This window comes from Xenopus laevis, chromosome 7S (assembly GCF_017654675.1).
Source record: "Xenopus laevis strain J_2021 chromosome 7S, Xenopus_laevis_v10.1, whole genome shotgun sequence".
Classification (NCBI taxonomy): Eukaryota; Metazoa; Chordata; class Amphibia; order Anura; family Pipidae; genus Xenopus; species Xenopus laevis.
In genome coordinates, this window is record NC_054384.1 from 70300315 (window position 1) to 70444493 (window position 144179).

The following is a 144179-nucleotide window of genomic DNA, read 5'->3' on the forward strand; positions in this document are numbered from 1 at the left end:
GCTACCCCAACGGCTACTGACACCCAATCTGGTCCTGGCCATACAGAGCCACAGGTAAAACTCTTCTTGCGGGATCAAGTATGTGTCTGTTAGGATTTTAGTCTTTTTCTTCTGGATGACAAGGCAGAGTGATTTTCCCCGAGATTAGGGTCACAATAAAATAAATAAGGTATGTCTTCTTTTCTTTGGCTGTTCACATTGTTCCCTTCAATTTTGTTTGTCAGTCGATTGAGGTAAACCCTCAGCCTATGAAAAACATGTTAGTTTGCCTATTAAGGTTCCTTTATATTTAGTCAGCCAAATACTCAATCATCTCTTTTTGCCCATAAACAAAGCGAGGATTTAAAAAAAATAAAAAACACATAAAACTGAATTGTAGCACACCAGTCTAGAGTTGCTCCACACCAATATTCAAACATCAGAGTTTAGACTAGGGAAGTGCACACAGATGTAATTATGCAAGGAGGAAGGGGTAACCCCTAAAAGCTTGTGCTGACATTTTCTGCTTTGCAATAAATGTTGTAGGTTGACTGCCCACACTAAATATATCTGTGTGCCTTTCTCTCTAAGGCTGTGTTGTGTATACAACCATTAGACCTTATAGCTGGCTAGTCTAGCTGGTCTTACATGACCAGATCTGGTTGGGCAATTTGGCCAAATTCTACATTACCAGTCAACCATCTGGGCTGTATGGTCTGTTGGGCAAATGAAGGGAAGACGATCCAAAGCTATGTGGCCTCTACTGTATATTTCTTGCTGTTATAATCATTCTAGTGGTCAATCTAAATGAACAGAAAATGCTATGGAGGCTGCCTACATTTTGTGTGTATGTGTTTAACCATTGTATACACAAAGGGGCATATTTATCAAGGATCAAATTTCGAAGTTAAAAAACTTCAAAATTCGACCATCGAATTTAAGTACTTCGATAGTCAAAGTATTTTTTCAAGCGAAAACAGGCATATTCTATCGAAGTAAAATCGTATTTGGATTTTACAAAAAAAAACTTTGACTTCTCAAAACTTGCCCAAAAGACTCCGATAGGTTCTAGGAGGACCCTCATAGGCTAAACAGCAATTCGGCAGGTTTAAGGTGGTGAAGTGTCGAAGTTTTTGTAAAAAGACGGTACTTCGTTTTTCGAGTGGTTGAATTTTCAATGTTTTTTCAATTCGAATCGAAATTTGATAGTCGAAGTACCCAAAAATTACTTCGAAATTTGAGGTTTTTTACTTTGAAAATTCATTTCAACCCTTAATAAATCTGCCCAAAATATCCCAACTGGGAGAAGCAGCTGGTGCCTATACTTTAAGTGGGTAAGTGAACAGTCTGTACAGGGTCCATATCACATCTTGATATGTTTTTACTGTATATGTAGTTGTATGCATCATTCCTCGAAAGCATGATAGTTTTACTTTCTAGGTCTCTTCCCATAATTGCATGCATTAACTTTCAATTTGTTGCTGTTTTTTTTATGAGCCACACATGTCATTTGGTCCCCATAAGCTACTGAATGAACATCGTTTTGCCCAATTTACTAGTTAAAGGAACAGTAACACCAAAAAATAAAAGCATTTTAAATAAACTACAGTATAATATAATGCTGCCCTGCATTGGTAAAAGTTATGTGTTTGCTTTAGAAAGGCCACTATAGTTTATATCACACAAGCTGCTTGTGTAGCCATGGGGGCGGCCACTTACGCTGAAAAAGAAGAAAAGGATAACAGATAAGCTCTGTAATAGGATACAATGGTATTTTACAGAGTGCATCTGTTATCTGCCTCCATGGCTACACAGCAGCTTGTTTATATAAACTATAGTAGTGTTTCTGAAGCAAACACATTAGTTTTACCATACATAATATTTTAATTACTTTAAATATTTTAATTACTTTTGGAGTTATTGTTCTTTTAAGAGGCTATTTGAGTAATGTAATAAAATGGCAATATCTAACTAGTTCTAGTAACTAGCAGAAATCAGTTATATGTTTGTTTGCAAACAGCTGACCATTAAATACTACCTGATGATCAGTAGTTATGTGTACTTTAACCTGCACAAAACTTTGCACCTTTTATTAAATTGCCCTCTCTGGTTTTATTTATATTGATGGGTGTTTATTATTTATTACCTGAATTCCGTTGTTATCTTGATGCGTTCTTTGTTGAAAGAATCAGATTCTGCCAAAACCCACAGTACTTCCACAGAGATACAGAAGAATGAGGAACAATGTTCTATCCCTGCTGCCATTGTGACAAGAAATGTGACAAGAAATGGTACTAACACTGCTGTTGTTGGACAATTAAGGATTATAAAAATTGTGAAGAAATATTAACTACGGAGTCTGTGGCTTATACTGTACCACCAACCACATCTGTATCATGTATTCTTTATCTTCTCCTGTCTGATTTAAAGTGATATGATGTCAATTGTGACAAAGTATGATTATCACAACTGCTACCGCATGGTATATCACCCTAATCACAGCTATAGTAGGGATGATTCTAGATTTATGGCACATTATTTTGTGTTATGTTTTGATGGAGGATTTATTATTCATGCACAGTATATATAATATAGCACATATATGCTTTTCAGGTGCCAGATTTTTACAATGAGTCTGGATCTTTGTAACCGTACCTCCAATTACCGATTTCTCTTTGGAATTGCATTTATCCCAGTAAATTAGTAGCATTTTATTTTGGCTATATGCCAACAAAAACACATCTATTGCTTAGCTGGCGCATCTAGACCTGGAAATTCCCACCAAGCCAAATTCACAACAAATGAATGGGAAAAAGGGAAAGAATATCCCAGAAGAAAGGAACTGCAAGGAAGAGTTCATATCGTCGCACCATGGCAACATTTATAAAACAAGATTAGTATGCGTGCAAAGAGAAAACACTACTTCAGGTGATCAATTCATTGTAATAAAAAATTCATTGTGACTTTCAATAAATAAATTGTAAAAAGTGAGAGACAGTTGTTATTTGTATCTATTTCTCTTATATTCTTGTGCAAAAAATGCTAATTTAAGTGGTTAATTCATCAATTATATTAATTCATTAAAATAGAAGCATATAAAGTGCTTTTTTTGTGCCAAAAGTACCAAGTCTGTAGTAGGCAGTAATCCATTTACTGGTACAAGCATAGTATAAAGAATAGAATAAAACGTAATGGCTCTGTTAAAAAAATAGTTAATAAGGGCAAAATCAATTAAGTTAAAAACAATTAAAAATACTTGATGTATATCGATCCGGTATAGGGTATTCGGGAATAAATTGTCCTTTGTGGTAAATTTGATGGGGAAAAATAAATATACATTGGACGGTGTTGATTCAAAAGCTGCGGTTATATGGTGAAATACAAAAATTGTTTTATAGTTGTAGAAAAATGTGGCGTAATAAACAGAGTTTGGTGTGCCAGTACAAGTATCGTATAACTACGTCCTCTCAGAGGCATCTAGGTTCGTGTGGCCTAATGCCTGTCGCTAGTGAATACTTGGAGTCACCAAATAAGGTTTCCTTATCTTCACATTTAGTGAGTACAACTGCTGAGCGAAGTTTAACGTAGTTTCGACGCATGAAATTCGCCTGTTACAAAAAGTACCCTTAGAAAAGTTCCTTTTCCCCACTTGTATAACAAAAAATTGTGCTACACCGGAGCTCAAACGCCTGACGCACGTTTTGCCACGAGGGCTTTATCAAAGGCAAAGATGGTGTTGTGATCTCGAATGGGAAAAAAGGGCCCAAAGTTGAAATGCGTAATTTAAACTTGTACAATGATATTTTTACATCTCTAAATGTATAAAAAGTTTATATGAAATGTATAGGTCTTTCCAATCAAAATCATAAATGCATAGTACCTACAAATCTCTGGGGTGGCGTTTGTTTATGAATTAGGTCAAAGATGGCTCCAGACATCATGGTAGCAAACACAATGAAATTAAAAAGCAACATTTCTGCTTCCAAGGTGATTGTTTTATTTGTACTGGATAGAAAAGACTGATTCTGGAGACTGAATAAATTTTATAATCAGTAATCTACCTATTGGCACAGGTCATTAGTTGCAGCTAGGGTTGCCACCTGGCCAGTAAAAATGATGGTTGAACCCAATGTTATTAATAGGCAAAAAAGATAAATATATAGGAAGGCCGGTATTTTTCTCCAGAAAAGGTGGCAACCCTAGTTGCAGACATACACACATGTTCAACAAGCAACAAAGGGGCATGTTTACTAATATTGTCGATAAATATCTGGAGAGATTTCTGGAGATGTCGCCCATAGCAACCAATCAGATCTTTGCTTTTGTTTTCTAGCTTATAGGTGGCTGTTTAAATCTTATTGCTGATTGGTTGCCATGGGCAACATCTCCAGAAATCTCTCCAGATATTTATCTTCAATTTTAGTAAACATGCCCCATAGTCTTTGTTTTGTTAAAGAAGAACTAAACCCTCTCCAACCTCAGTCCCCTTCCACTGGCCCCCATCATCCCCTACTCCAAGCTCCGGCCTTGCAACATCTATTACACTGAAAAGTGTCTATGAGCGATGCGGCCTTTAACATGCAGAGCTATGCAGCAGAGTTCCCAGGTGCCTGCTTTTTCCACTTCAGGTTCTTTTTTGTCACTTCATCGATACAAAGTTTGCAGGAGCATGTTCAGTTGAAGAAGGTTCTGGACATAGATGTACATCCTTCTGCAATTTTAGTGTCTCTGAAATGACAGAAGAGGCTCTGCAATGAGAAAAGATGGTTCCTCTGCATGTTTTTGCCTGGTTTACAGATTGCAACAAATTTATTTGTAAATTTTATTGTGATTTTGTAGGGAAGGAGCTTGGAGGTAGGGGCAGTGGAGACCTGTTGAACTTATATTTTTTAATTCTCACCTTATGGCTAGGAGAGCCTAGGATTCATAGCTTTCCCTTAAGCTGGCCACAGACGCAAAGATCTGATTGTACGAATCAACGTACGATCGGACTTTCCCATCTACCGACCTGCCACTAACCATAAAGATCAAAGTCTTACCAGTCAGAAGTAGTAAGAATAGATCAGCCGATGTTCTGTCCCTGACAGCAATCGTACGATAGTTACGTATGTCTGACAAAGCCAGTGACAGTCTCCCTCTGAAAATCGTACGATCGGCAATACACGCAGAGATATTATCGGCAGGCGACAGAAATTTTCTAACCTGTCTGATCGACCAAACGACCGATCTCCGCCGGGCGAAAAATGTCGGGACTCTCCACACACGTTCCGAATAGTGTACGAATCCTTGATTTGCTGATCGGATCTTTGCGTCTGTGACCAGCTTTAGGCATAACTGTCTTAAAGTGAAGGTACTCAGGCATAGTACACTTCTTCCTTAACATTTCAATTAAATGTGATACGGGGCCATTAACTGGTAACCTAAAAGTCTATCTTAAAACACCTCTCCCTTTTTCGTATTACTGTTTCACAGAAAAAAAAAATCTAGATACACAAATGTAACTGATCTTGGCTGGCCATTTTGCCATAATGTGTGAGAGAAGTCTGTACAACCAACATCTGAACAGAATATTCAACATTGGTACTTGTTTGTACACTCCAAGAAAAGAACAAACAAGTATGGCAGAACAGGACTGGACAGCTCCTCATTTCATCTCTTGTATTTACATCTTTTTATTTACCTCAAAACGTGTTGCACATTTTGACTGCTTTCATTTAAAAAAGTAAAGAAAAAATGTCACACTCATAAAGATATACAGATGATGAGACACTATTGAGCAGAGATATGACATGTAATTTCCCAATGCATTCAAGACAAAATGACAGACTCCCTGCCAGCAGTTACAGGTGGGATAAGTAGAAAACAATTGTAGATGTAATATTTGAGATTGAGTGAAGCAGAAGGCAAGCAAATGGTAGAAATCTTAGTGGACAAACATAAGGGCAAAGGTGCATACAAGTATGACATTCATTTCATATAGATTTCTTAGTAGAATTAATGAAAATGATACATTTTTGTCTGGGCTACAGCTGAGCTGTCTTTAGGGGTTGTGAACTAATGCTTTATACTATAATGCAAGGATGTATTTTTTTTCTGTAGGAAACCATGGGGAAAAAACAAGTTTTTCTCTGCACCACCCGTCTATCACTGGACACTTGCAGTGAATTAGAAGATAACAAGGGCTTATATCTCTGCTTCTGGCTTTAGTTTTTGCAATGCACATGAGTCAATCCAGCTGTAGAGGAAGTGGGCAGTCTAGGGTGTGGCATGAACTAATAAACCACTGACTCCACCACCAGTAAAGACAGTGCTGGCTTGTTTGTGCCAAAAATTCCCATTAATTGTAATATGAAACAAATTTAGAATATTCTAAAAAAAAATAAAAAAATGGAAAAACAAACACATAGGGGCACATTCACTTAGTTCGAGTGACGGAATAGAATAAAAAAACTTAGAATTTCGATTTTTTTTGGCTACTTCGACCATCGAATTGGCTACTTTGACCTTCGAATCCAACGATTCAAATTAAAAATTGTTCGACTATTCGACCATTCGATAGTCGCAGTACTGTCTCTTTAAAAAAAACTTCGACCCCCTACTTCGCTACCTAAAACCTACCGAGGTGCAATGTTAGCCTATGGGGAAGGTCCCCATAGGCTTTCTAACAATTTTTTGGTTGAAGAAAAATCGTTCAATCGATGCATTAGAATCCTTCGAATCGAACGATTCGAAGGATTTAATCGTTTGATTGAATGATTTTTCGTTCGATCGAACTATTTGCGGAAAATCCTTCGACTTCGATATTCAAAGTCGAAGGATTTACATTCGGCAGTCGAAAATCGAGGGTTAATTAACCCTCGATATTCGACCATATGTAAATCTGCCCCTTAAAGTGGACCTGTCACCCAGACATAATTTTCAAATTAAACATGAAATCCAAATTCTTTTTTTTATTAAAACATTCATAGCTGTTTAAAAATCTGTTTTAAAAATCTCAGCTGTCAATCAAATATTACCTGCCCCTCCTCTATGCCTTAGGCATAGAGGTGGGGCAAGCAATTACTTTCACTTTCCATTCAGCACTTCCTAGATGTCACTGCTCTCTCCACATTCCCCCAGTTCTCTTATCCATTTAATTGTGTAGCCAGGGCATGGGAATGGACATCAGGTCCATTCCCATTCTGGTGTACAAACAAGATTCTGAGATGATGCAAGACTTGCCTTAATAACAGTGTCCACAAAATAAGTTATGGTACAGAAAGAGTAACTGTAAAAAAAAGGGTAAAACAGTAAAATGACTGGCACAAATAGCAGTATTACAAACAAGTCACAGATGGTGAGCTGAAAGAAAATCTAAAAACAATAAAAGGCAGTTGTAAAATGTTGTGAAAATTGTCACTCTGTATTGCAACAAAATTTACCATTTGAAGTTAAGCGTAGTAGGAAAGTTAATTAATATCCAGCCAGGGAAAGGATAGGAAAATTATAAATAATTTCTTTATCTGTTAAAACAGAAGCATGTGGTACAAAATAAATACTAGCAAGACAGTTGAAGAAAAATAAGTTGGCACTTGGGAGAGAAGCTGGCTAGGGAAGTTGGCACTGAAGAGCTACCAGAGGGAGTTGGTGTTAGCAAGTCTCTGCTGTTAGAATGGTAGGTGCCCTGGCCCTGTGATATAAGTATCCAAGGACACACTGCGCTGCCTCATTTGGTGTCCAACCAACATGCTCTGTTGTCCAGGCAAGTGCCCACCAAGAGGGCCTTGGGGAGATAACATTGGAGCACCTTGTAGGTACATCTCCCCTGATACACTCCTCTGTTTCATCATCATAAAGTTCTGTTGCATCATCTGTGGGGGAGGCACCATCCCTGTCCGGCCCATGGTAGGAAGTGGGGGCATTCCAAGTGATCTTTGTGGGCCTGGAAGACTTGGTCCTGAACGGCCTGGGTGTTGTTCAATCATCATATTCTGAAGTCCCAGAAGGTGCATGTTGGTTGGGTGTGGTTTTGGTACCTGTGTACCCCCCTTAGGAAAGTACTGCAAAGTGCTGCTGGGTTTCTCTGAGGGCATGATCCTTGACAAGTCAAATTCTGGGATGCCAGTGGCTGTTGGACGAATGACCTCTCCCAAATCTGGGTCAGTAAGCACTGAAGGCAGAACAGGGCCATAAGGGTCTGACATTCTGTGGGGCAAACATGGCTGGGAGGTTGTGTCTTCTGTGTAATGGGGCTGCATGGAGCTGCCTCCCCCTCCTTGGTGCCCAGGCTGCAAGCGTGATGGGAAGACCAGCTGGTTGGAGGACATCATTTGTGTGCCAGGACCAGGGCAACAAGGATCTTGTGTAACTGAGGAAGTCAATAAAGGGTTTTGCATGGTGGACCCAATTGGTGGGTGCATTGGAGGCCCAGGGCCAGTGAGAAGAGATGGTGGTTGTTCATGTGAGAGAGTTGACTGTCCTGGGACGTTTATGTTCCCTATGGGGCTTTGTGAGGAGTTCAAGTTTAAGTGCAAAGACATAGGAGGATTCATCGTAGAGCCTGAAAGAGAGTGCACTAATGTCTTGTAAAATATCTCTGTCCATGGATAATGCACATCAAGATTCAATTAAATGCCAGCGATAACCTAGCACATTTGTACACACTGCATCTATTCTTCTCAGCAGTGCTATCTGTTCTCTTAGATAGGGAAGAATCTCCTACTGTATAACCATGTTGTCACTGCTGTACAAAGGCGGTCATCAACCGTCCATGTTTTCTCAAAACTTTTAGTTCTCCTGAATTCCCTACTTTTACAGTTTCCTCTTGCTGACTCTAAGGAGGTTATACAATAAGAGAAGCAATGTTTGCTCCAGGCCTAATTACCTAAAGAAACTACAGCAGGTGGCATTTAGTGGTCACCTATTCAAATACAAACACACATACATATTTATGGTTGTAAATATTTCCACCTCTATTTCTTTTTTCCAACACCCACTTGTACTACCTCACCCTCTGCTTCCTTGGTAAAATGACACTACAGGGATTACCCTGGGCTTACCATGCTGATTTCCTGGCGGTAGCAGTACACGATCAGGGAGAAGCTCGTCATCAGAGGTGGCAATGGTTTTGATGGCATTGTGATACAGTGGAATAGAGCTGGGCATAGCATATTTGGACATCTGGGACATCATTAAGGACAAAGGATTTTGAGAAGGAAGTTCATCTGAATAAGCAAAACAGGCAAGTTAAGTGTACACTTTCACAGATTTTGAAATCCAATTCTAAACCTCACCATCAATGTATGTTTTTTTTGAGGTTGAGCATTAAGTCATACACCTGTCATCTATGTAAATACCCAGAAAACAGATATTGCCAGTAATAACTGAATAAAAATTCATAGCCAGAAGCATATACTCAAAGGGGCTCGGTGTAAACATAGTTCTGACAATGATTTGTGGAATGTTCAAGGTAGCTTAGAAAGTGCTACGCTGCACCCGCATAGCCGGAAGGGTGGTGTCTGACGGCAGGACCGAGGCCAATACATTTGAACAGAACCAGAGCACACAGTTACTGATTTGTGACTCACCATATAATTACCGTCAGTATATTGGCGGTGTAAAGTACAGTAAAGGGTAACATATGCATAAAAGAGTAAAGTACACAATTCAAACCCGTATTTTAAAATGTATTGCAGAGTCCAGCTCAGCCAACTGTGACCTTCCACCTGCAGCAAGAAAACTTTTTTACAGTAGGACAGAACAAAATCTCATGTTGCACAGCCAAGAATGAACTCCAGTTTACATAACTCTATCCCCCACATTTAATATAAGGCACTAAGTTTGCCCAGGAGCAGTAATCAATAGCAACCAATAAGATGTTTGCTTTTAAACAGGTGACCAGTAAATGCTATCTGCTGATTGGTTGCTATAGGTTACTGCACCTGGGCAAATTAGAGTCTTTTATTACATAACCCCATATAAGTATTAAATAACCTAGTATTCAGACAAAATCCATGATTTTAGTGCATCCCAAACACATAAAGAAGAGTGAAATACTAGCAAGGGCAAGTCAGATTTAAATCTGTTGAATATATTGGTTCAAAAAATGTGGCAACATGTTTGGAAAAGGTGAACAGCCCTGCACCAAAATGTCAAATGTTATTTAGTAAATATATCAAGAAGGGTCCTAAGAATTTATACTGCTTGCTTTTAAATAAGTATAGGTATGTGTCCAGAGAATTGTGACTATATTGAATATAGTCATAGCTCAACTCAAGTCTTACCTTGATCCATTACACCAAGAGAAGCTGTAGCATTCAGGCCCATTGCCTGTTTGCTTGGTGGTACACCTGGACTGGATATGGTGGCTTTGGGTGATGCAGCCCACCCTGGAGAGGGGGCATTTATCTGGGGTGACTTTAGCCTTCCAGGAGATACATTAGGTGATCGTGCACTCATTGATGAGCCCAGCACCTGGGGTGATTTTAGAGAATCTGGAGGGTTGGGCAAAGGCAAGCAACCCATCTGATTTCCTGGAGTCAGGGGAGACTTAAGGTTGGATAAAGGGGAAGAAATAAGAGGAGAATGAACCTGCCCTTGGTGTGGGGATTTAATGTGGCTTATAACAGGAGATTCCATCTGGTTTGCATTTACTGTGAGTTCTGTAGTTCTACGCGTCAAATTCCTGCTGGTAGCCATGTGATCTAACCCAATATTTGATGGTGTACTACCAGGTGTGGAGGAAACTGGCATGTGGCTAAGCCTTGTAGTGCCCACCACTGGACCTTGCTCTGGTCCAAATATGTCCATACCGATCTCCTGCTGCATGCCAGGGTATGAACCTTGCCCTGGGGGAAACCCTGCCTGTCCCTGAGGAAACTGTCCAGGAAGCATCTTCTGGGGTCCTCCAACCATGCCACTTCCATTTTGTGCCCGTGCTGTCCGCACTAAATCCTCTGATCCAATATCTCCCTGGGAATTCATTAAGTCTCCAACTCCCCTTATTTTTTGTGGCAAAAGCATTGGCTGTTGTGCTGCCATTTGTAGATTAAGGTTCATATTCATGTTCACACTCATGTTCATATTAAGATTTTCTCTTCCTCCAATTGTAGGGTCAATTTCCCTGCCTGTACCTGACTGACCAAGGGTAGGACTCAGCATTCCTCGAGATGCCCCAAATTCAATGTCCACAGCAGAACCTGTACCCATTGCTTCTCCAGGGAACATAGAGGGGTCACCTTGCCTGTGGGTTATCATCTCAATTCCCTGCCCACAAGGCATGGATAGCTGCCTTTGCATAACTCCTGTACGCTTCTCTATCAACTGTTGTTGCAGAAGTTCCTCACGAGCACGAGGGTTAAGTAACCTTTCCATTTCTCCTTGAATACCTCCAGGGTATGCCATTCCAATTTGTGCAAAATTACTTTGCCCTCCATCAACTGGTGGCATATCCTCAACCCAACGAGTTGGTCTTGACATGACTCCCACTGCATCCATAGGAATATTTTGCATGGCTCCATATCTGCCAGGGAAACGCGGCCCTTGAAATGAAATTCCGCCACTCCGAAGCTGCATTGCTTCTTGGTTGTCCATGGGTACCTGTATTCTATTACCAGGCCACTGCTCTCCAGGTTTGTTGTGATAAGGTGGGGGTGGTCCCTGAAGAATCATTTCAGGTCCTGATCTTCCATGTATAGACATATGTTCCTCTTTTCTCCTTTTTTCTGCATAATATTCTTCCTGCAGTTTCCTCCATGCAACTTGCTCTGGAGTGAGGCTGTCATGACCCATGCGCTGCATCATTAGGCTCATCTGGTGCCCCATATTAGGACCAGTTTGGTTGCCTGCCAAATCTTGCTCCATTCCTGGACCCCCCAAGCTCTGTGTCTGTGTTATCATTGATTGTAAAGGCTCTTCATATTTCTTAATATGACTTGGAGTGTTGGCCGGTCCCTCGCCAGTGCTCGAGTTGTGCTTTGGGAAGGATTCATTGGCTGCACCACTTCGGAGAAGCAACCTTTCAATATCTCTAAGCGTCTGAAGAGAGCGTTCCCTATGCTCAAGTTGCTCTTTAGAGAGGCTGTCTGTGCCACTATCAACCTGGTTAGTGTCACCCAAAAGTGAATTATCTCCAGGTAAGGGAGCACTGGGTGACTGAGACAAGGGTGGCAATGGATTAGAGTGTCCACTAGCAAGATGATTACGGCCATTACCAAGTGGAGTTAACTCTTTGTTTGCTTCATCATTAATGATTTCCTGCGATACTAGTTTTGGAGGAGCTTGACTAGGAGCAGGAGAAGGATTTTTGGCTGTTTTTTGTACTGCAGACGTGGGAATGCTCGGTACAGGTATCGTTTCTTCAGGATCTTGAGTATTTAAAGGCTCTTGGGGAGAAACCTGAAAGATATATATAAGAAAGGAGAATATTAATATGGGAAAGGGACAGGACAGAATATGAAATATAGCACCATTGTTACAATATACAATCCAAAACAAAAGATGAATGAAAATAAATCCTGCCCTAACAATCCTATTCCAATAAACACTGGGGTTTATTTATCAACACTGTGCAAATATGCACATGGGATGTAACCAATTAGTGATTGGCTTTTTTCAGCCAGCTGCCAAATAAACAATGAATGCAACAGTTTGAATGGTTACCATGGGTTACAGCCAAGGGGCAAATCTTCCCAATCTGAATAAATTAACCCCACTAGATTGCTATTTTATTTCATGCAAAATAGCTATTATTATCATTTAATTATATAGCGCCAACATGTTTTAAAGTGCTTTACAAAGATTATGCATCATTTATACCAGTTCCTGCCCCAGTGGAATTTGCAATCTAAGATCCTCAAAATATTCATGCAGATACAGGAACTAAACAACAAACCACTCCAAAGAAAGGCCTGTCTGAAATCAAGCCTAGGGCCAACCCGCATTTTATCCTTTGGGACCCGCTACTCAACCGAAGCGGACAGGGGCAAACAGGGAGTTTGAAGGAGTAAAACTTGAGATAGATGGATAGATAGATAAGATAGATAGATAAGACCTGTGACCCAAACTGGAACTGCCAACCTACACCTATACCCGTATACAAGCCCTACCAGCAACCCACAAGTTACCCTATTTTTGCAGACAACCCATGGAAAATGTCAGCTTATTTAATTTATACATACAGACTTTTATCAACGTAATAACATAGAAAGGAAAATGAGGTTATGAATTTATAGTATGAACAGTCATGTTATGGAATCCCCTACCTAAGGACAATTCATTGGTGTAGTACAAAACTGGATTGGAAACTTTTTAAAAATATGAAAGAACATGTGTATTTATGTATAGTAAAAAATAGGCAGAATATTCAATTCAAAGCTGACCAGCTGGGTTTTTTTGTGCTGTCTTCATCAATTTCTGTAGGGTTTTAACAAGGCTAATAGACTTATAAACACAGCAGTCTTAATTCATGCAGCTAGCATACAAATCCAGAGCCATTTTCCTGTATCCAGATGGATCAAAGATTGCCCTATTTGTATTTATTTAATTTAAAGTAATCAATTAAAAGTGACAGAATTCAATTTAGCAACATTTTCCAGTGGCTTTTTATAAGAAACATGAAAAATTACATGGGTTGTTTGCCTTTAAATGAACATTTAGTATGATGTAGAGAGTAATATTATGAAACAATTTTGATATTGGTTTTCATTTATTATTTTATCTATTTCATTATCATTTGTGTTTTTTTGAGTTATTTAGCTTTTTATTCAGAAGCTCTCCAGTTTGCAATTTCAGCAATCTTGTTGTAGCATCCAAATTAACCTAAAAAACAACACATCTATAGCCCTACAGTGCATTTGATTTTAGATGGTGTCAGTGACCCCTATTTGAAAGCTTGAGTCAGAAGACAACAATTCAAAAACTATAATAAAAAAATTAAGGCCCACTGAAAAGTTGCTTAAAATTAGCCATTCTTTAACATATTGAAAGTTAACTTAAAGGTGAACCACCCATTTAAATGAGCAGCTCCCAAATTATGCGACTGGCCCCTTCAGGAAGACTCATAGCAGTAGCTGGAGCTGCTCAGATTGAGGTCCAGTTAGAAAAGGGTTTGTACAGAATGCTTATTTGTACTTCAAGATACAACTGGAGTCCCTGTCTGAAGGTCAGTTCATGTGAAATTTGAACTAAGCACTTACTTCCTAGATATTCTTGGAATAATAGCTGAATTACTGTATTTTCTTATGTCTGTAACCTTGTTATGAAATACATGGGACCCAGAGCAAATCTGAAAGGTAGACAGGGACTCTGGCATCATCAGTGCGTGTAGTAAGCAGTGCCATACCTCATCCAGTTTTCTACGGGGCACATTTTGCTTGTGGTAGATGAGGATAGAGTCGGTATGTCCTTGTAAAACAGATTCTGCTGCTCTGAAAGGGAAATGATTATAAAATGTGTAATGGTTTTAAATGAACAATCGCTATGAAGAGGAAAAATAGATAAATAGAATCTAACACATGAATTTGGTTTCCTTACCCCTCTGACACTAAGTGGCTACCACTTACAAAAATATGTATATAGTGAGTTATATGAGGTTTAAGCTGTATATTGTTTTATCTTCTCTGCCAATTCTTAGCTTAGAGCTAGCCATAATTTCAAAACACATGCTTCTCTTTGGTTACCCCTCCAATTGTATTTCCCTCCTGTTCATTGGTACCACTACTCACTTGTTTGCCAAGAATGTTGTGAAGACATAAACACTTTGTGATGGGGTTTTGGACGGACCTAAGGACCCTCCACCATCCCCACTTAGACTGGGGACAACTCTATGGGGGGTACTAGAAGAACTGGTATCGTTGATCCCAGGAAGAGAGGCAGATCCTGAACCTGGTAATGTTGGTGTAGACATCAAAGATTCACCTGTATTACAGTCTAATAAAGACAGGGAAGATGAAAAATTATACCAGGAAAGAGAGTGAACAACAGAGTAATATTACTTCCCAAGCAATGGAACAGTAAAAAAAAAAAAAAGTTGGGGGAAAGAACAAAATCTATAGGTGAATAAACAGCATTCATAGGAAGATTTGTGAAGGTTTACTCTGAAGAGGCAGGAAGTATGGAAAACAATATTCAAATAGTGTCACTGGCAAAACAACTGTGAAGAAAGTAAGAATGAAAATAGAAAGGATTAACGATTAACATTAACTTTAGAACAATTTTTTTTTATAAATGAGAAAGAACAATAATGGAAGAGGAATGATGTGTAAAAATAAAGATTTAATGACATCAACAGAGGGCTGCACTACCACACCTGGTCAGCAGATGGAGGTGCTCTGCAATTAATCAGGGTACAAAACTGGGTAAAAAAGGAAGGCTGTGATCATTTCCAAGGTGTGGTTCTGGAAATATAGCTTATTTGTACTTAGTATTGAAGTACTTGGTCTCAAATGTGGCTACTGAGAATTGCTTTAATGTGTTGAAAGGGTCGGTTACAGCATGAAATCTTGATTATCTTTCAACAATTTGGATCTCCATACTTTGTCTACTAAAAAGAAAATTTTATTAAAGGGATTGTTCACCTTTACATTAACTTTTAGTATGATGTAGAAAGTGATATTCTGACACAATTTGCAATTGGTTTTAATTTTTTATTATTTTAGGGTTTTAAATTATTAAGCTTTTTATTCAGCAGCTCTCCCATTTGCAATTTCAGCAATCTGGTTGCCATGGTCTAAAATACCCTAGCAGCCATGCATTGATTTGAATAAGAGACTGGAATATGAATAGGTGAGGCCTGAATATAAAGATGAGTAATAAAAAGTGGCAATAACAATATATTTTTTGCCTTACAGAGCATTTGTTTTTTTGATGGGGGTCAGTGACCTCCTACTTGAAATCTGGAAAAAGTCAGAAGAAAAGGGCAAATAATTTAAAAACTATAAAAAATAAATAATAAATACCAATTGAAAACTTGCTCAGAATTGACCATTCTATAACTTACTAAAAGTTAAATTCAAGGTGAACCACCCCTTTAAATAAATCCAATAGGCTAGCAAGGATAAATGATATTCTAGTTAGGATCAAGTTAAAGCTACCATTGTTTTATTATTTCAGAGAAAAGTATTTTTTAATTATTTGATTAAAATGAAATCTATGGGAGATGGCCTTCTCGTAATTCTGAGGTATTTGGATAATGGATCCCCTAACTGTATAATAATAATAATAATTATTATTATTATTATAATTGTTGTTATTATAATTGTTATTATAATAATTATTATTATTATTAGTATTATTATTAACTTAGTCTGTGGTTTTAAAAAATCTGCATTATTGTTCAGAAATGTTTATGTTATAGCTTGCAGGACTTTTGGTGGAAGATGAATTCTACTAAAATCCCATTGTGTGGTTGAGCAAAGGCTTGCTCTCAGTCAAACCATATACGATACTTGCCCCTTACTTACTGTGGGTGACCACAAGGTTCTTTTCATCTTCCTCACTGTCTGCTCCTGAACACCACTCATCTCCACTATATGGCTGCTTTCGCTCAAGGACACAGCGTCGCTTACTACGGGAAGGTAACTCTCCTGAAAATGTATTAAGTGCAGTGGTTAAACATCTATTTCACAGGCCTCTGGACATACAGACTAAATTAACAGGACTAAAAAAAAAAAAAGTGCAAGCCTGCTCATTACAGGGTTAAAGCAGCATCACTTGTGAGTAGATTAGTGCAACTGCATTGGGTGCCAAATGGTAACATGGCAAGATGGTATTTAGTATGCACTTGGGACTGACAAGTGTGAGGAGTACAAAGTATCTGACACTTTGGGAGTCCAATATAACCATTCAGACTTTACATTGTAGTACAGTTCAAGCACAGAAGATACAGAATGTGACATGAACCATTTAAAACCCCTGTAGAAGGGCTGAAGTATCTAAAGGAAATGTTTTAAATACTGGTGTAAAAATATATAGTGCTGTGTAGATAAGAAAATGAAGAAGGACTAATACTATATGTATGGGAAGAATGTGAGTCACATTGTTCACATTGTTTTATTTCACATTCTAGAATTTTAGTACAGGTACGTATCTCACCTTTGGGGTCTTGCTCCATAGGGGGAGGCCCTGTTTGTCCTTGCTCATCCACATCTCCAGCTGGCTCTCTTTGCCCTTTAGCCTGGTTGGATCCCTGACTCTGTCCACTTATCAGACCTACTCCACTCGGGGATACATGAGCAGCTTTCGGGCTAAGAAGCCCAGCCCCTTTGGTCCCCTGGTTCACATTTGGAGTCTGTGACTTTCCACCACTGCTAGAAATATTTCCATGATTGGCCAGTTTGCTTTCAGGGTGCATCGGACTGAGGGTAGCAAGATACGGTGACAGGGGAAGGTGTCAAAGAACCTAATGGACAAAACATAGTTCAACATAGGTCATAAGAGAATAAAATAAATACCAAGTAAAATGACTACAATGTAAATAAGATGGCTGAAGGTTGATCTGTGCAATTGACTATTATACAACCATCTTTTGAATACAATAGGGAACAAAGAGTGTCCTTCATAAAATAAAACATATAATATAGTTTACAAGTTCCACAAGGTGTTCACTGCTGGGGAAGTGAAAAACTGAGAAAGCCAGAAACATGAGTTTTCATATGCTGATACTGAATAATATAGAACATATATTAATATGATTTTTCATATGATGATCGACTGACTATATTTAAAGACATTAACCAAGATGTATACATTTGAATTCGATCAGCCTTCGTATGCACATACACAGCGTGTAACCTTGGAACATGAGGTATGGAAGACTTTATCATGAACAGCTCAAGTTTACTGTGGTGACTTCTTCTTAACAGGTTAATTGAGGCACAAATCTTTCTCTTCACAACATAGGGCAAATTCACTAACCCCTGAAAATTCGCTAGCGACAGCTTCACTCATATCTCAACACTTCGCCAAGCGTAGATTCGCCAGGACAACGCTAATTCACTAAAATCCGAAGTTGCGTCCAGGACACCGAACGCTGGCGAAGTTGCGCTATCATTACTGCGGCAAGCAAAGCAAAGTTGCGCAGAGTTTCAAGCAGGGGGAAGCATCCGGGCCAGAGGAGATCACCGGTGTCCCATTGGCCCAGTCCAACACTGAAAATATTACTTTGAAAATCTCATAACCATATTATACATACTATTTAAATTGCAGTTCATAGATTAGCCCTTAAACGTAACTTTAACATTGATTCATCCATTAAAATAAACAACATTTTTCTCCTATTCACATGCTAAGCAAAGTAAAATGAAGGCATTCTGTAGGAAATATAAACAGGATATGTACAGGGACTTAGGGTTGGACAGTATATTTACCTTGGGCTACAGCCTTTGGGAAATGTGTGACCAGACTGTCCTTGATAAAATAACAGTGTATAATATGTGCTGAGATCAGTTACTATTTAGTTACATTTAGTAAATAATATTTTGATGTTGGTGAGGGCATCTTCATCCATAACTGTTGTTTTGCATGAGTAAAGAAAATGAATTCTTAGCGTCTGTCCAATATACATGAATTAAAAATTCTCAATGTTTTACATATGTATTGATGGTTTGGAATTTGGCCTTTTCTGGTAGGATTTATCAGAAGTCAATGCCTGTCTGAGCTAAATCTCAAGCCTAAACACTATGGGGTATATTTATCAAAGAGTAAAGTTAGAGATCGCCACAATCCTCTAAAGTGAAATTCCGCCGCTCTACATTTATTTCTATGGGATTGTCACGGCCGGCACCCAATACCAGAACAAGTGCCAAGGACCCTGGTCTCGGCTCGGCTTCACCAGTAGTGTGACCACCTTTGGGCTTCGGGAGGAGCCCTCAGCTTAATTAGGTGCCCCCTGGACTTAACGAGGGGTACAAGGCGAGGTGTTCTGGCAGGCAAAGGGGCACGACCGGATAGCAAGAGTCTTTGGGCAGAAGGTCAAGGACAAGGCGTCTGGTGGAAACGGAAACAGGACAGACCGGATCAGGACAGGCAGATAACAGAATTGTCAGGCAGGCAAGGGGTCAAAACCAGGTAATCAGACCGAATGGATCAGGCAGAAGGAGTGGTTGTTAGGCAGGCAAAGGTTCAAAACCGGGTAATCAGACAAACAGGATCAGGCAGGCTCGGTAGTCAATAAACAGGCAGGATCAGGATTCAGAGGTCAGAATAGTCAGGAACAGGCTGGGTCAAACACAGAAAGAACAGTCAGGATAGCAAATTCAGGAACAGGTAGCACAAGGCTCAGGAAACCACAGGATAAGATCCTATAACGGGCACTGGCTACAGGTCTGAATGGGCCTTAAATAGGGTCCCAATTCGTGCCAAAACGTGCGCAATTTCGCGCCATTGCGCCTTTAAGCGACACGCAGGCGTGTGTGCCCTAGTAATCCACGATGGCACCGGCAAATGACAGGTGCGGCTCAGCGGGCGTCCACGCCAAGGACGTGGCTTGGACCCCCCTGCCCACTAGACCACCAGGGTAGGTTTCTTACAGGGATTTTGAAAGGAGTATTTATCAAAGGACGCACTTTTACCCAATGATAAATACTGTTTTAAAAATCCCATAGGAATGAATGGAGAGTGGCGGGATTTCACAAACAAGGGAATTGCACATTTTTTTCTGGGAACTGTGTGTGCTGTTCTTTTTTAGCCCCTGCTAGGGTTAGGATTTGGTTCGGCTGAATCCTTAATGAAAGATTTGGCATCGACCTGAATCCCAAGATGGATTTGGTGCAGCCCTATTAATATTATTTGTAAATGTAGTTGCTATTAAAAGTACCGATAATATATGTTCATAAATTCTGTACCACACTCCTTAAACAGTCAGCTGATTAACTGAATCTTTTAACATTGTTTTAGGTCCATAGAGCAGAAAGGGATAAACAAATACTGCATTCAAGTGCAATTACATTTACAAAAACATTAAAAACCCATTGGAAGATATTTAATGAATGTATATTGGAAAATGGCTTACAAGTACAAGCCATATGAAGTATTTGCAAGACATACAGAAAGGGCAAACAGCACACTAGTCATAACAGATATCCTTTACAATGTGTGACAAAGACATTTTATTTGGCAAACCTTTGTAATATGGCAGAAAACATTAATGCAAAGCTTATAGTCAATAAGGCATTAAACAGTAATTTTCCTTCGATTTGTTTATTTTATTGTTAAAGTGATACTGACACTACAAAGTTTCTTTTCAAAATATTAATAGTTACCTATAGGTCATGTTGATTGTTTATCGTTGATAGTACTGCTTTTGTAAGCAATTGTTACTTGAAGTTCCTAAACCTGACTGTTTTGCCAACCTGACTGTCCCTTCTCAACATGTCAATTAGAGTTTCTAATGCTAGCGGACTACTGCTGCATAAATATGGCAGCCCCCTCAAAGAGGAACATGGGGGTAAGAAAGGTAATGTAAAAGCATCAGGAAAATACTTTTATAGCAAAATTATAAATTGCATTAAAACACAATGTTATGATAGCTATAAAAAAAAAAGTTTCTGGTGTCAGTGGCTCTATAATGATCAGACAACATATCAGACAATGTGCTACTCTGCATACAGATGTGCAATGCACTGCCTGCTTTCTCCTCCCCCCTAGCTATATTTTATTTTATTCTCTTCATCTTCTCATTGTGCCTCCCTGCTTTGCAGAGGAAAAAAGAACTGCGGGTAGATGTCCTTCTAATCTTCCAGCGATTAGCAAAGATCCTATGTGCAAAAAAGGGAAAATCAAGCTAGAACGAAGAAGAAGCTGAAGGAATGAAATGATATTAAAAGAAATATGTTGGCAGATAGTTGTAAATAGCGACAGGGGGACACGGCAATATGAATTACCAGGGAGAAGAAAAAAAAGACAGAGCTTTCTTGTGCTATTGGCTGTCAGGGTCTGCACCATCTCTGTAGGTATTTGGGAGGGCTCCTGTACTCATGTGGGAACGAAAACGGACAAGCAAGTTTAGGACTGGAAAGAATCATAATTAGATGTAACTTGCTCTACAGAAACAACCTTGAGCTCTATTGTCACATATGTCCCATGCACATCTGGCACTGCTATTGTAACTCTGCTCTGTTACTGCACACACCAATGTTTCTTCAACTTTTTCCCAGGGAACCCAAATTAAGACAAAAAAAAAAAATGAGATTAGCTTGATGACCTAAAACTAGCTTAGAACCAGTTACACATCTTATTTTATTTGATATTTTCTGGATGAAAGAAGTTTCCCAAAAACGTCCGTTCTTATCCTAAACCATAGGTTAAAAATTCCTTACAACTACAGAGATCTCCTACTTGCTCAGCATGCAAATCTCCCATTACTTTTTGTTTTTCTCTGATGTATTTCCACACATATACAGAGCTTTGCACTTCACATACAGCTTAAATTAAAATGATATCCACAAAAAATGTAGTCTGTATACTAATATAATAAATACAACAGTTCAAATATCAAACTCTGCTTCATGTTAATAAACCATTTTCATAATAATATACTTTTTTTTAGTAGTATGTGCCATTGGGTAATCCTAAATAGAAAATTGCTATTTTAACAAATAACCGTCACCCCTTGGGATCCTATGATTCACGGTGCACACAAACAAACCAAACAAATCATACATGCTAGGTCACATGAGCCAATTAACAGGCAAAGCTCTTTCTTTTGATTCATACTTCTTCCTTTTAGAGTTAGAGCTGCATTGACTCTGGTCAAGTGATCTCTGAGAGAGCGCACAATCCATCACAAAATGGTGGCTCCTACATGCTCAGCACTAAAATCACACATTGCTTTCTGTATTGGTCTGATTGATACCCAGAGCTCTGCGTATTATAACACATATATAGATCTCTACACTTCTCATACAGCTTAATATTTGTCAACACAAGCATATATTCAATAACATGTACAGCCCTAGTTCATACCTCCCAACTGTCCTGTTTTCTATGCGACAGTCCCAATTTTGATCTCCTGCAAGGACATCAGAAAAAAATACAAAGTTTCTGAAATGTAATTAAAATAAGAGCCTTTTTGGCAGAGAGCTCAGAAGAGCAAGCAGCTGCACTTGGATACTTTTGTAATAATTTAAGATAAGCAAAGAAACAATTGTAACTATTTAAGATAAGCAGGTCTCTTGGGAGCAGCTTAAAGGGCAATTTGCTTTCATTAGCAAAACTGTTATAACACAAAAGCACTTAAACTCCCAGAAATGTGTTTAAACTTTCATAACCTGGCAAATTTTGTAAAATGGACATTGTAATTAGGGGGTGTGACCATAAAATGGGCATGGTCAAAAATGTCTGCACATGTTTTAGTTTTTCAATGTTGGGAGGTATGCTACTTTGTCATAAATACACTGCCCCATGTATCAAAACGGCATGCTCCCTGGACATCATATAAGCAAATTGACTAACACATCAAAAATATAAAAAGTGACTTGAGCTTCACAAGAAAAGTGGCATAACTACCAGGAGGTGCAATTACACCCAGGCACGTACCGTCCATGGAAACGGTAAAAATGTGAGTGGGATGGCCTGACATTATTTAAGCAAGTGAAGGGCACATCCTACACCCAGGCTTCATTAGTCGTGCCCCACTTAGTCACTTTTATAAAATTGTTCAGTTTGACAGCCATGCCAAGGTCTTTGGTATTTAAGACCACAAAGAAAGCTGGAATATAGAGTCAATCCTTTTTCTCCAATAAAAGACACAGTTGCTGCTGGCCTTGTGATATATTGTGCCTGCTTCACCTGGGAATATGTGTCACGGCTTCATGGCTGTGTGTCAGAATAGGAGTTCAGTCACACAAAATCTGTTTTTTATCCTGTTACTACTTGCTGTTCTGTACACTGGCACCCTCACTGTAATTATGCTGGTGTTGACAGTGTGTCACCCACATCATATAAAGCTTACTACCTCCTGTATATTTTGTCACTATGATTGAGGGCACCATAAAAAGGATTGTCTGTTTCACTGGTTTATTGAATATACATACTAGCTAAAGCCATGGTATACTGTACTAGTAGATAGAGAGAGATAACTTTTTATCGTCAATACAACCATATACTAGTTACAACGTACAGTATTTAAATCACACTTCACCCAGGCCTGATTTTAAAAGAATGTGAATAAAATAACACATAATTAAGTACAACTATCTAAGTGACATTGTGCAAGCCCGACGGGGTTGGGTCCTTCATCCTTTTGTCTCCTTGACAGGGAGCACTTAATCTGTATTGTAATTATATTTTTTATTAATATGAATTGTATTTCTAATAATGCATTTAAGGTTACTTATTATGGTAATGACCCCCTTGTTTGTTGTTACTACTAATTTATTGTTTTGTTATACAGTGCTTTGCCCTCAAGGAGCGCTATACAAATAAAAATATACATACATAAATATACATATTTGTGCAAAATAATATTAGTACAAAATTTACCAAATTTGCAGAATTCAAATATAAGTAGAATATGGTGCCAATTTAAAAATAAAAAATTGTTACACAGTCAGTTGCACCACTAATGGGTACTGTGATAGTAACTTATCCAGAGGGCCAATGGGCATCTACCAAAATAATGTATATGGCCCATAATACAACTATCTAAAGTGGCACTGCTCTGTCTAGCTGCACTGACAGCCACAGCTTCTACCGGAGGGCTTTAATGTTTTTCAGGCCAATCTCCACTCCATCAGTAGAGCAGTACGAATCTGCAGAAGAGAGTGGATGGATCTGATTTTCTCCGCTTGCCTAAAAATGCAGATAGAGAGTAATGGAGCCATGGAGCCAACACTCCATGTGACCAAGGCCTTAACAAAGTATTCACGGGTAGTGTGGCAGTTCTTTTACCTTCTATAAAAGAGGATTTACAACAGGAAATGGCAAAAAGTGTTATTGCAAATTTACATAGTATTTTCTGTACTACAGCAGCCTTTCAAGGGTGGCTTATAGACCAGCAGTTTGTTTATAAAGAGAATACAGATCATTTTAAAGATCAAAACCACTTCAAATATCTTTTTTCCCAGGCTGTGAGGCTACATTTAAATTAAATGCAACCAGTTCAGACTTTCTAACAGTTTCCTAGATGTTGTGCTTTTTTTCTTTTTCTTTTCTGCCGTAATCTACATGAACTATAAGGATATATAAGTAAATAGCAGGTTACTGACACAAAATTCTGATGGTGTTGGAAGTAAGAGTTGTGGATCCAAAAGGGTCTATTTCCACTCTGACAAGGGTTGTTGTTGCTGCAGGGGCTGAGTAGGCTGCATGTGCAGTTCCTGTCTAAAATAATTTTCTCCAGAGATTTTGGCATGCAACCTGACTACGGTCAGACACCCCTTCTTAGCACTTTCCAGGATTCTGCAGAATAAAAGGAGACTCTTTCCCACTGACTGGATCCGCTACCCCAAAGGAAGGTTGTATGCTGCCGGGAGTCTACAAGGATATTGTCAGGTACTGTTGTCTGAAGGAGAAGTCTGCACTGCTGATCTGTATATTTTGAACTGATTTTAACCTAATGATGTGTTCGAAGGGAATATGTTACTGCTATGTCAACTGTTTAACTCTACCAGACAAACTCTGATCTATATATCACTGGGTTATTTAACGGGAGTGGGCTGTTCCCCTTCTGGATTGCAAACGGTTCTTACTTGCTCCCTTTGACCCTAAAACCTTTCTACCCTGGAAAGCAATACGTTCCCTTATTTTGATTCATCACACTTTGGTTATCACAAAAAGGAAGGAAAACTAATGTCATTCATAAATGTATCAAATGAACAAACGAAACACCTATTTACTGTACGCCAGCTTCTTGGAAATGTTTTCACCGTATTTTTATAACCTTGTCACACAGATCGGGTGCATAAAATCTGTAAATGTTTAAATCTGTTACTCCCAGAGCTAGTTGGTTGTGTTCAGGCTCAGTCAAAAAGTATTGCTTACAGTTTACTTGCCATTTCTTGCATATTATAGCAGTACTTACATACCTGTGTCACCAGGAAATAGCAACATTTTTAAAGACGCAAACAAGAGCTGCTATTGATGTCACATATTTTCCAGTTTTGCTGGCACACCAGCTATGCATTCTGATTATCCCAGGGCTCGTTGTGAACTTTTAGCCAATGTTAAACAGACCTAACGAGATGTAATGCCTAATATTTAGTCAATCTTTTTGTGGAAATTGGAATTAACATATGGCAAGACACATTCTATGACAACAGAATATTGTTTTCTAGCCCTTCTTATTGTTATTAATGTGTATATTGCTGACATTTTTCAAATCACTTCAGAGAGATTATGTATCACTTTACACTGATTATACACGATTTACACCAGTCCCTGTGACAGTGGAGCTTACAGTCGAACTACTACTGCATTAACACATACACATGGTCAATTTTATCAGCAGCCAATTAAAGGGGTTGTTCACCTTCCAACACTTTTTTTCAGTTCTGTTGGTTTCAGATAGCTTACTAGAAATAAGACTTTTCCAGTTATTTTCTACAGTATGACTGTTTTTCTAATATTGAAGTAAATATAGAAAGTAATATAAAGTGTCATTTTCACCTTCTAAAGCAGCTCTGGGAGGGAGGGTCGCCGACTCTGTAAACTGTTACATTGATACATTTAAATGATACATTTCTATTCTTTGTCCCTGATGAGCAGAATTCCTGAGATTCAATAAAGGCAGCTGTTAGAAATAATACATTAGTTATGAATTCTCCAGAGATGCTGCTGAAAAATGTAACAACTAAATGTTGCAAAATTGTAACAGTTTATAGTCTGCACCTGAATTACTGAGCTGCCAGACTCAAACACCAGAGCCAGGAACAATGTTAAACAGATTTTGGAAAAACTGTAAAAAATAAAAAATGGAAAGTAATTGAAAAAAGTCTATTTTTCTGATGAACAATCTGAAAACAAATGAACTGGGAAAAAAAGTGTTTAGAAGGTGAACAGTCCCTTTAAGCTGCCACTATGTTTTTGGAGTGTGAGACTAAACCAGAGTACTTGGAGAAAGCCCATGAAAGTTTGAATAGAATATACAAACTACTTACAAATTCCCTGGCTGTAATTAAACCTATGATTCGGAGCTGCAAAGCAACACTGAACTTTGGTGCCTCCATGTTGAATGTGAAGTTTAACAAATCAACTGCCAATCAATAGTCAATAGTATTGCTATAGTAAAAAATTGGCCCACTACATAGAAAGATAGTGAAGAAATTCAAGGCAAAAAGCAGAATTTTTACTTACACGGTTATTAATTGCATATAATTTTATTATACATATAAAAAATAAGCCAAAATCATATTTGTACCTATTCTGGCACACAAAGGTAGAAATGGACATAACGAAATGCATACACCTAGGTCAACACAGAAAATCCTAGGATCTAAAAAAACAAAACAAAGAGCACTGTGTAAAAATGACACAAGTGTCAGTAAAATATAAAGGAAGTAAGAAGAAAAGATGACACTTGTCATGCAGTGACAAAGTACTTAAAGGAGAACTAAAGTTTAACTAAAGAAGTAGCCAGAAATGTTGCACATTATGTTTTGTGATTCTGTACCAGCCCAAGGCAACCACAGCCCTTTAGCAGTGAAGATCTGGGTCTCCAAAGATTCACAGCACATGCTCTGTGCTGCTGTCATTTACTGAGCTTAGGGACCCACTCACAATTAGGGCCGGACGGGCACCCCAGGCAACTCGGCCTGCCACATTGCCTCCTCCGGCACGCGCATGTACGTGAGCGTGCGTGTATGCACGCTGCCCCACCGCGTCACCCCCCTTACCTCATGTAAATGCACGCAAACACGCGCAGCGAGCCGTACTCAGCAGACCGGACTGGGGTAGGCAGCAGTGAAAGATTTGCACGCTAGGCACGTGCGTACTCTGCCTACCCCTAGTTCCGGCCCTGCTCACAATATACAGTACACATAGAATAGAAATGTCACAATATAAGACTGATTAGTAATTAATACAGATAATTATTACATGGCAGCACAGAAACCAGTGTAACTAGCATCAGAATTTAATAATCAGTCCTGTAGCATTTTATTTTACAGACAAACTTAATTTTCTGCTTGATAATTTGTGAGGACCTCTAAGCTTAGCTTCTCAACAGCTGCTCAGAGCCCACTGAGCATGTGAATGTCACAGACACTTTCCAAGATGGTGACCCCCTGTGACAAGTTTGAAGTCCTGGATCATTGCTGCTATTGAGAAGCTGAAACTTTAGGCTGGTGCAGTAAGTTCAGTATATAAAACATGGCATTTTTAACCAAATACATTTTTAGGGTTTAGTTCTCCTTTAAGAAGAGGCAACAGTGGCAGTAACCTGGGAACCAGCCAGTAATTCACTAGGGAAACAGTACTATTAATATACAAGAATCGATTGCTTCCTTCTTCTACTTCTTCCTTCTTTGTGCAGGTGAGTATGCGCAGAAGCACGAAAAGCCGAACTTTAACAAAGTCAGCTATTTCGTTCTACTGTGCATGCGTCTTTTGAAGAAAGATGAAGGAGGCAGCTGATCGCTCCGTGGTGCTCGCTGGAGGAACCCCCGGACCGGTGCCGTTTTCTGCTGATAGCAATGGCCCAGGGCTTCAGGTAAGTATATACTATCACTTGGGGGTGCCTAAATTTTGGCACCCCAAGTAAACTCAGCCTTTCCTTCTACTTTAAGGCTATGATGTAGTGTAGGATCAACAGAAAACACAAATTAATTAATAGGTACTTAACCCATTTACTTACAAAGATGGTTAAATAACTAATAAGGAATTGGTGCTACATGCTGTTCATGTATCTTCATCTATTTACAGGCCTATGGAACTTATATTGGTCCATTCAGGGGTTTGAAAACTGGGGATTCTGCTCCTAAAGTTACCAGGAGCAGCATTTTTGCCACGCCTTTTTACCAGTGCTGCGCTGCCACCTGGGGAGGGTTGAGAAAATGGCGCAGTGACCCTGTCCAGTAACAGGGTCACTAACGGGGCAGGGGGGATGCACAAAAGTAGCATGAATGGAGATTAACCGAGTCAAAGCCACTTTTTTACTCCACTGTCCATCAAAATATTTCTTCTTATGTCAAGTAGTTGAAGTAAAGAAATGTTGCAAGTTTAACTTTATCTGCACTGATGAAGCAGTTATTTTTAAAACCCAGTTTATTCATTATATAAATACCTACAGTGGGTACGTCAGGTTATTAACATTTTGCACAAGCAATGTAACCAAATGTGTCTTTTTGCTACAAGAAGTTGCAGACATTTCCCCTTATATTTATTTTAAAGCTAGATAGAGGAGTGCTAGGGTAATACTGTATGTACAATGTGAAAATACTTATATATTTATTCTTGGAAAAGGAAACTCCTAACACACTGCCATTTCGTGTAAAAAAATAATATAAATGCAAGTTATACACTAAATAGCAGTGTGTTGGGAGTTTCCTTAAATGAAAAGGATCTAGGGGTTTTTTAGATAGTAAGTTGTCTAATTCTGGGCAGTGTCATTCTGTGGCCACTAAAGCAAATAAAGTTCTGTCTTGAATAAAAAAGGGCATTAACTCAAGGGATGAAAACATAATTCTGCCTCTTTATAGGTCCCTGGTGAGGCCTCATCTGGAGTATGCAGTGCAGTTTTGGACTCCAGTCCTTGAGAGGGATATAAATGAGCTGGGGAGAGTGCAGAGACGTGTAACTAAATTAGAGGGATGGAAGACTTAAATTATGAGGGTAGACTGTCAAGGTTGGGGTTGTTTTCTCTGGAAAAAAGGCGCTTGCGAGGGGACATGATTACACTTTACAAGTACATTAGAGGACATTATAGACAAATAGCAGGGGACCTTTTTACCCATAAAGTGGATCATCGTACCAGAGGCCTCCCCTTTAGACTAGAAGAAAAGAACTTTCATTTGAAGCAACGTAGGGGGTTCTTCACAGTCAGGACAGTGAGGTTGTGGAATGCACTGCCGGGTGATGTTGTGATGGCTGATTCAGTTAATGGCTTTAAGAATTGCTTGGATGATTTTTTGGACAGACATAATATCAAAGGCTATTCTGATACTAAGCTCTATATTTAGTATAGGTATGGGTATATAGAATTTATGTAAAAGTAGGGAGGGGTGTGTGTATGGATGCTGGGTTTTCATTTTTTTAGGGATGAACTTGATGGACTTTGTCTTTTTTCAACCCAATTTAACTATGTAACTATGTAACTATGCATGGGTAAAGTGTCAGTATTAAAGATAAATTCAAGCAAGTTGTTAAGAGTTCAGGGGAAAATCTTGATATCAGGTCTAGGAATTGTTTGTCACGGTGTCAGACTGTAGAGTGAGTAATGCACTAGGATGAAAAGTCAGCAATGTATAGTTGGAAAGCAGTGCCAGTACTACACCTAGGAAACACTGCTAGCTGTAAATTGGGCAAGAAACATTAGAACTGGAAGCAGTATCACTGGTGCATCCAGAAAGCAGGATCAGTGGCCAAAAAAGCAGTGACAGAAGTGTGTCTGGGAAGCCATGTCACCAGCCATGTCACCAGCAGTACAAATGTCAGGCAGTGTACACCTGGAAGGTGGTTACAGTAATAAAAAAGCAGGAGGTGTATGTACAACTGCCCGTCTGTGCCATTAGTACAACTGCCCGTCTGTGCCATTAGTACAACTGCCAGTCTGTGCCATTAGTACAACTGCCAGTCTGTGCCATTAGTACAACTGCCAGTCTGTGCCATTAGTACAACTGCCAGTCTGTGCCATTAGTACAACTGCCAGTCTGTGCCATTAGTACAACTGCCAGTCTGTGCCATTAGTACAACTGCCAGTCTGTGCCATTAGTACAACTGCCAGTCTGTCACACCAGGAAGACAGATCCATTAGTGGAACTATCAGGCTGTGCCATTAGAACAACCGACAGGCAGTGTCATTGATAGAACTTGCAGCAGGCAGTGCACACCTGGAAGGCAGTGCCATTAATACACCTGGGAGGCAGTGTCACTGTACAACTTGAAATCAGTGCTATTTGCACAAAATTAAGTTGCAGGTGATCCAGTGAAACCCAGAATTGAGCATTTCATGTCTTTTCACAGGGCAGAGACAACCTTACCTTCCTTAGACTTCTCCTCCTCCTCGGCCTCCCATATGTCACTGTCTCCAGCCTGCTGTATAGTGTCTCTAGGCTCTCACACTCAGAGCCGGGAAGATGGGGGCAGAATAACGAAAACAGCCGGAGCTGAGGCAAGTCTGGCATCCCCTCTCAGCCTGGCATCTCCTCTCAGCCTGAGCCCTTCTGGCTGGGGGTACTAATCCTGTCTGCCGCTGCTGGGGTAATGGTCTCACAAGGACAGATATTAATCTATACCTCCTCGTGCCTCTCCCGATCCCTCATCCAGCTTTATTCCCCCTTTCCTCGGTACAGGGAAGACACAGGAGCCTCCAGCCACTCAGGCTGCCCGCTGTCAAAATAAGAGCCTCCCCTCCTTAACTGCTTCCTGCTCGCCCTCCCTCCCCCTCCTGAGCAAAGTCCGTCGCTGCCTCTGCGCACACCTGAGAGAAAGCAAAGCAGGGAGAGCCGGGCAATGGCAGATTGGGGGAGGTAGGCTGAGATAGGCTGTCTGAGAAACGGTGAGGCTCATGGTTAGGAGCAAAGGAAAGGCTAAAATGAGAACTAAATGAGGTGAGTGCCGGAGCGTAGTAGGGAAGACAACAGACGTACATAAAGTGGCGGAGGTGGGGCCGAGCTTGCTAATAGGCTGCAACACCTGTAAGGGACCTACGACAGCAGAGAGAGAGCGCGACAGACAGAGGTGACAATTCCTTAGTAAAGGGAAGAAAAAGAAACCGCAGGGCAGTAGAACTAGCGGAGAGAGACAAACACCTGCCCTTAAACCCACTCACCACTGATACTGGATTCATCCGCTGAAGTAGTTAAACATATATTCCAGAATTCAGTTCGTTGTTTGATTGTGTTCCGTTGTGCACACACTTTCCATGTGGGTGACATTGTTGTAGTCTGAAAGGAAAATATTCTTAAAGGAAACTATATCCCACCCCCAACAATGTAGGTCTCTATAAAAGTATAATGCATAAAACAGCTCATGTGTAAAAACCCTGCTTCGTGTAAATAAACCAATTTCATAATAATATACTTTTTTAGAAATACGTGCCATTGGGTAATCATGAATAGCAAATTGCCATTTTAAAAAATAAGGGCCGCCCCCAAGTATCCTAGGATTCACGGTGCACACAAACATACCATCCATGTTAGGTCACGTGAGCCAATTAACAGACAAAGCTCTGTCTTTTGCTTCCACACTTCTTCCAGTTACAGTTAGAACTGTAGTATTTCTGCCTAGCTACATTGGGACCGGACGGGAGCTGTCCCCCACCGTCCACCTACTCTGCCCTACACGTTTCACTACTCAAACGGCTTTGTCAGGGGCATAGGTGCCGTGCACATCTCATTGTGCAGTTTAAATAATCTGCCAGTGGAGCGAGACCCAGAAGTGCGTCTTCTCCGGTTCCCAACGTAACTAGGTAGAATTGCACCTTGGGAAAATGGATCTGAGAAGGGTGGGGGCTAATAATTTATGCACTATAGCGGACGTAACTTTTTACATTTTTCAGTGACTCACACTAATGGGCACTAGATACCCCTGAAACTTCCACCTACTGTGACTTTTTAATTTATATGTTTTTTAAGGCAATAGTCCTGCACTGCATAATTGAGTATATGCAGTGAGTTTGGTGTGGTGTTGTAGATGGGCTTGGCCTTAGCAAACAGTTTCATTCTTTATAAATTAAAGGTTAAGTTTTAAGTTACCCAGCAGTCAGTTATCATTGCTTGTCTTTAAACCAATTTGACATATACACTTAGATGTCAGTTTGAAATACCTTCACATATTTCTATATTATTTTATATATATATTTCTGTATTATTTCTATATTTATTATGAAAACAAAAAATAATGTTAAAAAAATAAGTTAATTTAAGTTAAGAAGAAAATGAAGACTCAATTGCTTAAAGGGATTTTATGGTTTACTTTTTATTTCTAAATAATACTGTTTACATTACAAATAATTCATTCTAAAATGTTATTCTTATTCTTGAACCAACAAGTGCATCTTTTTAGCTGTAATATTGGTGTGGAGACATCTCAGTGCATTTTGCCTGATTCTGAGCTTTGAAAAGGAGCCAGCACTTCAGGGGCTGCTTTGAGACAGTTATTGTTTCTCCACTTCTCATTGTACTTCAATATGGCCCAAGTCATGCTCCCTATGCTCCCCGACCTAGTGGTAGACATGCGAATAGCACAAAAGCAGGGAGCATTTTTAGCAATGCAAACAAATCCTTCAGCAGAGGTGTCAGAGAGCTGTTTATCTGGTTAGCTGCCTATTGTTCTGTTGATAGGCTGGTGGGGGGAAGGGGGTGATAACACTCCAACTTGTAGTATATCAGTATATCACATGGTTGGGGGCACCTGGGAAATGGACCCATGCCAAATTTAAAAATTAAATATTAGAAAATCTGTTTACTCTTTTAAAAAACAGATTCCAGTGCAGAATTCTGCTGGAACAGCATTATTAACCTTTAATAGTATCCATTCAACTTTCACACACTAATCTCAAAATGATAGCTGTTTACAAAAGTAATGCTGTTTTCCTCTGTATATTTTTCAGTATTTTGTATTCTCTTTATGCCTCAATTAAACTATTCATTTTGCAAATTGCATATTGCATATGGCGTTTTCCACCCAAAAGAATTTCCCATTGGTTTAATTACACAGTGGAGTAAGTTCACTTTTCTGGGCCTGCAAAAAGGCATTTGGGGTTTCCTTCAAAGTGTTGTTACTATGACCTTTTCCACAATCAACCGGATCTGGCAGCATGGTTGCAGGCAAGAGGGAGAGTGCCAGGGGGATATGTGTCCTTTCTGGTGCCCCTGCATATGAAGTAGTTATGTTACTGAAATGTAACACTAACATGAGCATGGTCAGATAATAAAATATCATATATGGTAGTCTTGCCTATATTGGTGTATGAAAGCTGACTCATTAGAATCTACTCTTATTTTTAATCAGTAGTCTGTTCTCCTACCTGTATCTTATTATAACAGTAGTATATGACTGTATTTTCACCATTTAGTGGGTATTCACCATGGGTCATCTGATTTAAACTTTTCATAAATTAGTGTATTTTTAGTTGGATTAACTGAAGGGGTTCATCCATGGGCATCCACATATAGGGGCAAGGGGGGCACTTCATGCCTATCTTGCCCATGTGCATCTGTAATGGCACAGCCCGGGACCCTGAGGGAGAAGGCACTTACCCCGCCACACGATCATCAGTGTCAGACTGGGACACCAGGGGCCCACCCAAAAACCTTAGACCAGGGGCCCACTCTCAGTACTATTATTCTTCCTCTCCTCGCTCAACCGCTATTCTCCTCGTCTCTTTTCTTTACATAATATAATACTATCATCTATTATTCCATCTATTTAGTCGTTTTGTTCTCATAGAAATAAAGAATGACCATGAAATATGCTAAATGTTTAGAAGCATGAGGGCCCACTGACACCTGGGCCCACCGGGAGTTCTCCTGGTATCCCTGTGGGCCAGTCGACACTGACTCTAGGTAATTACACCTGGTGAAAACATTTTTATTATCATACCTCCTTTGTCTTTGTGTTGTCTGTGAAAATGTTATGTGCTGCCCAGACACCATATGACTTCAAATATTTATATAACGTAAATGATACACTTTGCCCAACTCACTGCAATGTTGCTTCATTCAGTAACTGCTTAGACATCCCAATATGCTGCACAATAAAAACCGCCTAGATAGTATCTCAAAAATTTGTATATATATATATTTTTTTTAAAAGGTATTGTGTTGAGTTACAAATATGAATTATAATGTGCAGCACTTTTGAGTAGTTAGGGGCCCCTGATATGGTGCATTTTGGTGAAGAGAAATACCATAAAACTGTCATCTTGGGCATTCCTCTAGGCTTACCAGAACTTTGCTGTAATATGTAAGTGTATAGAATCCCTTTTGGTGTACTTATCTAGATGTGCCAGAAAGAATCCAAGTACAGGTATCTCATTCCAGTGCTCTGACATAAACACAATAGGCTTAACTTGTTCGAAAGTGTAGCCACATTAACAATAGATATCACTTGCAAACAGAGATCAGAGCTAATGTACTATTCCATGTTCTGAAATAAATACTACAAGCAGTGAAATTAGGGCTGTATATAAGTCCAATGCCCCCCTAGGCACCTGACCTAAACACGCCCCCTACACTGTGCGCATGACATCACTTCCACCAACCAATTGCCTGCATGATCCCTTTATCTATAATACCCTCATTCATACTGTATGTCTAAACTACTGGTCTTGCTGTCATTTAACCACCCACAGTCTCAGTATTACCCTGTTGCTTTATCAGTTTTTTACAGTGGGAGTTGTATAATGCACTTTTAGCTTGTATAACCTTCCTCCATACAGTACAGCTAGCTATGTTCAACTCTGTGTTCATTCCAGGAGTCTGATTCTCAACATTTGTTTCATAAAACCTCTATAGTTTATACCTTCTTACACTAATAATGGGTGTGATAAAGGCTGTGCATAGTCATGTCTATATAAATATCCCACTTAATCCAGCTGCAACCCAGTATAACTTGCCTTTATTATCATCTACTAAATTAGCAGATTCCTCCCTAATTCCAGGGAATTTTAGACAACTAAGGTGAAAGAGCATGTGATGATGATTCTAAAAGAGAATTTGGTTGCAGATCTGCATGTAACTGGTTTTCTCTCTAAATATTCAATTTCCATGGCTTCCTTAAACCAACACAGACATCCCTAGCCCAATACCCACAATAAAGATACACACAATGACTTTGTGGTTAATCTGTGTAATTCACAGCTTTATTAATAATTAGATAAACTACGCTTTTTGATCGCAAGGAAGGCAAAAAACCTCTGAGAAGCGAATTTCCTTCACTAGAGGGAAAAATTCCTTCCTGACCCCTTAAAGGCGATCGGATTTGCTCCCACGATCAATGCGCCAAATTGAATCAAGGGAAGCGGAGGGGGGGGAATATGGAAAGGTAAGGGACTGCGGTGAAAGGATGAGAAAGAGAAGGGAATATGGCAGCATAAACAAGGGTATATGAAAATTCTCACCACCGCACTCCTGTATATTTACTCCTCTGCTTCCAGTGGTGCTGGGTCTCCGTGGACCCGGCAAGGTCCCTTATAGAGGAATATGGAAAAGTACGGATCCGCACACACTTGGGTTAACCCAAGTTTATTGTGCCACCACTAAGGTGGTGGCACAATAAACTTGGGTTAACCCCCATCTGCTTGAAGATAAAGTGTGTGCGGATCCGTACTTTTCCATATTCCAGCATAAACTAGGGCACATTTAAGATGCACGATGAATTCTGCATTCCTTTCCATTCCATTGGAGGGATGGAATGAAAAGGAATGCAGGGTCTACCAAGTGGCTTAAAGGAGTCCCTGTGTATAACACCATATTTTGGATAAAGGGGAGGAACCACTGGTGGAACTACAGTGGCTGAAAGCACCGCTGGTGAAAGTGCAGTGGATGAAAGGGGGGCATCACTGGTGGAATTGAGATGTCCCATAGTTACTGCTGTTTCCTGAGGATGTGGTGTCTAGACTGAGGTACATCGGTATTTGGTACCCAGGAAACTGGTGGTGGTGCTGGTATCATTTGCCGTTTGTGAGTTCCGAGGACAACCTGTAAAACCAAACAAAATACCTTAGCAAGTGATATCCTTGTAAAATCCTTATACGGATATGGGAACTGTTATCCAGAATGCTTGGGACATGGGGTTTTCTGGATAACGGATCTTTCTGTAATTTGGATCTTCATACCTCAAGTCTACTAGAAAATCATGTAAACATTAAATAAACCCAATAGGGTGATTTTGCTTCCACTAACTATATCTTAGTTTGAATCAAGTACATTCAACTGTTTTATTATTACAGAGAAAAAGGAAATAATTTTTAAAAAATTGGATTAGTTGAATAAAATTAAGTCTATGGGAGATGGACTTTACGAAATTCGAGGCTTCTTGGATAATGGGTTTCCAGATAACGGATCCCACACCTGTAATATTGAGGAGCACATTGAGAACAAATCAGGTGATTAAGCAAAATTAAATGATTGACCAAGTGTGGGAAAGAAAAGGATGGATTATATACTGCACCTGAATATCTCTCATTGTTCTTAATCAGTATGGCCTTGTTGATCTTCTCTAGGTCTTTATAGAGGTGTTTCAGGTGGGCCTTGATGTATCTGTAGTCCTGCCAGAACTCGTTCTTAAGGTGTAATTTCCACCATTTTGTTATCTTCACGCAGTCCTTGGCCATCCACAGATCGTAGAGTGCAAACCTGATGTCAAAGGTGATCTTGTCCCTGATACACTCGAGATAAGGGCCTGCGAGTGGATCCTCAAAATCCTTGATCTCAAAGATGTCCAGATCAGGCGAGATCCACGGTGCAGGCTAGAAAAATGTAAGAAGCAAGAAAACATTGAGGTCAGGGCACACACTATGCTAAACCCTGTCAAATTTCTGTTTCGTTGTATTTACACAGAAGATATGCCATGTTTAGCATTGGGTTAGCCCCTCTTTTAACCCCTTGGATACCTTTCTCAGCAGTCAGAAAATAAAATGAGGAAATTAGCTTTGAGCACCTTTACCTTTTCAAAGCGCCACTGGTAGTAAATCCGGCTACTTGCACTCATGCCCATCTTTGATGTTCCTGTAATATAAAATAGAGATTTGGGAAGGTTAGAGTTAACGTAAAGATGTAAGACCCCCAAATAAACACAATAAAGAGGTAAAAACAGCAGCATATTTACACCTTATTTAATAAGAACCCTTTTCATTCAGAAACTATGGTTTTAATATGGTTCCAATTAGAAACAAATGCTTACTTATGTATATAGAATGCCCCTCCCACCAGCTCCCCATGTCCCCATTTTAAGACAATACCATCCCATTTTATTTGGTCCACAAATCAGCCCATTATTTCTCTCAGGGCCCTACTTTCCTCTGGATCAGCAGTTACACAAAAGGTAGACCTTGATGGATGTGTGTCTTTTTTCAGCCTCATCTACTGTGTAATACATATTACAGATGGGAACAGGGCCGCCATTAGAAATCACGGGGGGCCTGCCCACACTTGCGCCCGAACCTACTTGCGCCCATACCCCACCCCAGATCCCACCCACTCCACATCACAGTTAAAAGACTACACAGACATCAGCGCAAAAAAAATTAACCCCCCACACACAAGTTATAAAAAGCTATTGATGGTCAGGGCCCCCCATAAAAGTTTTTTTTTTAAAAAAAAAAGCATTGGTGCCAGTAAAAAAGTTTTACAAGTAAAAAAAAAAATTGGGCCCCAAAGAATATTTATATATAAAAAACAATTTGCTCCAGGGCCCCCCTTACAAGTTAAAAAAATTTGGGGCCCCTAATTGTTTTTTTTTTAAAAAAAAAAACATTGGTGGCAGGGGCCCCCTTAGAAGTTAAAAAAAATTGGGGCACTTTTGTGACTTTGTTTCTTTTCGCCACTTCAGGACTTCAATTTCGGCTGTTTTTGTGACTTCAGGTCTTTTCGGCGCTTCGGCTATTTTTGTAGCTTCGGGTCTTTTTGCCGCTTCGGGAGTTCGGCTTCAACTGTTTTCGTGACTTCGGGTCCTTTGGCTGTTTGTCTTTTCGCACTTCCGCATTTCGGCTTGTCCCCCGTGTCCCCCCCTGATGGCGGCCCTGGATGGAAAAATGCAGGATCCTTACCTTCCTCCAAATAACCCGCAATGGGTTGGGCAAGTTGTTCTTCTGCTCCTGATGAAAGATGATAGTCTTTAAAAAGACTTTTGTGTTTCTTCTTTATCTCTTTCTGCTCCTGGGAATCGCTGGGAATCACTGATAATCGCTAGGAATCGCTGAGAATCACTAGGAATCGCTCGTATTTCACTTTATGGGGAGAGAAACAGAAAGTTAAATGAACACTTGGAATCACCCTCATTCATTTCTATGTCAATTGCTTTCACCAGTGCTCAATTAAACTGAATTTAGAAATGAACGAGAGTGATCATTTGGGAGTGAACATTTGGTTGGCCATACACTGAACTGGAAATCACATGGGGACAAAACATCCTAAATCCCCCTCTGTGCCATTACTGTAAAGCTGTATGTTACTGGCAGGGTGTAATAGGGGCAGAAGACACTGGTTCCCATTAGAGGCCCAGGTGAGTAATGGGCCCACTGGGGCTTTTCATAACCAGTCAAGCTCTGATCATTGTCCCTGCACCCATAACACAAGGCACCCTAATTCTAGGCTTGTGCTACTTGTCTTTCTTCTCAGGTCCTCCCTTACCCATCATCTACTCTAATGCTGAGGCCACTAGGATGAGTGATGAGTGGGACAATTGGCCAATGGCAGTTGGAAAAATGGCAGTTGACAGTTACAGTTAAAGAGCAGCAGAGTAAATGGTCTAACACTTTAAAAGCTGTAACAAGTAAACAAGAAATACCAAACACACTATATTCTATAAGTACAAGTCAGCCACAGGGGGTGCTGGGAATTGTAGTTAAGGCACAGCTAGATAAGCACAGGTTTAGAGTTGGTGGGACAGCAAGTTCTCATGTTGTCTCACTCCCCTTAGCAATGGCACACAGGCAGATTTTGGGTACTTTGGCACCCACAAGTTTTAGTAGTTTGGGAAGGGGCAGGAATGCCACCAGAAACTATTTTCAAGGCCCCACCATTGATTGTCCCCTTCCTTGTAGTTGTACCCCTGATGGCTTATCACCAAAAATGACACTTCCCCCCCTTTTCCAATGAGATTGGAAAAGATGGAACTGGAAAGACAAACTGACATCTCCAATGGACAATTTCATGACAAGCACCTTCCCATTCAGTTACAATAGCAGGCAATGGTGGGGCAATTTCGGGAGCTTTGGCTCTAGACTAAAGTCCGGACTGGGACTTAAAAACGGCCCTGGCATTTGAGACACACAGAGGCTCTCACAGCCCCCCTCCAGCAGCCCAATAGTGTCTCTCTATGGCATATTACAGCAGCCCCTTTGGCATTTGCCAGAACCCACAGATAGTCCCCGCACTACTATAAATCATGGAAGTCACACTGCCCAAACTATCCCCTTGTATCATTGACTTTATGCCCCCCCCATAAAATCTGTTCCACTTACCTCTGAATCCAGAAATGAAATACTGGTCACTTGTGCCTGAGCCGTTAAGTCACCTTCCCTGGCAGCTTTCAGCCAATCAGTGCTGAGCTTGGAGTGATGTCATCCTCAAGTAAGGCATGATATACCAGTAATTGTCAGCCAATCACATCAGTCACACACATGTGCATTTATGAAAATACAACAAATAGACATCAAACATAAGCAGTCATAGAACCAGGGCCACCATCAGAACTCACTGGTCCCTGACTGGAATCTCCCATGCCCAATGAATGAAGGTCCTGCTGAGATCTCCTCTCTTAGCCCATCAGCTACAACTCTGCTACTGGTTCTGGCTTTGAATGCTGGGAATTGTAGTTTAGCAGTGGCTAGAGAGATACAGTTATGAGATCACTGAGGCAGACAGTATTATTCTGTTAGGAATATGTTTTTTCACTTTACTCTTTTGCAGTTCTTTATGTTTGAATTGGAATAGTTTTCTTGTTTCAAATGTTCTACCTCCCTAGCAACCAGGCAGAGGCTTAAATAGACATAGAAAGGCATAGTATCCCTTGAAGCTTGCAGCCTATTGCCACAGTCTATTGTCACTTGTCTATAGAGACTGACTAGAGCTGCACCCAACAAATATGCTTTAGTAGGGTGCAGCAGACCCAGCAAGGGCCTAAACATTCCCCCTATGCCGTGCACCCTAACCCCTCACCACCACCCCCACAGACAAACACCAGCTTCTTCACCGGATTTCCAATGGAAATCGGTAGCAGAGGCTGGGGAATCTTATTTTTTTTTAATTTAAAAAAATACATTTATAGACACCCAAAGGCCGCCCCCCCAAAACCTGCCGCTTTAGGCACAGGCCCTCAGGTGTCTTAATATAAATATGCCCCTGTCCTCTCCAAGAGATAACACGGCCCCTACATCAGAAGCAGTTTCTGGAAACCGCAGATATTTTATATGTACAATACTGTAGCAGGTGCTGAGGTAAATCTGACATGGACAGTGTTTGCATGCAGTGCTTCCTTTTATGAGGACTGAGAGAAAAACACATTGTTTGTTGCATAATATTTCCACACACACACTCCCTCTCTCACACACACACACTCTCACACACTCCCTCTCTCACACACACACGTCATAATAGAGGATATTCTGTTGCCATATGTAAAAAAATGGACCAGAAAAATGGTGTAAAGTCAGTGAAATGTATTATGCATTAAATATTGGTGGGACCACAAAAAGTTGTATAACATATGGAAATACTTAAAATGAGGGGATTTAAAATGGAGGAATCACTGTTTGTATCTAGTTGTAACTAGAACTCTAGAGGGAATAATATTCTACAAACCTCTGGCTAGTAATTTTGTTAAGAAAGTAGAAAATACCAAGTGTTGTCCTGGCAAACAAGGAGTTTGTGTCACTAACAGAATGGCAATGCTATACATGTGCAACAGTTACTACTCGAAATATTTATAGAAAAGCTGTTGTTAGGTTTGCGTAGAAACCAAAATGTGGGTACAAGTAAATTGTGTAATATGTTTTCTTTCTTGCCCCCCCCCTGGAAAATCTTCTGTGGACGCCCATGGTTCATCCTGTATAAACTGTAATAAAGTGCAATGTTAAAATAATTTGCTATCAAGTTTTTGGGGGACACATCTATTGGTAACTGGAATTAGTGAATAAAAAACAAAGGTTTGCAGAAATAGATGCAATTGGGCATATACTTAATCACAAATTGGCACAGTAAGGCAAATACTTTAAAAGACTGCCTAGCATCATTTCCAGTGCTCAGCATGCACTGCAACTGCGCTGTGTTGTTTAACAATGGGTGCTAAGGGAACCTTGGAGTGATCTCCTGGTCAAGAGATGGGGGTAGCTCGAGTGTTTCTCCCGTGTCAATAAGTACAGTAGTGCACGATTAGAAGGCAGGAAGAGCCAAGATCGCACATAATACTTTCTGTAAATAGTTGGGCAATATTCAGTTCAGCCAGCAGATGGCACAAACCCCAACATGACAATCCAACCCTATTCCTAGCCAGTAGTTCTTTGGTTTGTTCCCAAAAGCAGACACCATTTTCATATAGCTTTACAATTGCTGAGTGTTGGCAGTGATGAAATGCCTTGTATGTTGTGTTCTTTCAATCAACATGTAAAATACATTAGTATATTAAAAACAGAGGCGTTGTAGTCACAGTGGGTGTTAAAGGATTTATGTACTGAGTCCACAGGCTTGATACTGTGGTCACATAATTACAGTATGCTAGTTACATTTAATTGTTTACAAAATCGTTAATATTTGTTTAGCCTTTATTATCTATCACAAACGTATGCAGTTGAAAAGTTCTGTGAAGTTATTGTTCTGCATGTGCCTTTTTCTTCCATTCCACACAGGGATATATAATTTGCCCAAAGAGGTGGTGGGCTAAGTTACTCTGCTCCTTCTGTTTGGCTTCCAGGCCAACAAGTAGTTCCTAAAGTACTGCCCCAGCACTTCCAACAAATTGAAATTATTTAATATTGTTTGAAGTATGGCCAGCATTTTTAAAGTTGCAAATATATTTATCAGACTTTTTCTCTTCTCTGGGTCCGAGCTTTACATAGGTTTATTTCAATCCTTGACAATCTCATACTTTAAAGTGGTGGTTCACCTATAAGCTAATGGCCTAGAATAGAAAATCCATAGCAACTTTGTAATTGGTCTCTTTCTGCCTCTTTCAAGCTTTAGATGGGGATCACCAACCCCAGCAGACAAAAAACTATTACTCTCTGAGGCTAGAATGTTATTGTTTTTGCTACTTTTGTATTACTTATATTCCTATTAAGTCCTTCCCCTGTTCATATTCCAGTTTCTCATTCAAATCACTGCCTGGTTGCTAGGATAAATAAGATCATTACAACCAGACAGCTACTGAAATGCAAAACTGGAGAGTTACTGAACAAAAAGCAAAATAACTTAAAATAACAAAAAAATAAAAAATAAAGACCAACTGCAAATTGTCTCAGAATAACATATCATACCAACATATCATACCAAAAGTTAACTTAATATGGTGAACCACCCCTTTTGCCTTTGTATCTGCTCATCTAAGTTATAAGCACAAAATCTTTGAGAAATGGAAAGGACCATGCAGGTTTTTTTCTACTTGAACTCACTTCCTTTTCACTTTGGGGTCTCTAAAGGTCAGGTAAGTGGTTCTAAAAACACTGGAGCTCAGGCTTCTCTATTTATTATTATTATTATTATTATTATTTTTAATAATAAAATATTTAGTTACTTCAAGGTTTAGAGTTGTTTTTCACTTGTAAACACACAAGGATTTAAAGGTTTTTTTATTCTCAAGATCCGTTCTGAGTTTTTATTCATTAGTGCTTTTAATATGCGCATCTTTTAATAAATTAGTAGACATTTATGCTTTTTTAGTCGTGGTTGAAAAAAACCTCTAAAACTACACAAATTTGAATTTTGAAGAATAGGTTTCTTACTGTTGTGGGAAAGACTGCTATAGACTGAGCCCAGGGGTTCCTAGCTACTGCTTCCAAAAAAGAATATGTTTGCCAGACTTAAAAGAAAAAAAACAATGCAAATTAGGTTTTAGAACTACTGATTTCCCCTTGGCTCACTTGCTGTCTTGCCTGCTCAGACCCAGACCAAAGTTGAAGGGTTTAAGACCTCCCACCAGAAAAAAATTTCAGGTCACCAGTGATGTGAAAAGATTTTCGGGTGACCCATAATTTAGTGTGCATTGCAGGTCACCGACAGGCCTCCCTACAGAGGAAGCAGACAAAGGCACCTCCACCCACCCACCCCTAGCTCTGGGGTATTCTTCCTCTCTAGTTACACTACTGACCTGGACTATATTTTGATCCAAATAAACCTTTACTGTCTGCTACAAGAACACATATTTTGTGTCCTATATTTATGGAGCTGGGTGAATTACTTACATAAAGATTCAAAAACTAAATTATCCCTTGCTTCTGCAGGTTGTTTTCTTTATTACTGGAGCTAAGTTTATAGAACAACGGTGTCTACATCTGGTTTGGATTATCCTAATTTAGAGATCACTGATCAGACATAATATAGTGGATTTAAAGAAAAACTTTATTAATGGTCTGTATTGACAACCCCAAGAAAATTAGATGAATTTTTTTTAGGAGAGAGAAAATATACCTCCTTTTTTTACATGAGCTCATTCATTAGGGCTTTATGGGATACTGTTGTCCCAAATACATTTAGTATACAAAAATATCCCTAGTACACAGAATGAATGTCTCTCAGGGTATTTGTGTTCATATACACAGATAAAAAATATATACAAAATCATACCTCCCAACAGTCCCAATTTAGACAGCTCAACCCGCAGTCCTGGGTTTGTTACTGAAATGTCCCAACTTTCTCTTTGATCTCCTGCACTGAACAGCCAGAAAAAGATACAATGTTTCAAAATTAATTAGCTTTTGGCAGAGAACCCAGAATAGATACTTAGTTAATTTTGTAACATTTTAAGATAAGCAAAGAAACAATTGTACAATTTAAGATGAGCAAGTCTCTTGGAGAAACTGTGACTTGCAGCTTAAAGGGCAATACACCTTCATTAGCAAAACACATAAAAACCACAGAAATGTGTTCAAACTTTCAAAACCTGCCAAATTCTGTACAATGGACATGGTAATTAGGGGTGTGGCAACAAAAATGGGTGTTGTCAAAAAATGTTCGCAAATCTTTTTGTCCCTCTTTGTATTTCCAAAATGTTGGGAGGCATGCAAAAGACCTATTTCTATTAAATAATGAGAACAATATTTGGTTTGTGTATACAAGAATATCATTATATTCATAGGTGGATGGTGACTTTTTTGTTTGGGGAGGTGAAAATATATATCTGACTAAAATGACCATCAACAGCCTGGACTTACACTTACCAAACCATTTTTTTTAAATGTCGCACAGATGTTATTAAAGGGTTGGTTATAGAATGACTAATACCAAGCAACTTTTCAATTGGTCTTCAGTTTTTATTTTTTAATAGTTTTAATTATTTGTGATTTTTTTCCTCTGAGTTTTTCCATCTTTCAAATGGGGTCACTGCACTGATGCAATATAAAAAAAAACAAATGCTCTGTAAGGCTACAAATGTATTGTTATTGCTATTATGAATTATTAATCTTTCTACTTAGACTCTTTCCTATTCTTATTCCAGTCTCTTATTTAAATCAATGCATGGTTGCTAGGGTACTTTGGACCCTATCAAACAGATTGTTGAGACAGTTAACAAGAGAGCTGCTGAATAAAAAGCAGTTTTGGCCAGATTTATCAAAGATCAAATTTTGGACTGAGGTGAATTTTTTTCTACTCTAATAAATTGAAATTGTCTACAATTCGATCGAATGGGAACGATCCGAAAATTTGTTTTGTATTCTAATCAAATACGAACGAAACTCGAATATAATTTTCCTCCAAAAAACTTGAATGTCAGGAAGGCTATTAACATATTCAAATGGGTCAATTGACCTCTGCCATTAACTTGTAAATGAATTTGGCAGGTGGCAAATATTTAAATGTAAACTGTTTCCACGCTCGAGGTGTGATAAATCTGGGGGATTAAAATTTGAATGTGTGAATTTTGACACCAAAAAAAAAAAAAATAAAATATGAATTCAGATTTACTATTCGATTCTTAACAAATCTGCCCCAATGGTAGATAAATTCCTTACACTCAACTCTCAATTTGTTTTCAGCAATAACCCTTCCAGCTAGACAGTCCTCCAAACACCCCAGCTGAGCTATATCTCTGGCAAACCAAATTATTATTCCCTAGCAATATACAGCCCCAAAAAGTCCTGACTCAAAACTTTTTGCTCTATAGCTCCATGGCTTTGCTTGTCAGTGTTAGGAGATGTTATAAAATTACATAATATACATCTCAACATTTTGGAAATAGAAAGAGGGACAAAAAGGGCACTTTTTTTGGCCCAGCCAATTTTTGTGGTCACACCTTCTAATTACCATGTTCATTTTACAAAATTTGCCAGGTTATGAAAGTTTGAACATATTTGTGTAGTTTTTTTGTGTTATTACAGTTTTGTTAATAATGGTGAATTGCCCTTTAAGCCGCAAATCAGTTTGCCTATAATACTGGGGAAAGCTGGAAGCTGTTTTTCTGAAGGTTGTTTTTTTTCTATGAATGAAGATGGGATTGGGGAATCAAGTGTGCATACTTCATATCAAAGTGTCCCCAACTCATAAAATTTTAACATACCCCTCCCCCCACACATACACCATAAAACAATGGGTTAGAGTGTATTAAGGAAATTTTTATCTTTCTGCTGGATGGTGATGGCTGCAACTCGAAAATCTTTATTTCTATTTTGGATTAGAGATAGTCCCCCCTCTTTGAAAGATATACTTTCATACTTACATAGTCTATGTATGCAGGAGATAATTCGATTTAGGTTGGAGGATTCTATTCAGAGAAACGAAGTTCAATGTAGATGGTCTATATATATCTCGTCATTAGATACTGCTAAGAGACAAGTTGTTCTAAAATTTATGAGGCAAGATGAATTTAATGAATGAATTTGATAACATTTTATTTATATTCTATTTTAAGCATATAGTATTTATAGTGCTTGGTTTTATTTATTTATTTATATAATTATTTATTTAAATGCTTTCTAGATAACTATAGGTCAATATGAATTTGTTTTTTTTTTTTTTTTGTTTTTTTTGTTTGTTTTGTTATGTACGGATATTTGATATTTGTCATTTGGTTTACATCAACCTTAATTTTATGAACATTGTTTATTTGTTCTTTATTGTATTGTATTTTTAAAATTCAATAAAAAGAATTTGAAAAGAAAAGAGTGTATTAAGGGCAACTTACACTTTCAACATTTTAGTTTGGGGTTCAGTTAGTATATCAGAGGCTATAGTTCCTATAGCCATTAGTGTGTATAGTGAGCACACTTACTGAACCTGATTTGCATTCAGCACAATGTTTCTCATGCCCTTTACATCTGCTATAACTTCTGACTTAATTCACAGGGAGAGCTTCACAATACAGCAGTAGCGCCCAGTTTGCCCGGTTTATCAGGATATGGCATTATTTAAAAGAAATAGTAAGCATCACTTAAATGCTTTATAAAAAATATTTCCCAGGTTGCTGTTAACTGACATTGGTATAAAAAATGTGGTTATGTTACTTTAAGTGCTCTTCTAACAGCACAAATATCAGGAAGTTGTAAAGGTGCATTTCTTAGAAATGTTTTCATAAATTCCTCCAAAGCAACATTCTAATTCACATGAATTCCTCCAGAGTCACATTCTAATTCAGTTCTGCTATTAAAGGAAACACTAAATCCTAAAAACAAATATGACTAAAATTGCTGTACAGGTATGGGACCAATTATCCAGAATATTCGGGATACTAGAAAATCATGTAAACATTACATAAACCCAATAGGCTGGTTCTGCTTCCATTAAGGATTCATTATATCTTAGTTTGTATCAAGTACAAGGTACTGTTTTATTATTACAGAGAAAAAGGAAATAATTTAAAAAAAATTGGATTATGTGGATAAAATGGAGTCTTTGGGAGGCAGCCTTTCTGTAATTCAAAACTTTCTGGATAATGGGTTTCTGGATAACGAATCCCATTCTTGTATTTTATATACTGAACTTACTGGGCCAGCCTAAAGTTTCCGCATCTGTTCCTTAGGGGTCCTATTTTAAATTAAAGATACTTACATTTTTGTGAATTTCCCTCCCATTCCTAGGGCGTACATGTTGAGATCCACTCATTTTGCAAGGTTACCAAAAAGCAGTTCTCTGCCCAATGTGGGTACCCAACACTAAGCCATATTAGGCTGATATGATGTTTGGCCTGGAGGCTGTGGCCTAACTATAGAGGAAGCAGACTGGTTCATAAAAGTGAACTTGCTATTCCTGCACCTTCTCTGCAGACACTGTACTATAACTCCTAACATGCTTATAGACCTTCAGTTGCAGCAACAACTCAACTTCAACTCACAGTATACTATAGAGGGATTGCCTCCTAGCCAGTATTTTACCAGCCTTGTTGGTATGTCAATGTTATTAATGGGAAAGAATGCTAGAGAGATAAGAAGGCCAGAGCTGGACCTAGAGGTATGAAGAAGAGGCATACCCCTAGGTCAAGTCCTGGGTGCAAACAATATGGGAGGATCTGAAACCTTGGAAGGAGAAGCAATAAAACAAACACTGTTTCATACCTCTCAACTTCTTAGTGAAATGTCTAGCATTTATCTTTGATCTCCTGCCTGACACCAGAAAAAGATATAAAGTTTCTGAAACTTAGCTAAAATATGAGACTTTTGGCAGAGAACACAGAATACTCAGCATCTGCACTGTAACAATTTAAGATAAACAAAGATAAAATTGTAACTTTTTAAGATAAGCAGGTCTCTTGGGTGAACCGTGCCTTGCAGCTTAAAGGAAAATTCACCTTCATTAGCAAAATTGTAATAACACGTAAAAACTTGGCTCTAAAACCCCCAGAAATGTGTTAAAACCTGCCAAATTTTTGTAAAATGGACATGGTATTTAGGAGCGTGGCCACAAAATATGTGTGGTCAATTATTTTGACACTCAACGCACAGCAGATCTTTTTGTCCCTCTTTCCTATTTTCATATGTTGGGAATTATGCCCTATATAGTAACTAAATTACTACTTATTACTACCCACTGTCTGGCAGAGCTTGTGGCAGACAGAGACCAGCATTAAGGTAGAGAATAGAAAATCAGTTTTAATAGCTAACATTTTCTGCAATTGCACCCCCCATCCAGAAATGTTTGCACCCTATATTGATGCCTCTGATGCATGCCCCTAGGTTGCTAAATTAGCTGATCTTTACCCAAATGCTGAAACAAATCAAGCTGATCTAAATTGTGCTGGGGGCCAATGATCAGATCATACCATGGGCATCAGAATTCACAGATGTGGACCTTTCCTGCTTTTTCTTGATTTAGTAGTAATTTAGTAGTAGAACTTCTATTACTGAATAAAAAAAGGCACCTTATGTATCAAACATTTTACCAGGGTTAAAGGTGCATATGGCCACTAGAGGGCGCTGATGGTTAATTATAAATATGGATACGCCGATAAAGATTGTGCCCTGATCAAATGCGAACCCAGGATTTCAAATACCGTGCCGTCAAATGAAAGATATATTGCATAGCATTATGTTGAAACATGTTCACACCATTAACATTTTTTATCATTAGTTTCCCTCTTTAAGGGTGAATGGTAAAAGCAAAACATAGGGGCTACAGAGAGTTTAGAAAAGCTTTATACAATGTGTTTTTCACAAAGTGTCTCTGTTTAGAGGAAAATGTAAGAATGAACATACACAGGTCAGAGCAACAAGTTTGGCATCTCCTACAATAAATTAAATAAATATCTAGATCAATAATAACTTTCTGTGTAACTAGTAGGTTTCATTGGATATTTCTGCAGCACAGAGTAACCATGTTCTAAACCTAGCATCATCTCTTTCCAGTAAAGGTTTTTTTTCCTGTTATCCTCACTCTTTCTCTCTGTAGGAATGCAGAATTTAAGCAGCAGAATAACACAAGGAGAGGGGACTTTTATTGTGACACAGGCATCTCCACCCTCCTATAGAGGAACTAGAGAAAGGGAGCAGACCAGAGAAATCAGTGCAGGAGTGGGAATGTGTGCACTGACAGGGAGCTGGGAAATTAGCTGGCAGTTAGACTTTAGGTCTTCTAGGCAAATGTCTTCTCTACATGCACACAGTAGGCACTCATGGTGGGAAGTATATTGCATCTACTGGAGGATATAAGAGAATAAAGCCAGGAAAGAAGGGATCAGTGGGAATCGTTTTTACCAACTGTAAAATGCCAGACAGGTATAAGCAGGTATTTCTAGCCAGGGATTGCTGGAAATGAAAAACAAACATGGAAGAAGAGGTTCAGCAAGAGCAAAAAATAAATAAAGCTATTGATCATTATGGGTAGAATTTGATAGGGAGGCAAATAGATAAATGAGACCAGTAGAAAAAATGGCCTGCATGGAACAAGGGGATAAGAGATAGATAGATCACAGAATGCAGGTATATTTGCCATTCTTTGATAAATGTAATATATTCAAGATAAGTATTGTAGGCATTAGGAAAAGGCACTGACATCACTTCGGAGCCACAGGTTACATTCCTTCTACCAGGGAATATATTGCATGTGTAGGGATGGGAATGGGGATCGTAGGACACAATTTCGGGGGGGTGGGAGGATCACAGCTCCTTTATTGGCTCCCTCTGTCCGAGGAATGTCCCTTTATGCTACCAGACTGTTCACTAAACAAACTCCATTGTTAAAGGCTCTCAGTCTCAAATATGCAATTTCATGTGTTCCTGTGGAATGCATCCTGATTTATGACTTCAGTACAATTGCGCCCAATTTTCTTTAATATTAAAGTGCATTTGTGAATGTTTGATGCAATTGCATTGAACGGAACATTCCTTATGGCCACACAAGTGTGAGAAAATGCTGTATTGTGGGGAAAAAAAACAATGGAAAATTACACCCCAAATTGCACTTCACACTTGCATACAGTGGCTTAACAACCGTGAGCTGGGTTCGCCATCCCAAAAAAAATATCAAAGGAGGGGCCTAGGCGCACATCAACCCTACCCAACCCTACCCTGTCCTCCCTCCTCATTGTAAGAGCCCGATTACAATGCCATTTACCTTGCAACCTGTGCCTAGTTCCCATGTACCAGTATAGCCTGCCTTGAAAAATAGTGTGCAAAATACAGGTCCATGTATCTAGTGAGCAGGTTTCACTTAAACACAACTAACAAACATACAGAATTAAACACTAATGGTGTCATTGACACTGCTTAAGCAGAAAGACTGGCAGCACAACTTGCATTCTGTTAACTAGAGCAGGTGCTAATTTGTGGTTCTATTGGTAACAAAACTTGCTATTATGCTGAAAATTCTGGGTGAAATACTGCATTGCGGGTAAAACAATAATCACAATATGCACTGATATTTAGTGCTAGGCACATAACATTTCTTTGGTAAATGTGCCCTACATAGTGTAAGCAATGATAAGAGTGAAGTTTGGGAGCAACATACTGTTTTCTTTGCAAATATCCTCCATGCCTTACAGAATTGTTTCACATCTCTACATTCCATTTCGGAGCACAGAGACCTGCAGCTGCTCCGAAGCTTCCTGCTTGCTTCCAACAAGTCCCCTTTTAACTCTATTGATTAATAAATGAGACACGAAACCAGAAGTTTCATTTGTTCTATTATCCATGCATATGTTAATCAGCTGAATTCTCATGCACAGAGCTGATATATGCCTTTGAGGTTCAGCTAAACAGAACACACTGCAAAGTGGCACACCTCAAAATTAAACAATTCACTTACTGATCTCTTTGGGCTCTTACTCATGAGCGATTGTCCCTGTGCTCCGTTTAAATGTGTTCAGCCACAGGGAAGAGCAGGACTAGACACAGACGATTATTTTTAATGGTCCCGTATTCATGACAAAGCATGTAAGCACCAGGTACAACACAGGTGAAACGCAGCTTGTTGCGATTATATGGCGCTTCTAAAGAATTGATTACATTTAGGGAAGAGCTCCATGAGCATTTTTCGTCGGATTGACGCACGTCGACAAAACACCCGCGACAAGTCGTACGCTTGAAGATATAATTGGACTGAATGAAAAGTCAGAGGTAACAACTACATTACATCCGATGTGACACGACTGTCGGATGTGGATGCAGAAAGCAGCACCTTCATCCGACAGTCGGACTGTGTAGTTGTTAACTCCAACTTTCCATTCAGTCCAATTATATCTTCATGCGTGCGACTCTATACGACTTGTCGCGGGTGTTGATCCGTCGAAAACTCGTGGAGCTCTACCCTAGTCCTGTGCACCCTGTGGTTGAACGCCTTTAAACTGAACGCAGCAGTGGCGTAACTAGATATTGCTGGGCCCCACAGCAAATTAATTTTAGGGCCCCCAACATATCCAGTGTTTATCCTGTTTTACCAATATATTTTCAAATTGCTCATCAATGAGAGCCTCATGGGGCCCCCTGTACCTCCTGGGCCCCCCTGCAAGCGCAGGGTCTGCTTCCTCTGTAGTTACGCCCCTGGAACGCAGGGCAGCGCAGGAACACGCGCTTGTAAGTGCCCTTTGTGATTTCATGAAGATTTGGTTTTGAAATGAGACACAGGTGATTTTGTGGGAAGTTGCCTCTTCTGTGGCGGTCAAAGCACCCCGTAAATTTCTTTCCACTTGTTGCTGTTGGATTCACCACATATGAAACATATATAGGGGTCATTAATAACACCCCTAGGCGCAAGTGGTAGAGCCCCTAAAGGAAACAAGAGTGTCAGAAAGTGCAGCCAATCCCTGTTCTTATACTGCTGATAAATGCAGGCATGGTCGGACTGAGCTGGTGGGACCCTAGGTAAAAACCCGGTGGACCCTGGACCTCATGGGTCCCGCTGACCCAGCCCTGCTCCCTCAGTTGCCCCAGAAACATTGGCTCCTACGCCGCTGCAGAGTTCGTGCATGCGCCCGCCGGGTGAGAATTTGGAGGTCGGGAGGGGGCCCCCAGGACTGCCAGGAGGGCCCTTCATTTTTCAGCCCCGGTGGGCCCCCCAGGATCCAGTCCGACCCTGAATGCAGGCTGAGAATCTGCTCCGCAACCAGAATCAGCCCCTTCCCTTCCTGCACCCAGAACCATTGTATCAGTCTTTTTTTGGCACCGAAATGCACACGAGTTTCTGAGCCTAAACCTGCCACGTGTGCATGCGCCCAGGCCGATGCAATGGATCCAGGTACAAGCAGGGAAGTGGCTGTTTCTTGTTGTAGGTAGGGTTGCCACCTTTTCTGCAAAAAAATATCGGCCTTCCTATATATGTATATTTTTCCCTATTAATAACATTGGGATCAACCCTCATTTTTACCGGCCAGGCTGGAAAAACACCGGCCAGGTGGCAACCCTAGTTGTAGGAGTGGATTCTCTGCCTTGGAGATCTGCTTTGTGTGACATTAGCCATAGGAAGGCCTAAATGCCCCACTCCCACCCATCCTTTTGAATTGAGCAATGTCTAACGCAGGCAGTTCATAATTCAAGATGTGTGCCACAAGTCTCTGCTCTCCTCTTCAGAGTGCAGAGACAATTTAGGATGCAGAGTACAAACTGCAAAAAAATGGCAGATTGTGGACCTTCTTTTGCAATTTGCATGCTGCGTCTTGCATTGTAAATTAGGCCTTTTACATCATCCCTGCTCACACAAAACCCTTATTTTACCCCTACCTGTTATTTTAATAAGAATGCCAGGTATTCTGCCTAATTCTGGTCACATACTGAAAGAATGTGACATGACAAACAGGTGAAGTGACATTCCCAGAGTATTTAGATAGAACCACCACACCATTCTTATTCCTAAATATTTAGCAGAAGACATAAACACATTGTATGCATAGTGTGTAGCTAGTGTATATAAGTCATGGCTGTGGATGCTGCTCTACATAAAGAATTATATGTAAAGAAGAATAGTGTGTATCTCACAGCAGGTACAGGAATAATACATTTTTTAGTATGATGCAGACAACAGAAATATAAATCACTTTGCACTTAGTCTTCTTTTTTAATTTGTTGTGTTTTTTGCAAATATTTACATTTTTGGCCCACAACAAATGCTTGGACAACTGCAAGCTGCTAGCTGTGTGGGACCAAAATTGCTATTGAAAACAATATTTCTTTGGTTGTTTAGATTTTATGTACTTCTGGTTCTGGCCCCTGAAACAAAGTAACATACAGGGGTGCTTCGCCAATGAGGCGAGTTGAGGCTGTCGCCTCAGGCGGCAGCGTCCCACTAGGTACCAGGGGCAACAAAAATGCTGCTCCTGGTACTTTAAGAGCGAATTTCTGGGGGAGGGGGGGCAGCAGCAACTGCTGCTGCCTCAGGTGGCGGAGGGTCCAGGATCGCCCCTGGTAACATAAGCCAGCTAATTGAGAAATGACTTCTGCTGCATTGTTTCAGTGTAAAAGAGTCAGAACCAGAAAATAGAAAGGCCTACAGTTGCAATTACATTTGCAAGTAAAGTTAAAACATATCAAACTCAAGGACAGAACATCAAATTAAGATAAACACTCCTACATACCTACAAAGTTCAAATCAGTTGTTGAACTTATACACAACATATATGAGGACTATTATCACAGGTGGCACAGATATGTATGATCAGTGCATTTAGAAAACTAACATACAAAATAAAGATGGTTCCTATGTTCATTTGCATTGTTTTATTCTAGTTATGGTTAATTCAGACAATTGTTGGACTGCCTTATGTCCTGTGTTTTTCAATAGAAATGTTTGCTTATAGAAAACTTTTCAACTCCTAGATATTTATGGGTAAATTCTGATGGTAACTACTATGTTGGAGGAAACAATGTGTGCAGTATTTTAAATGTGCGCGTATTGGATTACACAAAATGGAGACGAGAGATGTCAGAGTGATAAGACGTATCTGGGGAAAGGAAAGAAGTGCGGGGGTGTAGAATGGGGAGGGAGGTGAATTTCCAGAAGGACCACATTCCCCCCCCCCTCTGCAATTCTCTGATTGGCCTGCTTCAGGCAGATGAAACTAACAGGAGAGACATGTATCTGTTGACTGTATATGTTCTAGGTATTGTACAAGCAGGTTGCAAGCAAGTGTAGTTGCAGCGAGATAGCAGCATGCAGCTCCTGGGGATCAGTGTCGTGCTACTTCTCATCTCTGGTGCCATAGCTCGTAAGTTTGGATGGATTCATATTATTGTCATGCATGTACTAAAAATCTAGTAAGGGGTTCGAGTAAATTGAGTATAAACATGTATAAATAGATAAATGCAATGTTGGTTGCTTCAAACAGTAGCTTCTCCTAAAACTGCCTTACACTATAAGAAGTCTTAGGGAATTTATAAAGTTTTTACCTTTTCAGAAAAAAAAATGTTTAGATCAATACCCAATTATAAAATATATAAAATCTATTATTAACTTGTGAGATAAATGGTGCTTAGTGATGTCACTTGACTTTTTTATATGTAATATATAAATAGTATATTCCTTGTTGTAAGATCCAAGCTTACTAGAAGCCAGGGACATAACATCATGGTCCTGAACTCCCACCAAAATGAACATTTCCAGGTCCCCATATCATTTACCCCATGAGTGTGTGTGCAACCCACACATCCAGCTATTTGCCCCCCTTTTTACTGGGGACCATTTCCAGGGTGGCAGTCGGGTGATACACAGGCCAGGGGCCCTCATGGTTGAGGGGGTTCTGAGATGAAAAAGTGTAATTAACAGGTTTTTAATTAATTTTTGCATTAATAGGGTGTAGCTGTTCGGATCAGGGGCGTTATTATGCATGTTAGGGGCCCTTTTGTCCCATAGGGGTCAGGTTTTACTTGTTGGCAGGCCCGAGCACCCAGGGGACCCAGTAGACTAGTGAGCTAATAATTATTATTATGGGACCCCATAAATACTGATGGTCCTCTCCTCCCAGGGCTCCCCACAGTCACAGGGTCTGCACCCCTGGTAGTTATACCATTGATTAAAAGTAAGCTTGAAAATTTCATTTCAGTATGAGCTATGGCATTGCTTATTTTAACTATATAGGTGCCACGTACCAACAGTACTAAAACAGTAGGCATAGGAATGTTCAGAAGAAGAGGATACATGGTACCTATAATTGCTCTTGTAATCCAGCAACTGACAGAATAAAAAAAGAAGTTTTCAAAAACAATAGAAAAACTATAATATCAATAAAAATTAATCATTTCTAGTCCATTATTTGGTAAGTGGTCACTGACCCAACAACCAGACAGCTGCAGGCAGGAAAGAGACATAATAAATAAAACCAGTTTCAAATTTGCAAAGAATATGTCCTATAGAGATCACACTAACAATTGATTTAAAGATTAATATCTCCTCTAACTTTAAGCAAGTTTTGTAACCTAATGAAAATTGACTCCACTGCAGGAGTTCATTTGCTTTGATAAATCAAGTCCAGTTACAGTTATAAAAGGAAATGCTTTATAAGTCAGCATGGGCACCTGCATTGGTGCAGTTTAAAGGACAAGGAAAGTTAAACTAAAGAAGTAGGCTAGAAATGTTGTATATCATGTTTTGTGCTTCTGTACCAACCCAAGGCAACCACGGCCCTTTAGCAGTAAAGATCTGTGTCTCCAAAGATGCCCCAGTAGCTCTCCATCTTCTTTTCTGCTGATTCACTGCACATGCCCTGTGTTACTGTCACTTAAGGGACTGACTCAAAATATACAGTACACATAGAATAGAAATGTCACAATATAAGGCTGATTATTAATTAATATGGATAATTACTAGATGGCAGCTCACAAACCAGTGCAACTAGCATCATGATTTAATAATCAGCCCTGTAGCATCAGCTTATAAGACAGGCCAACCTCATTTTCTGCTGGATAATTTGCGAAGACCCATAAGCTTAGCTTCTCAACAACTGAGCATGTGAGTTTCGCCGACGCTTTCCAAGATGGTGACCCCCTGTGACAAGTTTGAAGTCCTGGATCATTGTTGTTATTGAGAAGCTGAAACTTTAGGCTGGTGCAATAAGGTCATTATATAAAATATAAAATTTTTAGCCCTATTCATTTTTAGGGTTTAGTTCTCCTTTAACACTGTGGCATCAGTAATGTATTCTGTCAGCATATAATAGTATGTGTATTGAAATAAAGGCAGAATAAAAGTTACAAGAAAGCATTGATTTCTTGAAGTGGGTTAAGGAATATATCAGTAGCTCATATTCTTAAATCTTTCTCTCATTATTTTACAGAGAATACTTCCCTGGCGGATGGGGTTCTTACTCCACTTAGTACATCTGCGATAATCGCATTTCCAGCATGCAATTACTCAGGACTTTCTGTTTTTCTGATCGTAAAAAACAGCACAGTTACTGTACAAAGTATGATCACTTCTTATTTATAATATTCGAAAAAACAGCCATTTTATATCCATCAAACTGGATTTTACCTATACAAGACAATTATAGTTGTATTATATCACAGTATACAAGCAGGGTCAGAGTGGCTCACTCTGGCTTTAAAATAGGGGTCACTGACCTCATCTAAAAACAAATGCTATGTAAGGCTACAAATGTATTGTTATTGATACTTTTTGTTATGCATCCTTCTATTCAGTCCCTCTCCAAATCAGGTTCCAATGTCTTATTCAGGCCCGGATTTGCGGCAAGGCCGCATAGGCCCGGGCCTAGGGCGGCAAAAAAATAGGGGCGGCATGCCGCCCAGCCGCATTATGGGGACGCGTGCGCCCCCATTCAATTACAGCAGCCGTGCCGGCGTTTTTTCGACGGCGCGCTGGGAAGGGGAGGTGAGGTGGGCGCTAGGACCACGCGGCCGCCTGGTCGGACCGTGCGGCCTAGGGGCGCCCCTTATTGAAATCCGGCGCTGGTCTTATTGACATTTGCTGAATAAAAAGCTAAATAATTCAAAAACCACCAATAAAACCAATGAAACTCAACTGCAAATTATCTCAGAATATCACATTCTACATCATACGAAAAGTTAGTTTAAAGATAAACAAACCCTTTAAATGAAGGATCTGCTATATGTGAACATATCCAGTTTCAAAACATGTACATGTAGACAGTGTTAAATTATATTGGTGTTATATAGATTTAAATAAAAATGGACAAACTAGGGTCTATGCCCCCTGGAAAGCTATCTGATTATATGGAAGGTCAATGTGACCCTGTATTTGTGATGTTTCAACTAAAAAAGAAGAAAAGGTAAAATCATTGGGGTATGCCAAGTTGTTTGGCACCCTGCATACCAGTCCAGTGTGCCAGCTTGGTTATTTTTTTTAGAATTGAGGAGCACTAGCCCAGTGTAACCAGTAAGCAATTAGAATTACTGGCCGGGTGGGGGGACTAGCAACTTGGAATCCCCCAGTAAATTTACATTTACTTCTCCTATAAATTTGACTGCATATAAAATACATTGGAACATATATTAAGAGTGTTATTAGATGTGTTATCACTTTTTCACCAAGTCGATTTTCAAGTGCCCAGTTGTTTAAAGAGAAACTGACACCAGAAATTAAGCTCTTTTTTATATCTATCATAATATTGCCTTTGAAAGTTACTTATAACTTTGCCGTAAAGTATTTGCACAATGCTTTTACATTACCTGTCTGATGTCCCATGTTCCTCTATGAGGGTGCTGCCATATTTGTGCAGCAGGAGTCCGTTAGTATTATAAACTCTAACTGACAGGTTGAGATGGGACAGTCAGGTTGGCAAAACAGTCAGGTTTAGAAACTTCAACTAACAATTACTTACAAAACTAAAGCTCTCAGCAAAAAGACGATTAACATGACCTATAGGTAACTGTTAGGGGCAGATTTATCAAGGGTCGAAGTGAATTCTAGAGAATTAAAAAAATTCAAAATTCAAAGTAATTTGTTGGATACTTCGACCATCGAATAGGATACTACGACTTCGACTTCAATTCGAAGTAAAATAGTTTGAATATTCAACCATTCGATAACCGAAGTACTGTCTCTATAAAAAAAACTTTGATTTCAATACTTTGCCAAACTAAATCTGCCGAAGTGCTATGTTAGCCTATGGGGACCTTCTAGAGCATTTTTCTAAGTTTTTAGAAGTTGAAGTAAAATCGTTCGATCGATCGCTGAAATCCTTCGAATCGTTCGATTCGAAAGGATTTTTATCGTTTGATCAAACGATTTTACTTCGACCACAGGATACCCAAATTCGCTGAAAAAACTTCGAATTCGATATTCAAAGTCGAAGTATTTTAATTCGATGGTCGAATTTCAAAGTATTTTTATCTTCGAAATTCGACCCTTGATAAATCTGACCCTTAATGTACATTCATATTTAAAAAAGTAGTTTTTTAGTGTCAGTATCATTTTATGTAACTAATTAGTGCTACAGATGAAACATTTATGTTTAAATTTCAATAAATAGATTGTGCCCGTAGCATGGCCCAGACGGGGAACCCCTCATTAAACAAACTGATAATAGTTCATCAATACATTTTATTCAAGAACAACTATGATTCATAACCTATACATTTATCACCTGCTTGCTGCCTTCTTGTGGATACTCAGTTACTTCAGTGAATGGCAGTCCATGGAAGTTATGCAAAATGTGGCTGTAGTGCCAGTGGGATGACAGGCTACAAGTGTATCCCCAAATCCCCAAGCTCTGCATGAATGTCACATACTGATTTCTCTTTTTGAATCATACATTTTGCTTTTGTCCAGAACTCCTCCAGAATAACCCATTCTCTGTCTTGTTTCCTGCAGATGTTTCCTTCCAAGTACCACAATGCCGCCTTAAACGTGATGTTGTTGTAGTTAATAATTTACAGTCTGGTAATGTGCAGACTGTCAATGTGGGATACCAGCTCCAAAACCTACAGCCAGGTACCATCTACACGTAAGTATCTTACCTGCTCAGCTTCTGCTCTTGTATACCTGAAATAGTGAAACATTAAAAGGATACTGTCATCGGAAAACATGTTTTTTTTCAAAACGCATCAGTTAATAGTATTGCTCCAGCAGAATTCTGCACTGGAATCCATTTTTCAGAAGAGCAAACAGATTTTTTATATTCAATTTTAAAATCTGACATGGGGCTAGACATATTGTCAGTTTCCCAGCTGCACCCAGTCATGTGACTTGTGCTCTGATAAACTTTAGTCACGCTTTACTGCAAGTTGGAGTGATAGCACCCCCTCTCTTTCCCCCCAGCAGCCTAACAAAAGAACAATGGGAAGATAACCAGATAGCAGCTTCCTAACACAAGATAACAGCTGCCTGGTAGATCTAAAAACAACACTCAATAGTAATAGTCCCACTGAGACTGATTCAGTTACATTAAGTAGGAGAAATAACAGCCTGCCAGAAAGTAGTTCCATCCTAAAGTGCAGGCACAAGTCACATGACTGGGGCAGTTGGGAAACTGACAATATGTCAAGCCCCATGTCAGATTTTAAAATTGAATATAAAAAAATCAGTTTGCTCTTTTGAGAAATGGATTTCAGTGCAGAGTTCTGCTGGAGTAGCACTATTAACTGATGTGTTTTGAAAAAAAAAACATGTTTTCCCATGTCAGTATCCCTTTTAACATTACTCCAAGGGTGGCCATAAAAGCAGTGGGGCCAAGCGCACCTCTTAAAAGAGAAGTAAATGTTCAAATAAACTTATATTATGATGCAGACTGATGATATTGAATCATCCTTCCGAGTCCTACCTGAAGGCATGGGTTCCGTTGCCCAAGCTGTTCCCAGCTACCGCCAGCGAACAGCTCGAACGGGTGGGTCCCCCTTCGCCGAAGCTAGGGAGGGCCCACCACCCCGCCCCCCCGAAGGGGTTTGGGGACGTTTGGACTCCCCTTCGCCGAAGCTAGGGGGAGTCCCGTCTACCCTGGGTTCTGCCGAAGCTTCCCCCAGGGCGTGTCATGGCCTGCGAGTCCAGGCAAAAGACCGTGACCCCATCCAGGGTGCTCAAACCAGACACAAAAAGGGTGCTGGAGTGGGCGGTGCAAGGCCATTGGTTGCCTTTTGCAAGGCTCTGGTTGGCAGCCAGAAAAAGAAAAGACTTCCCGCCCACCTAATGGCAAGGGCAAAGGAAGTGAAGCTTGATTAAGCATGGGTGCATGTGCATCTCCCCCGACTCAAAATGCAAGTCAGGGGCCACCCTCATGGGAGCACAGCGGCCCAGCTTTCATCAAGCTTCTGCTTGTCAGCCTAGTCCAGAGGACCAATGGTTTCTCCGTTCTTCAGATAGGATCATTAGAACAGATACTCCTCTTTGGTCTTGCCAGCCAGAGGACCAAGTGGTTCCAAAGGTACTACACTTGATGCAGACTGATATGCTGAGGCAACTTTTGTTTGGTTTTATTTTTCAATTTTCCCCCCAATATTTTCCACCTTATCCTACCTCTCTCAGAGGTTCCATAACTGTTGGGCTGGCCTTGGGGAGCGGGCAAAGCAGTGGCTTGTAAGGCCCAACCTGAAGGCTTACTGAAGATATAACTATATTTCTTAACCCTCAGGAGCTCTGCACCTATTCTGAAATAGTGTACGTAACCCACTCCTGTGCAATGCACCTCTAGTGCCCGTTATTAGGCATATGTTGTAGCGTGCAATGTAAAAATGGAAATTCCCATGGCAGTGTCAAGTAATATGAGAACCCTTATTTGTAATACCACTTATTTGTATACATGGATATATACAGAGAATGAATGCACTCATCCCAAAATAAAAAACTGCAAATCCAGATCTTAAATGGTGTATATTTTATAGCAGTACACAATTAAAGGAGAAGGAAAGGTTAAAACTAAGTAAGCCTTATCAGAAAGGTCCATCTAAATATACCAGTAATCCCCCAAAGTAATGTTGCTCTGAGTCCCCTGTCAAAAGAAACACTGCATTTCTTTCCTTCTATTGTGTACTCATGGGCTTCTGTATCAGACTTCCTGCCTTCAGCTTAAACCTCATTGCCCTGGGCAAGAGCATGCTCAGTTTGCTCCTCTCCCCCCACCCCTCCCTTCTCTACTGTAATCTGAGCCCAGAGCAGGGAGAGATTCAGGCAGGAAGTGATGTCACACCACATTAATACTGCAGCTCCTATTCTAAACAAACAGAGAGCTTCTAGAGCTTTTTACTCAGGTATGGTAAAACATTTTTCAGAATCAATATAGCATTCTAGCTTGCACTATTGCAGCTAATCTATTGGCAATAAAATGCCTCCGTAGCTTTCCTTCTCCTTTAAAGGAGAAGGAAACCCCCTGGGCGCAAAACCCCTCCCCCCCTCCCCTGTCTTGCCCCCCCTCCCTCCTACCTGTCCCCCTGGGCAAATGCCCCTAACTTGTTACTCATCCCTCTGCGCAGGTCCTGTCCACGGAGTTCACAGTCGCCATCTTCTCCCACGCGCGTCTTCTTCCTGCTTTGACCGGCGTCTTCTGGCGCATGCGCAGTAGGAACATTTACCGGTATGGCTCTACTGCGCATGTGCCGAATGTCACGGAAACCCTCGATATTTGACCGTCGAAGTAAAATCCTTCGACTTTGAATGTCGAAGGATTTACCACTGTTCGTTCAAACGATCATCGGAAAACTATTAAATTCTTCGAATCGAACGATTTGAAGGATTTTAATCCATTGATCGAACGATTTTCCATCTATCAGAAATTTGTTAGAAAGCCTATGGGGAACTTCCCCATAGGCTAACATTGATGCTCGGTAGGTTTTAGGTGGCAAAGTAGTTGGTCGAATTTTTTTTAAAGAGACAGAACTTCGACTAGCCAATTCGATGGTCGAAGTAGCCAAAAAAAACATTCGAAATTCGAAGTATTTTTTATTCTATTCCTTCACTCGAGCTAAGTAAATGGGCCCCTATGTGACTTTACTGAGCTGGACAACAACAGAAGTAAAACATATATTCACTCATATTGTTAAAGGGTTCAGAGTTTTGTAAGGGTTAATAACAAGGTGATATCAGTCTATCGGTCATTCAGATAGTTCCAAGAATAACCAGGACCATAAATATATTATCACACCAAATTTCAACATAATGGACATTTTGTCTTTTCAGGTGTATGTAGAACAGGAAATGACCATTCTCCCCAAATCTGACACATGGGGGCAGATTTATCAAAGGTCGAATTTCGAAGTAGAAAAAGCTTTGAAATTCGACCATCGAATTGGAATACTTCGACTTTGAATATCGAAGTCGAAGTTTTTTTACATCGAATCTGGCCAATTGCGGTCGAAGTTAAATCGTTCAATCGAACGATGAAATCCTTTGAATTGAACGATTCGAAGGATTTCATGGATCGGTCAAACTATTTCTCTTCGACTTCAAAAAAACTTAGAAAAATGGTCTAGAAGGTCCCCATAGGCTAACATAGCACTTCGGCAGGTTTAATTTGGCGAAGTATTAAAATCAAAGTTTTTTTAAAGAGACAGTACTTCGATTATCGAATGGTCGAATATTAAAACTATTTTACTTCGAATTCGAAGTCGTAGTATCCTATTCGATGGTCGAAGTATCCAAAAAATTACTTCGAATTTTTTTACTTCGAAAATTCCCTCTAATTCACTTCAACCCTTGATAAATCTGCCCCTTAAAGTCCCCATAGACGCAAAGATTTTTCTTGCCAAACGACCAATTTTAGCGAAATCCGACCAATCCTTCGAAATTATTGTGCGGTTAGTGGGATTTGAACGATCGTACATCTTACGATTTTTCGGCCATCTTTAAAAGATTAGATCCTGATCGTGAGACCACGATCTTCTCAGAACGAATTGACCATCAACTAAAAAGACCAATTTGCCAGGAAAACAAAGGGGAGCTGCCTGCTTGGCCCTGCAAACATAGATAGATTGCACTGGGACCGACAAAGATTTTTTGACCTGGCCGATCAATTTCCTGACAGATGTCGGCCGAAAAATCGTAAGATGTACGACCGCACGATAATTTCGAAGGATTGGTTGGGCTTCCCTAAAATCGGTCGTTCGGCAAGAAGAATCGTCGTGTCTATGGGGACCTTTAATCAAACGATTGTGCATGTTACAATTTTTGTCGGACATCTGTCAGAAAATTGATCGGCCAGGTTAAAAAATGTTATCGGTCCCAGTGCAATCTATTTGTGTTTGAAGGGCCAAGTAGGCAGCTCCCTCAGTTTTCATGGTAATATCGCCTGAAATTGTCTTTTTTAGTTGATAGACAAATCGTACATTTAAACGATCATTTCAAGATAATGAAAAGATCTTTTAAAGATCTTTACATCTATGGCCACCTTAACAGAGTATTTGTTTTTAGATAAGGTCAGTGACCCCCTTCGAAAGCTGGAAAGAGTCATACATACTAAAAGTTAACATGAACCACCCCTTTAAATGGATTAACAGAGAACTCTATTGGGCATATTTATGAAAACCTGAACTGTTAAATGTACCCCCAATTTAGTCAGATTATTACCTGTAGACAGATATAAATGTACTATAATTATACACAAAGACATGGGCCTAGGACGGCAAAATTTCAGGGGCAGCATGCCGCATTCTACGAGCACTGGGGAGCCGCAACTTATAAATACATATGGGCAACCACGGAACGTCTGATGTCTGATAATAGTCCATGTAAGATGTCCCTCAAAAAAAAAAAAAAATTAAACGTGATTCTCTTCCAGGGCATACTATTCATATGGTGAAAACACAATTCCATCCACTCAATTTTCCACAAGAACAGGTAAGTAGACACACGTCAATATTTGTGTAAATATTGGACATTTTTGCCAATATTGACAATTATTAGCAATATAATTTAACTACAGATTATCTGACGTTGTATTCATTGCATGTAATTTAATAATCACATGTAAACCTCTATATAGTTTCATGTGAAAATGTTTCATTCACCCTATATCACACATAGCTGTAATGCATGTAATCTCTCTTTTCACAGTGTCTCAAACTGTCCCTGATATCATGGCTCGAAGTGGAGGCATGGTGGTGATCACTGTCTTGTTAAGCATTGCAATGTTTGTGCTCGTGGTTGGACTAATCGCTGTTATTGTTACTGGAAGGAAATGAGAACAGAAATCGGATGGCCTTGGAGAACAGTCTGCTCACTAATTGTCTGTCCTTTTTGATGGAACATGTAACTTTTTAAACAAATAATTTTATGTTGCTCTTACTGTATTTGAAGTTTTGAACATCATATAGAATAGTATTCTAATGCATGCTCATCTTGAGCAATAGAAAACCCAGACTATTTTGTGTATAGTTTTTTACCATGATTTTCATTGGATTGGGCTCTCCACCATGTGCCACTGTGCTGAGAGGGTGGCCGAGTAGGATGGTATGGTGTTTTGGCCTACAGAGTATCAATTTACTGCCATTAATGTGAGGATTTTTAATAATGTATAGAAACTGTTAACAAGGTTAATTTGACCAGTGGTTTATTTTTAATAAATGCTTATCAAGATTACTCTACCCATAACATATAGCAATAGCAAATAATGCCTCTTGATTGCCAGTCCTTATATACTCACAACACAAAATGGTAATTATGACACTACAGTAATAAATATATCAGTTTGCTAAAACTTTAAGGCAAAACTAATAAAGCATTATGGCATTTACTTACTGTGCATTTAGTAGCCAAAACACAAGGGGGCAGATTTATCAAAGGTCGAGGTGAATTTTCGAATTCAAAAAATTCGAATTTCAAAGTATTTTTTGTGTACTCTTTAAAAGTTGTCTCTTTAAAAATTCGACTTCGACCACTCGCCATCTAAAACCTGCCGAATTGCTGTTTTAGCCTATGGGGGACCTCCTAGAACCTATACGTAGTCAATTGGAGGACTTTGAAAAATCAACTTTTTTTGGGGGGAAAACTTTGATTCGAATTCGATCGAATGCGCTATTACTTCGATTCGTATAATTAGAATTCGACCGAATACTGACCTATTCGATCGAAAACGGACCTATTCGCCCAAAAAAAAACCATTCAACTGAATTTCGGTTGGTCTTTTTGAATTCGAAATTTTTCAAATTTCACCCTTGATAAATATGAAATAGAAACCTTAGGAAGCATGGATATTATGAATAAAGGGACAAGCTTACCGCTTTCCACAATGGGTCCGGGTGCTCATGCCCCAGACCTTCAGCAAAGGGGAGCAACACACAGAAAACTTGAGTAGGGGATTCTACTGACTGACTGATTCTTGGTGTTTCCAGAATGGTGCCTGCCTGCTACTCAAGTTTTCTGTGCCTTGATGAATATGCCCCAAGGTGTCAAAACACCTTAGGTCACCCTCTACTACTCCCTATGACAATTGCCAAAAAGCTCTAGTTAAAGTGCTTGGTCTTAAAACACACTTCGTGGGTTATTTATAAAAATCCCAATTTTTTGGATTTTTAAATAAAAAAAAGTCTGACCAAAGTGTTACCCTTATTTATGAATAAAAAACCGGATTGTCACCCGTGACTTTTCTAGATTGTCGCACAAAAAACTTGACTTTTCCGGATCTGTCACACAAAAAAAAGAAATTTTCGGATTTGAGTCAGAATCTTTCGTGAAATCCGTGAAAAGCCCGAAATGTTCGGATTATCGTACAAAACCCAGCACAGATAATAATATCTTTAAATTGCCATTCTACAGGACCTCAACAGGTTGAAGATGGAGTATTTTTGGATTCTGACTTTTTGCAGCCTTGGGGTATAATAAATCTCGAAAAAAAATAGTTTGTTTTTTTTTACACTAAAAATTTGGGTTTTATGACACAAGGGCTCTTTTACAAATGTCAGTGAGAGGTGTAAAGCTTCATGTACCTCGTCACCTATGAGTTGCTTCATACTCAGGTACAACTCTTATGCTAATTTGTGAATTTATTAGAGGGCAAAGAGCAGTCTGTGGCAGGGCAGGAAATAGGAGTGGGCAGAAGAGGTACATGCCCAAGGCACAAATGTATACGGGCCACTGAGCACGTATTTCTGTCTGCCTTGCCCTAGTTTTGGCATGTTTGAATCTGCAATTTTGTACCCCTTAGTTCTCCAGCAATTGAGCCTCTGCCCACAGTAAATGTACCATACATTGTCAGATAAGTTACAGATCTAAGGGCAATGAAATGTGTGATATCAGGTGTTTTACCCCAAGGAGTTTATTAGTAGCATAAACATGCAATAAATTCAGTTGGAAACATGGATGATCTGTAAATAAAGCAGTTTGCAGCCCTATATAATTTTGCTGCCTCCAATTCCTTCTCCCAGATTGTCCCTCTACCCCACCCAACTCACTAAGTTTGCTAGCTGTGGGTGAAGTCTTCGACCCACTCTCTCACAGACACAGCCCTGGATTGGCCAGTATTAGAAGCGACAAAAGGTGGCCATCCTGCCTGTACATATCACACTGTGCTACTCCTGCAGCTCTGTAAATATCACATTGTAGTACTCCTGCAGCCCGGTATATTGCACATTTTTACACCCCTACAGCCCTGTTTATATCATATTGTTCCACCCCTGCCAGTGTCAGACTGGGCTTCCAGGGCCCACGGGTCTTCAACCACAAGGTCCCACTTGCGATGTCTAGGGTTGCCACCTTTTGAGAGAAAATTTACATCCCCCAATACCAATAGCAAGAGGCACAGTATATCCCCCAATAGCACCAAGAGGCACAGTATATCCCCCCAATAGCATCAAAGGGCACAGTATATCCCCCAATAGGACCAAGGGGCACAGTATATCCCCCAATAGCAAGAGGCACAGTATATCCCCCAATAGCACCAAGAGGCACAGTATATCCCCCAATAGCAAGAGGCACAGTATATCCCCCAATAGCACCAAGAGGCACAGTATATCCCCCAATAGCAAGAGGCACAGTATATCCCCAATAGCACCAAGAGGCACAGTATATCCCCCCAATAGCATCAAGGAGCACAGTATATCCCCCAACAGCAGGAGGCACAGTATATCCCCCAATAGCACCAAGAGGCACAGTATATCCCCCCAATAGCATCAAGGGGCACAGTATATCCCCCAATAGCACCAAGAGGCACAGTATATCCCCCAACAGCAAGAGGCACAGTATATCCCCCAATAGCACCAAGAGGCACAGTATATCCCCCCAATAGCACCAAGAGGCACAGTATATCCCCCAATAGCATCAAGGGGCACAGTATATCCCCCAATAGCAAGAGGCACAGTAAGACCTCAGCATCAATTCAATTAGTCACTTCAGCGTCAAGTGACAGTGAATCCTCCCCATGAAAACGCACAGTAAAGGCCAACCCCCAGCAACCGAGAATCAATTACTACTTTTTCTCCATTTGAATCGATTGCTCAGTAACAGCCAATCAGCCACAGGCCCATACCATGGTCGTGATGTCAACAAGGACGCGACCATTCTGGGCCTACCAGATCCCTCCCCTTTGAGGCATCTTCAGCTGACTACATCTGTGTCACCTGGTTGTGACATCACACCCGCCTTTAAATAATTGGCTTCTACTTTCTTCCGGCTTTAGTACTAAACAGTAAATGGATGTGTACGAGTGCAATGTGTGTAAACGTTCCGTGTTTACAAGCCGAAGGAAACACGTTTATGAGCGAGGTCATAGAGAGCGGCTTTCGGGACTGCTAAATACATTTGGCAGCAAGGTACAAACACAGCGCGACGCTAGTGCTGCTAAACTTACTTGTTGGCTCCTGTGCACTCTGTAAAGATTTAGCACAAGAATTAACAGCCCATAAGGTGCATGGCTAGTTAGTCAGTGGCCTAACTATTTGTATAATTTTAGGGCCCCGAATATATTCAGAGGTTGTCCGGTTTAACCAATAGATGTTGAAATTGCTCATTATTTTGGGCTCGTGGGGCGCTATATCTCAACAGCCAATTTTAAGCAACTTTTCAATTGGTTTTCATTATATATATTTTTTTATAATTATTTGCCTATTTCTTCTGACTTTTTACAGCTTTCAAATGGGCGTCACTGTCTCCCATCTAAAAAACAAATGCTCTGTAAGGCTACAAATGTATTGTTACATGTTATTACTGTTCCTTTTATTCAGGCCTCTCCTATTCATATTCCAGTCTCTTACACATATCAATGCATGGTTGCTAGGGTAATCTGGACCCTAGTTACCATGTTACTTAAAGGACCAGTAACATACATGTTAAAAAAAATAAAAAATGTGTTAATACACTACGAAAAAAAAAAAACAACACCTTTTAAACTTTAAAAGTCTTTATTTAGAAATAACTAGGGATGGGCAAATTTTTTGCCTTGTTTAGCCGTGGAATTGATGCCCATAGACTTGTATGGCGTCTCGCATCAAAAAAAAAAAGACGCGTGTCAAAAAAAACTTTAATGGGCGTCTGCCACATTTCATCGGCGGCAAATCAAAGAGCTGCTAAACAACTCAAAACCCTTCAATAATAAAAAATGAAAACTAATTGCAAATTGTCTTAGAATATCACTCTACATCAGTGGTCCCCAACCAGTAGCTCTTGAGCAACATGTTGCTCCCCAACCCCTTGGATGTTGCTTCCAGTGGCCTCAAAGCAGGTGCTTATTTTTGAATTCCAGGCTTTTTGGATAAAACTTTTTTTTTGCATTAAAACCAGTTGTACTGCCAGAACAGAACCTCCTGTAGGCTGCCAGTCCACAGAGGGGCTACCAAATGGCCGATCACAGCCCTTCGTTGGCATCCTCAGGAACTATTTTCATGCTTATGTTGCTCCCCAGCCCTTCTTACATTTGAATTTTGCTCACGGGTGAAAAAGGTTGGGGCTGCCTGCTCTACATCATACTAAAAGTTATCTCAAAGGTGAACAACCCCTTATTTTCTTGGTGTCAATGAAAGATGACTTGAGCTAGATTTTTTTTATTTTTTGTTGCCACAAAATGCTAATGAATATTTTTACTAACCTTCTAGCAGCTTTACTGAATTTTTGTCAGTCACGGAAAATACAGTGCATATATTGAAAGGGTAATCGTAATTCGTTAAAAAAAAAAAATCATCCTCTTGACCAGGTTCCCCATTTCAACAATTTGCCTTGATACGATGGGAAAAATTTTTTTTTTTCCAAAATGAATTAGTTAATAGTGCTGCTCCAGCAGAATTCTGCACTGAAATCCATTTCTCAAAAGACCAAACAGATTTTTTTATATTCAATTTTGAAATCTGACATGGGGCTAGACATATTGTCAATTTCCCAGCTGCCCCTGGTCATGTGACTTGTGCTCTGATAAACTTCAATCACTCTTTACTGCTGTACTGCAAGTTGGAGTGATATCACCCCCTCCCTTCCCCCCCAGCAGCCAAACAAAAGAACAATGAGAAGGTAACCAGATAGCAGCTCCCTAACACAAGATAACAGCTGTCTGGTAGATCTAAGAACAACACTCAATAGTAAAAACCCATGTCCTACTGAGACACATTCAGTTACATTGAGAAGGAAAAACAGCAGCCTGCCAGAAAGCATTTCTCTCCTAAAGTGCAGGCACAAGTCACATGACATGGGGCAGCTGGGAAATTGACAAAATGTCTAGCCCCATGTCAGATTTCAAAATGAATATAAAAAAATCTGTTTGCTCTTTTGAGAAATGGATTTCAGTGCAGAAGTCTGCTGGAGCAGCACTATTAACTGATTCATTTTGGAATTTTTTTTTTCCCTTGACATTATCCCTTTAACAATTGGAAGATTTTCTAAGTTGCACTGGGTTTTCAAAAGAATTGTAGCTTTGCATTATATGCAAGGTTATATGCTGTTCCTGTGCTTGGGTGTCTTATGGGTAACATGAGCTCTCAAAAAGTCAGAATGATGGGTTTTACCCTGATAAAAATTACCATAGGCTATATGTGTGAGAGGTAATTTAGGTTGTAAGTTCCACTTGTGCAGGAACGAATGTGAATGAAGTATAATCTCTTTAAAGCACTGCTGAATGAATATATTAGTGCTATATATAAATGAAGGCTAATAATGTCTTTTGGATTAGGTTGCTGTTGCACGGAAAATGATAAAGGTTGCTTCTGTTGTAAAATATGATCCACTGGAGCATGAACAACAATTCTGGTGTTACTGTTGTGAACAAGAAGTTAAAAGACACACTAGTGATGGGACCCTCACAGCGTTGTATGGTGGCATGCTGGAGCATATGAAAAGGTATTGGATTAATGTATAAAATATTGGAAAGAGTAATTTCATGGTTGTCTTGTAAAAGGGACCCACATTAAGGCTGTAGAAAAGCGTGATGGTGATTCATGATTTGTTTTAGGGGTTAAAAATACATTGTCTTTCTACTTTACTTGATACGGTCTACAAATTTAATGCATTGTAGTAAGATGATATTTCATGCTAAATAAAATGGCAGCCGGCTGAGGGCCATCCCCCTAAAACTACCAACAACAAAGTTTGTCAAATCCCCAAACTTGCTGATTTTTAAAAAAAGGGGCATACACGTAAACCATTATGATTAATACAAAGCTGGAACCGCCGCTAGCAGAGAGGAGGAGGTAATTTCCGGTTGCCGATACAACCCACCATGCCGGTCCAATGCGGCATTAAGACAGTCATAACAAACGCTTCACGTAGGGGGGTAGCATCCGGATAAATATCATCAGCGGTGGAGCCAGAAAATGAATTAAAAAATTCAACTTTATTCAATCCTTCTAAAATAGTATATACAAGCGGGCAGGGAGAGTGTAGCTTGACGCGTTTCCTGACCAATACGTCACTTCAGCAGAAGCTTAAGCCTGATGATTAAGCATTATGATTAAGCCTGAGACAGAGGTAATAGTAAATTGTAATGGCATAGGGCTCTTATACCACTTTGCATGACAGTAGCCATATAACACAGAACCCCTTTAGCCTGCCCTACTTGTCTTCTGGGGTTCCACTGATGTGAGCCTTCATCCCTAAGTCAGGTCAATGCATGCACAGTGTGCTAGTTTACATCACATGCAGCTAGTGGAATCCTTTAACGTAAGTGGGACATATCTTATACTTCCTACAGCTACTTGCTGTGAAAATTCCACACCAACCCTGTGCATATATTTGAAATAATACAACACCTACACTGGTTTTTACACTTGCTTATCGCTTTTTGTCTATTACAGTCCACCTCACCAGAAAGCAGTGAATAAATTCTGGTGGTTACATCAAGCTGAGAGGAACCAGAAAGAGCAATTTTTACTCACATCTGAGGAATACGAGAGGTGAGTCTAAATACAGAGATTTCAGAATGATACACTTTCAGTTCCAGATAAGGTTTCTTCTGGGTTGAATAAGAAACTGGAAGCATGTCCAAGCAACACGGCACAACTTGCGAGGTTCATTGGTTCTTTCCATATAGAAATTCTATTTATGGATGTTCAAGGTAGAGGCTTATTTGCAAGGGTTGTTTTGTGGCTCTGATGAATAACATCATTTCATATATTTTTTGTGTGTTCAATCTCTGGGAATAAACAGATTTCACTGAAGCTTTCATTGCAGGTACCATGGTGAAATCGGGTTGTCCCCAAGGCTATCTAGTTATAAATTCTCACCATTTTATAGCCACGAAGATAAATGAAATAAATCCTGCAGCCAGAATTTATTAGACTAGAAAGAAAGTATAGATGCAAAAAGAAAAGTATTAAAGGACTATATGTATTTTATAATGCATATTTTATAAATAAAAAATAAGGGTAATTAGTGTAGACTAAAGTTGTATACATGTAGAAAGTACTCCTTTATCAAAATATTGGCTATATAGGTCTAATTCCAGAGGGACAAACATTATTTCAGTTGTTCTATTCATACTGTGTGTGTCTTCCAAAGGTTCAAATCATCACTTATCAAAGCACTTGAAAACTATGAGGAAACAGAAGATGTTTTCTTAAAAGAGGTAAGAATGCAGTAAAGGGTATTTCCTAAAGTGAAAAATATGTCCTTGTCCAACTCCTCAATAGTTCAGGGTAAAATGTCAGGTATATTTTCTCTGCAACGTCCCATATTCACTTGTAATGAGTAATATACTCTGAAGAATTAACATTGTAATTCGACGACATATGTGGGATAAGCACAGAGGGTATGACATAGAGAATGTGATAAAGTAGCTGCTGTATATTTATGATGGTAGTTCAAATTGTCATTATTTTATGTTTATAAGTGGCTTAGCCTATGCCTGAGCAAAATGCTCACTAGTATTAATTTAATAAACTCAGTACAAGCAGACGGCACTTCTGGGGTAAGTTTTATTGGGGTTACTGCTGTAGAACCTTACGCGTTTCGGGAGTAAATCCCCCTATGATTAAGGGATTTACTCCCGAAACGCGTAAGGTTCTACAGCAGTAACCCCAATAAAACCTACCCCAGAAGTGCCGTCTGCTTGTACTGAGTTCATTGGATGTATGCAGTTGGGACACTGTTCGACAGAGCACCTGGCTAGGAGCAGCGGTGAGCAGTAGAGGTCCCTTTCTTTGTCTTCTATTAATTTAATACCACAAAACTTGTCATTTTTGTATATTGCCAATATTGTGTTGAATTTTCATTTTTGCTAAAAGTACATCGATATTGCCACTTCACACTTCAGTAATAATGCCATGTTGTCTTCTCTAAAAAGTTTATTGAGCTAAGCTCTGTTTATTTACTTGTATGAAAAGTAAATTCAAACTTTCACATCTGTCATTTCAAACTCAGGTTGCGGCACATATCCGAGAGGTTGAATCTAGCCGACTTTCGATGTTGCAGTCTCTCCTAGAGGTTTGTTTCCTGAGCTCCAATGAGCAGTATCCAAATCAATTAAGCTATGAAATAGTAGCTAGTGTTACTGGTACATCCTAGCAGAAAAATGCAAAAGATGGCTATCTTTTGCAATTAAATGGGTTGTCCACCTTCAGAACACACTTCCAGTTCAGTTGGTTTTCAGATTGTTCACCAGAAATACTTCATTTTGTATTTGTGACTGGTTTTCTAATATTTTAACGTTAAATTTTTTCATTTTTCACCTAAAGCATCTCTGGGAGGGGGTCGCCGACTCTTTAACTGTTCTAAAATGGATACGTTTTGTTAATACATTTGTTGTCTTTGTTCCTGCTGCCCAGAATCCCTGAGTTTCATTAAAGGCAGCTGTTAGAATTGAAACAATAGTTGCTAATATTCCACAGGTACTGCTGAGAAATGTATCCAAGTTGTAACAGTTCAGAATGCTCCTGGATCACCGAGCTGCCAGATTGAAACACTAGAGACATGAAACTTTTTTTTACTTTTTATTGCGCATTTGACAATACAGTAAGCTGCATATAACCAAAATACAACATGAAAGTTTTTATAACATTGCAAAAACTTGTCAGAATTACAAAATGGAATCACACATCCAGGGTTATTCTGGGATAGTTACACTTCCAATTGTAAGGGATAGCCATCAAGCCAGTTCTCCCAAATTTTACCAAACTTGTCAGGCATACCACGTGCTTCATATGTTATTTTAATAAGTGGAAGCATACGATTTACCAAATTTATCCAGTACTTGTAAGCAGTGTCCTGTATAATATTCTGGTATAATTGTGTGGAACTAGGTCGTCTATTCCTCCAAGAACACATTCTATAACTAGAAGTGCATTGCCTGGTTGGGTTGAGAGCTGGCAGGTCAGGGTCTGGTGCTCCAGTTGAGACATGAGAAGGTGAAAAATTAAACTTTAAACTTCAATATTGGAAAAAATGTAAAGAAAAAAACAATTATTTAGAGCGTCAATCTTTGTGGGATCGACCTGTGTTTTGTATTTCTTTTGCTTTTTAAAAATGTTTCACATTCGGCTTATCCGGACATTTAAAAACATTTTTACACAGAACTGATATGTCACTCATCTCATTTATCAAAGTATGTCCCCACTTTTTTTTCCTATTGATCAGCTGACTGAGGTAAAATGTTTCCCACTGGGGGAAATTTATAGTTTATATTATATTTAAACTATAAATATAATAAACACTAATAATTTATATTAGTGTGGAAAAGTTCTGACATTTTATACATTTTCTTTCACATTTTTTTATTCTGAAAAATATCCTAGGAAAGATTTTACAATTAATATTTGAAAGGAAAGTCATTTTTCTTCATCCATTTCTAAATCTGTCTTTTACTACTAATGTTAGGAAAAATCGAATCTAAAAGTTTGATTATTTGCCCTCAATTAGTCAGTTCATTGTCTGAGCATTGCTTATTAAAAAATGTATGATAGGCCTTATAGGTTATTTAAATACACTGCATCACCGATATGTTTTGATTCTTTTTTTATTATATCCGTTCACAAATTTGTTGTTGAATTATGTAAAGAAATAAAATACAGGTATGGGATCCCTTATCTGGAAACCTATTATCCAGAAAGCTCCAAATTACAGAAAGGCGGTCTCCCATAGACTCAATTTTATCCAAATAATGCAAATTTTTAAAAACTATTTGGATAAAATGGAGTCTATGGGAGACAGCATTTCTGTAATTCAGAGCTTTCTGGATAATGGGTTTCCAGATAAGCGAACCCATACCTGTATTGGATTTCTGTACATAATTCAACAACAAATTTGTGAATGGATATAATAAAATGAGAATCAATACATGTCAATGATGCAGTGTATTTAAATACCCTATAAGCCTATAATATATTTTACATATACAACAGAACCTTGTACTTGATCCTAACTAATATATAATTTAATCCTTATTGGAAGCAAAACCAGCCTATTGGGTTTATTTTTTTTTGTTTACATGAATTTCTAGTAGACTTAAGGGATAAAAATCCAAATTACAGAAAGATGCATTATTCGGAAAACTCCAGGTCCCAAGCATTCTGGATAACGGTCCCATAACTTTATGATCAATTATTGAACATCTTTTTTCGGTTAATTAAGTTGTATGCTCGCCATATGTTTTTGATTTACGCTAAAGAATGCATAGGAATGTGCTGTGTATTGCTATAGTTGCTTGTATGTGTACTACGCTCCATAACTGATGTGTAGTTGCAGTTGTATTATTAGCAAATATTAGGCACATTGTTAATGTTTCCTGAATCATACCCAGCCTGTGACTCAGCCTTCAGGAGAGGAAGAGGTCTGGAGCAATGATGCTTATTTAACATGCAGGTAAGATATTTACTTTTCAATATGTTATTTAATTTCAGCTTACTGCATCTAATACAGGTTTAACATTAAGTAGTGGTTAAATGCACATTGAGGCATGCAGTTGTGTTTTGAATAATAGCAGTGTGTTAAAAGAAAATTAAGCTCAAAATCCCTATAATAGTTTTTATTTCCATATACACAAATGCATTGGGAACACTGCACATTCTATTCCATATGAAAACATGAAGTATCAATTTTGTGTTATTCCTTAGTTAAGAAAGGGGAATATTAGGCTGTTCCAAAAAATAGTAGTGTCTTAGCATTCTTCTTTACAAACTCAAATTCACTGTATAAATGTTTTTTAAGATTTTGCTTTACTTTGAATCACTAAACTAGTGTTTAGTTGTGCATGGGTTCTCAGAAACAGTGGTTATACATCTGTGTTGTACAGAGTCTGTTCTCTGAAGTGCTGTTCTTCTGAATGTCTGATCTGCCCATTTTACTCAGATGTTCAGAGAGATATGCACTATAATGCACAAAAGCCATAAATATCTTTTAAATCATATCCTTATATAGACGGTGAGTTCTAATGTCATCAGTTATAAACAGTGGGGCTCATTTATCAACACTGGGCAAATTTGCCCATGGGCAGTTACCTATAGCAACCAATCAGTGATTAGCTTTTTGAAACCAGCTGCAAGTAGAACAATGAATGCAGCAATCTGATTGGTTGCCATGGGTTACTGCCCATGGGCAAATTTGCTCAGTGTTGATAAATGACCCCCAGTGAGTTCTGATGACTCGACCTTCGACCTCGTGTTTTTATATGGTGATGAAACTCCTTGATTACTTATAATATCCTTATATTTTACAAGAGGGGGTACTTTATTCACTAGATAATCAGCAAGCACAACATTTGCTTAAATAAGGGCCATAATTGACACTTATTTCACAGAATGAATGACCTCGCTAATTTGAACTCCGCCTTGTTACTATTTGAAACAAGCTATTTTTATTTTGAACACCTACAATTTTGAACAAGCCTTAAAGGAATAGTTCAGTGTGAAAATAAAAACTGTGTAAATAGATAGTCTGTGCAAAATAAAAAATGTTTCTAATATAGTTATAGCCAAAAATGTAATATATAAAGGCTGGAGTGAAAAAATATCTAATAAAACAGCCAGAATCAACTTCCTGCTTTTCAGTTCTGTAACTCTGAGTTAGTCAGCGACTTGAAGGGGGGCCACATGGTACATTTCTGTTCAGTGAGTTTGTAATTGATCCTCAGCATTCAGCTCAGATTCAAAAGCAACAGATATGACCCATGTGGCCCCCCCTCAAGTCTCTGATTGGTTACTGCCTGGTAGCCAGGGTAACCAGTCAGTGTAGACCAAGAGAGCTGAAAAGTAGTGTTCTGACTGACATGTTATACATCAAATCACTCCAGCCTTTATACATTGCATTTTTGGCTAACTAACTATATTAGAAACATTTTTTATTTTGCACAACCTATCTATTTACCTAGTTTTTATTTTTACACTGAACAATTCCTTTAATGATTCAATTAGATAGAATCGGCAGCATGAATGTCATGATTGTTGGGTCTGTTGGTTTTCTATTACTCTACTACACCTAGTAGTAAATTATTTGCTGTGTAGAAATATAATTTCTACCAAAACATTGATTGATCAGGTTAGTGATGTCGGACTGCTATTATTCTGGACACAACTGAATTGAATAATAGTAAGGAGCAGTTCAATTCCAGCCAGTGCATTACAGTTGTAACTTCTTTATTTCACTAAATATAACATTCACAGAGGAAAAACAGGAAAACCAGGCCATAATTTTGCTGTAAAATCTGGGAAAACAACCCATTAAAGGAAAACTATACCCCCAAAATAAACACTTAAGCAACAGATAGTTTACATAATATTAAGTTTCATATTAAAGAATCTTACCAAACTCTAATATATAAAAGTAAATATTGCCCTTTTACATCTCTTGCCTTGAACCACCATTTCGTGATGGTCTGTGTGCTGCCTCAGATCACATGACCAGAAATACTACAACTCTAACTGTAACAGGAAGAATTTTTGAAGCAAAAGACAGATCTGTCTGTTAATTGGCTCATGTGACATTGTTTGGGGGGTATAGTTGGGGGTATAGTTGTGGTGGGTCCACAAAAAATGGTGTCAAATGCAAAAATGTTTGAATGTATTTTTAATCACTGCAATTTTGTTTTGTATCAGTTTGCGTAAAAATATTTTTAGGGGAGTAACTGTTTCTTCTCTCTGGCACTAAACAAATGTTTTATTAGATCTGCCACTTATATAGAAGCCATAGACACAGATTGTAATGAGGCTGGGCCTAGTGGCGTCAACAGCAAGGCACTTGGAATTCCTCCTACTGGAAGTGGACCGCCTCTGACATTTATTGGTCATCAGGTAAGTCTCTTTCAAAGACTTTTAAAGGTACATTGACCTAAAAAAATCATTGAATTTCAACCAGGCATGCGCCACTACCGCTACTTTAATATATAGATACATATATAGATTACAATGTAAACAGAATATCTTTGTTCATTCTTTTTAATTTATATTCATTGAGCTGCCATGCTGCTTTACCGCTGAGATATCCTCTATAGCCACCAAAGGTACTCTGTTTAAAGGAGAAGGAAAGGAAAAACTAAATAAACCTTATCAGAAAGGTCCACCTAAATATAGCAGAAAACCCTCAAAGTAATGCTGCTCTGAGTCCTCTGTCAAAAGAAACAGCATTTCTTTCCTTCTATTGTGTATACATGGGTTTCTGTATCAGACTTCCTGCTTTCAGCTTAAACCTCCTTGCCCCAGGCGTGAGCATGCTCAGTTTGCGCCTCTCCCTCCCCCCTTCTCTGCTGTAATTTGAGCCCAGAGCTATAAGTGAGCAGGGTGAGACTCAGGCAGGAAGTGATGTCACACCAGGCTAATACTGCAGCTGCTTTCCTAAACAAACAGAGAGCTTCTAGTGCTTTTTACTCAGGTATAGTAAAACATTCTGCAGCTAATCTATTGCCTCCGTAGCTTTCCTTCTCCTTTTAAAGTTTGATCTAACGTTTGTGTGTTCTCATAGGTGATGCCTGAAAAGGGGAATATATACACAGGTAAGAACATGTTATAATGCTTTTATCTTTCTCAAATCCAAACACTGGATAATCAGTCGAATGCTGTCTGTAGAGAGAAAGTATAATACAATACTGTGGGCATTAAAATAGATATGGGATCCGTTATCTTGAAAGCTCCATTTTATTCAAATAATCCAAAATATTTTAGATCATTTCCTTTTTCGCTGTAGTAATAAAACAGTACCTTGTATTTGATCCAAACCAAGATGTAACAAATCCTTATTGGAAGCAAAACCAGCCTATTGGGTTTATTTAATGTTTACATGATTCTCTAGTAGATTTAAGGTTTGAATTTCCGAATTATGAAAAGATCCATTATCTAGAAAACCCTAGGTCCCCAAGCATTCTGGATAACTGGTCCGATACTCCTAGGCTGTACTTATTGATAACGTAACCAAACTATAATAACATCAGGAACTTTTTTTTCAGGTGCACTCCCACCTTGGATGATTCCTGATGAAGAGGGGACTGAGGTGCAGCAAGAGATTGGCCCATCACATGAAGAATTCCTAAAACAAAGTAAGGGAGACAGGAATTAGAATTGAGTCCTGGTCAGTCTAGGAGGTCCTTCTAATAAATGAGGGGATATTAAAGGTAAAGTGTGAAGGTTTGTACAATTACTGTGCAACTTTTAACTGACCAAATCCAATAATAAAACTGTAGTTTAGGGTCTGCAAGTAGAAGTAGATAACTCACCACAAAAGGGAAGAGGCCCAGGTGCACCACCCTCAGCCCGGGGAGCAAATAAACCGAACAAAACCTTTTGGAGCAGGCACTCAATGAAGGCAATCTTCCACCAGGCAGATAAATTCAAAGTGAAGTTTATTGTGTCCACAGCCTTGTGCGTTTTGTGATAAACCCTTGCATCATAGGCTATCATAATATATAGGCTAACTGACCAAACCCAGGCCACTTCTCTGATTTGCAACTGCAGCTTGTCCCTTTACCACGGTACCCCTGGCTACAGTAACCCTTGTACAGGGCTGGACTGAGAATTAAAATAGGCCCTGGCATTTCAGGTACACAGAGGCCCAAACAGCCCCCACCAGCCCACTAAATACTGACTTTCTATGGCACCTTATAGCAGCCCCTCTGGCATTTGCCAGAACCCACAGATTGCCAGTCCGGGCCTGCCCTTGTACCCCCTTAATGGTAGCCAGGAGTCCAGTTTCTGCACTAGATGATAAAATGCACTGTGAACCATCATCCAATACAGTTCAGGCTGTTTAGCTTCTGCCTGTGTTTCCCTGCTCAGAACTGAAACGTTTTAACTCTGTGAAGATCCTGTCCTGGCCCTCCTTGTTAGCCTAAGTTATTGCGTTATCTCTTTTGAAGGTCAAGTCTATTACCAAAAGCAAGATTATATCCCCTACGCTACTGTAAATTTCAATTTGCAGTCTGATAAACAGCTAAATTTGTCTTCAGCCTTTTATACGGCTCTAGTGCACATATAAATGCAGTTAGAAGTGTTATGAATTGGTGCGTCTGAGAAATCTATTTCCTTTTTGCCAAGTGTCAGGAGAGAAGGCTCAGACTTTTCCATCCATCCAGAAGTTAGAGAATTACTTCAGACGCTCTAGGTTGAATAAAAGCTTCTCGTTTAAAGAAACAAAGGTTGTGGAAGGTCTGTGAGGATTAAAATTGGTAGGTTCTATATAGCTTTTGCTCTTTTGGCAGTGCCAGAAGGGCACTCTGGGTAAAGCAATGAGAGCCTTTGGCAGCTTCTAAAGCCTCTTTCTGTTTTCCAACATTTTAGGATCAGTCATTTCTTAGTAACAAGTTGGGGGATTTAATCTCCAAGACATGAAGATGTCCTTTCTCAAGCGAACATGAATGGTTGCTTTCACAGGTTCCCAACTTAGTTGGAAGACTGTTTGCTTTTATGGGGGTCTCTGAAGGTTGTTTAAAGACCAAATCGGTCTTAACAAAATCAGATTTATTGGGGTGCTTTATGTTGACCAATTACCTGTGTGCCCTTAGTCTAAAAGAAACCCTGTTAATTAAAGAAGTTCACAGCCACACAAGGCAGATGCAAGCAGTGCTTGAAAAATGGGTGTGACCCTAACACACTGCACTTCCACAATAAACGTTGGCCAAAGGCTTGCCCTTGTCTGCTTTTTTTTTTTTTATACATTACCTTGCTTGGAACATCGGCAATCCATCCAGTACCATGCACAAGGCTTTCCCCAGAAGGCCAGAGTGTGATCCACTATCTGTCTAAAGTAAACCCTGACACTGTACCATGGGACACAATAACTAAGTAATATGACAAATCTTAGCTGGCTATTTGAATGTAAAATAATATTTTCCTTTGGCTCCTGCTTGAAAATGAGTTAAGTGATGCCTGTTTAGCATGAAGATTTTTTTTTTTTTAATCCCTTTTATTAGAGGAGAAGATGAAGCTAAAGAAACTTCCTCCTAACAGAGTAGGCGCAAACTTTGACCACAACTCCATTACAGATGAAGGCTGGCTCCCTTCGTTTGGCAGAGTGTGGAACAGTGGAAGAAGGTGGCAGTCTCGGTCAGTGGTATTTCTAGATTTTAACAAAAAAACTATTTCCATAGTGATAGGGTGTACTGGTTGTTAGAGGCTACTCCAACTTAAATTGGTTCCTTCATGTTGCCCTGAACTTTAGTGGAAAGCTGTTATAAACTGTGCCACTGTCAACAGCAAAGATTGTTAGGCTACTTGTTCCGTGTCACAGCTGGTCCAGAGGTGTAGCAAACGTTTGTGCACTGGTTAGCCACAAGTAGGCCATAGCACTTGTTAACCTTGTTCGTATAAAGCATTAGATGTTTTGGCGCTGTACAAGTCCCATGATTTCCTTCAATCAGCACTTTTCTGTGTTTTATACTATATTAGTGTTCCATAAGTAATCCTAGTTATGCATAAAATATCATACTTCAACCTGCCACCACAACTGTGTTATATAAAGGACTTGGAATTCTTTAGGGGTCATTTACTATTCCCCTAGATGCAAGTGCAAGACACCAAGAGGCACAAAGGGGGGCAGTGGGTGCACTATGCACATTGTAGTTGCCATATGATGCAAGGTATAGCTCAAATTGTAAAAAAAAAATGAAAAAAAAATGAAAAGCCATGGCACACAGCTCAGTTTTTTTTATTATGCCTCACCGTTCTACCAAAGCTTTATTTTAGAATGATTTAACCACTTATTTAGAAATAAGAAACACTACAGTGACTTAGGGCTAACTAAAGCCCCCCAAAAGTAGTATACTTATAACTCTTCTTAGGGCAGACATGAGCTTGGAAAGACACGAATTCAGAAAGTAATACCTTATCTATTCGAAGGAAAGATTCTTGTAGGATCTAAGATGCAAGTGATATACAGTAAAGGCAAAGCTTTAATTTTTTTATCTTATTCAAATCCTTCTGACGTTATTTCTCATGCAGCCATCAGTACAGAACGGAGGCAGGTGGCAAAGATGCAAAGAAGAGGAGGTGTGATGAGGACTAACCGGATTAATCTGTTTCAAATAAACTGTTTACAGCACCTTCATTTCTGTAATTTTTGTGTGGTGCCAGAAATTCGCTTTTTTTTTTTTTTCTCAGGAGCTGGAACTAGGGGTAGACAAGTGCTACTATGGTTTATTGACACTCCAACCAGGCCTGTTCTCTTACTTGCACTTGAGAACTGTTCTACATTTATAATCAGAATATTTGCACCAGGGTCACATGTGAAAATTGCTCCCTTTAAATTGAGAGGTGTTATCTTAAGGGCAATTTGGCTTTTAGTACCAATACTAGGTTTGTATAAGTTACAGTAACATTTGTGTAACTAGTGTGCATCCTTGTAAAGTTTATAGTTACATGAAAGTTGACTGCAGTGAAGGGGGGGTTTGATTTATAGTTTTATATTTTATTTCCTGTACTGGCTACTGTCAGAATGACAGACTAGGTCCTAATCAAACGGGTGGCCCACCAAGTTGAGCTTTAACTGAAAAATCTGAAATTGACAAACTACCCACCATTGTGATAAACTACACAAAAAGAGGCAGATTATGGGGGAAAATAAAATACCAAAGTAACTTCAATTTAGCTTAGTACAGAATTTGATTATACTGCAGCTAGAAAAAAAATAGAAGTTTTTTCGTAGGACACGTAACCCGAGATTTTCCCACTTTGATACTGATTGACTGACTTTCAAATCGTAAACAAGTCTCTGCATGAGTTTAGATTAAATCCATTAGAAAAAAACCGTAACATTGCATAATATTTTAATGATTATTGGTGCTGCCAATCCTTTCCCAAAATCACATGAAAGTTAAGGAGAGTGAGACCATGTGTATCTGGAAGGTCCAACTCCTGAAGTCGGTTTTGTAGGAAAAATTACTTTGCACCATAAAAACACAAGAACACTCCAATCAACTGTGAGAAATGCAAAAAGCAGGGGGTTCTATTTTCTAACATATTTCTAATATTGGATAAGCACTGTTTCTGGGAACTGCTGCACATCTGCGTTGCATGGAGTCGACCAACTTCTGGCACCTGTTCCATTTCTTGGCTTTGCCTCAGAAAATGAGAATTTCACTTATCTCCTTACCGTAAATTCCCTTTTCTTCTAGTCCTGTCTGTATGCATGGGTAGTGTTGCTCAGATAACGAGGAAGGACCTATATACCAAAGCCAATCAAAATGAATCATGACCTATAAGACCACATGACTTCCTCCTCACCAGTGTTATACATTTGCCATAGCAGTACAGAGACCAAATACATTTGGATGGTAAACCTTGTACTGACATGTCCGGACTAGAAAAAAGGAAGACTCTTATTATACTTACTGTGATTCTCCTTTTCTGGCCACCCCCCTGGTCAGCATTTACTCTCAGGTATTCCCTCCCTCTACAGATGTCTCCCAGCAGTCATAAAACCCCACCCTTCAACTCCTGTCTATGTAAAAAGGTCTAAAATTCAAGGGGATGCTGACCAGGGGGATGGCCAGGAAAGGAGAATCACAGTAAGTGTGATGGGATTCATTCTTTCTTTCCCTGGTCAGTATTTACTCTCGGGTGAATACCCAAGCAATAACAAGGGAGGGAAAACAACACAACTGATGCAGAACTTTTTAATTAGAACTTAATGAGGTCTAACCCCCTCAGGTGCCTCTTCCCCTTGCAACAAGTAAGCTCTTTTGATCACTGTTATGATCCATATGCGAAGAGTAGAAACAGCAGCCGCCTGCCCCTTCCTAGCACCGACAGGGACAATAAAGAGTCTCTCAGACTTATGAAAATCTTTGGTAGTGTTCAAATACAACGCCAAACACCTTCTTACATCTAAGGCAGCTGGGATCTCATCCAACTTCTCCAAACTAAGGGTTGGAAGGAATGATAGGCAACTGACCACAAAAAAAATTTACAAAATGCAATCTACAAAGTAAGGTAAGTAAAAAGTTTCCATCGTGTGTTCCCTCAGAGACTATAGGGACTTCCACAATACCGTGGAAGAAACAAAAATTACCCACTAGCTGCCATAACCATACCCTGGCACAAGCCGCTCATTAGTGATACCATCCTAGCCACCACCAGCAGACCAGATTTTTTACACCAAAAACTGGCAGCCTATTGGAGTCATCTTCTAGTTGTGCACTGGCTATGTACTCAATCCTCAGCACTTACTTTTTACGGTGGCCATACACAGGCAGATTAAAGCTGCAAATATCGGTCCTTTAGACCAATTCGGCAGCTAATCTGCCAGTGTATGGGTGCTTCCTACAGGTCTCCCCGATCGATATTTGGCCAAGATATCAATCAGGGAGCTTTGCTTTTTCTGGAAATCGAAGACCGCATCGGCTAGTTGATGCGTTCCTTGTCCTGTCGGCGTGCATTCTCTTATTTGTAATTTGAACGTTCGGATAAGCACAATATCACCATGTTGTTGGTGGGCATAACGGGGAAAGATCCTTGCCAAATGAGCAGATCTAATAATATATGGCTACCTTTACTGTTCTAAATAAAAGATAAGGCTTTACACTCTAGCCCCCCCCAGCTCATAGCCGTGTAGATAACAGTCTAACCAGAAGATCATTCAACCACAGAGCCAATTCCACACCCATGTAAAGATATCCTACAATGCAGGGACACCTGCAAACAAGGCTACAGCACAGGTCACTTGGGGAGCCAAGCTTGCTACAGTGAATTTCCACAAGAGATGGGTGTATTCCTCAAAAACCACAAGGTTTTGAGGGGGAATAAAATAGTGCAGTATTTCAAAATAAATTATGATATTTTTAGTGAACTTGCTATGTTCGAATATAACCGCATGTGAATAAAAAATCATGCACCACCACCACCACCAGGAGTTAATATTTAACCAGTGTAAAAGTTTGTAACTTAAGTGGTGCTAGAGGTATTTCGGCTATAGTCCTTATTTATATATCCAAGTTTTGACACCTATGATGTTTAGAGTTATAGTTGCACAGAAGCCCACACTCCGTTCCTAGTGTGTCTGCCAGGTTTTTATACTTAGAAGAAGTAAGTTGATACAGGCATATGTAATTTGAGCGTCTCAGTCTGCTTTCGTTCTCCTTAAAGGCGAAGGAGAGGCAAAAAACATCACCTATCTACCTCTAATGTACTCCTCAATATCTCCTAAATCGCTAAAGTTTTAACTCACCCAGGCCAATCCTATCATTTGAAATCCGTCTTGTTGTTCTGGTCGCATTTGTAATAACACAGGCGCCATGTTTGTGAAGTACAGGAAGCTTCGCTCTGCCTCATTCTACTTATTGCGTATGTGCGGGGAAAAAAAGCCTTGACCCCAGGAGCGAATATTTTCTCAGCGCTGCGCACCACAAGCTGTTTATTATATTATTATATTGTCCCCTCGCTGCGCACCGAAAATCCTTGCTTGCTGCCCCCAGTATACTGCAATAAATTATGCTTCTGCGTCTACTTAGTACTGAGACGCTAATGATCTGATTGGCTGGGGGGCGTGGTGTTTGGGGTCAATGATGACACGCATAGCCGAATTTGCATGCGCGTCATCAACATAGGGAAAAAGCAGAGCCCTAAGACATGAGCAAAGAACAGAAATTTTGCTATACGCACCTCAAGGCTGCCTCTGGCAGCAGGGAGGAAGACACCTGCAGATTTAGTGACGTCACCCGAGTCACACACGCCAGTCTACGCAGAGCTGGGCCGGCCTTAGGCCTATTGGACCAATTGGGCCCAATAGGGCCCCGCACCTCTGGGGGCCCCGCGCCACAGGGCAGCACAGATAATATTTCCCTCAGCACATGATGCTGCCTGGCCTGCCCCCAACTTTGAGAGTCCAGCCCATCCCCAAATCCATAGGTCCATCCCACCCCCAACTCTGATAAGCCAGTCTATCCCCCAACTCCATAGGTCTAGCCTGCCCCCAACTCTCATAGGCCCAGCTTTCCTCCAACCTTGATAGGCCCTGCCTGCCCCAATCCAACCAAGCCTGCTCCCAAGCTGAATCGCCCCAGCCTGCCCCAAACTAATTGGCCCAGTCCACTCTCCTATTTCCTCCCTCTCTCTCTTACCCTGTGTGCCCCTATTATGTGCCAGTATTTCATCCCTCTCACTCTCTTACCTTGTCTGTCCCTTTCCTTTCTATTTTGTGCCTGTATGCCCTTATTTTCCTAAATACTTGGTGTGTCAGTAGCCAGCAACACTTTGTCTAGGGGCCCCGCCAACATGGTCCCAATTGGGCCCCACATTTGATAGGATCAGCCCTGACGCAGAGCGCTCTTGCTTCCACATACCAGCAGGCAGACAACTTTGGAAACCTGCAGTGAGTTATCTGTAGTGGGTAAAAAGGAAGTAACGTGTGGAAGCGTTATAAAATTTTTATAAATAATTCAAAATTGCACTCACAAGCATTCCTCCATTAAAATCGCTTTAAAACCAAAGTGGCATTTCGGTCTATTGTTCCGAGTCCTTTGCGTAACTGAACCGTCCAATGTGTTCACCTTAGTCCAGTGTAGTTTCCTCGGGTCACCAGGATCGGAGTGTGGGCTTCTGTGCAACTATAACTCTAAACATCATGGGTGTCAAAACTTGGATATATACTGTAAATAAGGACTATAGTCTTTTTTTGAGGGTGGAGGAGAGCCCTGCTGATTGCCTGATTGGGGAAACACCTTTCGTTCTAGACGAGGATCAACTACTTAACTAATTGCTACAGTGAATGCAAAGCTTGAACCCAACCTGCTTCCACACACTACAAATTACTGACTTCAAGAGGCTACTGAACCAAGCACTGTGAAGGCAAATTGCTGATGCTAAATCTGTTAACCAGTCTCAAAGCCCATCAGTACCATCCAACAACCATGCATGTAGGCACTGGCCAGCCAATGCACATGCTACTTGTGTTGCACAAACAAATCACCCTGCATGCAATGAACCACCCAGATACCACACATGCAAACCACATAAGACTGGAGCAAAGGTCAGATATAAAACCAGCCAACCCTGAACTTACCAACAGCTGCTGAATCCAAATCAGCACAGAACTAGCTACTTCTTACATAACTCAAAGTGACCACCAGCTGCAATGTGAACCTACCCTGGAGTAAACCCAGCTGCAAAGGATGCCAAAAGCTTCTGCATAAAGCAACCCTGAATGCAGGGACAGATATTAAAGCCAGAAGCCCCACTAACTACCCCGGAGGAAGAGCAATGCTTGCCACTAGTCATAGCAAAATCAGCAGCTATGACTGCCAAAGCAAAGGCCGGCAACCATATGCGTTAAAGGTCACCACAAAGGCCTATATAGCACCAAGGGCTATACCAAAGACTAAGAGCAATGGAAAAAGAGGGGCCTGGTGCACACTGATCCCCATCATCCCATCCTGCTTCCGCCCCACACACTCCCTGCCCCGACTCTGCCCACTCCCGACCCAGCTTAGGGTCATCGCAGGTAGGAGAGCGGCTGGGGAGAAGGGTTTTTATTACTAGCTATAGAGGAAGCAGACCCCCACAGTCCAGCCCCCCCCCACAACGGCAGGGTCTGCTTTCTCTATCGTTACGCCACTGTTCTTCAGCACGTCTGTTTTTTCAACAATGGGACTTTGCAAGGGCTTCTTGCCGATAGCTTGGCTTCACATAACATAGTAACATTGTTAGGTTGACAAAAAGACACACGTCCATCAAGTTCAGCCTTTTAACTCTATTTTAACCAGCCTAACTGCTAGTTGATCCAGAGGAAGGCAAACAAACCCATTTGAAGCCTCTCCAATTTGCCTCAGAGGGGGAAAAAAATCCTTCATGACTACAAATTGGACTAGTCCATGGATCGAACATAGGTGTCTCCTAATTGTAACAGAACTCACAGGTAACTTTAGACCTTTTTTGATCTTCCTGGAGCTGATCATTGGCTGAGTCTTTTCCATTTTGGCAGTTCTTCTATCCATTCAAATGGTAGTTTTCCATTTTTTTCAGTCTTTCAGATTTTGGTTGCCATTTGAGAATTTTAGCTGAGCAGTCTATCATTTCCCCCTCTCCAATCAACTTTTTAATCAGAGCAGTTTCCAGTTTAAGTGAACTTTGGAGAAGCCGCACACCACACACTCCCAAAGGTTCTTATCCTGGTGCCCAGTGATAGAGGAATCAGCCGCCTCACAACAAGGGTAAGAAGAATTTCACCGGCACACAGGAGTTGCAGTAGCAGGGCAAGCCCTTGCAATTTTATTATGCAGTAGTGCAACGTTTCGGGGTCACGCCCCTTTGTCAAGCAGTTTCCAGTTTAGGCTATGGCGCTTTCGCTAGCGTATTTATGCAGCGGTCCACCTTTTTAAAAAACGCGGCGCGAGCTGCAGCGGTTCTCCATATCCTAACAGCTAATATTCTTATCAGTTACGGTAGGGGGCGCTCAATCCCTTATAATACCTGTGTGATACTCAGGGTCCACTGTATAATTTAGTCCACAGCCTTGTGTCTTTTATGGTCACAGAACCCCTCAGTTACATCAAACATCCTTGTCATTTAATGTCCTTAAAATTTACAGTAGGGGGGTAAGAATCCTTAATCATATATGAGTGATAGTTCCCTGACTAACTCAGCCTGCAGCCTCATGCTTTTATATGGTAACAGAAACTCTGACTTCTAATATACTTATAATTTGCCATAGGGGTACAATTATCCCTTATACTCAGAGTCTCATGTATAACTCAGCCTGCAGCCTTGTGTCTTTATATGGTCATAGAACCCAATATAAAAGAAGATTGAAAAGTACCCCCGCTTGATCAATTAAACTAAAGCAGTCACAGTCTTCTAGCCTTCTTCAATTGCCTATTGTGCCTATGGCCACAGAACCCCACACTGACATCTAAAATCCATTTATATAAGGTAGGGGGAAAAGTATTCTTTATAATACACGAGTGATACTCACAGTTCTCTATATAACTCTCTATATAAGTCTTCAGCTTGTTCCTTTATATGGTCACAGAACCCCTCAGTGACGTCTAATAACCTTATAATTTATTGTAGGGGGTACATTATTCCTTATAATACACGAGACAGACTTGGAGACCCCTGTATAACTCAGCCTGCAGCCTTGTGCATTTATATGGTCATAGAAACCCTCCATGACCTCTTCTAATATTCTTATACTTTACAGAAGGGGATATTGTATCCTTTTATTACACACATGCCATGTTTGCAGTTCTGCTGTTAAATCAAAGCATGAAAAGCTTCACTTAGGAAAGAGAGAAAAAGTATATTAAACAAATATGAGCAGAAAATAAATTGCTTGAATTGTGTACTTACCTGGAAGAAGAAAGACATTGGGGCTTATTCGAAGAGAGAGAGCGCAGTCATATGGGGTTGGATACCCAACACTGATGTGCATGGCCACTGTATAAAGATACACATGGTGCAAATGCCTGTTTGAATAAATAAGCCCCTTTAAGAGTTAAGTGAAAATCATTAAAGGGCATTTCAAAGTTGGCTACAGGGGGTCACCATCTTGTAACTTTGTTAAACATCTTTGCAAGACTAAGACTGTGCACATGCTCAGTGTGGTCTTGGCTGCTTAGGGATCGTCATAAACAAAGCTGCTTGAGTTCTGCATGGCTGGGAAGTAAGGTGGGGGCTCCCCCTGCTGTTCATAAGTATGATTGTTTCCCTGCTCAGCAGTTAGGGACCGTCTGACAATTCCCATCCACAGCAGTAAATGAAGGGAGAATTTCACTGCATACAGTCAGGTTTCTTATAAAAACGGTACACATTTTTTAATTAAAGTATATTGGAGATAGGTTTCTTTTTCATTAAAGAAAGTAAAAATGGGATTTTATTTTTTTGCCTTTACATGTCCTTTAAATAACATTTTTACTCAGAATGATAACAGGGATGACTGCCCAAGTCCCTGCGGAGAAGCACTGGGGCACACAAGAAGGGGGCTGATTATGTATAGGAGGGCAGGATGGCAGTTGTCCATCCTGCAGCTCTTCTCTTCTTTTCTGCTCTTCAAAAGTCCCAATACTCATAAACAGTCCCAGTACTCTACATAAAATGACCAATTGTGCTTATTACAGGGGAATACCTATGCTGCCATAGTTTTATGGTATCTCTCTTTACAGGCTATGAACAAACTTAGGGGATGTTCCTGCTGAACTGTGCTAAGTACAGGGGAATACCTGTGCTGCCGTAGATCTATGGAATTGTCTCTAATAACTCAAGCAACACTTTCTCTTGACTTTTAGTTTCCTACTATTCTGAATGGGAACATAAAAATGTGGCTGAAGCAGAAAAGAATTCTCACCGTCATTTACACTGACTTGTATTTCCATCTTTTGGTCATTGAACAAACCAGGAATCTGCAGCAGTAGGTTCCGGAATAACTGATGGTCAGTTGGGTGATGGTGTGATACTTCCCCCGTTCTGTGTTCTCAAATAATCTGTATCTCTCAGGTAAAATAAACAGTTTTGTGATGCATCTCCTGTGTTCCACTCGTAAGCTTGCATCTGTAGGTATTACATTTCCCTTCACAATCATTCCTACTTACACGAAGTGGCGGCTAAACCAACACATAAAATATTGAGGTGTCAGCCCTCTTAGTTAGTGCACATGAGCCTTCAAATTCCAGTGTGTCCATTTTCCTGTATGCCAGCATAAATTTGACCTTATCCATGTAATTGGTCACTTTGAAAATTACAGGCCTGGGCCGTTTAGCCTGGTTTGGTTGCGGCGGGCCTATCCTGTGAGTTCTGTCTATGTTGAGTTGTGGGGTACTGTGCATTGGGTATATTACCCTGGTAGTGTAAGTGTCACAAATTCCCATAACTCTTGCCCTCTTATTGTTTCTGGAAGGCCTATCAGGTACAAGTTGCTTCTGTTCCTGTTTTCCAGGTCCTCAATCCGGTCTATTAGTATTATGTTGGATTTTTGAAGGTGTTCCGCTTGGCTTTGTAAAGTTTCTAGCTGCGAATCACAGATTGCGGTGCGATTTTCCACCTCATCGAGTCGTCCTGTATGTTGCTTGATTTCAGTGAGCATCTCCTTGACCGAGGCGTGTATTAAGTTGAATTTCTGCTCAAATGTAGGAGTTAGCAGTTCTGCCACCGCTTTCAGGGGTGCTTCGCCAATGAGGCGAGTTGAGGCTGTCGCCTCAGGCGGCAGCGCCCCACTAGGTACCAGGGGCAGCAAAAATGCTGCTCCTGGTACTTTAAGAGCGAATTTCTGGGGGAGGGGGGGCAGCAGCAACTGCTGCTGCCTCAGGTGGCGGAGGGGCCAGGATCGCCCCTGACCGCTTTAGTTGTTTCTTGTGCCAAGGTGTGTTGCGAGTCTGTTGGAGTGCCCATTTCCGGGTTGTTTTGGCTAGATGAGGTGTGTTCTGGTGTTAGAGAGGGAGAAGTTGTCTCTTTCCCTTGTGTCTTGTTTGTCTCGCTGTGCCTTTGACTTGGACTTGGACTTGGTAAGGTATTTTTACATCTACAAGTTGAGACAATTGAGTTTTGCTGCAAACTGCTTAGTAAATTTCCTTAGCGGGTGGTCCTGTGCTTTCTTGTCAGTGAATGTGATGTTCTTAAACGTGGTGAGTCATTGAGCCCCCGGGGTTCCATGTCTTATTTAACCTGAGGCATTGTTGCAAGTAGTACTGCCGTAGAGCAGAGCCGCATCAGTCATTGTATGCACGGAGGTAAGGAGGAGACTTTAGTTACTGGCAGTAATGCAGTGTAGGATAATTTATAACTAGGTCTCCTGTAGTAATATCCTTTAGATTTGGTGCAGCTATTTATGTGTAACTTGGGCTTCTGCACATAAGCTGCCTTTAAGCTTTCTCTATTTAGGCAGTGCCCGGTATCTGTTGTGTTCCTCAGGGCAGTTGGGTCGCACTGGGCAGGTAGTTCTGCTTGGGCCGTTACCTGTTGACTGTGTTAGAGGCAGTGCAGGCTTAAATGGCATGTAAAGGCAAAAAAAATAAAATCCCATTTTGACTTTCTTTAATGAAAAAGAAACCTATCTCCAATATACTTTAATTAAAAAATGTGTACCATTTTTATAAGAAACTGGACTGTATGCAGTGAAATTCTCCCTTCATTTACTGCTGTGGCTAGAAATTGCCAGACGGTCCCTAACTGCTGAGCAGGGAAACAATCATACTTATGAACAGCAGGGGGAGCCGCCGCCTTACTTCCCAGCTATGCAGAACTCAAGCAGCTTTGTTTATGTCGATCCCTAAGCAGCCCAGACCACACTGAACATTTGCACAGTCTTAGTCTTGCAAAGATGTTTAACAAAGTTACAAGATGGTGACCCCCTGTAGCCAAATTTGAAAGCATAAATTATTTGTTTGATAAGGCTTGTGGTGCAGTAAGTTCATGTTTATATTTAGTATACAAAATACAGCATTTCTAGCCTTATTCTATTTTAGACTTTACATGCCCATTAAGTCAGGTATGGCACAGTATAGGCAGGTAAAGTTGTTTCCCTCGTGCCCTCTGTTGCCTTGCTATTCTACTGGGTGCTTAGTCAATAGTTATCCTGAGTGCCTGACAACTTGAGCCTCTAGTACATTTCCAGCCCGTTTGTGTAGGGGCCTGAAGCTGCAGGGAATCAGTTGCTGACGCAGTTAGGGAGTGGGGCTTTTAGGGGCTATGGGACGGTGCGTCCTCACTGTTGTGCAGCCAGCCACGCCCCCCCCTCAGTGACTTTTAATATCCTTAGCATTTACATTAGGTGGTACATTATCTCTAATAATACATGAGTGATACTCAGTGTTCCCCGTATAACTCTGTCTGCAGTCTTGTGTCTTAACATAGTCACAGAACTACTCAGTGACTTCTAATATCCTTATGATTTAAAGAAGGGGGTACATTATCCCTAATACTACATGAGTGATACTCAGAATGCCCTGTATAACTCAACCTGCAGCCTTGACCCTTTTAAATAGTGACAGAATCTGTCAGTGACAGCTAATAACTGGACTCAAGGTCCACTGTATAACTTAAGGTGGCGTACACATGCCGATAAAAGCTGCCAACAGACCAGCAGAGTCAGCAGCATATTGGCCCATGTATGGGGCCCTCTGATGGGCCCTGTTCGTTGATACGGTCCCTCAATCAGACTGCCGGTACTCCTGCATTATGATCCAATTGTTGGGCCTTAGGACCATGGGCGTCCACAGAAAATTTTCCACGGGGGGGCAAGGAAGAAAACATATTACACAATTTACTAATACCCACATTTTGGTTTCCACACAAACCTAACAACAGCTTTTCTATAAATATTTCGAGTAGTAACTGTTGCACATGTATAGCATTGCCATTCTGTTAGTGACACAAACTCCTTGTTTGCCAGGACAACACTTGGTATTTTCTACTTTCTTAACAAAATTACTAGCCAGAGGTTTGTAGAATGTTATTCCCTGTAGAGTTCTAGTTACAACTAGATACATAGGGGCAAATTCACTATGTGCCGAAACACCTAAACGCTAGCGTCAATTCGCTAGCGTTGGCCATTTTCGTTACTTCGCTAGCGTAACTTTGCACCCTTACGCCTGGCGAATTTGCGCAACGGACATAACTACGCAAATTCACTAACGTGCACATTGTTCTGAACGCTACCTTTTACGCTAGACTTCCTTCGCCACCTCAGACCAGGCGAAGCGCAATAGAGTAGATAGGGATTTATTCAAAAAAAGTTCACATGTTTTCTAAGTCCCAAAAAACGCTGGCGTTTTTTTCTATATTATGGGTGATAGGCTGAAAAAGAACGAAAATTTTTATGGGGCTCCTCTCCTTCCCCCCTACATTTCTTAACTCGTGGCAACTTAACTATACAGTGGGCACATGTGTAGGGCAAAATAAAAATTTTATTTGATGTTTTGAAGGTTTCCCAGGCATTTGTAGTGCTGCTACAAATTCCTCCATTGAAATGTGGATTTGGCGCCGTATGCAAATTAACCATCGCTAGCGTAACTTTGCTTCGCTTAGTGAATCAACGCTAGCGCAACTTCGCAACCTTGCGCTACCCTTGAGTGCAACTTCAGATTTAAGTGAATTTGCGAAGCGCTGGCGAAACTACGCCTGGCGAAGTGCGGCCAAGTTACGCCTTGCGCAACTACGAATCTTAGTGAATTTGCCCCATACAGTGATACCTCCATTTTACATAGCCTCATTTTAAGTATTTCCATATGTTGTACAACTTTTTGTGGTCCCACCAATATTTAATGCATAATACATTTCACTGACTTTACACCATTTTTTGTTTACATATGGCAAGAGAATATCCTCTATTATGATGTGTGTGAGAGTGTGTGTGGAAATATTATGCAACAAACAATGTGTTTTTCTCTCAGTCCTCATTAAAGGAAGCACTGCATGCAAACACTGTCCTTGTCAGATTTAATTAGAAGGTGGATGCCTTCCTCAGCACCTGCTACAGTATTGTACATACAAAATATCTGCGGTTTCCAGAAACTGCTTCTGATGTAGGAGCCGTGTTATCTCTTGGAGAGGACAGGGGGGTATTTATATTAAGGCACCCAAGGGCCTGTGCCTAAGGCGGCAGGTTTTGGGGGGCGGCCCTCGGGTGCTTATAAATTTATTTTTTAAATTTAAAAAAAAAAAAAAGATTCCCCGGCCTCTGTCACGGATTTCCATTGGAAATCCGCTGACGGAGCTGGGGGGGGAAGGTGAGGGGTTAGGGTGCACGGCATAGGAGGAATGTTTAGGCCCTTGCTGGGTCAGCTGCACCCTACTAAAGCATATTTGTTGGGTGCAGCTCTAGTCTCAGTTTCTATAGACAAGTGACAATAGGCTGTGGCAATAGGCTGCAAGCTTCAAGGGATACTATGCCTTTCTATGTCTATTTAAGCCTCTGCCTGGTTGCTAGGGAGGTAGAACATTTGAAAAAAGAAAATTATTCCAATTCAAACATAAAGAGCTGCAAAAGAGTAAAGTGAAAAAACATATTCACAACAGAATACTACTGTCTGCCTCAGTGATCCCATAACTGTATCTCTCTAGCCACTGCTAAACTACAATTCCCAGCATTCAAAGCCAGAACCAGTAGCAGAGTTGTAGCTGATGGGCTAAGAAGAGGAGATCTCAGCAGGACCTTCCTTCATTGGGCATGGGAGAGTCCAGTCAGCTACCAGTGAGTTCTGATGGTGGCCCTGGTTCTATGACTGCTTAAGTTTGATGTCTGTTGTATTTTCATAAATGCACATGTGTGTGACTGATGTGATTGGCTGACAATTACTGGTATATCATGCCTTACTTGAGGATGACATCACTCCCAGCTCAGCACTGATTGGCTGAAAGCTGCCAGGGAAGGTGACTTAACAGCTCAGGCACAAGTGACCAGTATTTCATTTCTGGATTCAGAGGTAAGTGGAACAGACTTTATGGGGGGGGGGCTAAAGTCAATGATACAAGGGGATAGTTTGGGCAGTGTGGCTTCCGTGATTTATAGTAGTGCGGGGACTAGAGCCAGGCCCGGACTGGCAATCTGTGGGATCTGGCAAATGCCAAAGGGGGCTGCTGTAAGATGCCATAGACAGTCACTATTTATTGGGCTGCTGGGGGGGCTGCAAGGGCCTCTGTGTGTCTCAAATGCCAGGGCCGTTTTTAAATCCCAGTCCGGACTTTAGTCTAGAGCCAAAGCTCCCAAAATTGCCCCACTATTGCCTGCTATTATAATTGTCTGGGAAGGTGCTTGTCATGAAATTGTCCATTGGAGATGTCAGTTTGTATTTCCAGTTCCATATTTTCCAATTTTATTGGAAAAAAGGGGGGGTGTCATATTTAGTGATAAGCCATCAGGGGGTACAAAGGGGTACAACTACAAGGAAGGGGACAATCAATGATGGGGCCTTGAAAATAGTTTCTAGTGGCAGCCCTTCCCCTTCCCAAACTAATTAAACGTGTGGGTGCCAAAGTACCCAAAATCTGCCTGTGTGCCATTGCTAAGGGGAGTTAGACAACATGAGAACTTGCTGTCCCACTGACTCTAAACCTGTGCTTATCTAGCTGTGCCTTAACTACAATTCCCAATACCCCCTGTGGCTGACTTGTAGTTATAGAATATAGTGTGTTTGTTATTTCTTGTTTAGTTGTAACAGCTTTTGAAGTATTAGACCATTTACTCTGCTGCTCTTTAGCTGTAACTGTCAACTGCCATTTTCCAACTGCCATTGGCCAACTGTCCCACTCATCACTCATCCTAGTGGCCTCAACATTAGAGTAGATGATGGGTAAGGGAGGACCTGAGAAGAAAGACAAGTAGCACAAGCCTATAATTAGGGTGCCTTGTGTTATGGGTGCAGGGGCACTGATCAGAGCTTGACTGGTTATGAAAAGCCCCAGTGGGCCCATTACTCACCTGGGCCTCTAATGGGAACCAGTGTCTTCTGCCCCTATTACACCCTGCCAGTAACATACAGCTTTACAGTAATGGCACAGAGGGGGATTTGGGATGTTTTTTCCCCATGTGATTTCCAGTTCAGTTTATGGCCAATCAAATACTCACTCCCAAATGATCACTCCCGTTCATTTCTAAATTCAGTTTAATTGAGCCCTGGTGAAAGCAATTGGCATAGAAATGAATGAGGGTGATTCCAAGTGTTCATTTAACTATTAGGGCTCTTACACATGAGCGTTTTTACCTGCGCTCCCGCAGGGGAGCGCAGGAATAGACATTTTTTAGCATTTCATTATTTCAAATGGGGCTGTACTCACACAGGCGCGTGTAGGCGCCGAACGCAGGAAAAATGCAGCATGTTGCGTCTCAACCTGCGTTCGGCGCCTACATGCACCTGTGTGAGTACAGCCCCATTTGAAATAATGAAATGCGTCTATTCCTGCGCTCCCCTGCGGCTGAACGCCGAAAAACGGAACGCAGGGGAGCGCAGGTAAAAACGCTCATGTGTAAGAGCCCTTAGTTTGTGCATTGTGTCACCAGGACCCAACCTTGGTTAGCAGGGGTGTCTAGGGTCCTTGATTGAACCAATCAATTCTGTCTCTCCCAATCAGCTCCTTCATCCTATTAAAGTTTCTGCTGATTGGTGTTACTGGTTATTTATAAGGCACAGCCATATTCAGTAGCGCAGTACTGAGCTATTATGGGAAATCCAATATATACAGATATATATGTCAGAGAGATATAGATATATATGTCAGATATATATGTCAGTTCACAATCTCTTCTCTTTCTCTCTCTCCATAAAGTGAAATACGAGTGATTCCCAGTGATTCTCAGCGATTCCTAGTGATTCTCAGCGATTCTCAGCAATTCCCAGGAGCAGAAGGAGAAAGAAGAAACACAAAAGTCTTTTTAAAGACTATCAACGTTCATCAGGAGCAGAAGAACAACTTGCCCAACCCATTGCGGGTTATTTGGAAGAAGGTAAGGATCCTGCATTTTCCCGTCCAGGGCCGCCATCGGGGGGGGGGGCAGGGGGGGGAAAGTGTCCCAGGCATGAAGGTGGGCCCAGCAGTGCTGCACTTTTGAAAGAGCCAGGCCCCCCTTGAGAGCGCCCGAGCCGTGCGGCCATTTTTCAAGTCCCGAACAGCCGAAATGTAGAAGTGCCAAAAAGTCAAAGGACATGAAGTAAAAAAAAACAGCCGAAGCCGAACTCCCAAAGCGGTGAAAAGACCCAAAGCAACAAAAATAGCCGAAGTCCTGAAGCGGCTAAAACAGCCGAAGTCACGAAAACAGCCAAAAAGTGGTGAAAAGACCCAAGGTCACGAAGGGAGACGAAGTTGAAGTCCTGAAGCCATGAGTTCAATTCTACTGAACACCATTTAGTTTTTTTTGGGTTTTTTTTAATCCCCTGGCCCCTGCCACCAATGTTTTTTAAAAAAAATATTTTTTGGGGCCGCAGTTTTTTTTAAATGGTAAGAGGGGCCCTGGAGCCAATTTTTTTATAAAAAATATTCTTTGGGCCCCAATTAATTTTTTTTACTTGTAAGGGAGGCCCTGGCGCCAATGTTTTTTTTTTCAATAGCTTTTTATAACTTGTTTGTGGGGGGTTACTTTTTTAGCGCTGATGTCTGTGTGGTATTTTAACTGTGATGTGGAGTGGGCGGGACCTTGGGTGGGGCTCAGGCGCCAGTGTGGGCCAGTGTTGTATGGGGCCCGGTGATTTCTAATGGCGGCCCTGTTCCCATCTGTAATATGTATTGCTCAGTAGATGAGGCTGAAAAAAGACACACGTCCATCAAGGTCTACCTTTTTGTGTAACTTTTCCAGAGGAAAGTAGGGCCCTGACAGAAATAATGGGCTGATTTGTGGACCAAATAAAATGGGATGGTATTGTCTTAAAATGGGGACATGGGGAGCTGGTGGGGAGGAGCATTCTATATACATAAGTAAGTATTTGTTTCTAATTGGAACCATATTAAAACCATTGTTTCTGAATGAAAGGGTTCTTATTAAATAAGGTGTAAATATGCTGCTGTTTTTACCTCTTTATTGTGTTTATTTGGGGGTCTTACTTTTTTACGTTAACTCTAACCTTCCCAAATCTCTATTTTATATTACAGGAACATCAAAGATGGGCATGAGTGCAAGTAGCCGGCAATACTACCAGTGGCGCTTTGAAAAGGTAAAGGTGCTCACAGCTAATTTCCTCATTTTATTTTCTGACTGCTGAGAAAGGTATCCAAGGGGTTAAAGGAGGGGCTAACCCAATGCTAAACATGTCATATCTTCTGTGTAAATACAACGAAACAGAAATTTGACAGGGTTTAGCATAGTGTGTGCCCTGACCTCAATGTTTTCTTGCTTCTTACATTTTTCTAGCCCGCACCGTGGATCTCGCCTGATCTGGACATCTTTGAGATCAGGGATTTTGAGGATCCACGCGCGGGCCCTTATCTCGAGTGCATCAGGGACAAGATCACCTTTGACATCAGGTTTGCACTCTACGATCTGTGGATGGCCAAGGACTGCGTGAAGATCACAAAATGGTGGAAATTACACCTTAAGAACGAGTTCTGGCAGGACTACAGATACATCAAGGCCCACCTGAAACACCTCTACAAAGACCTAGAGAAGATCAACAAGGCCATACTGATTAAGAACAATGAGAGATATTCAGGTGCAGTATATAATCCATCCTTTTCTTTCCCACACTTGGTCAATAACTTAATTTTGCTTAATCACATGATTTGTGCTTAATGTGCTCCTAAATATCACAGGTGTGGGATCCGTTATCCGGAAACCCATTATCCAAGAAGCTCAGAATTATGGAAATTCCATCTCCCATAGACTACATTTTATTCAAATAATCCAATTTTTTAAAAATGATTTTCATTTTTCTCTGTAATAATAAAAAAGTTTCATGTACTTGATTAAAAACTAAGATATAGTTATTGGAAGCAAGACCACCTTATTGGCTTTATTTAATCAAACAATAAAGGTGGTGGTTAATAATAGGTCCAATATTTTAAAACAATTACATTTTTTGATGTTACTGGTCCTTTAATAATAGGTCCAATACGCAGAACTTTACTGCAAAATTGTAGCATATTAAAGCACTTGAGTTTTGCAGTAAAGTTCTGCGTCTTGGACCTATTATTAACCACCACCTTTATTGTTTGATTATATTGCTTCACTGGATGGAAGCCGTGGTTATAGGTTTACCTACTGAATCTATCGTTACTTGGTGTTGCACGGCTTTATTTAATGTTTACATGATTTTCTAGTAGACTTTAAGTATGAAGATCCAAATTATCCAAAAAAAAAACCCAGGTCCCAAGCATTCTGGATAACACGTCCCATACCTGTATAAGGATTTTACTGGGATATCACTTGCTAAGGTAAAAAAATAAATAGTCTGAGTTATCTTGTCTGGTTTTACAGGTGGTCCTCGGAACAAGTCGGCAAATGATACCAGCACCACCAGCAGATTCCTCGGTACCAAATACCGATGTACCTCAGTCTAGGCACCACATCCTCAGGAAACAGCAGTAACTATGGGACATCTCAATTCCACCAGTGATGCCCCCCTTTCATCCACTGCACTTTCACCAGCGGTGCTTTCAACCACTGTAGTTCCACCAGTGGTTCCTCCCCTTTATCCAAAATATGGTGTTATACACAGGGACTCCTTTAAGCCACTTGGTAGACCCTGCATTCCTTTTCATTCCATCCCTCCAATGGAATGGAAAGGAATGCAGCATTCATCGTGCGGCTTAAATGTGCCCTTGTTTATGCTGCCATATTCCCTTCTCTTTCTCATCCTTTCACTGCAGTCCCTTACCTTACCATATTCCCCCCCCCCCGCTTCCCTTGATTCTATTTGGCGCATTGATCGTGGGAGCAAATCCGATCGCCTTTAAGGGGTCAGGAAGGAATTTTTCCCTCTAGTGAAGGAAATCCGCTTCTCAGAGGTTTTTTGCCTTCCTTGCGATCAAAAAGCGCAGTTTATCTAATTATTAATAAAGCTGTGAATTACACAGATTAACCACAAAGTCATTGTGTGTATCTTTATTGTGGGTATTGGGCTAGGGATTTGGCAGGGATAACATATAGAGGGGGAGGGAGAGAAGTTAGAATGAGGCTCTTATAGAGCAGGAAATGGTCACATTGGTTATGTTTCTCCTTGGTTCCCAACAATGAAACAACATAAAACTACTGTGTTAGTCCTACTATCCTCCATAGGACTTATAGGAACCTATGTAATACTGAGAGCCAATACACATCCTTCCCAAATCTCACCCTAACTGGCCTTCAGACAACTTCTCCCTTTGGGCCTTTGGAAAAGGGCCAGCCCTACAGTTTAGAAGAGCCCTGATGGTCTGTGTTGGTTTAAGGAAGCCATGGAAATTAAATATTTAGGGAGAAAACCAGTTACATGCAGATCTGCAACCAAATTCTGTTTTAGAATCATCATCTCATGCTCTTTTACCTTAGTTGTCTAAAATTCCCTGGAATTAGGGAGGAATCTTCTAATTTAGCCTCCTCAGTAGATGATAACAAAGGCAATGGGTTTTTTTAAATTCTGATTTTTTTTAAATAAGCAAACATTCGAGTTTGGTGAAAATTTGATTTTATTCGAAGTAGGAAAAACCTCTAACATAACACAAATTTGAATTTTGATAAGCCTTTAAGATAGATGCAAGGTAAGAGCTGGCAGCAGAACAGCATATCACCGGGAAATGCAGGGAATGGGCTGCTATTAGTAACAGGACTGAACAGGCAAGGGAAAACACACAGTCACAGATTATAACACTACGGCATCCAGTTGCTAGGCTGGGTGTTGTGCCAGTTTAAATAGCCAGAATTCAGTTAAAAAGCGTCATTCACAGATGTTGTACTATCACGTGTTGCAAGCTTGTATTGGTGGTCTGCATTACTGGATTTAACTGCATTTTTCCATGTAGACTTGTGTTGATTATTTGCTCCATTTGCTGTAGACAGCTCCCAGTGACTTCTATATGAAATTGGCAGCTTTTAGATGCTGAAGTTTTACATTCAACTTTTACATATTTCTTGTGCTTGATAAATATTATACATAAGAGTGTGAAGCATAACTGAAATCGAAGTTTTACAGCATATAAATTGGAATCAAAGCAAAAATTCTAATTCAAATGCTGATAATTCACTCCCTTTCTATTGATGTGCTAGGTAACTATGTTCCGTAATTTTAAAAAAAAGTGGATATTTATCTTGAACTGACTGATGCTCCAGTTTCATGGCATCCGGTGGTTACTGTGAATAATAGAAATGTTTCAGCATATGCTGTTTGGGAGCAGCCAACAGTGACCTGAGGACTGACACAAACAATAATTGTTAATGAGGTTATGAGTGATAGATGCTGTGCAACTGATTATGTCCCAGGGTTTGCATTGCACTTGTCATTTGTTGCCTGTAATTCACTAGAGAAGCCATTACATCTCTTCCCTCTACTGATTCTACAGACATAAACGACATCTGGAATTCTGTTTCAGAACAATCATTTGAGAAGGTCACCGCAAGCTTACACTTTCAACATACAAACACATCATCGCCGTTTCTATTCATTTTAAAAAAAAGTTCAGCTTACAGTTGTCATTATGTGAATGGCAGGCTGCTTAATATATAGTGAATAAAGTACGCATACTGAGTGTGAAAAAAATGCAGAAAAACACCTGTGCAAAAAATCCCTTCATCTACATTTAAAGGTATGGGATCCATTATCTGGAAATCTGATATCCAGAAAGCTCCAAATTACTGGAAGGTCATTTCCCTTAGAGTTCATTTTAATCAAATAACTCAAAATGTAAAACATCCATCCCTTTTTTATGTATTACCAAAATTGTATTGTGTACTTGATCCAAACTAAGATATTATTAATTCATATTAGAGTCAAACAAATCTATTGGGTTTATTTGTTTTAATGAGTTTTAGTAGACCTAAAGTATAGAGATCTAAATTACGGAAATGTAACGCTAATCTGGGCTATCCAGACCACAGATAGTTATTGTCCAGCTAAGGTAGGAGCATGGGTTACATTGCACTCTCTCTTCAGGATCCGGGCCTTCGCTAAATGGAAGCATTTCCCCCACAGATGTTGTGAAACTACACCTCCCAGGCTACTGTGCATAAAAAATGATTGGGCGCCAGGAGGTTCTTATGGTGCAAACAAAGAAACTGTTTATTAGTCAGAGACAATGACCTCAGGTTTACTCACATCACAGTGGGTTAGAGGAAAAAGGCACAGGCACATCACATGCAGCTTTACACGTGCTGACGTTCCCTTAGGACGGATTTGGCAGGCATCCCACTTCACCTCCGCAACATATTCCGGTAGCGGTTTCTAGATCAATCTCAGGGCAATCATCTCTCCTGAGTGCCTCTCCACTGGGATCCCTATTCTACAGGCAATATGGCCTGGGAGCGTACCTCCAATCTATCACTCCTATGTTGGACCTCAGAACTGCTCTTATTTAGCTCAACCCTGACTAAATCAGACTCCTATAGTGTATTAGTACTGGGAGCTCATCTGACACTTTCTATTCAGTGTCGGACTGGCCCACTGGGATACCAGGAAAACTCCCGGTGGGCTCAGGTGTCAGGGGGCCCTCATGCTGCTAAACATTTAGCATATTTCATGGCCATTCCCTATTTCTATGAGAACAAAGAGGCCAAATAGATGGAATAATAGATTATAGTATGTAAAGAAAAGAGAATAGGAGAATAGAGGTTGAGTGAGGAGAGGAAGAATAATATTTCTGAGAGTGGGCCCCTGGTCTAAGGTTTGTTGGTGGACCCCTGGTGTCCCAGTACAACACTGTTTCTATTCCTCATTTACGGGGTTGCCTGGTCCCCGACTTAGACACTAGAGGACCTGGTCCCTCTAGGCACATGGCTCTGTGCCTTGCTGTACCCAGGCTCCCCTGGGCACACCCAGCTGGATCAGCATCCAGCAGCCAAAGAGGAAGAGGCCACTCCTTACACACACTATAGTGCAATGTGGCAGGAAGTGGTCATTACACCTCTTGACCAATAACACTGAGCTACACAGGATTTTGCCTAGTAATGGAGAAAAGGGTAGGGCCTTAAAGCCTTAGGGGCAGATAAACTCCTATGGACCCCTACAGAAAGATCCCCTATACAGAAAATCCCAGATCCCAAACATTCTGGATAACAGGTCCCATACCTGTACTAATTAAATGTGCTCAACCTTAACTTATACTTGTGGGGTCATTTATTTATTCCCCTGTTGCAAGTGCAGGAGTTCCAAGGTGCACAAAATACAACCCCTTAGAGCTGATTCACATTGGATTGGCAGGGGCTATGTGCAAAGTACAAGGTAAGATGCAAAGTGCTAAAGACATGTCTGTTTTGCACCTGGTCCTTCACTTTGTAAACAAGAATGTTGGTCTCTGTGTCCTTCCTTAGGATATATTGAGTTCCACATTTCTGATTGATTGTTTTGCAGAAAAATATTCAGAATGATGTCTATATTGAACTTCAAAATAATTTAAGACCCCTCCAGGTGTATGTGTTAAATGCAGACATTACCGATTTGTACTTTAATATTGTGTTCACCCAAATCAAAGTACAGTCGATATCAACTATGTGAAAGAGTGTGTGTGATAGAGGGAGTGTGTGTGTGAGAGAGAGGGAGTGTGTGTGTGTGTGAGAAAGGGTGTGTGTGTGTGAGAGAGAGCAAGTGTGTGTGAGAGGGAGTGTGTGTGTGAGAGAGAGGGAGTGTGTGTGTGTGTGAGAAAGGGTGTGTGTGTGTGAGAGAGAGCAAGTGTGTGTGAGAGGGAGTGTGTGTGTGAGTGTCCACCCACCAGTCCAGTCCGATCGTTTGGCAACATCTCGCCATGTATGGCCACCTTAACTCAGACTACACCCTCTTGCCTTTAAATTGTCACAGAACCCCTCAGTGTCAGCTACTATCCATATCATTTATGGTAGGGGTCACGCAATCCCTTGTAATAACTGAACTCAGGATCCACTGTAAAACTTAGTCTGTAGCTTTGTGTCTTTTATGGTCACAGTACCCTTCAGGGACTTCTAATATTATAATTTAAAGTGGGGGTACATTACTTTTCAATTGGCCTTCATTAATGATTTTTTATAGACAATATATCCATACAATTTACAGTAGGGGGGTAAATGATCACTTCTAATCAATGAGTGATAGTTCCCTGACTAACTCAGTGAAGCCTTCTGCCTTTGTTCAGTCACAGAACCCTCCAGTGACTTCTAATATCCATATAATTTACAGAAGGGGGTACATTATCCCTTATAATAGATGAGTTATGCTACGAGTTCCCTGTATAACTCAGCCTTCAGCCTGTGCCTTTATATGGTCACAGAACCCCTCAGTGACACCTAATATCCTTTTCATTAAAATTAGGGGGAACAGTATACCTTATAATCAATGACTGATGTCCCCTGTATAGCTGAATATGTAGCCTTGGCCCATTATATGGTCACAGAACACCTCATTGATATCTAAATTCCTTAGCAAGTAACGTAGGGGCTACATTATCCATAATAATATGGAGTGAATTTCAGAGTCCCCTGAATAACTCAGCCTGCAGCCTTGTGCTTTTATATGGTCACAGAACATTTTACTGACTTTTATAATTTACAATGGGGGTTCATTATCCCTTATAATACATGTTATAGTTCCCTTTATAACTTAACCTGCAGCTTTTTCGGCAGGATTCGGCTAAATCCTTCTGCCTGTCCGAACCGAATCCGCATATGCCAATTAGGGGAGGGGAGGGAAATCGCATGACTTTTTGTCACAAAACAAGGAAGTAAAAAATGTCTTCCCCTTCCCACCCCTAATTTGCATATGCAAATTCGGATTCGGTTCGGCCGGGCAGAAGGATTTGGCCGAATCCTGATGAAAAAGGCAGAATCCTGGATTCGGAGCATCCCTAATTATAAGGGATAATATGCAAATTAGGGGAGGGAAATCGCATGAGAAAAAGATAAATATATAGGAAGGCCTGTATTTTTTTTGCAGAAAAAGTGGCAACCCTAAATACAGTATACGAGTAATTTCCACTGTGAAGCCTTGTGCTTTTAAATGGTCACAGAAGCCCTCAGTAAAATTAAAAATTCCTTTTCATTTAAAGTAGGGGGGTACAATTTGCATTAAAATACACAAGTGATAATCACAGTTCACTATATAAGTCAGCCTGCAGCCTCGTGCCTTTATATGTTCACAGAACCCTTCTAATTTCTTTATAATTTACAGTGGGGTTTCATTATCTCATATAATACATGTGTGTATAGTCCCCTGAATAACTCAACCTGCAGCCTTGTGCATTTATTTCATCATGGAACTTGAGTCTGCACCGGGCTTTGAAGAAAAGAAGAAGAGGGTTGAGCTGTGGTGCTCAACCAAACCACCAGGCAGGTGTCATTTTCTGCGATTGGGTGCACTGGGCCCAGGTAAAAGCGTTTAATTACTGCAGGGTGTCTAAAATGTAAGACTCTAAACTGCTCCAAATGATACATCAGTAGATACATTTCTTATCTTTAGCCCTGCTGAGCAGAATCTTTGAGTTTCGTTAAAGGCATCTGTTAGAATTGATACAATGGTTGCAAATATTGCATAGACGCTCCTGAGAAATGTATCAATTGTTACAAAATTGTAACAGTTCAGAATCTACACCTGGATTACCGAACTAGTAGACTGAACCACCAATACAGGAATATTACACTTAAAACTTCCATTTAGGAAAAATGGTAAAAATGGCAGTAGTGCCTTTTTGACAAAACCATCTGATTACAATCTATCACGGGACCTCGATAGAGAGAGAAAGAGATTGGTGGGACTTGAACTGCACTCAATCACACTGGCGGAGTATTACAGAAACAAGAGAATTCCTCGTGGCTTACGAGTTAAATTGAGACCTACCATCTTCTTTGAGGACACAGAGTTTACCAAACGTTATGAGCAGATTATAAATAAATCTCTTTCGATATATTATTATTGAACATTGAATTTTTGCAATTAAAGATCCCTGAGGTGCAATCCGGTAACACGGACATTAAGCACAAATTAAGACTCCCTAAGGCCAGAGGCGCTGAAGGAGTTATTCACTCACACAGGGGAAGTCATTGCCAAACACCGCAAAGTGATTGAAGACAGGAAACGTGCCTAATTCCAGTGTGATTCGGATGGCTATCTCTCCGGAACCCACAGAGAGAATGTCGCGAGGCTACACGAGAGGTCCAGCAAGCAGCACGCATCAAGGAACATCACGTGACAGGAGGGACACATAGCGCTGGAACCAACGGAGCTACAGATCAGACCATGAGGGACGCCAGTACTGGACAGAAGGAGCGCATCGCCCACGAGTAAATTTTGCGGAGGATTACACCACAGATAATACAGCATCGTCGTCCTCCTCTTCTTTTTTAGAGCCAAGGACTCCAGGTCCAACAAGGTCAGGAGAGGCGTCAGGAGACAGAATAAGAGACAACTCACATCACAACAGGGAAACTCAGATTGGCCTTTGTCAGTAATTATACCACCGCCAGCAGACAAGTTGGCAATATTATTTGTATACACTGGCACATACTACATTCCATCCAGATAGAACAGCTTTTCAAGACAAGCCACTGTTATCATACAAACAGGGTAAAAGTTTAAAAGACCAATTGGTAAGGGCAAACATTGGAGGCATAAAGGGCCATAAACGGTTTTTGCAGAATCCAAAATTTGGTACATTCCCTTGTTTACACTATGGACAATGTAGGTCGGTTATAAAGGGCAATTCGTTCTTCCATCCTCACTCAGGTAAAAAATATTTGATAAAGAATTACTACACTTGTGAATCAACATATGTAATTTATTTGTTGAAATGCCCATGCAGTTTGCGTTATATAAGCGAAACCACACAAAAAATCAGTGACTGCATTTGTAAACATAAATCCACTATCCTTAGAGAAATCACGGCACTGCCAGTGCCAGTACACTTTCCTGCAGCAAGGCACTCTGTAAGCCAACTTAAATTCCAGGTCATTGGCTCTGTGGATGAACCAAGAAGTGGGGGGTAATGGGCTTATGATGCTCAAAAAGCTTGAAATGCAATGGGTCCACAAGTTGGACACTATATGGCCCAGGGGTCTTAACAGGGAATACACACCTGCTATGTTTTTGTAGGTGACTAAATCCTTTACATACAGTATGGTGTATAATTAAGAATCATGTAAAAGATACATGTGAAAATATATATTCATATTTTTTCTTTTAATGTTACTAGTATTAAACACACTTGAGTGCTGACATTACCAACATACTACCATGTGTCTCAGGGAGGTACGGAGTACAGTATGTGGAATGGGTCACTCTGGTGTCTCAGGTGAATACTATCAATCATATAAAAACCTGTGTGTTGCAAGATTTTTTTCAAATTTTTCAATGGGCTCTATATCAACAATCTCAGAATATATTTTAATATTGAATACCAATTCTGAATATTTATTAACAATTATTGAGGATGACTAAAGACTTTCTTTTTTTATGTTCACACTGGATTACTTGGGTTGTGATGTCACTGAGGAAGGGGAGGAGACTTTATCCACACCCCTTCCTCACACTTAAAATGTGAATTATATGAATGATTGTTGCACCAGACTTGATAACAGGCCCGAGTGGTCCGAAACGTTGCCTTTTTTCTGTAGTGTTTGGGGTGAATACATTTTACACTTTTCAACAGTGTGCCACTGGAATTTCTCTCTACACCTGGATTACCGAACTAGTAGACTGAACCACCAATACAAGAATATTATACTTAAAACTTCCATTTTGGAAAAATGGTAAAAATGGAAATGAACAGTAGTTGGGTAAAAAAAAAAAATGTCTGGTGAACAACCTGAAAATAAGCATTTATGAAGGTGAACAAGCCCTTTTTTAAATTATTTTGTAGCAATTAGTTTCCATTCTGATATGAAAGAATTTCTGTTAATCACCCCCCCCCCCAATAGAATAAACTGTGGCTCTATAATAAAACATGAACTCTCCATTTCACAAATCTCTACTCATCTTTTCTAAGACAATGAGTTTTAATTGAAAGGGGCAGATTTACAGCCATATCAATAAAGAAAACTGAGTGAAAAGTAACCCTGTAACGGAGAACTTAAGCTCCCCATAGATGCAACGATTCTTCTTGCCGAACGACCGATTTAAGGGAAGTCCGACCAATCCTTCGAAATTATCGTGCAGTTAGTGGGATTCGAACGATTGTACATTTTACGATTTTTCGGCCGACATCAGTCAGGAAATTGATCAGCCATGTCAAAAAATCTTTGTCAGTCCCAGTGCAATCCATCTATGTTTGTAGGGCCAAGCAGACAGCTCCCCTTTGTTTTCCTGGCAAATTGGTTTTAGTTTGTCAATTCGTATGATCATTCAGAGAAAAGTCTCACGATGAGGATCTGATCTTTTAAAAATCTCAACATCTATGGCCAGCTTTAAGCTTCAGAAACACTACTATTGTTTATAGAAATAAGCTGTTGTATAGCCATGGGGACAGCTATTCAAAGGAGAAAAGGCTCAGGGTACACAGCAGATAAACACTGTAGTACATAATGGTTTACTGTTATCCACTACTTTAACCTGTGCCATATAGCCTTTTTTTCAATTTCCGCCATTGCTACTCAGCAGCTTGTTTATATGAACTATATTAGTGTTTCTGAAGGAAAGATCAGTTTTCCCAACACAGGGCAGCACTCCACAATATCATTACTTTAAAGTTTTTGTGTTACTGTTCCTTTAACTACAGAAGCAAGGTAGAAATGTTGTACATTATATTTTGGGCTTCTGTACCAGCCCAAGGCAACGACAGCCCTTTAGCAGTAAAGATCGGTGTCTCCAGTAGCTCCCCATCTTTTCAACTGATTCACTGCACATGCTCTGTGCTGCTGTCAGTTACTGAGATTAGGGACCAACTCAAAATATACAGTACACAGAATATAAAAAAATAGTCACTGTAAAAGTCTGATTAGTAATTAATACAGAAAATTACTACATGGCAGCACAGAAACCAGTGCAACTAGCACCAGGATTTAACAATCAGCCCTGTAGCATCAACTTATATTACAGACCAACCCAATTTTCTGCTTGATAATTTGAGACAACCCCTAAGCTTAGCTTCTCAACAGCTGCTCAGAGCCCACTGAGCATGCGAGTGTCGCAGACTTTCCAAGATGGTGACCCCCTGTGACAAGTTTTTAAGTCCTGGATTATTGCTGTTATTGAGAAGCTGAAACTTAAGAATGGTGCATTAAGTTCAGTATATAAAATGGCATTTTAGCTACATTCATTTTGTTTTTCTTCAAGTTCTATACATTGTAAAATATATGCCAATAATGGGACTAAAGTGCCACATAATCGTCCCATGCCAGACACAGGGGAAGCCACATTTTAAGCAACCCCTCAGACCCACCTACTGAACTGTGGGCTAGCAATTAAGTTTTATCACCAAGCCCATGTATGGCCATCTTAAATCACTTCGGTTTTAACACCATAATATTCCAGACACCATGTAAAGTTAAATCTGATTCAAAATGCAATGTTACTGCAGAAGACATCCCTTAAGCTGGCCAGACGCAAAGATCTGATCGTACCAATCGAGGATTCATACGATTTTTGGACCGTGTGTGGAGAGTCCTGTCATTTTTCGTCCGTCGGAGATTGGTCGTTCAGACAGGTTAAAAGAGTGTGGTCTGCTGCCAATAATATCTCTGCGTGTATTGCCGATGGTACGATTTTCAGTGGGAGACTTTCACTAGTTTTTGTTGGACATAACTTTCGTACGATTGCTGTCAGGGGCAGAACATCGGCTGATCTGTTCTACTTTATTTGATCGGAATGGTTAGTGGCAGGTCGGGAGATGGGGAAGTCCGATCGTTCGATGATTCGTACGATCGGATCTTTGTGTCTATGGCCAGCTTAAAATAGTTGCACATTTTTTCATCAATTGTCCATCTACGAGTGAAAATCAGAACTTTGTAGAGATGTCAGTTAAAAAAAAAAAACAAAAAAAAAAACAAAGCCATTAGTCAGAACAGTTTATTCTTTATAATGGCATTTACATAGAAAATTTCAGTCGAGTCCAATTCTGAAAAAAAAACAAAAAAAACTTTAGCAAGTTATTAAATAAAAGCAAAAATGTACATTACTACAAATTAACAGCTTCAAGATTTAACATTAACAGACAAGTAAGCCACTAGGCAGCTAGTCGACTGCACACTAACAAATGTACAAACTCACAGCTAGTATTGGGCACTAAAAGCTGCATCAATTTAATTTCAACATCTGCTCAGAAGAACACAAAAATTTACAATTTTATTCTTCGAGAAATAACCCCCCCCACCTTTAGCCCCCCTAAGCTTCCAGGCATTACTCCCCTCCCCACGATGTGCTTTAGTGTTGAGACCTGAAGAGATGGAACCTGGGAGCTCCGCGGCACTTCTCTGCATTTAAGGGTCGGATTTTATTTTTAATGGTTTGTTTTTTTTATTTTTTACACTAGCACATCGTGGGGAGGGAGAGGGGCAATGCCTGGGAACTACGGGGAGGGCTTTGCTCTCTTTTAAACTGGTAATATATCTCAAAATGAGCTTAAAGAATATGAAATGGGCATTACACACTTTGCCCATTTTAAATTACAAAAAAAAAAAAAAATCTGGTCCATGCATGGTAGATAATTAGATGGCAGTTTACAACCCACCCCCCTCTTCCCTTTGTTGTGACTTTTTTGCAGTCCTTGATTAGTATATGCACAATTGTAATTAATTATCCACCTTGCAAGGAGCTAACATGGAGTAGCTTCAGTTTTCCTGTTGTACTCAAAGAAAACCAATAGATGCTAAAGAGGTATACTAGCCCCTGAGAGGCTAGAGAGTGCCCATGATTTGTTCCTAACATGTTAAGGCTAGTACCATATTTTGCGAACAGCTGCATTAGGTACCAACAGGCGTATTTATTACTACTGGAGACAAACATCATTAGTGATTTTGAACATGGCAACCAATCAGTAATTAGATTTGAACAAATATCCGATTGGTTGCTATTTGCAACATCACTGGTGAGGTTTGTCTTCACTGTTAATATGCCCCTAAATGTTCACAGCCCAAATGCCAGATGGAGTAAATGCCAATCTAGAAGGTCAGTTAGGGTGAAATATAGGCTAATCACACCGATTAAATTGCTGAGATAGAAATTATTTATGTTTTATACAAAATACGTTATTTTTACCATAACTGTATATTACATATATGTAACCTAATTATGAGCTAAAGGGTACTGACCAAATAATGGACCTCAAAGAGTATCATATCCAACAGCAGGGTGCTCCTATATTGCATGGTGAATAAAGCATGGGTCTGTATAGAGCCATTTTGTTTTGGGGAGGGGGGTTCTCCAAAAGGTAAAAGATAGTAAACTCACACAATTAAGACTCTTCAGTTCCTGCAGGTGCATCTCCTCCTTTAGTATTTCTGGTGTAAATAACCTGAGCTCTGTGTTTTGACACTAGTTTTATTAAACCTGTCGAGAGAGCACAATAAAAAACACATTACATAAAAGCTAACAAATTTATTAGAACAGCTCTCAAGACCTGGGATGGACCATGTTTCTTACCTTTGTTGAGCAGCTCCTGCAGTGCAGCTCTGGCCAGTGAGCCCCTGATCTTAAGTCTCTCAGAAACCACAGCGGGTGTGATGAGCTTGTAGTTAGGAACTTCCTTGCACAGCTTGTCATACGTGGCCTTGTCAAAGAGCACCAAGTTGTTCAACTTGTCTCTCACTTTCCCCTTGGACCACTTCTACTCAGGCAAAGAAAAATTTCCAATTAACTTAAACCAAAGACTAATACAACTTTACAAATGACATCTCTAACACATACTTCTTATCAGTCACAAACACAAGTATGCATTAGTAAACGCACCAATAATTCCATGTTAGCACAAGGCGCAACATGAAGGCTCGGAACATCTACCAACCAGTTCCATGTTCTGAGTTTTAGACTGCACTTCAGCACTGCCATCTGATGTGTAAAATCCATTTATAAGCTAGGAGCTAGGCTTTTTCTAGCCAGATGTGTGGTAAACAAAGATACTATTTTACACTGCATACATGCTTTTAGAGAGATGGTAGTTAGATGGCTATTTGCTGAACTTGAGTAGTGAAGTGCAACTACTTTGAACAACTTCAGTGCAAAAAGGCCCCCCATTGATCTCTGTCCAGAGAAGTACATTAGAAGGGTCTTTTTGTACAAACTTAACACACTCTAACCCTATAAGCAGTCTTGATTAGATGCTTTTTTTGATGTTTGCAGTGCTTTTAATATCTTCTATTTGTGAGGCAGAGAAAAAAAAACATTCTAAATTTTTTTGTTTTACGATCACACAAGTATCAAGGGACAGCACTAAACCATTTATAAAGGTAAGTTATAAGTTTCCCTGGGATTTGAAGGTATAAGGTAGGCAGCAATAAAATGTGTAACTCCCACAAGACTGTCAAGTCACCTGGAAAAAGTGGGCATGAGACTTGAATAGTGTCTACAACAGAACATACGATAACGGCATCAAGTGCAGACATCCCTCAAATGAGAAGAAACACTACTTTTGAATTGCTGACTGAACTAGCTAGGTGGATACAATGAAGCAGATCCAATGAAGCAGCTGAACATTTGAGATATTCAATTGCCCTCTAAGAACCATGAGAAAGGTGCTAGTTTTACCTTCTTCTTGGCTTTGCCTCCAGACTTGTTAACTGGATCTTTGTCCTTCTTGGCAGATTTGCCAGCATCCTTCTTCTTCTTATCGTCCTTGGGTGGCTAGAGATAAATAAAAAAAATAAAGCACAGCTAAGACTCCAAGGCTTGAAGCGGTAAGCCAGCTGAAAGAGCGAACTATTGGGACTGTTTTCAGCTATAAAGTCAATATTTAGTACTGGTAGTTACACTAACTACCAGTACTAAACATTGACTTTTGGCCTGAATCTGGTCAGTAATGAATACTAAACTAGATTCAGCTTGTTTTGGTAATTTACTCTATTGCTGTGGTGTGCAGTTCTACTCGTTAGGCAAAAATCCAGAGTGCCATATAAATAATTGTCTCAAAAAGTGAAATAGGTCAAAAAATAAATAAATAAAAATCATACAACATAGACAAATCCCAAAAAGAGCCCCTAGTTTATCGGACGTATGATTTGGTAATGTCAAACAAAAGTTGGGAGAGACTGTTACTTGAAACAGAGGAGCCCAAACGTATAAAAAGTAGAAAATCTTATGTAGCATACAATTACGCCTGTTGCATTTCGTGCCATGGGTAGGCACTTGCTCATAGACTCAGTCCTGTTTTGGTCCCCAAATATCTAAGGAGAAACCATTGTCAATAGCAAAATTGGAGTAGAAAGTAGGGATGCACTATTTTGGATTTGGCCGAACCACCGAATCCTTTTGAGAGATTTGGCTGAATACTGAAACGAATCCTAATTTGCATATGCAAATTAGAGGTGGGAAGGGGAAAACGTATTACTTCCTTGTTTTGTGACAAAAAGTCATGCAATTTCCCTCCCACCCATAATTTGCTTATGCAAAATAGGATTCGGCCGTATCCGAACCCTGCTGAAAAAGGCCGAATCCGGAATCGAAACCTGGATTCGGTGCATCCCTAGTATAAAGGTCTATAATGTCTTTTCTAAATTATACCTGCCTTCTCATAATTACATTTCTTCATGAGTAACAAATGTGACATGTTCACCAGGAAGGTGGCAACCATGAGAATTATGTCCCCAATAGTGCCAAGAAGAATTGATATAATAGTGCCAAGAAGAATTGATATAATCCTTATTATTCCACAGCAGCGAACTAGGAAGAAAACAAGCTTCCCACCCAGCTACTTCCAATATCTTACAGTGAGCCATTGGTTTATTTAAGAAAAAACACGTTCTGTCTTTTCTGCTGATCCTGCCACTCGCGTCATGTTAAGGAAAAAAAAAAGACGTAGGTTGGTGACCCTATGGCACACACGTATAAAGGCCAGTGCCAGATTATTCCATGGAGACACGGAAGATAAAGGTTTCCCAGTGGAGTAGGAATCCTGCAGTCGCTCCCATTACAGAAAGGCCTTTCAGAATATAATATCTAGTATACACCGATATCGGGCCTGTGAGACATTGCAGCTGCGACTGCGCAGCACTTATGTGATCCAAATCCATAAAGTGTGTACTGAGAATATGTTTTACGTCGCCCATCTCATCAACCCCTCTCCATTTTAATTCCCAGACCCCTTCGGAATGTTCTCCAGCTCTCCGCTCTCACCATGCTGCTGCTCCTTCAAAGATGTCGGACAGAAAGGAAGAGAGGCCGCGCAAGCAGCCCAGGAGACCCCGCGCGGGGCGGGTTCTTCCGCCTGAGAGCCTACAGCTTCATTTCGATTAAACTACGATTCCCAGAATGCTCGCAAAGTCACGTGACTGTGTACGCAACGTAAGGTTTTGCTACTATGGCGGATAAACTAGGTTGTTTGCAATCAAATACAATAATAAAATAGAAGAATATAGCTGTTTATTAGTGTGAAATAATGCTCTATGTCCTAAATATACAGATACATAGTAGCAAACGTACAATTATACATTTGTAAGGAAACATTATATTAATATTATCAAACCAACAACAAAGATTTATCTCAGCGCTCTATTAACCCATGACCCTTTCCTGCAAACGAGTTTCACCATTTTGCCATGGAAAACTGAGATAGCACCTCTGCTGTTTGTTATGAGAATTATGGTAAAATATTTTATTATTAAAAAGCACTTAATAAATATCACAGCCCCCCCCAGCAGCCCAATAAATAGTGTCTGTCTATGGCATCTTACAGCATCCCCTTTGGCATTTGCCAGAACCCACAGATTGCCAGTCCGGGCCTGGCTCCAGTCCCGAACTATCATAAATCATGGAATCCACACTGCCCAAACTATCCCCTTGTATCATTGACTTTATGCCCCCCCCCCCCATAATGTCTGCTCCACTTACCTCTGAATCCAGAAATGAACCTGTCACTTGTGCCTGAACCGTTACCAGCTAGCAACCAGGCAGAGGCTTAAATAGACATAGATAGAGAACAAAAAAGGACCGCAACTGCTCACCGCATGCTCCTAAATCCAGGTGCTCAGTCAAGCAGTGTCCCCACTGCAAACGTTTAATAGACTCGACAGACAGACGGCACTTCTGGAATAGGTTTATTGGGGTTGGTGCTGTAAAACCTAACTCATTTCGGGAGTAAATCCCTATGATTAAGGGATTTACTCCCGAAACGCATTAGGTTTTACAGCAGCAACCCCAATAAACCTATTCCAGAAGTGCCCTCTGTCTGTCGAGTCTCTTAAATAGACATAGAAAGGCATAGTATCCCTTGAGACTAGAGCTGCACCCACAAATATGCTTTAGTAGGGTGCAGCAGACCCAGCAAGGGCCTAAACATTCCCCCTATGCCGTGCACCCTAACCCCTCACCCCCCCCACCAGCTCCGTCACAGGATTTCCAATGGAAATCGGTGGCAGAGGCTGGGGAATCTTAATAAATTTATAGGCACCCGAGGGCCGCCCCCCAAAACCTGCCGCCTTAGGCACTGGCCCTCAGGTGCCTTAAAGGAGAAGGAAACCCCCCAGGGGCATTGTCCCCCTGGGCAAATGCCCCTAACTTTTTACTCACCCCTCTGCGCAGGTCCTGTCCACGGAGTACGCAGTCGCCATCTTCTCCCACGCGCGTCTTCTTCCTGCTCTGATCGGCGTTTTCTGGCGCATGCGCAGTAGGAACAGGTACCGGTACGGCTCTACTGCGCATGCGCCGAATGTCACGAAGTTTTCCGATTTCACTTCGTGACATTCGGCGCATGCGCAGTAGAGCCGTACCGGTACCTGTTCCTACTGCGCATGCGCCAGAAAACGCCGATCAGAGCAGGAAGAAGACGCGCGTGGGAGAAGATGGCGACTGCGTACTCCGTGGACAGGACCTGCGCAGAGGGGTGAGTAAAAAGTTAGGGGCATTTGCCCAGGGGGACAGGTAGGCCAGGGGGGAGGAGGGAGGGGGGGCAGCACAGGGGAGGGGGGGAGGGGTTTAGCGCCCTGGGGGTTTCCTTCTCCTTTAATATAAATACGCCCCTGTCCTCTCCAAGAGATAACACGGCTCCTACATCAGAAGCAGTTTCTGGAAACCGCAGATATTTTGTATGTAGAATACTGTAGCAGGTGCTGAGGAAGGCATCCACCTTCTAATTAAATCTGACAAGGACAGTGTTTGCATGCTGTGCTTCCTTTAATGAGGACTGAGAGAAAAACAAATTGTTTGTTGTATAATATTTCCACACACACACATACTCCCTCTCTCACACACACTCCCTCTCTCACACACACACACACTCACAATCTCTCACACACACTCCCTCTCTCACACACACTCCCTCTCTCACACTCACACACTATCTCTCACACACACACACACACTCTCTCTCATACACACACACACACTCCCTCGCTCACACACACTCTCACACACACACACTCTCTCACACACACTCCCACTCACATACACTCCCTCTCTCACACACTCTCTCACACACACAAACACTCACACACACACTCCGTGAAATGTATTATGCATTAAATATTGGTGGGACCACAAAAAGTTGTATAACATATGGAAATACTTAAAATGAGGGTATGTAAAATGGAGGCTTTACTGTATGTATCTAGTTGTAACTAGAACTCTACAGGGAATAACATTCTACAAACCTCTGGCTAGTAATTTTGTTAAGAAAGTAGAAAATACCAAGTGTTGTCCTGGCAAACAAGGAGTTTGTGTCACTAATAGAATGGCAATGCTATACATGTGCAACAGTTACTACTCTATATATTTATGGAAAAGCTGTTTTTAGATTTGTGTGTAAACCAAAATGTGGGTACAAGTAATTTGTGTAATATGTTTTCTTCCTTGCCCATCCCTGGAAAATTTTCTGTGGACACCCATGATGCTGACAATGAAAATAATCCATAGATCAATGTTAACATATCTGTGTTTTTTGTGTGTGTCTGGCTCAAGATGTAGGGTTGTTTCGTAACATTGGTATTGGTTGAGTTTTACTCTGAATATCACTTACAAGTGCATACCGCCTAACATTTTGGAAACAGAAAGAGGGGAAAAAAGATTGATTCTCGAATTGGTTTGGTGAAACGTGTCAGGTGGAAGTGACGTCACAATAAGCTGCGGGGAAACACCACAAGGGAGAAAGCAACGCTGGCAAATCCTCTCCTTTGGAAACGAACTGGTGACACCTGCTAATTTATGTGACTAAAACTCATGGAAATAAATTTGAGTGGAATGTTTTAAAAGTTTTTTTAACTTTTAAAAATAAAACAGTATTATATTATGAGATTTCTTTATACTTATGTTGGAGCCTAACAGTGGCCAGTGGAGAAGGGGGAGAATACTGGTGACTACTACTACATGTGTTAATTTTACTACAGTCTTGTAAGTAGGCACTCTGGCCAAACTTGGTGAAGGTCTCTGAAAAACTATATTTAACTATATGCACCACTTGGAAAGAAAAAGAAAGTCTATTTTAAAGGGGAACTCAAACTAGTGACTCTTATACTTCCAGCACAGGGTGCTTTACTAAGAATCTAAAATACTATACCATATTTTTGTTTCTGTTTTGCTTTTTGTTTTCTCCGATTGCTCTAGGCACTGATCCAAGATTTTTCATTCATATAACAATCGTAAATTTTGCAGTTGTTCAAACTCCACCTATGTAATGATAAATAAATGATTTTATCATATTGTGCTAAAATTGGTTGTTTCACATGACATAATATGCCTGCACAAGACCACCTTTACAACTTGGAGAATGAGTGTCATACAGTATGTAAGGAACTTGTAATGTAAGTGGGGCAGTTACACTTTGTTTGCATATGGCTGCCGGCTGCCCTTTTTCAGTTCAATTTGTGTCTAAACTGATTTTTGAAGATTTTTTAGACTAGGAAAAATACTGGGAGTCATTTATAAAGTTTGCGCATGCGCATATTTTTCACAAATGGTTGTATTGCGAATGTTTTTTCCTGAACGCTAATATATTACACTGCTCTGGCCGTCTTTCCAGTTTTTGCGAATTCGCAATGTGAATAAATTTTCGCAAATGGCGCGCAAATGAGACTGGAGTTTGCGCAAGCTCACCCAATGTGCGAGGTTGTTGTACGTGAAAATAGCATTGACAATAACTTAAATTCGCAGTTTGCAAAACTGTTTTGCGAATATTTTATCCGCCACCAAAGTTGTGGCGTAATTGAGTTGCAGAGTGTGTGCACAAATATTCGCAATTTTGTGAATTGTGACATATTAAAAAAGCTCCTATAGACATTCGCATTGTGAACATTTTTTTTTCACAATTCTGTTTGCACCCTCTTATTTAGCTTTATAAATTTAACCATGCACAGGGCAAATATATTCACTTTGCGAACCAATCTTGCACAAAGTGTATAAATGACCCCCAATGATTTCTCTCTGCACAGAGGCAATCCTGGGGGTGCTGCCACCTGAGCTGCTGCCCCCCTCTCCCACTCCCCACTTAAAACTTCAGCGTTGGAGCAGGTCAAAAGGGGGGACTAATGCTTTTTGCCGCTAGGGTTGCCAGTATTTAACCAGCCTGGGCTGTAAAAATGATGGTTGAACCCAATGTTATTAATAGGGGAAAAAAGATAAATATATAGAAAGGCTGGTATTTTTTTCTGGAAAAGGTGGCAACCCTATTTGCCGCCCAAGGTAACAGGCTGTTCTCTGCCACCTAAAGATTTACTTAAACAAATTTGAACCCCCAATCTTCACATTCAAATTTGAGAATAAAACAAAATGCATCAATTCATTTTTATTTGACGTAAAGGGTTCATATTTGGTTTGGCTGAACACATTTAGGGGTCATGCCTAACAAAATCCTGGATTCAGTGCATCCTTATTTTTGAAAACCAAGTATTATCGTCTGAGAAAGAAAGGCAAAAGTTGCACATGCACAACAGGCACTTAGCGCCCCCTGCGCCAAATGCGGACGCGCGTGCGTCGCAGTGGCTGCTCGTGCACGGCCATGCACAAACAAGGACATTACAATAATCCTGCTCTTGTCATTGCCTGCACATAAGCTAATATGTGCCTTCCTTTAGCCTGCACTTGACGTACTTAGACGCAAGCCAATCAAAGCACAAGGAACAATAGACTACATATCCCGTCATGCACTGGGACCAGAAATGACGACGCAGAACTGTCAGGTGGTTAATGAGATCTGCCAAAATGGCGATTTTTAGCGTATATGTCGTGAACAAGGCTGGGGGGCTGATTTACCAGTTGGATAACCAGAGTCCGCGTTCGGAGACTGAGAAAACCTTTAGTTTTCCTTTGGATCTGGTGCTTAAAGTGCACGATGAGCGAGTGATTGTGTCTTTTGGCCAACGTGACGGAATTAAAGGTTAGTTGACATCATGATATTTCTGAAAAATATTTTCTCCTAAGTCCTTTACCGTAATTTGGCTCATCAAGTCCTGATGCTACTAAAAAAGAAAATGTAAACATAAAAAATAGGGTGATTTTGCCTATGGTAATGGTTTTTATCCTACCTTTGATATGCTACCTTAGTTAAGTACAAATCCTGCCCAAAACACAACTGTTAAAGGAAAACTATACCCCCCCCCCAAACAATGTAGGTCTCTATAAAAATATATTGCATAAAGCAGCTCATATGTAAAATCCTGCTTCATGTAAACAAACAATTCTCATAATAATATACTTTAATAGTAGTATGTGCCATTTGGTAATCATAAATAGAAAATTGTAATTTTAAAAAATAAGGGCAGCTCCATGAGATCGTACGATTCACTGTGCACGCAAACATACCAACCAAACTATACTTCATAGGTCACATGAGCCAATTAACAGACATAGTTCTGTCTTTTGCTTCAACACTTTACTGTTAAGAGTTAGAGCTGTAGTATTTCTGGTCAGGTGATCTGTGAGGCAGCACACAGACCATCACGAAATGGGGGATCAAGGCAAGAGATGTAAAAGGGCAATATTTACTTAAATATATATTCCAGTTTGGTAAGATTCTTTAATATGCCACTTAATATTATATAAACGTTTTAGTTGCTTAAGTATTCATTTTGGGGGTATAGTTTTCCTTTAAAGCTGAAGAATTTCTTGTCTCATATAATGTCTGTGACAAATGGCAGTGTTCTATTTTGTAGCTTTTTCAATAATCGTTTCCTTGATTGTAAATCCCATACCCATTAAGTGTGGGTAGGGTTGCCATCTTTTCTGGGAAAAAAAAATACTGGCCTTCATATATATTTATCTTTTTTTCCTTATTCATAACATTTGGATCAAGTATTATTTTTATTTGGGTCACGGGAGAAATTAGGTTAAGATAATTGACTATACTGTAAAATAAACTTTCTAAATATTTATGGATTCCATTTCTCCTGTAGTTGGATATGCTGTTCTGTCAATTAATGGGATTGATGTGAATGGCAGATACACGGCAGATGGGAAGGAAATTTTGGAATACCTTGGTAACCCTTCTAACTATCCCTTGTCCATTCGGTTTGGTCGACCTCGGCTCACTTCCAATGAAAAGCTTATGCTGGCTTCAATGTTTCACTCGTGAGTTGTAAATTATTTGTAATTTTGCTACAGCCTATATTGTGTGACATATGACTGTTTTAAGCCCTACATCATCATGAGGTAAGTTAGTGCCTCACCACATTTAGTTTTCTTTCAGTGTTTCTCTTTATGCACGTTTTGATATCTTCTCTGGAAATAATGTAATCTGCATAGTGTTGGATTTCAGCATGCCAGATCACATTCTCAGTTGATTTATTTCCCAAAGTACTACTCCCTAACATTTTTTTGTACAATCCCTCCAAAAATCTTGTTGTTCTTATGTCTTTATTTGGAACAATCTCTGTGTTTTATGGGCAAGCAAAAGCACACAAGCTCAGCTCAGTCTAGTGCTGTTTTTCAGGATTTCAGCATGGTACCCTGGTCTATTAAAATAATACATTAAACAGTACAGCTTTCAATGACAATTACACGCTTCCTACTTTGTTGCAACAATTTGGGAAGGTCCTCTTCTGTTTCAGTAGAATGAATCCTCAATGTACAAATCAAAGTCTGTACCACCCTGACTAGCTTTCACAGAACCCCAACATCAATTAAACTGAACAACTGTGGCATGAATCAGAATGCTGACCTGAACCTCAATTAATGCCCATGCTAGCTGTTTTTGTGGCTTATTAAATGCAAATCCCATCTAAAGTGTAGTGTAAAGTCTCCCCAGAACAGTATGCTAAAAAAAAGACAAAGGGAGAACTAACTTTATATCAATACTCTTTGTATTTGTCATTCAAGTGCCAGACATTTTGGCCATACACATGTGTAGGCTTATTTATTAAAGGCTGGATTTTAGAGGTTTTTGAAACCACGACTAAACTTACAAACCCTAAAACCTTGATTGTCATTGAATTTATGAAAAGATCTGAATATGAAAGTATGAATGAAAAAAAAAATACCTCTAAAAATCAAGTTTTTATAGTAAAATTCCTAGGGGGAAAAATCCGAAATCTCTAAAAGTACCAATTGATTTAAAGGGCACCTGTTGGGCAAAAATGCTATCCTCAATAGCCATGTTGGGGCATGCACATAATGAGTGAGTGACGCAACTTGCTCATTTTGCGCGTAACGTCAGAAGCGTGCGATGTGACTGACATGGCTGCTCGACCTAGAGCTCCCTCCCAGTGTGAGGGTCCTAGTGCTGGCAGGGGGGGGGCTGGGGCAATTTTAAAAAAAATAATTAACCTGGAGTGCGAGCTCTATTAGCCTGCACCTTTAGTTGGGGATAACATTTTTGCACAGCTACCATTGACTTCTGTAGGTATTTTTATAACTTCTTAGAAATATAGAAAAAACACAAATTTTTCAAGATTCATGGAATAAAATCACAATTTGTTAGTAAATGGGGCCCTAAGTGTATACATAGTGAAAAGATGCTTAAAGGCAGCAGTGTTTTATTTGGTGGTAAGAGAAGTGAAGACGATAAAGCAATATCTGCAGGGAACAGATGAACTGTCATTTGTTGTTCAGTAATATTTTTAGCATAATTACTTTTTATTTGAATTTAACAAATTGAACTGTACAAAACCTTTGGTACCTTACAGTTAATTCACAAGTGTAATTTGTTTTGTCATTAATCCAGTCAATGAAGTAGATTCAAGATCTTAAATTATTTTTATATTTATTTACTTGTAATACCTTTTTGTGGTTTCTGAACTAGTTAGCTTTTTGGTCAGCAGCTATCTAGTTCAGGGGTGCCGTTATCGGTATCTACCAGTAGACCTTTAGGTGGTGATCAGTAGATCTCAAGACACTGTCAACAAACAGCTTGTCTAAATCACCCTCCTGTTTCATTCTTTTCATTCAGATATTTTTTACATTAAAGGAGTGGTTCACCTTCAAACAACTAGTTGTTTTCAGATAGCTCACCAGAAATAATGACATTTTCCAATGACTTTATATTTTCTATATGTCACAGTTTTTCTAATATTGAAATGTTAAGTGTAATTTTTCACTTTCTGAAGCAGCCCTGGGGGGGGGGGGTCGCCGGCTCTGTAAACTGTAAATGGATACATTTAGTTGATACATTTCTTATCTTTGTCCCTGCTGAGCAGAATCTCTGGGTTTCATTACAGGCAGCTGTTAGAATTGATACAATAGTTGCTAATATTCTAGAGATGCTGCTGAGAAATGTATCAACTGAATGTTGCAAAATTGTAACAGATTAGAGTCTGCACCTGAATTAGGCTAGGGCCACACGGGAAGATTCAGGGAGATTGGTCGCCTGGCGACTAATCGCCGCGTCTTTAATCTCCCTGAATGGCTTGCTGGTATCTCGCACCCGCAAGCCATTCAGGGAGATTAGACGCGGCAATTAGTCGACAGGCGACTAATCTCCCTGAAATCTTCCCGTGTGACCCTAGCCCTTACTGAGCTGCCAGATTCAAACACCAGAGACATGAACATTCAACTTTAGACTTGATTTTGGAAAAACAGTAAAAAATAAATAATGGGAAGTAGTTGAAAAAAGTCTTCATTTCTGGGGAACAATCTAAAAACAGCTGAATTGAAAAAAGTGTTTGGTAGGTGAACAACCCCTTTACATTTTCTCATCAATTTTTAAAGCAATATTTTCCATGGAACAGAATGCTAACAATGCTTTTATGGATGTAGATTATAATGGGACAATATCACTAAAAGCAGACCTTGTATTAGTAAAGTATGGGCACTCCTGATCTCATTTTACCCTTGCAACCAGGTTGTGGCTTGAATGGGAGACTGGATAGGAGAGGGCATAAAAAGTATAAAACAATAACATTGTTGCTTTGCAGAGCAATAGTTTTTTTGTCAGTAATATACTAAAAGTTGATGTAAAATGAACTACTCCTTTGGAATCAAACTTGCCCTAGTACCAGTGCTACAAGGCAGCAGTTCTAGCTAGTAAAACAATGTGTAAAAGAAAACGGATCCGCACACACACCGATTAGTGCAGTCGGGGATTATCCCCTTTTATTCAGCCACCAAACATCAACGTTTCGGGGGGGGGGGGGAACACCCACCCTTCATCAGGACCACTAATCGGTGTGTGTGCGGATCCGTTTTCTTTTACACATTGGTTGCTAAGGGACCCGGCCGGGTCAACGGAAGGAACGCACCACCAGCTTGCAGGAGTGGTGAACTACAGGTGTGCGGTAGGAGAATTACACTGTAATCTAGCTAGTAAAACGCCATACTGCATTATCTACAATACTCCATTAGGGAATCCTGGGGCTAACACCATCTTTGCAGGTAGCTACAGGTTTAACCTACGTAATTTACAAGAGGGGAATTGAATGGACCAGGCTGCACTGAACACAACTATGCGGAAGTGTAAGGAGTGACTTTTCATTGAAGTACCTACATTGTTTTGCAAACTTGCATGACTGCAATTGCACTTAACCATAAATGAGCCTTTATTGATTTCTGTTGAAGATGTTTTTTTTTATACTGACCCACATTCTGTTTTTTGGGTTTTTTTTGTATGTTTAGTATAGCAAATAAATAGTGTTTTGTGTATCAAAAATGGCTGAATTACATCATGTTTGTTTGCTCCCTGCAGAGGTTGTGTTAGAAAATCTTTACTCATAGAAATAAAAAATACAAACATGTTATTTGGCTGGGTGACCACATTTTTAAACATGGCTGTGTTTATACAGTTCTGTTCTCTAACCAGAAAAAATGCAGATAACCCAAAGTTTATTTGAGAAGCAGGCTTAGATTGTACCCTATTCAATATGAGCTGATATTACAGCCCCTGTTATCACAGGATAACAGGAACCTGTTATCTAGAATGCTCGGGACCTGGGATTTTGCGGATAACTGATGTTTCTGTAATTTGGATCTTAATTTTTTACACATCAATACAGTTCAGACAGGACAGACTTCATTTGTTCTTGGAATATGTATTTTCTTGGCAGTTTTAGAGGTGCATCAGAGCACACTCTCCATAACCTGTGTTGAGTAGAAATCCTCCTAACATGTGAAATTAATAATCTGGAATAATCTGTGTTTTTCTTATGTTTTCTGTAGATTATTTGCTATTGGATCTCAGCTCTCCCCTGAACCAGGAAGTTCTGGCATTGAGATGCTGGAAACTGACACCTTCAAGCTACACTGCTATCAGACATTAACTGGTGAGAGTGCATGCATATGCATATATATATATATATATCCTTGTGTATCATGTATAATAAATGGGTTCTGAGAGAACTGGGATAAGTAGTATTGGTACCCAGCACAATACTGCTTGGCCTTGCCTGACCACAGTTGCCCCCTTTGCAGGTTAAGGTCATTCACTTCCTCACCCACTGCTTGGTCTGTACACTTCTTTTTCCACCTCAATTGTTTCCCTGTCTGTTGTGCTCAAGACATGTGCCTATGTTGCTTACCCTTAATTTCTACCCTGTTCTGACCTGCAGTGTGAAAACTTGGTAAATCTAGTTGACGATTATGCACAATAACCAAGCAGAGTGTTATGTGGGATTGTTGGTGGGGGTTGTCTGTTTGACCCTTCTTTGGCCATGGCTCCTCTGAATCTCAGCTGGAAAATGGCCATGGTGAAGATTAGTGGGGAAGAGCAGACTGAGCGCTTTTGTACTGCCTAAGTGGACATGGATACAGTATATTGGATACAGGATATTGTAGCCAATTTATTCCATGAAAGTGACTGTGCTTCTTAGTGTCAGAATAAAAGGACCAAGTGTGGTTCTCATGAGCAAGCAGAAGGTTGTCTGTTTTCTGATCGGATATTGCCAGCTCTTCCCTAGTTTCTCAGTCTTTAGCAGCTGAAAGATGATGGTGCGAAGAGCAGTGCATAGAAAAACACTACGAAGAACTCAAAGAGGTGCCTACTGGACATACTCACTGCCTCAGCTCTAATGGAAATCAGTCTTGCATATGAAGTAGGCACATCTTTGAGGTCTTCACAGTCACAGAGAGAAGGAGTGCTGAAGGGTAGGAGCTTCACACTTGATAAAGAAGTAATAAAAGAGCTGCAATTCAGCTACTTTTATCAGACACATTTAATCTAACTAAATGGAGGGAGAAAGGTATATAATTTGGGGGCTGTTAAAGGAGAACTAAACCCTAAAAATGCATGTGGCTAAAAATGCCATATTTTATATAGTGAACGTATTGCACCAGCCTAAAGTTTCAGGTTCTCAATAGCAACAATGATCCAGGAATTCAAACTTGTTACAGGGGATCACCATCTTGGAAAGTGTCTGTGACATGCACATGCTCAGTGGGCTCTGTGCAGCTGTAGAAAATCTAAGTTTAGGGGTTGTCCCAAATTATCAAGCAGAAAATTCGGTTGGTCTGTAATATAAGCTGATGCTACAAGGCTGATTATTAAATTCTGGTGCTAGTTGCACTGGTTTCTGTGCTGTCATGTAGTAAGCATCTGTATTAATTATTAATCAGCCTTATATTGTGACATTTCTATTCTATGTGTACTGTATATTTTGAGTCAGTCCCTAAACTCAGTACGTGACAGCAGCACAGAGCATGTGCAGTGAATCAACAGAAAAGAAGATGGAGAGCAACAAGGGCATCTTTTGAGACACAGATCTTTACTGCTACAGGACTGTGGTTGCCTTGGGCTGGTACAGAAGCCCAAAACATAATGTACAACATTTATAGCCTTATTATTTAGTTAAGTTTTAGTTCTTCTTTAAAAGTAATTTTAGAGACAGAGAGAGAAAGTAAACTTAGGGGTTAATGTATCTGACATAGGGTTTTGTATACAATATAGTCAGTCTGGTGCTCTAATATTGTTCATCTATTACTGGTGTAATAACAGATATTTATTTTTTTCTATGCACAATGTTTCAGTTCAGCATTCTATTAAATTTCTCAGAGACTCATTTTTGACTATAGATGTGGGAGGTGGAAGCAGTTTTCCTAATTAATGTGCACGCTTTATTGTAACCCATTTACTCTATGCAAGTGCCTGTGCTTCTCTGACAATGGGGTTGGGAAAATTATTATCCAAGATCAGATCTATTTCATTCCCTCTGCTGAATTGCTTGCACAATTTCACATGGATATTTTGTTGACGGGGTACATTTATCTAATTTAACCTTAATCTCACTATTTCCTTGTTCTAGGCATTAAGTTTATGGTTTTATCAGACCCCCGCCAGGCTGGTATAGACACTCTCTTGCGCAAGATCTATGAATTGTACTCGGATTATGCTCTTAAGAATCCATTTTACTCTCTGGAGATGCCCATCAGGTAAGGAATAGAGCTGCCCACCAAGCCAAGGCTGCTTCATTCCATAATAATTAATTGGTATTTGGTTGAATCCAAAAACACAATGAATTTGATTGGATAAATACCATGCAAAATCCATAACCTACTTTGTATATTGATATTCTGTCATGTAAAAAAAAAAAAAACTTGCCTTGAAGTGCCTGGTGCTATGACCATGTAAGATGTACCTTTCAGATTAATACTGGTTAAGCAACAAGTATTCCGCTGAATCATTCTGTTCTTGGGCATGGTGTTTAAACCATGACTTGCTTGCTAGAATCCCATGTACATTCCAAGTTGCAACTGGGAAATGGCTAGACAATTTCATCAAATAAAAAATTTTATTTTAAATTTTCCAAACCAACATTATTATGGCTAGACAATTTTAATCAAAAAATGCAAATGAATATGTTTTCTGGCCAAAATCCTTTTTGAAATGTTTTCCTTCTGTGTAATGCAGGTCTGAACTCTTCGACCAGAACCTCAGGTCTACCTTGGAGGTAGCAGAGAAAGCAGGAACCTTCGGACCTAGTTCATAATCCTTCCCAGGACAAAACTGCTACTCCTTAACCCTGTACAATTTTTATTGAAGTGGCAGAGAAACTACAGTTTTTAAAAGGGACTTAAATCTTTACAAGTGTTTTTCTGCTGGAGATGTTGCCTTCTTGAGTGAAGAGCATTGTGGCACACTGCATAGACTGTATATATTGTAATATTGAATGCTTCAAAGTATGTTATTGTAAAAATGAGTTGGAAGACATTATTTCTTCCTAAAATGTTATCTGCACTGAAATGTTTAATGTACTGTTTAACATCTTGGTAAAATATTCAATTATTCTGTAAATAAATACTAAATTCTAAAGTGACTTGCTGTTTTTGTTTTTCTGATATGTGTCTTGATTTTTCATCTCAACAGTTTTTCATTAATTAAATCATAGAATGAAATATTTCTCATACAAATCATCATTTGTGTTACTGCTGAACAAACAAACAAACAAAGTATAAGCATTCATTTAGAAGTGCAAGCTTAATAATAAACAGTGCCAGACCAACTGAGGAGTTCTGAGATGGTTCTGAGCACAACAGGCTGACTCAGGAGGTGAAGATGAACCAGAACTAGGCAATCAGAAGAAGTTCGTGCCTAGTGCCCCCACAGTTTTGTGCCCTAGGCACATGCCTCTTTTGCCTACCCCTAGTTCTGGCCCTGATAAAGAATACTGTACCTGCCATTAGGGTTGGCATCTTTTCTGGAAAAAAATACCGGACTTCCTATACATTTATTTTTTTCCCTATTAATAGCATTGGGAGCAACCATCAGTTTTACTGGCCAGGCCAGTAAAATACCGGCCACGTGGCAACCCTACCTGCCATCCTAGTGCTGTGAATAGCCTTACAATTTGCACTATGTGTTAAATAGAAACCATATAATTTTGTGGTAACAAAGAAAATACAGTACAATGAGGTACCCTGTGATGCCTAGGAAATGTAATGTTTAATATAAAATTACATACACATTTTTTTTTATTAAAAAGAACCTTGTTGCTGATATAAAGGTCCATTGCAGGTGAGGCCACGATGTTCTTTTGTTTTTAAATGAAAACTTCTTGATGACGTCTTTGTAAATAAGTGGATAATCCCTAAAAAGTTTTGCTGCATTCAATCATGCCATGTCCAAACACAGATGAATCAAAAACATCAAACAATTAAAATGTATATTTTTAAATGTATATAGAAGATTAAGTGTTTACACAAATGATTTAAATGTTTATCTGTAAACTGCTAACTTTTCTGAAGAAAAATAAATGCTAAATGGTATTCCAATGCTTACTTACGCCACTGGCTTGGCACAATACTCAGACAATTTGGGGTTATGCTGCCTAAGAAACAGCCCAGCCACCCCATCCACATTACATGGCGACCATAGGAACATATAAGCCAGGCCCGGACTGGCAATCTGTGGGTTCTGGCAAATGCCAGAGGGGCTGCTGTACGGCTCCATAAAAGTTACCATATAGTGGGCTGGTAGGGGGCTGTTTGGGCTGGTAGGAGGCAGTTTGGGCCTCTGTGTATTTGGAATGACAGGGCCTATTTTGACTCCCAGTCCAGGCCTGATATAAGCTATTTGTGTTTCCTGCAAAAACACCACCTTAGGCAGGGCAACCACCTCTCTGACATTGGTATTATTATTGATTATAGCAACTACTAATATATTATATTATAATTATATACTAATGATTCAAGAGCAGCAAAATGTGTGGTGGCGTTGAAAAGAGGGATGAACCTCGGAAACCTGTGGCTGCAGTCCTGACAGCTGTAGTTTTACGGCAATTACCAACAGGTCTGAACTGAGAATAAAAATAGGCCCTGGCATTTCAGGTACCCAGAGGCCCAAACAGCCCCCCCACCAGCCCACTAAATAGTGAGTGTCTATGGCATCTTAGAGCAGCCTCTCTGGCATTTGCCAGAACCCACAGATTGCCAGTCCAGGCCTGATTACCACACCCTCTGTACAGACTTGTAGTCAAACATTAGCAACAAGCTTGAAGAAAGTTACAGAAGCATGTAATTACCCGATCCTGAATTTTAGGCCATAAATATTGCATAAAGCACCCTGTGTCGTTTAATAAAGGGTGTATATTATCAGGTGTTCCCCATTCTCCAGTTTTTGTGCTGTTCTAGTTGCATCACACACTAATATCTGCAGCAGGCTGGATTCACATTCTCAATGCCAGAGCGCAGCACCTGCCTGAACTGCTTTTGCGCCATTGTTCCAGAGGTATAACAAATCGCAGTCCCAACAAGATGGCACTTTGTATTTGTAACTATAACTACTAGATCATATTTCCAACTACATCTTAAATTCGTTGTTCACCTTAGTTGTTAGCTTTTAGTATGATGTAGAGAGTGGAATTTTTAAACATTTGGTTCTCATTTTTTATTATTTGTGGTTTTTGAGTTATTTAGCTTTTTATTCAGCAGCTCTCCAAGTTTGCAGTTTTGGCAATTTGGTTGCTAGGGTCCAAATCAACATAGCAACAATGCATTGATTTGAATAAGAGACTGGAATATCAATTGAAGAGGGATTGAATAGAAAGATGAGCAATAAAAAGTTGCAATAACATTACGGGCATATTTATCAAGGGTCGAATTTTGAATTGAAAAAAACTTCGAAATTCGGATTCAAAATGACCAATTAAGTCGAAGGTTTTTTTTGGTTGAATAGGTTTGCTTTCAATCGAATAGGTCCGTATTTGGCTGAATTTGAATCGTACGAATTGAAGGAATAGCGCATTTGATCAAATTAGATTCAAAGTTTTTCCCAAAAAAATCTTAGATTTTTCAAAGTCCATCAATTGACTCCAAATAGCTTCTAGGAGGTCCCCCATAGGCTAAAACAGCAATTCGGCAGGTTTTAGATGGCAAATGGTCGAAGTTGAATTTTTAAAAGGACAGTACATGATAAATTTTGATATTGGAATTTTCACTTTTTTTTTTAATTTGGACTATTCCCTAGTCGAAGTACACAAAAAATAGCTCCAAATTAAATTTTTTCATTCGAAAATTCACCTCGACCTTTGATAAATCTGCCCCTGCATGTGTAGCTTTACAGAGCATTTATTTTGTAGATGGGGGTCAGTGACCCTCATTTGAAAGCTGCAAAGAGTCAGTAGAAAAAGGCAAATAATTAAAAAAACGATATAAAATAAATAATGAAGACCAAATGAAAAGTAGCTTACAATGGGCTATTCATACTGAAAGTTAACATAAAGGTGATCGACCCCTTTAAAGACCTGAATTATTCTTTAGTAACAAGTATAGGTTGCGTCAGCTGAACAAAGGGGAACAACACATATTAAACCATATCTGACCACTCGACATTCGTCTGCTACCCATTCAAACGTCACACCATCGTGGCCCAATCCGCGGTGTATGCGGCTCACTGAACGTGGACCAATAGACGCAAATAAAGGATATAATTTACGGCCCGCCGATTGGCTAGAGATCCGCGCTCCGGTGACGTCAATTTATACCGGTAAATCAACCAATCAGTACTCGCCGCGTTCAGGCCTGTGCGCGAGACAGAGAAGGTGAGGTAAAAAAAGAAAAAAAAATACAGATAAATTGGGGCTTAGGTTATTTATGGGGACCAGCGGGAAAAACTGCCAGTTGTACTAAGCGGAGGTGAGATATCTTAGAGGCAAGGGGCTTCATAGGGAAAGGGACCGGATAAGCCACATGCTTGTAATACTCGGCAAGGCTGAAGGCATGGGTTACAATGCGTAAAATGACAGATTCTGTGGCTGCCGCACGGGCTGGAATTGAATGCATGACCAGGCAATAATATTTATTGAGAAAACAGACTTGTTACTGTATAGAGGGACCGAATTAAGGAAATTAATCAGTATGCATTGGCAATAACAGTTTTATGACTTATTTATGGACAATTTTATTTAAATTTATTTTGCGTCTGAAAAGTCTGCTTCTCTTTTAGTTGTGTCTGTGGGAGTCTATATAGCTGTATGTATGTATATATATATTTTATTATCTATGTAACTTTCTGTTTACATGTCCCCTTTTAATAGTCCCTCAGTGGTTTCCAGCCTAGGCTGCTGGTGCTGTTTCTGACTCCCATATTTCTCATCCCTAAACCAACACCCCAGAGGTACATATGTGGTTTGGGGTCAAAGACAATGTAGATGAATTAGAGACATATGAAAAGCAGATCGCTGTACAGAAGTGAATATGAGAATGATCTTATAAACTGTGATTGCTCCATTGCCTGCATGTAGATGGAATGGTGGGGCACACTGTGAAAATGGGGGGAGGGGGTGTTACACTTTAGTAAACAATGATTACATTCATTGAAAAGGAAAAACCTGGGAGACCAATGATTCAGTATGTGTCATTAAAATGAATAATTTTCAACAAATGTTTTCTTAAATTCTTGGTTGTGACACTGTTTTAACTCACTTTTTAAGGTACATGATGATTGTTCATAAAGTGTTTGGGAACATGAGGCCATTGGTTTGTGTTCTTTGGATGTTCCTCTTCGCACTGCTTTCTTCACATACTGGTAAGTTCATAATCCATTCTCTAAATTAATCTTCGTATGTATTGGGAGCTTTAGTATACAAGATACGTAATAGATGAAAACATAGCAATAGTTCTGTTCTAATGTGCAGTGTAAATACGTTTGCCAGCTAAGTTGATAATAAATCTATAGCTCATAAACCCTGTGTAAACAGATCCAATGTCACATGGCTGTTGTAACGGGGATTGGCATTTCCAGTCACTGCTGGAGATGGTCCATGTTTCTTGTTGAGGTTTCTTGCAGAGATTTGACATCACTTACTGGCAGTTCGCTTCAGGAGGCTTAAGCTGGCCATAGACGCAAAGATCCTATCGTACGAATCATTGAACAATCGGACTTCCCCATCTCCCGACCTGCCACTAACCATTCCGATCAAATAAAGTAGAAAAGAACAGATCAGCCGATGTTCTGCCCCTGACAGCAATCGTACGAAAGTTATGTCCGACAGTCTCCCACTGAAAATCGCATGATCGGCAATACATGCAGAGATATTATCGGCAGAAATCTTTTAACCTGTCCGATCGACCAAACGACGATTTCCGCTGGACGAAAAATGTCGGGACTCTCCACACATGGTCTGAAAATCATACGAATCCTCGATTCGTACGATCCTATCTTTGCGTCTATGGCCAGCTTTAGAAAAGACGTAATGCCAATCTTTATCTTTCGTCCTGCTAGGATTGGTATTTCCCAGGTAGGACTTTCGGTTTATAAGGACCCTGTTTTCTCTTGACTTGTGCATCTCCAGCTGCTATAAATCTTCAACTCCCAGATCCAAGATTTTTAGGAGGATCTCACATCCAAGCTTAAAGGAGGACTCCGATATTTTACTGTATAAACCAAAAGCTATTGGTTTATTTACCTTGTGCTTCAAGTTCATGCTTCAGTTTATGAAAATATCTAACTTCTGTTTACCTGTGACTATTTCAGAGTCCGTGGCTGTTATGTCTGTGGATTTGGGCAGTGAATGGGTGAAAGTTGCCATTGTGAAACCAGGAGTCCCTATGGAAATTGTTTTAAACAAGTAAGGACAACACAAGAAAAATGTGTATGACACATTCAATCGCATTTATGAAATACCATTAATACTGGAGTTATGTAGGAAAGTAAATTTACCCTGTTTGAATACTCCTAAAATTGCTCCGTTAACCCTTAGTGTGTACCATCTAATCTACTGATAACTTTCAGTCAAAGGGAAATGACACGGGACATCTGATTTTGTACAGTATTGTTTAGTTAAATTAAAGGTATAATCAGGTATGATTATCACAAGAAAATGTTGTGAGCCATTATTCCCACGTAAAGGATTTTTGTTTATATTAAATTGTGAGTTTCTGAGGAACCTTTAATCTTACTGAAGGTCAATATCTAGGATTGTGGTTTGGTGGAGAACGCCCTCTACTTAAATAAGCTATTTTGACTGCCTATTTAAAGGGATACTGTCATGGGAAAACATGTTTTTTTCAAAACGCATCAGTTAATAGTGCTACTCCAGCAGAATTCTGCACTGAAATCCATTTCTCAAAAGAGCAAACAGATTTTTTTTATATTAAATTTTGAAATCTGACATGGGGCTAGACATTTTGTCAATTTCCCAGCTGCCCCCAGTCATGTGACTTGTGCCTGCACTTTAGGAGAGAAATGCTTTCTGGCAGGCTGCTGTTTTTCCTTCTCAATGTAACTGAATGTGTCTCAGTGGGACATGGGTTTTTACTATTGAGTGTTGTTCTTAGATCTACCAGGCAGCTGTTATCTTGTGTTAGGGAGCTGCTATCTGGTTACCTTCCCATTGTTCTTTTGTTTGGCTGCTGGGGGGGAAAAGGGAGGGGGGTGATATCACTCTAACTTGCAGTAAAGAGTGATTGAAGTTTATCAGAGCACAAGTCACATGACTTGGGGCAGCTGGGAAATTGACAATATGTCTAGCCCCATGTCAGATTTCTAAATTGAATATAAAAAAAATCTGTTTGCTCTTTTGAGAAATGGATTTCAGCACAGAATTCTGCTGGAGCAGCACTATTAACTGATTAATTTTGAAAAAAATGTTTTTTCCCATGACAGTATCCCTTTAAAGGGATACTGTCATGGGAAAAAAAATTTTTTTCAAAATGAATCAGTTAATAGTGCTGCTCCAGCAGAATTCTGCACTGAAATCCATTTCTCAAAAGAGCAAACAGATTTTTTATATTCAATTTTGAAATCTGACATGGGGCTAGACATTTTGTCAATTTCCCAGCTGCCCCATGTCATGTGACTTGTGCTCTGATAAACTTCAATCACTCTTTACTGCAGTACTGCAAGTTGGAGTGATTATCACCCCCTCCCTTTTCCCCCCAGCAGCCAAACAAAAGAACAATGGGAAGGTAACCAGATAACAGCTCCCTAACACAAGATAACAGCTGCCTGGTAGATCTAAGAACAACACTCAATCGTAAAAACCCATGTCCCACTGAGACTCCTTCAGTTACATTGAGAAGGAGAAACAGCAGCCTGCCAAAAAGCATTACTCTCCTGAAGTGCAGGCACAAGTCACATGACATGGGGCAGCTGGGAAATTGACAAAATGTCTAGCCCCGTGTCAGATTTCAAAATTGAATATAAAAAAATCTGTTTGCTCTTTTGAGAAATGGATTTCAGTGCAGAATTCTGCTGGAGCAGCACTATTAACTGATTCATTTTGAAAAAATTTTTTTTTCCCATGACAGTATCCCTTTAAGTAAAGAATAAATTAAAGGACTGGTACATATATTGCAGACATTTTAAAGGGGTAGTTCACCTTTAAATTTGAGTGGACCGTGACATTCTGAGACAATTTAAAATTTGTTTTCATTTTTTTATATTTGTGTTTTTTCAAATTATTTACATTTTTGTTTAGCAGCTCCAATGCAAAAACATAAAGAAGCAGGCAAAAACTTCATGAGATGTCATATTTTCTGTGTTCGTTATTTTTTCAGGGAATCTCGGAGAAAAACCCCAGCTGCTATTGCTTTAAAGGAGAATGAACGTCTCTTTGGAGAAAATGCTCTTGGAATGGTAAGTTACCCAGTTATTCTTTGCAAATATTAGTGATTATTGGCAGTTGCCATGCACTGTCAAAGTATAACTGATTAGTGACCATGATCATAAAGTATAGTTGTACATACTACAATTTAATGTAGGCATGTTTTCTAAAAATTCACGCTTTTTGTAGGCTGTCAAGAACCCTAAGGTTACATTTCGATATTTCCAAGATCTACTTGGAAAGCGACTTGACAACCCACAAGTGCAGGCATTTGAGGCCAGGTTCCCTGAATATCATTTGGTAAAGGACGAACGTCGGGAAACAGTCCTTTTCAAACTTTCTGAGTAAGTGTTCTGACTTAATTATACTTATTTATTTTTATTATTTATGCGTTTTTCATTATATACGCTGTAATATGATATTGGTTATATTTGTTTATCAGCCAATTGGTTACATTTGTTTCAGCCACTACACCCGCCTGCTTTTGAAAAGCAGACTTTGTGGTGACATGTTAAACAACAAGCAATAATGGGTACATATATTATTAAAAATTGTAGGACAGGAAATGTTTGTTTTCTGTTTCATGCAAGATAAAATCTGAAAGATGTGAGCTCTAGATTTCAGTGCTTATTGCACATATCTAGGCTAACCACAAATTCTGCACTAGGGCATCCTCATTGCACCTCAGATGTGAACAAGATGAACTAGTGAATACATTTTCCCGATTGTGGTAGAGTTGATAGAGAAATGCGACTTAATCCCTTTACTTTCATACAACTCCCTTCAAATAGATGGCACCATCAATTGAAACATGTTGAATCAGTTTTCCCTGGGCGGCTTTTGACTTGCTTTTCTCTTAAGTAGGTTGACCTTCTCTCTTATGAAGGACTGTGAATGTGGATGCTTAACAGCTAACAATCGCTTTTGTAACAAAATAGAAACATTTTGAGGCATGTCTTACCTAGGTTGTTTTTTTTCTTTTTTTTCTTTTTAATGCTTTGTTGTTTCTAGATGTCCAAATGCGTGGTTTTTTTTTCAACATTAGGAAGAAGCATATTTGAAAGGGGAACTATCTCAAAAATAAACATTTATTAGAAGCTTAATCATACTAAAATAAGAAACTTTCTAAATACAAGCAATTAAAAATTCTGCATCATTTCTGGAATAATAAAGTTTAGGTTCACTATCCTCTCTTAGCATCTGTTTCTCTTTATTCTCTCTTCATGCAGTAGCTCGTGTCAGATTTTCATTGACAGTTCGATCCAATATATCTTATAGGGGGGCTTTCTTTCCTAGCAGATGTATTAGAGCTCCCTCAAATAACTGATTTCAGTTCAAACAAAATCTAACAAAATAACTACCTTTTGCCACAAATCCTGCATGTAGAGCAGGGATCCCCAACCTTTTGAACCCGTGAGCAACATTCAGAAGAAAAAGGAGTTGGGGAGCAACACTAGCATGAAAAATGTTCTCGGGGTGCCAAATAAGGGCTGTGATTGGCCATTTGGTAGCCCCTATGTGGATTGACAACCTACACTGAGGCTCAGTTTGGTAGTAAACATGGTTTTTATACAACTAAAACTTGCCTCCAAGCCTGGAATTCAAAAATAATCACCTGCTTTGAGGCCACTGGGAGCAACATTCAAGCGGTTGGAGAGTAACATGTTGCTCAAGAGCTACTGGTTGGGGATCACTGATGTAGAGAGACAGGCTATCTGGTGATTTTAATAGAGTGAGGGGTTATTCACCTTCTAACATATTTTTCAGTTCAGTTGGTTTCAGATAGTTCGCCAGAAATAGACTTTTTTCCAATTATTTGTGTGACTGTTTTTCTAATATTGAAGTGTAAAGTTTAATTTTTCACCTTCTAAAGTATCTCTGGTAGGGTGGGGGGGGGGTCGTCGAGCCTGTAAATTGTTCTAAATTAATACATTTAGTTGATACATTTCTTATCTTTGTCCCTGCTGAACAGAATCCATGCGTTTCATTAAAGGCAGCTGTTAGAATTGATACAATAGTTGCTAATACTCTGGAGATGCTGCTTGAAATGGATCAATTAAATGTTGCAATATTGTAACCGTTCAGAATCTGCACCTGATTTACTGAGCTGCCAGACTCAAACACCAGAGACAGAGACATTAAACTTTAAACTTAGATTTTGGAAAAATGGTAAAGAAATAAAAAATGGAAAGTAATTGAAAAAAGTCTTTATTTCTGGTGAACAATCTGACCACAATTGAACTGAAAACAGTGTTTGGAAGATGAACAACCCCTTTAAAGTCTAGCATGATGGCTTAGAACAGAGTGAATTTGATTCTAAATAGGGCAGTTTATACAGTTTCAAAGAACATATAAGACTGCAGTCAACATACTTATTGCTTTTATATGTTACATATTATACTATACTGTATTGTTGAGAATGATACTGTTATGGTGTCCTTATGGTCTAGCTTGACTCTAGCTATATATTTTCTGCCAAATCTGATTCAGGACAATGACCGACAAGGGACTTTGTTCCCCATGGGAAATAGCCTCTTCTACAGTTGACAAAGTGCATAAATTACCATTTAATTTGGTATTGTTGTATTTAAAACACTTGAAGAAGGCCTTTTCCAACAATTCTGCTGAATCCGCACTTGTTAACTGTTTTACAAGCTGTGGTCTGCATTCTTCCAAATCAAAGGTTATACTGTCGTTGTGGGGAGATAATTTGCCACTGGCAATAAAACCCCGTCTGTCATTGCCTTTTAAGTCCTGAAGTACATTTTCATTGTGTGCTTTTAAGATCTTCATTCTTTTTTGCCCCCCTTTTTCAGAGGGTGATTAAAGCCAGAATGTATTTTTAATAACCAGCTAACTACATACCAATACTGCCCAGGCTAAAAAACATTCCATTGTAATTCTGTGAAGTATCTATTTTATGCTGCTCATCTGTTCTCTCCTTCTTCTCTTTTAATTTATGCAGAGACTTAACCTATTCACCAGAGGAACTTTTGGGAATGGTATTAAATTACTCTAGGTCTCTGGCTGAGGATTTTGCTGGTAAGTAATTATTGTTCACCGAGACTATTGTATTTTAATACTTTTACTAGCATACATAGACTTTTGTTTAGGACAAGTATTGAAAAAAAGAGTACTTGATATCTTGTTTAGCCATGTAATATAACATAGCAGGGCTGGAAAAATAGAAATGGTTTGGTAAAGGAAATTTAAAGGAACAGTAAAAAGAATGCCAATATACTGTTGCCCTGCATTGATAAAACTGGTGTGTTTGCTTCAGAAACAGTATTATAGTTTATATAAACAAATTGTTGTGCATTCAGATACATGATACACAATAGATCACAGATAAATTCTTAAAGGACCAGTAACACCAAATTTTTTTTAAAAAAAATTGGTTAGTATACATCGAAAAATAAACACAAACACAAGTTAAACTTTTAAATTGCAAAGCCTTTATTAAAAAATAACTCCCTGAAACGCAAAAAAATTTTTTGGTGTTACTGGTTCTTTAAGAATCCCAATTTATACTACAGAGATTATTTATTGAGAATCCTGTGCCTTTTCTCCTTTTTCTGCAGCAAACACATCAATTGTACAAGTGCAGTACAATCAGTACATTATATTCTCATTACTTTAATACATTTAGATGAGTCTGAGGTAGGGGTGTAAAACACAGCTTCCAGAATTCCAAAGCATTTGAAAGTTGCTATAAATTAGATGGGAGCTGTCCAAATGTTTGTATTACAGATTTTACACACTATTTGTGCTTTACTTTTTAATTATGAAGATTTATTAGTTCATTGTTACTTTTTTTTAAATGTCCAAATGACCAACCCATTAAATAAATGTTTGCTCTTGTCTGATTAATAATGACATTTGACACACATTTTGTCATATTATAGCCATTTCTGTTTTGAAAAGCTTTCCTCACCATATTGTTGTTTGTATACTTATTCCTTCAAATTGAATAGGAAGTAAAGGCTTCCCCCAAAAGTGTAGGCTAGTTATTGTTGTCCTTTAAACCAAGAAACTTTGCAGTAAAATTGCATTGTACTTTTATTAAGCTTTAATAAGGAGATCTAATTCTTTGTTCCCTCGTTGCATCTGGTAGCTGAAACTGCATTCCTCTTCAGACCGCACGATAAGCGGCTTTGCATGAAATGGCAGCCAATAGGAAATGAGTACACGTTGCCTTCAACAATGGCATAACTTTTAGTAGCCATGTGCTCTCGTTTCCTATTGGCTCTTGCTGAGGTCACAAGAAAGTGCAGCTGCCAACTTTGCTGGTTTGCACATGTGGTGAGGGAGTAAAGGTTTCTCGTATCTTCTATGCCGCATTGTGGTTAGTACTGTTGCCTTTAAAGGGCGAAGACACACATGGAGACTCCTTGCCAAAACTAATCACAGCGATTCATTGTCATACCGCTAACATCCTGCAATTCATTGTGGCGACTTGTGCAGTAATTTATGGGACCAGTCACCGCGATCTCTGGATTTAAAAAGTTGCAGTGATGAATCTCCACATGTTTCTTTAGGCAAACACTGGGTGCTAGATTTGACTGTCACCAGGGAGGAGTTTGTATGTTTATCCCCTTTCTTATGTGTTTACTTACACACTCCCAAGACATACAGACAGGTTAGTTGGTTCCTGTTACAAATTAAGGACCCTATGACTAAAAAATGAAAAACAGCAGAGCTAAGACAATATCCATTAGTATAATCTCTGGTAAGCATCACCAAATGTCATCATTGTTTTTTGTTTTTTTTTAAGGATTCTATTAATTTAACCTGACAACATCTTTAAAATACATCAATAGTAACTCCCTGTTTGACATGTTCTCTACAGAGCAGCCTGTAAAGGATGTAGTGATCACGGTGCCTGCCTTCTTTAACCAGGCAGAGCGCAGAGCAGTCCTGCAGGCAGCCCAACTCTCCGGTCTCAAGGTTCTTCAGCTCATTAACGATAACACAGCAGTAGCCTTAAATTATGGTGTGTTCCGCAGGAAAGATATCAATGCTACAGCGCAGGTCTGTGCACCAATTAATTTTCTATCCTTTCATCCATTTTTTTTTTTTATTTGTAATTTTTGCCTGCCTAGTTTTCTCGTCTTCTTAGTACCTCTTCAAAGCTCCCTACGTTTTGATGTCTCCTTATGCCATCTGTCCTGGTTAATTTAATCAGAGCAGTTTTAGTGTGCAAGTTAGGAATGAAGGGTTTTCTTTCTTTACCAAAATGCAAAAGACTAATTCTCTTTTGACGCCCCTTATCTTTTTAGAATGTTATGTTTTATGACATGGGCACCAGGAGTACAATCTGCACCATTGTGACATATCAAACTATAAAGACTAAAGACTCTGGAACACAACCCCAGCTGCAAATTCGAGGAGTGGGGTAAGAGGAATATTGAGATTTTCTCTGAAGTGTTCTTATCCATTTCTTTCAAAGATGGGCTGCTATTGCATATTTGATTTAATATGATGCAAGGAAGTTGCTTAAAATGTCATATGATATCACAAAAGTACCTGTTGGCAAATTTAAGGAAATGCTGCTTGCATAAACTTTTGAGAGCAGGGGCCTCTTCTCCTTTTTTTATTTTGTGACCCTTGCTTGTCAAATTATTATAAAATATTGTGTTGTTTTTCTTTATAAGTTAATGAAAATCGCTGCATAAATTGCTGGTGAAATATAAATTGATGCTAGAATAACTGTGTCTGCTATATTGTTGGGTGCCTTGCTAACCAAGATAGAACCAAGGTAACTATAATACTATGGCTTAAAGGCTATGATGTGAATGATGGACTGAAACTAATGACTGAGTCTAATGTCACAAGTGGCTGATTTTCGACCTGTGGAAAAAACGCAGGCCAAGAATCTACGCTGGCATAAGTTTTCTTCCTTGCCTGGACTAGAAACTACTCTGTTGGCCTGCTTGCGGCAAATTTCTGTGCGTGTGCCTGCACCTTGGCCAACACAGTGGTTCCTAATGCAGGAAAGGAAAAAGGCTGATGCAAGCTCCTAGTGAATAGATATAAATAGGTAAAGGCCTGAAAAGAAAGTCAAGTAAAAAACAAATTGTAGCTGTGCAGCAGTGTTTGGCTGCCATGGTCATTGACCCCTCTGAGAGCTGTAAAGAAGCAGAAGAGAAAGGCGAAAAAATAAATAGAACGAGAATGAAACCAAGTTGAAAAATTACTAAGATGGATGGTTTGTTTCGCATGAATCCTAGGATCCCAGGAGGCGGCTGTTATATTTAAAAATGGCAGTTTTCTATTTAGGATTACCCAATGGCGCATATTACTAAAAAAATATACTATTATGAAAATGGTTTATTTAAATGAAGCATGGTTTTAGATATGAGCTGTTTTATGCAATACATTTTTTATAGAGACCTACATTGTTCAGGGGAGGTATAGTTTTTTTTTAAGCAAAATAGCATATTTTACAATTAGGGGGTTATATATTTTTATCATACTGGCACAGAGTATCCAATTGCTGGTGCAGGGTTAATAATTACATTTGCTGGTATGTTCCTTGCCTAAAGGCCATGCTTTTAATACCTACCCATTATCCAATCCAAAACTTGTTCACCACCCTTCCCCATGGCAAAAATTGATATACACATAGGAAAAAGAAAATATATTCACCATAAATTGAGTGAGGAGTAACCGCTTTGTTATATACACAGTGGCCGCTTGCTGCAAGGGAGTGGTGTTGCTCTGTTCTACTTTCTGTTTCCGCCATGGTAATCTTCTGAAACACTCATGTGGCTCATGTGGATTTTAAAGGGGTTGTTCACCTTTTGGACAATAAAGCTAATTTAACAGCCCGTTTCATAAAAAAACGTTTTTGTAATTTATCTTTATTACTTAAAATGTTTGCTTTCAGAGATACATACCATAGAAGTGGATCATCTCTGCAAAAACTCTCAGTTCTCCCTGTGATCTGTGATTGTGGGACACTCTCTGTGTAAGAGATGCAGGTTGCCAAATAAGTAAGTTCACGACTGAATCTGCACTGCTCATGCTCTCTCCTGCTTCATTTGCATATCTTTGATCCGATTGGCTGAATCTTGCCAGCCAATCTAGTTGAAGAAATGTAAATGAAACAGGAGAGAGCATGCGCAGTGCAGATTTAGTCGTGAACTTTCTTATTTGGCAACCTGCATCTCTTACACAAAGCATGTCGGCGAACCCATAATAGAGAAGAGAACTGAGAGAGTTCCATAGCTTCTGTGGTATGTATCTCTGAAAGCAAAACATTTAGGTAATAAAGATAAATTACAAAAACATTTTTTATGACATGGGCTGTTAAATTAGCTTTATTGTCCAAAAGGTGAACAACCCCTTTAACACCTATTGGGTATAATGAGTTCTTGACTCACAGGCAAAATAATGGTGACGGGCTTTAATTACTCATTTTATATTTGCAATGTATAAGTGAATGTACAGGATTTGTATCAGAATTCTCCAGAACATAGCAATATACTTTTCCTATTCAGGCTTCCACGTAACCCCTGACATGAACTGGGGTCAGTGATTAGCTACACATTTTACACACAACATTTTATGTTAAGCCAACTGAAATTTCACTTTACCCCATGATGTAGCACTGGGAGTACACACTTCAGTCCATGTTATCTAAAGAAAGCTTGTTTACTGCATTTTAAATCCTATGTTTTAAGGAGTAAAATTAAACTGGGCGTTCTAGCATATGTGCATTCTGACTTTATTTCAAAAGAAATATGCTAGTATCCTATTAAATTGGTCAGTTTTATAGAAAATTCCAAGTTTACTCGGCAACCTCTGTCTTCTGAATTAGTGAGTGGGTGAGGGCAGCAGCCAAACAACCCTTTAAAATAACAAAAACATAAGTCAAACTTCAATACAGAAAACAAAGCATTTTGCATTTATGTTGCAGGTTTGACCGCACACTTGGTGGGTTAGAAATAGATTTACGACTCCGGGATCATTTGGCCAAACTCTTCAATGAGCAGAAGAAATCCAAGAAGGATGTTCGAGAAAACCAAAGAGCCATGAACAAGTTGCTTAAGGAGGCCAATCGTGTAAAGACCATCCTTAGTGCAAACAATGACCATATGGCACAGGTACAGGACTGAATAGGCACCTGATTTTGTAGTATGTATACACAGAACTCTACAGGCAAGAGATCAACTTGTGTACAATCTATGTTTATTATTACTGCAGCATAAGTTTAACACATTTTCTTCTCATAATGCATTATTTACTCAACGCCACATACTACCAGGTAGTATATATCTTGAACCAGCCTGTGTCAAAATAATGCTGCATCCTGGTTTGCAGACCTTTATGAATAATAGGGGGTTTTAACTTAGAAGAGATAAAACCAAAAACATAAATTTATACAGACTTACTCTGAAGCATTTTTCTACTTTTAGGGGCATATTTATCAAAGGTCGAAGTTAAAAAAGCTTCGAACTTCGAATTCAAAAAGACCAATTAAATGGTGGTCGAAGTTTTTTGGCGTCGAAGTGGGCCTAATTTGGCCTACTTCGAATCGTACGATCGTACATCGATCGAAGTTTTTTCACTTCAACCTTCGATCTCCCAAACTCACCAATTGCCTCCATACAGGTTCTAGGAGGTCCCCCATAGGCTAAAACAGCACTTCGGCAGCTTTTAGGTCAAAGTTTTAAACAGACAGTACTTCAAAAAAAATTCGACCTTCTAATTTCGAAGTTTCTTCAAATTCGAATCGAAGTTGGACTATTCCCTAGTCGAAGTACCCAAAAATTACTTTGAAATTTGAAGTTTTTTGCTTATAAAATTCACTTCGACCTTTGATAAATCTGCCCCTTAGTGTATTCTAGGATAACTACATTTGGACGGACAGTTAAAGGACATGTAACCCCCCCCCCACACAAAAATCTAATCCATTAACAGCCTCTTTGAAATCTTTAGATACCTGCCACTCTGGTTGTTAAAAGTTTAACAGAAAGGCTGCAGCATCCCCTTAATCACTTAGCAATCGTTCTACTCCTCTAACCCACTCTGCCCCTCCCTCAGGAATTTACTTTGGCTGTTAGCTTATGAGCATGCTCAGTTCTTCTCAACTCAGATTACTAAACACACCCTTCAGTCTAACAGCCAATGAAGAGATAGCAT

General features: G+C 39.8%; 6 protein-coding genes and 1 long non-coding RNA gene across 12 annotated transcripts in view; 4 read left to right on the plus strand and 3 right to left on the minus strand.

Moving 5' to 3' along the window:
• Window positions 1-7016: 7016 nt before the first annotated feature.
• bcl9l.S (B cell CLL/lymphoma 9 like S homeolog) lies at window positions 7017-31059 on the minus strand. Of its 2 annotated transcripts, none has more exons than XM_018242012.2 (8): window positions 30881-31059; window positions 17050-17356; window positions 16419-16541; window positions 14682-14886; window positions 14300-14384; window positions 10242-12354; window positions 9018-9182; window positions 7017-8518 (listed from the first exon to the last, which is right to left on the minus strand). In XM_018242012.2, exons 2-8 carry the CDS (start codon window positions 17306-17308, stop codon window positions 7626-7628), a joined length of 3843 nt encoding a protein of 1280 aa, XP_018097501.1. In that variant the 5' UTR covers window positions 17309-17356; window positions 30881-31059; the 3' UTR covers window positions 7017-7625. The 2 variants fall into 2 exon arrangements, with proteins under 2 accessions (XP_018097501.1, XP_018097500.1); XM_018242011.2 differs by lacking the exon at window positions 30881-31059 and adding an exon at window positions 30090-30832.
• A 4091-nt stretch (window positions 31060-35150) lies between these two features.
• On the minus strand, window positions 35151-36288 carry LOC121396157. Its single transcript, XR_005962863.1, has 2 exons — window positions 36226-36288; window positions 35151-35753 (listed from the first exon to the last, which is right to left on the minus strand). It is a non-coding gene; the product is annotated as an uncharacterized LOC121396157 (long non-coding RNA).
• A 17601-nt stretch (window positions 36289-53889) lies between these two features.
• On the plus strand, window positions 53890-64473 carry upk2.S (uroplakin 2 S homeolog). Its single transcript, XM_018242010.2, has 5 exons — window positions 53890-54048; window positions 56113-56241; window positions 58629-58761; window positions 63520-63578; window positions 63795-64473. The coding sequence occupies exons 1-5, from the start codon at window positions 53994-53996 to the stop codon at window positions 63920-63922; spliced, it is 504 nt and encodes a 167-aa protein (XP_018097499.1). The 5' UTR covers window positions 53890-53993; the 3' UTR covers window positions 63923-64473.
• Window positions 64474-67276: 2803 nt separating this feature from the next.
• On the plus strand, window positions 67277-81611 carry cenatac.S (centrosomal AT-AC 4 S homeolog). Its single transcript, XM_018242009.2, has 11 exons — window positions 67277-67486; window positions 69829-69995; window positions 70949-71047; window positions 71652-71718; window positions 72513-72575; window positions 74887-74948; window positions 77245-77371; window positions 78039-78069; window positions 78520-78609; window positions 80479-80611; window positions 81506-81611. The coding sequence occupies exons 1-11, from the start codon at window positions 67367-67369 to the stop codon at window positions 81567-81569; spliced, it is 1023 nt and encodes a 340-aa protein (XP_018097498.1). The 5' UTR covers window positions 67277-67366; the 3' UTR covers window positions 81570-81611.
• A 28439-nt stretch (window positions 81612-110050) lies between these two features.
• Window positions 110051-114342, minus strand: rps25.S (ribosomal protein S25 S homeolog). The gene is made up of 5 exons (NM_001093006.1): window positions 114322-114342; window positions 112738-112833; window positions 111637-111820; window positions 111445-111543; window positions 110051-110113 (listed from the first exon to the last, which is right to left on the minus strand). Exons 1-4 carry the CDS (start codon window positions 114322-114324, stop codon window positions 111449-111451), a joined length of 378 nt encoding a protein of 125 aa, NP_001086475.1. The 5' UTR covers window positions 114325-114342; the 3' UTR covers window positions 110051-110113; window positions 111445-111448.
• Window positions 114343-119321: 4979 nt separating this feature from the next.
• On the plus strand, window positions 119322-127805 carry trappc4.S (trafficking protein particle complex subunit 4 S homeolog). 2 transcript variants are annotated; one of them, NM_001096643.1, is made up of 5 exons: window positions 119322-119509; window positions 120525-120699; window positions 124717-124820; window positions 126795-126921; window positions 127400-127805. In NM_001096643.1, the coding sequence occupies exons 1-5, from the start codon at window positions 119335-119337 to the stop codon at window positions 127476-127478; spliced, it is 660 nt and encodes a 219-aa protein (NP_001090112.1). In that variant the 5' UTR covers window positions 119322-119334; the 3' UTR covers window positions 127479-127805. The 2 variants fall into 2 exon arrangements, with proteins under 2 accessions (NP_001090112.1, XP_018097486.1); XM_018241997.1 differs by lacking the exons at window positions 119322-119509; window positions 124717-124820 and having other exon boundaries at window positions 120564-120699.
• A 3036-nt stretch (window positions 127806-130841) lies between these two features.
• The window catches only part of hyou1.S (hypoxia up-regulated 1 S homeolog), a 37772-nt gene continuing 24434 nt past the window's right edge, over window positions 130842-144179 (plus strand). For 2 of the 4 annotated variants that reach the window (XM_018242006.2, XM_018242005.2), the window contains exons 1-9: window positions 130842-131027; window positions 131919-132013; window positions 132962-133055; window positions 134986-135064; window positions 135222-135376; window positions 137998-138074; window positions 139882-140063; window positions 140312-140427; window positions 142954-143140. In XM_018242006.2, the coding sequence (XP_018097495.1) occupies window positions 130870-131027; window positions 131919-132013; window positions 132962-133055; window positions 134986-135064; window positions 135222-135376; window positions 137998-138074; window positions 139882-140063; window positions 140312-140427; window positions 142954-143140 (1143 nt within the window). In that variant the 5' untranslated portion in view covers window positions 130842-130869. Of the gene's footprint in view, window positions 131122-131918; window positions 132014-132961; window positions 133056-134985; window positions 135065-135221; window positions 135377-137997; window positions 138075-139881; window positions 140064-140311; window positions 140428-142953; window positions 143141-144179 lie in introns of all 4 variants that reach the window. The other 2 variants (XM_018242008.2, XM_018242007.2) reach the window with 2 other exon arrangements.

What these genes read in the sequence shown, in the direction of transcription:
- upk2.S (XM_018242010.2), top strand. Translation starts at nt 53,994, where the DNA reads ATGCAGCTCCTGGGGATCAGTGTCGTGCTACTTCTCATCTCTGGTGCC. An exon ending in CAGCACAGTTACTGTACAAA is followed by an intron (nt 56,242 to 58,628) that starts GTATGATCACTT and finishes TGTTTCCTGCAG; the next exon opens with ATGTTTCCTTCCAAGTACCA. An exon ending in CAGCCAGGTACCATCTACAC is followed by an intron (nt 58,762 to 63,519) that starts GTAAGTATCTTA and finishes ATTCTCTTCCAG; the next exon opens with GGCATACTATTCATATGGTG.
- cenatac.S (XM_018242009.2), top strand. Translation starts at nt 67,367, where the DNA reads ATGGATGTGTACGAGTGCAATGTGTGTAAACGTTCCGTGTTTACAAGC. An exon ending in TGAAGAATTCCTAAAACAAA is followed by an intron (nt 78,610 to 80,478) that starts GTAAGGGAGACA and finishes CCCTTTTATTAG; the next exon opens with AGGAGAAGATGAAGCTAAAG. An exon ending in GGAAGAAGGTGGCAGTCTCG is followed by an intron (nt 80,612 to 81,505) that starts GTCAGTGGTATT and finishes TTTCTCATGCAG; the next exon opens with CCATCAGTACAGAACGGAGG.
- trappc4.S (NM_001096643.1), top strand. Translation starts at nt 119,335, where the DNA reads ATGGCGATTTTTAGCGTATATGTCGTGAACAAGGCTGGGGGGCTGATT. An exon ending in CTGGCTTCAATGTTTCACTC is followed by an intron (nt 120,700 to 124,716) that starts GTGAGTTGTAAA and finishes TGTTTTCTGTAG; the next exon opens with ATTATTTGCTATTGGATCTC. An exon ending in TCTCTGGAGATGCCCATCAG is followed by an intron (nt 126,922 to 127,399) that starts GTAAGGAATAGA and finishes TGTGTAATGCAG; the next exon opens with GTCTGAACTCTTCGACCAGA.
- rps25.S (NM_001093006.1), bottom strand. An exon ending in GAGGCAAAGCCAAGAAGAAG is followed by an intron (nt 111,821 to 112,737) that starts GTAAAACTAGCA and finishes TTGCCTGAGTAG; the next exon opens with AAGTGGTCCAAGGGGAAAGT. An exon ending in GCAGGAGCTGCTCAACAAAG is followed by an intron (nt 111,544 to 111,636) that starts GTAAGAAACATG and finishes CTCTCTCGACAG; the next exon opens with GTTTAATAAAACTAGTGTCA.
- bcl9l.S (XM_018242012.2), bottom strand. Translation starts at nt 17,308, where the DNA reads ATGCACCCTGAAAGCAAACTGGCCAATCATGGAAATATTTCTAGCAGT. An exon ending in GAACCTTGTGGTCACCCACA is followed by an intron (nt 14,887 to 16,418) that starts GTAAGTAAGGGG and finishes TGTCTTTATTAG; the next exon opens with ACTGTAATACAGGTGAATCT. An exon ending in CCCGTAGAAAACTGGATGAG is followed by an intron (nt 12,355 to 14,299) that starts GTATGGCACTGC and finishes TATATCTTTCAG; the next exon opens with GTTTCTCCCCAAGAGCCTTT.